This window comes from Spea bombifrons, chromosome 4 (assembly GCF_027358695.1).
Source record: "Spea bombifrons isolate aSpeBom1 chromosome 4, aSpeBom1.2.pri, whole genome shotgun sequence".
In the NCBI taxonomy this organism is placed as follows: domain Eukaryota; kingdom Metazoa; phylum Chordata; class Amphibia; order Anura; family Pelobatidae; genus Spea; species Spea bombifrons.
This window is the reverse complement of record NC_071090.1, coordinates 89,825,535-89,969,713: the sequence shown is the minus strand read 5'-3', so window position 1 is coordinate 89,969,713 and position 144,179 is coordinate 89,825,535.

Genomic DNA, 144,179 nt, shown 5'->3' with positions numbered 1-144,179 from the left:
TGCTTTTTTACTTGACAGTTGCATTCAGACATGTCCCTTTAGAGAATGGGTTTCTTCTCTCCCAAGAGGTAAAAAGCTTATGTGACACTTTTGAGTTGGGACTCACAGCATTGGATGGAAATTATACTTGAAAGTATAACATTTACAGAGCTCTGTTTGTGTTTTCAGTGTTCCAGAAGTATTTGAAACAAAATCTGCTAATCAACCAATACATGCGCTAGCTTTTAGAATGTTAACAAAAAAAGTGTTTCATTAATCAGCAGTAACACTTGAAAGTTCTCCGATAAGAACATATCCAGCAAGTCCAAAAAAATGCTTTAAAATGGGAAAGCTGCCTGCGAAACAATAAAAGGAAGGAAATTCTCAGTAAGGAGTGCAGTCTGCCACATGTGCATTATAACACCGTGCGACATCTTTAACTACCTTGAAATCCCCTGCCGTGCCCAGGTATTGGAACAAATAGAGCAGGTTTTGGTCTAAAGTTCCTTCCTTTTATTGTTTTCTGGCAAAGCAATTTTTGAAAGTAACAGTTTATATTCATCCTGTTTAGTCGTTGCATTTATTCCTATCACCCAGCATGTCATTGCCAGGAAATGTACAATTTACATCTCAATAAAATCAGCTTCGTTTTTTTTTTTTTTAAATCTAAATTAAATACTTCGCTAGTGGGTTTTATTATCTATGTCTTTGTTTGTCTTTAAATTCATTAGCTTACATAAGCAAATGTCATAATCTCAATTTAAAAAGGTGAGAAGTCACAATTTGCTCCTTTTTTCTTTTTTTCTGTTCGTTTCCAACATCTGTTTATTTTACGACGACACCTCCGGGTTTATTGTTTAATGTCCGAGCCCACAAGCTGAGAGCTATAAAAGGGGTCTTTAGATATTGGGACTTTGCTTAATTTTTATAATTTCCATCAGTGCTTACATATACGTTTTCTTAAAAACGTGATCGATTTATGGTAGCATGCCACCGATAATTAATACAGTGGTAGATTACGTTAACGAACAAAGATCTTTAAGGCTTACACACTTGGATGTAGATGGCCTCCTATCCATTGAAAGTAAATAAATGATTGTCATTTAGAGTCGTAATAATTATCATCATCTCTACAAAGCTTCACGCAGTCAGAAAGAATTGAGCTGTGATGGATATTGTCTTTTTTGTTGCTTACATTCACAATCAGTCTTGACAGCCAGCAATTAGACGCAAATGCAGATATCACCATTTTTGGATATGACAGCGTAGGAAGCCTTCAACTAATAACATGAGCAGCACAGGCCAGTTCAAAAGTTCTTACCATCTCCTTATGGGAGTATGAACAGTCTGTAAGAGCTCAGACTTCATCTTTTCACACATGACATCATCACAACATGGGTTTGCTGTCCAGCCACATGAGATGAAACAGAGTTGCTGAAAGATATCTATTTTCCGAAAAACATAACACAACGTGTCTCCTAAGCATGCAGGTACAATCTAAGAGTCAAAGGACCTTTCAATGCAACCCTAAAAAATCATGTCAAAAGCAAGTATCTACTGCAAAGAATAGGTTATGATGCCTTTTTCCCCACTACTGAGTATTATATCTCTAACTACCGTATTTGCTCGATTATAAGACGAGGTTTTTTCCAGAGCAAATGCTCTGAAAAATACCCCTCGTCTTATAATCGGGGTCGTCTTCTAATCAGACCCCAAAAAAATGGCTGGGGCCATGCTGCTTACCGGTCGCGAGCAGCGTCTCTTCCGTTAGAAGCAGGAGGACAGGAAGCTTGTAGCTTCCTCACAGAACTCTATCTCCCCCTCCCTCCTCTGGGGGCGGGGCCAGAGAAGTTGCTGGTACAGCCGGTCCCCTGCAGAAGTCTTCGAGTGAGAGATCTGCAGTTCAGGTAAGGGGGTGGGGGAGGGTTTTTGGGTAAGTATGTGTGATTAATGTGTGAAGTATGTGTGATTAATGGAATGAATGAGTATTTAAATGTTTGTGAATGTGTGTTTGTGTGTGATAGCATGGATGTGTAAGGGGGGTGGGGGTTGTAGCATGGCATAGGGAGGCTGTAATCCCACTACTATCATCCCCAGGTTCCAGCATGTACTGGCTGCCTTGGCTTGATAGGAGTGTGATTGCTGTTAGCAGCAATCACACTCCTATCAAGCCAAGGTAGCCAGTACATGCTGGGTTAAAAGGCATATCATGGGGCTGAGTGGCATATAGGGGGTTAAAATGCATTTCTGGACCTCCAGAAATGCATTTTAACCCCCTATATGCCACTCAGCCCCATGATATGCATATATACCTCCAGAAATGCATTTTAACCCCCTATATGCCACTCAGCCCCATGATATGCCTTTTAACCCCCTATATGCCAGAGTGGCATATAGGGGTATAAGGCATATCATGGGGCAGAGTGGCAAATAGGGGGGGTATAAAGCATTTCTGGGGGCAGAGTGGCATAACTGGGGGGGGCAGGTTGGCAAATAAAAGGAAATTTAAAAAATATATTTACATGAATTAATATTTACTGGTAAAAAAAACTTTTTTTCCTATAGGGTCGTCTTATATTCAGGCTTTTTGTTTTTTTCCTAAATTAATATTTTGATTTTGGGGGGTCGTCTTATAATCGGGGTCGTCTTATAATCGAGCAAATACGGTAAGTGACGCAGTTTCAGACAGGGCTACAAATTAGAATAAGTAACCCTTGGGCTGCGGCAATGCTTTTATGTTCTTTCTACAGTTATATGTGGGTTCTGCATTAAACAAGTAGATTGATTAAAATGTAACCATTTTATTTATATTTCACACAAAAAAAAAAACAAGAAAAGATCATAATCTGAAACTATAGGGTGAGAGGCTCCGATGTAATGTAAGGAAGATTTGCTGTCCTTTACTGAGAGGGTGGTAGATAAGCGGAGCAGAATGCCATCAGAGGTTGCAACATTTAATGCAGTAAGTTAATTCAAACATGCATGGGATAGGCATAAAGATATCTAAGACAAGACCAGGGACCAAATAAAGTTTGAGGTTTTCACAGAAGAAAAAAACCTAGCGGACTAGATGAGCCGAATGGCTCTTATATGCCGTCGAAAAATCTATGTTTCTAATCTATGTTTATAAATTAATGACTTCATTAAGTGAAATTACGAGCCATAATTGAAGGTGTTTTTTTTCTAATTCAGGTTTACAGATTAGCTAAGATTCACCAATATTGACACTATTTAAAGGAACGTAAACTTGGTAATTATTACTTCCATGTATGTCTTGACACCATCTCCAATTTGTTACATTATCAAAACTATCAAAACGGACTTAATGGTGCTGCTTTATTTTTCATATGTAACAAAATAATAGTGTGTAATCTCAGTAAACATGATTAGCACATCTGCTCGACAAAACCACAACTGAACAAACTCATATTGTGTGCGGGAATGTGTACACATATACGGTTTTTTTTTTGCTTGCTATTTCCGTCTGTGTGTAATATTTTCACCAGAGGCTCAGGATTCACGCTGTAGCCTCTTTTTGCTAACACCTTGTTTTATACCTTCTTCAGAATGCGGGGAAAAAAAAGTCCGAGAGGATCTTAATACTCTTTCTGGTTTACTTAATCAGTTAATACAAATGTGCCCATTTTAGTGAGCATGTTGGGGAGGCAGACTCAGAGGTGGGCTTTCTGGAAAAAGCCGTTCTCCCTAACAGCCGGGAAAGCAGCTCATCCAGTGTGCAGGCGATCCGGAAGCAGGGGAAGCCCAGGCAGGTTGTGGTGGTAGGGAATTCTAGAATTAAGACAGACAGGGTAATCTGTGACTCTGATCTCAGTAACCGAATGGTTTGCTGTCTCCCGGGTGCCCGGGTTCGGCATGTTGCGGACAGAGTGGATAGATTATTGGGAAGGGGCTGGTGAAGATCCAGCTGTCTTGGTGCACATTGGCACCAATGACATAGTAAGAGGAAGATGGAGTGTCCTAAAAGGTAATTTTAGGGAGTTAGGGAATAAGATTAAAAAAAGGACCTCCAAGGTAGTATTCTCAGATACTACCTGTGCCATGCGCTACACCAGAAAGGCAGCTAAATGCAAGGCTGCAGTCTGGTATTATGTAAAGTGTAGAGTTATGGTATTGTAAATCTATTAAACCAACTTAGAATGTAATCTGCAAGACCCTCATAACCAGTGCCTAAAAAGTTTTGTATGACTTCCCCATCCTACTTAATAAGTAATTTGTTCCATGATCATCAGGCAACAAAAAGATGTGTTCATGTAAATCTCGTGTGCAATATTTTTTTTCTAATCCAACTATAATGTCAAGGGTTATTATTATTGTAAAATAAAGTGAGGCAACTCGTTAAAGAATGCATGCGCTATTTTGCATGCAGTAGAAAGTGTACTCCAATATGCATTAAGATTAAATAAAAATAAAAAACATTAAATAAAATACTAACTTCCCCAGGCAGGAAAAAAAGAACCCAGTGGCCAGTCGTATTTTTATGAATCCTGAAGCTGGAATCCAATAATTCTCAAAATCGGGTCTCTATGTCAGACAAATGGCTACAAATGAAGGTACGCACACATCTGTAGATTAATCATATCATCTGGTTATTGATTGAGCAATTTCTTTTAAATATAATGCAAGAAATGAAAGCTACTTGCCGTGTCTTAGTGTACCGGAAGGCGAGTGATGGATTATAAGGTGCAGCTGCATTTCATTTTCATAAATTAATTTCCGTTATTATTTTAAAGGAACATTTGTCGTGATACATTTGTACTAAAAATATTGCCAATTAAAAGCTGCAGCACCTCTTATGTAGTTAATATAATGTAATGAGACTTGTGCTTTCTATATAAAAGGATCTCTGCTTAATATTACACTAAAAAAGCCTATATTAAATATATTTTATCATTAGACCCCCATAGGTGTGTAGCATTGCTGTGCTCATATCAATATTAAACAAAACTAAGGAAATATCACCACATTTAACCCCTTAATGACAAAGCCCGTACATGGCTCAAATTGCATTGTTTTCAATGGGTTTAGGGATGCCCATTGTCCTTAAGGGGTTAATATTGTCTCTGCCAGTATAGCTTAGAAACCTGCAGCAATCAAGATGTTACAATAGATTGTAAAAAAACATCCTCCGAATTAAAAATGTCCAATGTTTCCAATGCGCTCTAGACACTTTTAATGAAAATTACTTTCCTTGCCCACTGTCACAGTTCCCTTATTTTTATACATCTGCTGCTTTGTACTTTGTCTTCCAGATTGTAAGCTCCTTTGAGCAGGGCCCTCTGTTGTTTCTGTAGTTACGAACGGTTTATGGGATGCGCTGCTTGTTATGTCCTGTTCACCCATTGTGCAGCGCTGCAGAACATGATGGCGCTATATAAATAATAATAATCTGCAGATCTCCACCTTTAATTCCTAGTGTGTTTTGGAAACTTTGTCGTTTGTGAAGTCACATCAATATATTTTTAGGCATGCCCGTAGTGACAGAAGTGTACTTTATTTTGCTGGCTGTACTCTGTATGGTAAGCACACCGAACGTGTAACTAAACATCTAGTTACATTTGTGTGTACACCCCAGCCTCCATAGATAAGCAGTCATATGCCGTTAGCACATAGTACAGACATGGAGGGCTACATAACTTGCTATGCCTGGTAGATGGCGCTATTTGGGCTTAGTACACTTTTGTTGTGTTTCTAACAGGTGCTAGGCTGCACTAGGACTATGAGAACATCTCTATGGTTGGAAGCACCCATGATCACAAGGTTTAGCCTTAGTAGTAGTTATCTCTGTGACCCAACAGATAAAATCAGGCATCATGGACATGAGGCATTTGTTTGGTTCCATCAGCATTATGCATGACTGCTGATATCTAATAAAAGAATAAAAAGCAATACCATTTTGTTTCTGAATCTGCATACTGGTTTAGGATCTCCTTAAGGAAAGGCAGGTGCTGGTCGGTCTCAATTATAAATAATGTTATCACTGCCATTGATTGAATGTGACTTACTAATTGATGTCATTGAGGGCATGGGAATCCCAAATACAAGAGAAAAAAAATGTTACACGAGTAAAGGTGTCATCAGGAAAGATAACAAGGTGACTTTGGGATTAAGTATTACAGGATCAAGTTAACGACACCTCCTCCTGTTTGCTTTATAACGAGCTGAAGGTATTAGATCTGTAGCTTTGATAGTTAAAGGTGAAGTAGGGTTACAATAGGCTCTAAATAATGAGTAATTTGCACTGAGTTTTACTATTGAATGTTCACAAAGTACGTGCTACAAGTCTCACTAGTCCCGGGGTTTGGGCATTATCCGCTTTTACATGCAGTGGGGATTAGGGTGACCACATCAGCCATGTGTTGCAGGACGCATATAATTTTTATGTATTGTTGACCATCTCAGATGAAATGCTGCCCTATAGTATAGGGGATGTATAACTGGTTCCCTTCTATAAGTCTATCTCACATACTGCAGGGCAGCATTTTATCGAGGCTGGTCAACAATATGTAAAAATATGTGAATAAGCAATATAGGTCTTCTTCCGTGGTATTTCTGGGGCTGGCCACACAGAGACATCCTGATTTGGACACCTAAAAATGTTGGGGAGGGGGGTATGGTATCTCAACTACATATACGATGATACAGTTTATAACGTTATCCGTGAAAAATACTCAATTTAAAAATGGGGTCTTTATGTGAAATTCTACAAAGCTACAGTATCCATTTAAATGCCCCTTATCTACTATACTGTATACATGGCTAATATGATCCTTTATACATCTATTCTTGTTCTGTCTGGGGACCTCTTTATATATAAAAATGTTAAAAGGTCACACACTATGGATGCCCCCCTAACATTCTGCCTAAACACATTCTTTGCAGATATACAGCGCTTACCAATCCAAAGTAAATATTGATTCCCATTTTTTAATGATTTAACCAAGCCAATAATTTCCTCATTTTCTGAAGACCACCCATAAAGAAATAATGTGTTTTATTTTCACTTGGAAACAATCACACAGCAGAATCAATTAAAACAGCTCGCCACACCAGGCTTAATTAAGTTAAAACCTGCAGACTAAATTAAACAGAGTTAACTACAGAGCCTTAATATTCGTTGCCTGTCCATCCATTTATCAGCTTGTCATTATTTTCTCATTCTCTGTCCTTTTCGTAGTAGTCTGTGTAGGACTCCAGCTAGAATTTCGTTAAATATTAAATATTCATTATGTAAAATAATGTATATTCTGGTGTAATTTTAAAAAATAAGACATTTATAACATAAAAAACAAAACTTATCACTAATAGTTAACAGGAAGAACAAGAACTTCTTTGTTTTCACCTTAAGATGCATTTGTATTCCTTGTTCTTAATAAGATTTAATTGAATTTGTGGCATAGTGATATTAAACATGCATTTACAATCGAAGAATATTAAATGTACAATTGCATGGATATTGCCATCTCTATGGCTAAAGTGATATTTCAAATTTAGAATGAAGATATAGTAATTCCCTCTAGAGCGTAAGCTCTGTCAGCAAATCCCACCTTCTCTGTATCATCATGGACAGTTAATGTGTATAACTAGAAATCAGAGGGAAAACACTTGGTTTGGTAACTTAATAATGGCCATCTGAGATTTTTTAACGCAGAGAGCATTATGGGAGTTGTAGTCCAGGAACTTCTGGAGATTTAGATGTGATTTAAGGAAGTTTTATTTTAATGATAGGGTGGTAGACAAGTGTAAAAGCCTCCCATCAGAAGTGGTAGAGGTTAATACAGTCAGTGGATTTAAACATGCATTGGGTAGGCATAAAGCTATCCTGAGTCTAAGACCAGACCAAGGACTGATAAAGGTCTTTATATGAGGAAAAGTGGGCAGACTAGTTGGGCCAACTGGTTCTTATCTGCTAATTCTATGTTTCCATGTTGAAGCTGCGAGCCAGAGGCTGACAAATTCTATAGTAAAGTCTAACTCGCGGCAGTCCCCTGCTTGTTGAGCGCAAGCAATAAACAGTACAATTTTATTGATGGGGTAATGTGCGCAAACTGGTATAAGAGGCTCTCAATAAATTTAATATTTTCAAAATTGATAATTTAATATGGTGCTTATAGTATGTATATAGTATAGTAAGTATAGACTTTCCATATATTTTAATCTTTGACCTACCTGCATCAAACCATTTGATTCTAACATCTCCACTCACTCTATTTTAACAATAAAAATGCTATAAATGCTTTCTTTCTTATGTTATTAGTATGTTTTATTGATATAGCTGAACAATGTATGCAGCACTTCTTACAGTCCATACATTCAAGGAAAACTAAACTAGAATTGACATGCTAAGCCAAACCGACACTTCCGATAAAGAGGGCAATGCTTGCAAGCTTACAATCTAGAATTTAGCTGCAATATGCAATAGATCCACATGTCTGGCTGAGTGTGATGGGAGTAGCAACCCAACGCACCCAAATTGGTAATTTTTTATTGGCAGTATCTAGGTATACGCTTGAATATAATATAAAAGAATACAAATAAAATATTTAAGTTTTATGTACAAGGCAGAACTGCTATATGTGGCAGATAAGGTCACTTTTAGATGAAATTACTTTTATTTTCTTGAGATTTCCGTACCAGCATGCTAATGGGTCCACAGAACAAACCAATGCCTGATTGGCTCTATGTATCATTTTTGCATTCAGATAATTATTGTAAGCTGTTCAAAAGCTGGGAAACTGGATAGTTTAACAAAATAAAGACTGGGAAAAAATATCTGCAAATAGCTTATTCAAACTTTGAATGTTTTCCCTTCTGTAAATAGATACGGTACATAGATATGATTATCTCGCACAAGCAGTAATGTCTGCGTCAGTCTCACATCTAACTGCTAGAACTGATCTAATCAGGGTTATTTTCTGTCAGATGCATGGTTTAACCTGAGAGCTCTATCCCTGGTTCCATGTGAGAATTCTGCTACTGTGAGCATGTAGGGTATTTATGCTGGTGGACTGCTCCCCCTGGTGGTTGGTAGGCTGTAATGCAGAGTTGTTCGAATCTCTACCTTAATATTTATTTTAAACTTACTAATAATTAAAGTGTCCATTATTATTTATCGATTTATATAGCATTATATCCCACAGCTCTGTACAATGGGTAAACATAAAAATATTGAGTTAGCAAAACAAAAGGTAAGGATGGCCCGGCTCAAACAAGCTTACAATCTAAAAGGTGCCCATTGTACATAAAATAAAAAAAATATAAAAATAATTTCCTTTGATATCCCATGCATCCTAGAGAGTTGCTGTATGATAGGGTGAAGTATCTAGCCTACACCTCTGTATGTCCTATTACCATTTGACGACTTCAATCCAAGCACAATGGAAACAATTGACTCGCATTAACCAATTGATTGCCACAGGAGCATGCAATGTACCTCTCAGCAAATTAAAAGCCATTTCTATAGTGGTAATTATGAGCTTTTCATGTTTTCGGTGTTAGAACAAATATTTAGTAATCCTCCCAACAAGCCTATGGCTGAATATTATTAGCATTTACATAATCCTTTAACCCTTTAATTCTTAGGGGGAACGAGCACAGCTCCCTTAACTAATAGTTAATTCCATATGAATTAAATTACATCCCGATGCCCATACTCAGCATTAAAATATACATTGTTTTGCTAATGTAGCCATTTACCAAACATTTCCGTTGTTTGATAAATTAATTCTTCAAATTCTTTTTCATGCTGGATCTCTCCTGAGATATTTGCTGATAAATGTACATCTTATAAATATGCAGTCTCCTAACCACTTAGCAAATAACTGCTATTTCCTTCCATAGAATTAATGGGGAGGAGATCTGTGATTAATTTCTTTGTACTGTGGATTCTAACGTGGACTGCAAAAGAAAAAAAATATATATAATATAAATTTAACACCCTTTATGTTATTGCTTTAAAAAAAAACATACATGGGTTGTTATTGCAGCTATTATGAAAGCAGACGCATAAACAATAAGCATTTCAGACTACTCATTGCTTAACCCTTTGGGTGTCAGAGTACTCATCAACTCAATGACAATTTCCTTTATGGATTAAACACAAAATATAGTTTTCGTGCCTGGCCCCAGTACTGAAGGAGTTACAAGCACATGGCGCAGTGAGTAAGATATGTCTGCTGGTAGGGAATTCTCTGAAGGTAAGCCAACTCCTGCAGTGTCTAACTGCCAATAAAACCACATGTCCTATTACAAAACCATATAAAAGCCCAGGGATGTATTGTAATTAAACAAATTGTCTGGGCTAATCCTGCTGAATCTTTTCACTTCCCGCAAAAAAATAGAAAGCCCCTTAAACCTTACTTACATTGTAATATATATATATATATATATATATATATATATATATATTACACAAGGAAATAAACCAGGAGCTAACATTTTGTTGTACATAAAATGTAAAATCTAAATGATTTCCAGGAAAATCCCAAAGTGCTGCCAAAAAAAAAAAAAAAAAGAATGCTTTCCTAGCCTCCCGGATTGTACGTACATCTGTGGGGTTTTGAATTTTGAAATCTTGTTATGCGAGAAGCTTTGTGATCGCTACCACCGAAGGTGAAAGGACCTTGTTAAGATCTGTGGGGTTAAAAATAAAAGTCTGTAAATGCATTATAAATACAGTTTATAAAGACTACGCGCGTGCAGCTATTTCGTGTAAAAACGAGAAGCCTCTGTAAAACCTTCATTGTAAGTCAGTCGTTGAACCGCGTCAAATGTGAAAAGAAGAAATCAAAGATGTAGATTAGAACTGGAACACAGACTGCATTAGGGAAAAAAAAAACATAAATAAATCCTACACGTGTTTCTTTTTACAGAGTGAAACTTATAGAAACATCTGCCTAAATCTGATTTATATACAGTAGGAGGTGAGGACAAAAATCTATTAAGATTTTTATTTCCCGTCACGAAGGTAGATTAACAATAATACCTCAGGTATAAATGTCTGTGGGTGGCACGTCACAAGTATATGCTGAAAGCATTTGGTTTAATGTTTGGCAAATACAAAGGATCTTAAAAATGAAGGCGATCAAATGGTTAATGTGTAAATAAAATAATTGACCTTTTTTTTAAACACAGGAGCCAGGCTGGGTATTAAAATCGGTGCTGGCTCTTTAAGGCCAGGGGCTGAAAAAAATGACACATATGCAGTCATATGTATCCAGCTGGTGGCGCACACTAAAGGAGCAGCAATAAAGGTGCATTGGTAGTTTCCTCGCTTTGTACAACTGCCAGTGCGGATCTGATTAAAACCAGACTGATATTTACCTGATGACAGCTGGGTAATTCTGGGTATTACATAGTTGATCTAATTTTACTTTGGCGACTGTGATCCATGGTGTGACAAGCTATTTTTTAGACACTTAGTCATGTGTTGTGTTGGTTCATCAGTACAGGCAATCCGTAGGATTTTGCAAAGAGTGAAAGGTCCGAGAAGGACTCTTTTGGTCGCCGGCAGGGAGCTTGTCTGGCATCAACCAATAAAGAGCAGCTGCTCTTAATTGGTTGATGCCAGAGAAGCCCCCTGCCGGCAACCAATAGACCTTTAAAATCCTGGCACCAAAGCCATTGGTCTCCCCAGCCCGAGTTGCTCTGAGGTGTACCTTGCCCAGCTCTTTGCCAGGTTGACTAAAATCCTTGTTCCACTCTGGCCAAGTTGCTCAGAGCGATTGTCTGAGTCGGAGACTGCGGCCAAGTCTAGTTATCACACAAATCCATAATATACAAGACTGGACAAGTTCACGTGCTATCTTTTTAACCAGCAAGTTCTAATGAATTTGGGTGGCATATGTGTCTGTGGTTCATGTTCTCAATACCAAGAAGAAAGGTATGTCAGATTACCCCATGATGACCGGTAACCTCACCTTCTCTGGTCCTGTTATTGTAAGAATAATCACATAACATAAACCCTATTGTAACCTAGTGTGCTGCCTACCAGTGTTTTGAAGATCAGTCTATATTTCACAAGGATTTCATCTACTTATAAACGTACAAATTAAAGTAAAGGGGCAGTATAGTTGATGAGAATGCAAACACATATTTACAAATTAATGATGAAACAACTTTGTTGAGTTGAGGGCTGTACAGCATGAAAGCTCATCTGCCAGTTTTCACAAATCTTACAGAACTGTACACTATAGGATCCTATTGAATCTACTGAATATATCAGAAACCCAGCATATGTTTATATCATGGGGCCAGCCATCTTAGCTTCTGCATGATTATTCCTCCCCATTAGGGCACCTCTCTTGTGTTGTTAAGTTGCTGATTGGAGAAGGCAGCCTTTGTAAGGGTTGGGGATAGAAGAAAGGAATCAAACTTCAAAAAAGGAAACTGATTAGTTATGAGAGTTGTGCCACATACTGTCACAGTAAAAACCTAATTATCCTCCAGTTCCAAGAAGCATGAGCTGTGGGTAGCTTTTAATAAATGAATGTAATACGGTAAACAAGCGAACGTAACAGCTCATCCCTTTAAATAATAGTGTTTTATGTATATTAATATTACGGTAACACGGTGGCCAAGTTCTCTTCTATCTGTAAGGTGTTGGCCTCATTTCACTGTCCTCAAAAGTCCCTACCAAGGTTAGGAGAAAGATTGGAAGGAGATGTGGATGTAAGCTTGTCTGAGCAGGGCCCAAACTACTTGTTATGTCCTGTCTGCCCATTGTACAGCACTACGGAATATGAGGGCGCTATATAAACAATAAATAATAATATTATCTGACAGAGAAACTCTAAAATATGTATCCACAAAATCGAAAGAAGTGATATTAATGTGAATCTGTACTAAATAGGCTCACAAAAAAAGTCTTGCGAATAATTACCTTTAGACACATTGGTATCATCACCCGCATGGCCAGACAAATTACCGGCTAGTTCAAATAATCTCTTGCTCTCCAAGAAGGAGAGGCTCTGTAATTGGGAGTCTCTGTTATTCTTGGCAGGTATGCATGTTTTGTGACCAGATAAACACAAAGCTAAGAGAGCTGAATATTAAAAACAAAAAAAAAAGCACACTCCTTTATTCCCCCCCACATTCCTACTATGTGTGTGGTTAGAGTCATCCCTTCATCTTTAATTTTTAACAGTCCTGTGCACGGCAGGAGCTTGGCTGTACCCTGAGATAACCTCACATCTGTGGTGCCCCGATCCGAGTGTGTATCATAAACGAAACCATTAGGTGCCAAGTATTCCGAAGCATCCGTCTGACGGGACGCAAAGCAGGGCTCACAAAGTCTTCATCAAACAAGTTAGTTATAGGTCTCTGTTCCAGTGTTACTAAAACCCTTTCGCTGCTTGAAATCCCTTATAAAAAAAGCAACTCGGAGTGAATATGACAAGAGCAGATTGTCAATGACATCAGGCAAATGTACTGCGGTCATAATAATAATTTATTATATTAATGGTATTAAGGTTCTAAAGACATGATGCCTGAGTCCGCACGTAGCTATATATTTCATGCGTCTGTATTAAAAAAGGAAAAAATGAATATGATGTCCTATCAGTATCTGTAGCATAAACAGTAATCATTATTGATACTCATCGGCTCATTAAAAGATTTATAATGGCTTTTTAAAATACGCTAGGAATTTTTGTGTTATTTCTAAACTAGGTTTTTGTGATATTTTGCACTCATAGGAAGTTGAGTTTGGACGCAGGAAGTTAATGAACATGTGACTCAAATGTGCCATGGTAGGAGCATTTGAACCTCTTGCTGCTTCCCGTAGCCTCAAAACTATGGAGTCTTTTCACTAAAGGGAGAGTTGGCAGGAGAGGTTGCAGGAGAGTTGTGGTTTCAACTGACCGCTTCATTATTCATTGTGAAGGGCTAACGCCAGCACGTCTCTGCAGCTAGAATGACTGAGCTGGCCCTGCATAATGCATCATTTAATGGGTGAGGAGACTTTGTCGAGCTCTCATTGATTCAACTATACATTATACAGGGCCAGCCAAGTTCTTCCTTCAGCAGAAGCTAACTAGAGATGGGCGTTCATAATGCACAGGAGCCGAGACCCAACTCTCTTGTCAACTCTACTTTTAGTGAATAGACCCCCTTGTATAAATCTTGACAGTCACAATAATTACACCCCCAACTGAAATCTATATGAAATGTAATGTTATAACATGGAATTATATTTTCTTTAAACGAAGCGCAAGTTTTATACACATAAACTGCCAGTGTCCACTAAAAAATAATAAATGCCAGATTCTCTGGTGGGCAAGTTTTATATATATATATATCATTTGAAAAAGATAGCTATAATTAATCTTTTAGGAATTTTTATGTTTATGCTAAATCTAGCCTTTGTACTGTTTGAGGTCCTAGAAGACCAGACGTGGAATACGAACGTGACCACAATTTATGATGTGGCCCACACATTAACCAATAAAGTATCCCTTGAGCAATTAGGAACCATCTATTTTTGGCACCAAAGCCGCTAAAGCCTAGATTTATTATATGGTGGCATTTTCTCATGTGAGAAATTCTCTCAATGTTATTTTAAATCAGATTCAGAGATTAATAAGAGATTAAACTAATCGTGGTGTTTCCCCAACTCTGTTTTGTATCCTACTAGATCTACCAACAATGATAAATTGAAGGGACTTAGCTAATGTAGAAGCTCTTAGCGGTGTCTTTGGAACTTTGGAACTGCAAACTTTTAAAAATATATATTTTTCCAATAAATGGGAAATTGGCAATAAGATATAGTGCATTACAGAGCAAAATACTATGGATCTTTCTTTTTGATTTATACCCTCAATGACAGGGTTGGATACCAATGGTACTTCTGCGATTCTGCTTGTCTTACTGTGTTCTTCACCGTTTTCCAAATGAGGTTTAATACAATAGAAATAGCCTAGACGCTTTGAATGGAAAGTAATATTTAACCAATCCTATAGCGAACCAATATGGTAGGAATGCCATGCATTAATAATTCTGGATATCCCTCAAATACAACATACTCCCTGCTTCCACTGAAATATCTGCTGCAGCAGCAGAGATGGAGTGCGATAAGTCTGTCCGGTGGCCAATGATACATGTTGCTCCAATGCACGGAGCTCTTTTTCATCCTTCTGGCCGATTGCTTACGAGAATAAAAGAGAGATGTGTGCTCTGAAGAGGAACAGGTTTGTTCTCTAATACATCTTTATTGGCAGACATAATATCAGAAGCTTGAACAAACATCTCTGACATGTTTACAAATATCAAGTGAAAAGGATATGATCCTTGAACAACACAGCACTGGCACTTCCAAATGACACTGATTAAAAAGGTATCCATATATATATATATATATATATATATATATATATATATATATATATAATATATATCTATACTATGATGTAATTGCTATGTATAGGAGACCCCAACCACGATCCCCATATTCACAAATACAGCCTCTGAAATAAAATATATATTTCTTTGTATTATTATTTTAATAAATGCGTATTCGAAAAGAACGCACTATTTAAAACCCGTCTGGCCAATTCAGCATTAGCATGCTATCTGCCTTTGCTTAAAAAAAGAAGAAAAAAAAGCGTAATGGTATGAAATAACTGTGTCTGTATGGCTGGTGGGGAATTGAATGAATCTCTTTTACCAGTGGCTGCTTTTACAAGATGGAAAATATTGCAGATGTTGCTTGCAAAGCTTTCGATTTGCGACTGAAACATCTGGTCCGTTAGCATCTCCAGCAAGCATATTCTCCTTACACTGATTGAATTTTACTTTTACTTTCGCGTGCAGATGTTGAGCATCAAAATGGGAAATAAAGCGGTATTTATTCCTTTTGTTGAAATGAAATGGGTAATGTATACAGAGTATGGCTGCACCAACGTCAATGAAAGAAGTCAGCCAAGAAAACTATTATGCGTAGCGGAGCCTCTGGCTGCTATGTATTAAAACCTGGTCTGCTAGGGCCATAGACAGGCTGGCTTGTCAGAGCCTGTCTTCCTATTTGTATAGTACATATTACGAGAGTGTCTAAAATAATCAATTATTCAACAAATAATATATAATAGATACTCGCTTGCAGAAAGAGCAAAGCACTTGCTTCCTTATTTCACTCCTACATAAATTGAGACATAGGATGACCAGAAATAAAATCTCAGATTATTAGTGAATAAATCCAGTTGTTGAAATATTTTACTAAATGCAGGAATAGTTGTTTTTTTTAAAATCAGTGACCAGGTTTTTATAGAGAAGTAATGGCCAGATGTCCAAATACTGAAACATTCTAACGATAAGTAAAAATCTAATTATCTTTTTATCTACGCATACCTCCATACATACACGCTCATACCTCTATCGTCCTCTCGAACAAAGGAGTACAGAATCTTCAGGAAATACTGATTGACATGTAATATCTACACGCATATTGCAGTGATGGGTTGGCTAAATAGAAAGCCACAGACCTACCATCATATAGGTCCTGACCTGCAGCGCAAGAACCTGCTTGTAATATAACCCGGTGCCAGGTGTGTGCCTGCAGGTTACAGGACTGACAAAGCACTTTCAACAAGCAGTCCTTTCCTCAAACCGCAATGTTATTTTAACTGTTTCAGCTTTGTACACAGATGCTAAGATTGCAAATTAACTGAACAGAAAGATACTTGCCGCCCCGCTTTTAAATGAGGCCTTCTGCATGTATACAATGTATATCAGTGTTACTAGACACACTAAAAATAATTTAAAATATATATATATATATACGGTATATATATATATATATATATATATATGTATATACACATATACACAAAAAAGCATATTGTGGGCAGGTATTGCATACAGATCATACATTACAAGCTTACAGTCTAAGGGTCCAAGGATGGAATATTTAATGGGTGGACCAGAGGGCAGACAGTTGCTTTAGTGGCCCCCATGGACCTAAGCAGGTCTGGAGTGGGGATGACTAGGCGACCTGCCGTATCCAGCTGGCAGTCACACACTACTGGACCCGGTTTGCCATTGGAATCTAAATTTTGGTAACTATAAGGCTGTACTAGCCAATGACCCATCTGGCATTTTCCTGGTTTGCCAAATGGCTTTACTATTATCCAGCGTCCTCCCAGCTCCCCTGTGCCTTATCACAAGTACGCACACATAGTGAACCACTAATGGTGAAGTGGGTACTGCACATGGACACATCCATTGCACCTAATGTTGCTTTCAGACAATACACAACCCTCATTAATAAGATGCATTGCTCTATTATATAAACATACACGCATACAGCACACGCATACGTATACAAGATGAAGCAATGCTGTCAATCTATAAGTCGTCGGAAGGAGAGCTGCTTAATATAGTTTTGGTATAACTAGTGAAGTTAGTGCATCAATATTCCAAGAAATTCCCAGATTTCCGGGCTCAGTCTTCTACGCCGCATGTGTTTACAAACAATTCGTGAAGCAAATGTATGCAAAACCCTAAAAAATAATGCTTCAAAAAATATATATTTCATTATCTGGAGACTGCACCGTTCAATTGCTGTTTATACTTCATTTTAGTAAACTAACGGGATATGAAATGGAGCAGAGAGTTAATTGCTGCGCGCGTATACTGCCAATCAAAATAACTCTGTCATCAAGAGACCTCTTTGTTCATCTTTCCTACCTATCAGTTTACAAACGCACAAGTATAAAGCGTGTGCACCAACAGCTAATAAAACTATAGCTAAACACTCTCGAAAAAAAAAAAGGTACTTTGGTGCTCTAACACGCAGATTCTCATTTCAAACAAGATGTTTTTATTCCCCAAAGATATACTATAGCTTTTAGAGAGTAAGGCTTTTAATGCGTGATGGCTTGCAGAGAATATTCTAAATATAGGAACTGTTGGAATTACTGAACAGCTGTCCAGTTAACCTCTATAAATTCATCTTTTCCTCCCTTAGAACAGTTGTGGAATGCAGCTGTGAGTGCGGATTTTTCGTCTCTTCCTTACATCTGGCTATGTTCCTATTCGCTATTGAAATATTAAGGGGTTTTAGCGTACCGACTTCCGTATACTAGTGCAGGGGATTTAAAAAGCTTTTGGGCATGGGACCAAATGCCAGCGACAGAAATCTGTGTTTGCCACTCTCTTAAAAACCACGGCATATCCTCTTTATACCACATCAGTTTGGGAACTAAATCTCTTTTCATGTCGAGGCTTCAGACAAGCTGTTGTGGTTTAAATTCAGCTGTTTCTTCTCCCAGCACAGAAATGGAGTAAGCTGATGTTATCAGCCGGGAGGAAACAACACGGTTATGTGTTCATGGTCAGAGCAGACAAACAGGCATTGATGGCATCCACTGGGGCATTGGGTTTGTAGCTATAACATGCTGGAACTAATAAGTTGGGATTCACAGGATTTGAAGGTCAGGGTGTGTGTGTGTGTGGTGTGATGCATGGAGCCTTTGTAAGAAGTCGATCATGAAAGATGGTAAGCTCCATAAAATAGTTTTTTGACAGCTAAGACCACTCTGGTAAGAAAGTGGCGAGCAACGTAAACATTGCTCGATGAAAAGCCCAACATTCTTTACAGAGAGCTGTGAGTGCTACTTATGCTATGTGACCAGAAAATATTTTTTTGTGGTTAACTAAATTTAACTAGTTATGCATAACTGTAGCAGTACAGTTGATGGACCTGTAGCTATATATATATATATATATATATACACAGACACACACTGGATTCTATGATCATAGAATATGAGGACAGAATTTTAAAGAAGGTATATTACTTTCCCCAATTCTACATCTAAACATAAAATTATATATATATATATATATAGATATATATATATATTCAAAATAAATACAGGAAGGGAAGTATACCCTAAAAATTCAGAGGGTGCTGCTAAAATGACTAATAGAATCAGAAATCAGCGAACGCACTTCATTCAACGTGTAACTTTTCTCTGGATCTGCAAAATCTCCAAGATTATTTCTCTCTATTAGGATATCTGTTTTAATAAGTTGTTGATTGTTGTTGATTGGTTCAAGCGGTCTTTGTATGAATGAGTGAGGAGAAGGTCATGCAGGAAACCGATTAGACATGTTAGTATTTTTACCACCTGCCACATATATGAACTTTCTTGAAGTAAACTACCCTTTTTAAATGAAATACCCCCAAAACTAAATACAAAAATGATAAAAAAGAAAAAAAAATGCTGTGTATGGTTATAATACATTTCTTATGTTAAAAGCTATGAAAAATGTTTCACACTGGCCTGAAATTCGTTATAATATTTATATTACTTTTATTAGATGATTTACCGCTAGGAAATGTGAGCAGTTTGTACCAATCGTAATGAAAAGAGCGAAGAACAATCATAAAGAGGCGTATAAAACATTATTAGTGTCATTTGGGGATTGTAGCATTAAAGACAAGTGAAGGCTTGTATGGACATAGTCCTCAGATCACATTTCAACCATATTTGTCTAGATAAATTAGTTAAGCCCTTTAATGAGAGGTTTAAACTAGAGTTGTTGTTTTGGTAATATAACTCCTTTTGTCTCGGCTCCTTTCTGGTTTTCATTAGTCTTCTGCTGAACATGCTGAGGGTGATTTTCCATCCAGCTGGGTTGGTAGGACACCATTTACATGGGAAGTTTGCTGTGGTAACTTAATATTTGTTCTTTTGTATTGTGCTATCTCATGTTTCAGTAAATTGTAGTTAAAATTAATAACTGCTGGTATGTCTATAATTGCGGCTAGTATTGCACTTTAATGCATCAAACATGAGGAATGCAAACATGATTTACACTGATTATTAATATATCAATATTTAAGTTGAGGACATAGTCAGAGGTACAAACAAAGACCAAAGGACATTGTGAGTACTGTGAAATGTATTGATCTATCATAAAACTCTAGCGTAACAGCCAAAAGTCAATGTGAAAAGTTACCCAACGCATTTCGTGGCATCTGTAACCAAATATGTATTGGAAATTAGGTAATAAAATGTTTGACCGTTATTGTTCTTTTATTGGAGAGCTCAATTAAGTTGACATAATAGGTCAATACTGGCAAAATCTTATACTTTTAATGTTTCTTTAGTGTCTTGTCTTTTACATTGTCTATGCTAATATAGCCTACATTTTAGCTATACTCTATATCCCAAATAGTTTTACTTTTTGGCATGAGTATTTACCCTTTCTTTACTACGTGTTCAGGTTCTAATGTAACATAGTTCTGAATCATCTCATAATCTATATGCACCTTTATAAAATCGTGGTTACGAACTTTTAATTTACTAGATCATAATTCCATACTTTCTCTTCTTCATTCACACAATCATGTATATTCACTATCTGTTCATTGAATCACTGAATCATAGTCTTGTACCTTCTGGACTGGCACCTTTACCGTGCTGGAATGAATTCATAACCCGATAGCTTTTCTCTTATCACTAGTTCATAATGTTGCACTTTATTCCTCCTTCACCTAGACATACTTTTGTAGTTTCCACTTAACAAATTCTTCATCTACACCATTCATTCGCCAAATCACACTCCAACACCACTGAGAATTCATAAACTGCTCAACACGCCACTCACTAATGCTCCGCACTTTCACTATACCTTTAATAGATCCAGTTCCTTAACTTTTTCTTCACTATTCCCTGCACCTTAGTTTTTTTCTTGAAGTGTAAGTATGTCAGAACAAAATCCAATTACACTCTCCCACAACAACCTGTCTACTAAATAAAGTGCAACAAACTTGCTTTCATGTTCTTAAGTAATGTACGCCTGTTTATATAGTCGTCATTAGTCATATGATACTCTCAGAGCATTTATATTTGTCAAAATAATGACATCGCTACATGATTAGAACTTCTTGTATTTCAGTGATATATGTAAAATAAGGAAATAAACACAAGCAAAATTTATAAGAATATATAATAGGTCACCAAGGGATATACAACTAGCAGACGCAAGTGAAAGGTTAGATGTTTATCTCCCACATGTCTCTTCATCATTTATAAATTGAAGATCTATTACTCACACTTGGGAATATGTATTGTTTATTTGAAACTCATTATGCCTTCTCTCTTCAGACATGGAAAGTGCTATATCTATTTAAACTTGCGTATTTATACAGGGTGATGAATGGACGTTATAAATGTTCCTGTCCTGTCGGGGGAATGCAGAGCCAACAATGAATTGTACAGGAATGGAATGGAGTGGAGTGGGAGTGACAATGTATTGCTTTTGGCACTGAAATAGTTAAAAAGTGAATGGGAGCGAACACTTTGCAAAAAAAAACAAATAAAAACGTATCTAAAGAAGTACAGTATAAGTCCTGCTAACCCAATCACCTTGACCAAGGGGCCAAAAGTCTTACCTAACCCTTTGCTCCCCTACTTTAACATTTTAACCCACTGATAAGTCTCTTGCTGTTTAGGTTAGAATTGTAACTATGTACTTAAAGTCATTCATTATTAATGTTCCAGCCTTTACTAAAGGGAGTATATATATGGTAGAAAAGTGAATAGTAACATTTTTGCTGTATATTATGTTAAGTTTGCTAAAATTAAATCATTTTTTTGTTAATTCTCATTACTGACCAAATGGAAAAAAACATCAACTTATATATATATTTCTATTTTAAACAAAATCATCTTTATAGTTGATGTGAAAGTTAATGAATCCAACAATGCTCTTAAAAAACAACGCTCCAGGAACTAACTAATCAAAATGAATACATAACATTAGGGATTGAGAGGGGGGGCATACTATTATATGAATCATTTTTAGCTTGGGCTTGATATTCTTCACAAAGGGGGATTTTCTCAGTGTTGACCGTTACAGACACAAACAGTTCAGGTTGCCTGCCAAATAAGCAAAGTTTGATGAATGAGCGATATAATGCAATCACCACCCATACACTATATGTACATGATGACAAACAAATCGTGCCTTTAGCGTTACGAAACCCTACTTGTGAAAAATGTAACCCTAATGGCAATGTTTTCTTCTCAATTGCTCTGAGCAGCTAGCCCTTTCTTTAAGTTAGCCATGTGAAGAGTTATTAGACATTTGGGTATTTGTAAGATGGATTTTGGGTGTAAGAAAATTGTTATTTCTAGTTGTTGCCCCCAAACTAAAGTTTAATAAGTTAAGCCCAGTTACCACTAACTCATTATGCACAAGATGAGGAAAGGTGTTGTATTGGTGGAGCACCCCGTGATATCACAATGCCCCACATATGATGTAATGATGACACACATGTATTGTAGGTGGAGTAACATGATATGATAGGGGTAACCGTATATATATACTGTGTAATAAGACCCATATTTACAGACTGTGCCTATAACATTGCCACTGCCTTATATATCTCACAGACTTGTCTAGGTGACTACCTCTAACTCCTAACGACACATCATTTCCTTTTCATTAGCAACCAGATAATTACAGAAAGTTTTGAAACTTTTTGAAAGTTTTTTCTCGTTCCAGCTTTTATAGCAACCATTTTTTTTGAAGATGTAGTAGGTCTTGGATATTATATGAGCTATGATCTTGCTCCAAACACTTCCCTAGCTCTTAAATAGTCAACATCATAAAAAAAAATACCATGAGTTATTGCTTTAGAAGCCAGGTTCACACATTTTCATCTGCAAACTTTTATTGCATTGTTCAGCAGTGACAGGATGTTCCATGGAGAGAATACAACTCACATCCTCGACTGCCATTCCAGACTTGAGATGATGTTTGCTTGCAACTGTGAACTTTAATACTCAGATAGAACAGAGCTAGTGAATCCCAATGCACGCTATCTAGTCTCAGGCTAGGTGCACTAAAGGACGTGCATGACAATACCACCTAACTATTCCGACTGGTCACTGCCAGAGACAATGAGGTTCTAAAATTTATATTTAAACATGTCTTGGTAAAAAAATACATTAATCACCTAAACCGGAAAATATATTTTTGTTAAATTCTTAAAAATATTTTTTAACCCCTGTCCTGTTTTATACATAATTGTAGGGTTGGCTTTGGGATTTTAGGAGAGCAAGTAGAAAGATATAATGCAAATGATTATATATAGACTAAAGAATGCAACACTTAAGATCTCAAGGTTGTTTTAAAATATATTTTTTATAGAGAGAATTATGCCTATTAACCCACTACCCATTGTACCAATGGAGTCTTAGGGTATGTGCCTACGTGGCAGGCCACACTGACATTCTTAGCTACCATTTTGTCCTTGACATCATGGGAACAGATAACAATAATTTGTGAGAAGACCAGCTTGACATGTAAAAAAAACATACGTTTTGTATAGAGGGTTCTCCATGTTTAAATTAAAATGTGGGTATTCCATATAAAGTAAAACATTTCCCTCTGAGATCCTGCAGTATAACGTTTCTAAATATTTATTGGCAATGCACATACATATCTTGGCAAACATATGGATTAAAGAACGTAATCATACGTGAAAACAGACATGTTTATTATACATTCGTGGATACACATAGCAGATATGATATCCCAGGTGGATTTGTTGCTGATTGGAGATGATCAGGAAAACATTATTCAGAATGCAACACTATAGTTTAATTTAGTATTTGCCAAGTGCTGGTTGAAGTTCAACGTATACTCATCTGCCTCTGTCCTTAATCAATATCCTTTCATCACATCCTGTCCCCCCCCTTCTTATTTTCATCTTATTAGTTATCCCATCTTCCCCCAAAAGTAATATAGAATTTGACGGCAGATAAGAACCATTCAGGGCATCTAGTCTGCCCAATAGTAAGCACCAATAAACTATGCAGCGCTGTACAATGTAAATGGGGTGGTTAACATATACATAAGAAATATACATTAACACATACAGAACTCTGCCTGTGAAGAATGGTAGGCTTACATTTGTGAGCTTACAATCTAAAGGTCCATCCATTTTCTAGGGACCAGCTAAAATGTATGTGAAATGTAAAAATGTATTACTTTTATCTGAAAGTCACATTCTTCACCCAACATATTTGTGAATAATAGGTCAACTTTAGATCATTTCACTTATTTACTCTTCATAATCATGTCATCTATTTACCTAATTGGTTTTCCACCTTAGTACAAATGTATTATTCCCATCTTTCATTCATGTCCAATAGTTTTGTTAAAAAATTCTATTTTAAAATCGATATCGTTTTTTTGTTTATTAGTAACACACATCATTTCTTGTTGAGTTTATATTTATTATCCTTACAATCTGACATTTAAGGATTTTTTCAACAACTCACAATGGTTTCTATAGTAATCTGTGATTGCAAGCTAGATACCACGAGCACCTCCCCAAGTGATAAACATGGTGTTCAAAAACACAAGAATTTCAAACTTAGCAAGTCTCGTCCTTGATGTTAGTGTTTGAGCTGTCTCCCTGACGCTATTTTTTATTCTCACTGCCTAGAAACATGATGGAGAAAAAATGGATGCTGAGAAGACCTCTTGCAATAACCTATGCCCTCCTGTTCTGAGCTGACAAAAGTCTCCAGATATCTGACAGTAAAATATGCGAGCACCAACCTTACAAACAAGAACACAAAGCTGACTGCTTCAATCATATTACCATCTGCCGCTAAAACAATATTCTTCTCTAATTGTGGGTCTGCACTATAAGACAGGAAAATCGGGGTACAGCCGTGTTCTCAGAATTAAAGGTGGGCAAGCAGAAAAATGCCCAGATTAAATTGAGTTATTGATGGATAATGAAAACCCAACAACTCCATGTAAACACAAATATATAGAATTCAACACCTTTTTTAATTTCTAAAAATAATTTAAAACTCTGCTCTGGTGCTACATGGCCAATGTTATTATTCCATTAACATTATTTATCATAATTACTGTACAAGCCATTAGCAGAACTTGGGTGCCTGGCCTCCGTGGGTCCTCTCAATAAGAGACAGGAAACCAGGTTTCATGATTCCGGAACCTAGAAGGAAGCAATAGATACTGCTCCCTGCTTCTCCTCGGCAGACTGGATAAACATAGCCCATCTCCCCTTTTATAGTTGAATGGTTTATACTTAAAGTGCTGTGCCTTTTGTCCGCTAGCAGCAGAATCTTGGCACCTGCCTATTATCGATGTGATTTATATGTCAATAAGTCATCTGTGTCAATGTCAGTATGTGAGGTCACCTGCCATGGCAATAGATGTCAGAGGAGTCAACTATGATGTCTGTCAGTAACATGCTTGTTAGTCAATTTTCATCAGTATGGCGAGTCTCAGAGGGGTCAACGTAAGTGTCGGGCTGGATAAGGCCAAATCAATTTCATAAAGCAATAATAATAATGAATAGTTAATATTGTCCCTTAAACATACAGCTTTGAATCATAAGCAAGTGGTTGCGTTTTGTTTTGAAGACATTTACACAGTCTTCCAAAGCTTCAATTCATTTTTGTATGTGTTACAGAAGGACAAAGATAGATAATTCTAGAAAGTCATGGTGTTGGTTCCTTTACATGTCCGAGAGTACTGTTTGTTTCACATTCATCCGCAGTATTACCGCGACCTACCAGCTAAAACAAAGTAGCCAGTATATTGCGTTTACATATCCCTGGTACAAACTGGCCCTTCTAGAAGATGACCTAAGAAGGAGGCTTAGTGTCTGAGGCTAATTTATAGCATGGACTCTCTCTATCGTTTAAAATCTAAATGGAAAAACCGAAGGATATGGAGAATATAGACAAGAGAAAAAAATCTGGTGACAAGTAACGGACAGAATTGATGGAATAGATGAAATTAAAACTAAAGAGATATGAAATGAAGAAATTATAAGGATGCTTGTATCCAGTGTCAGTAAATATGCCGTTAAATATGTTGTTACTCTAGAAAATCTTATTTTATGGGTCTCACTGTTAGAATGAAGCATTTGGGATACATTTGTTAATAAAGATTTAAATGTGTAACTGATTAATTTTCTATGTAAACAATCACTGTACATAACACACATCTGCATTTTATAGCGTACCCATTATAAATGCAATTTCATATCAGATTTATAGGGACAAGGAAGAGGAGGAACATTAAAATTAAATATAACTGCAGTATTCAGGTACTGATAGCTTTCAGCTTGTCTCACCTAAGGTATCTTATAGCTGTGTGAAAAAAATAAATTAGTTATTTCTGGCCAGATGTTAATTTACATACTCAAATTATAGATTTTTTTTTGGAATAAAGCTGAACACTGACATAGAATCTGATTGTAAGATATGGTTTTACCTTTATTATACTGATTGTCAACTCTGTTGGTTTGTTGTTAATATGCACTATATGACCAAGTATGTGGACACCTGACCATCACACCTATATAAGCTTGTTGGACATTCCATTTCAATATATTGAGTTGCCCCCCTCCTTTACAACTATAACAGCCTCCATATTTCCATATCCATCCATCCATCCACTGATGTTGGATGAGAAGGCCTGGCTCACAATCAGTGTTCCAGTTCATGTCAAAGGCATTCAATATGTTTAAGATCAGGACTCTGTGCAGGACGCTCAAGATCTTCCACACCAAAATCGGCAAACCATGACTTATGGACCTTGCTTTGTGCACAGGGGTACAGTCATGCTGGAACATAGAATCACTTTGACTAAACTGGTGCCACACAGTTAGCGCCAACTTAGGTTTTATACACCTAGCGATAGGTATGACTGAAACATCTAAACTCAATAATTAGGAGGGGTGTCCACATACTTTTGGTCATCATGTGTATGTCTAAGACTGCATTATGCATTAGTTTATTCACTAACCAGTGAGTTGTCCATGAGATGAAACATTTTATCTCAGCCTATTCATGCAATATGACGGGTCCCTTCTCTGAATTCTAAGGAATTAAAGTTATATATTACATTAGCTTACAGTACATAAATCATAAAAGTATCATACAGAATAGTAAAGAATCAAAGTAAGGGAAGGATAGTGAAGAAAATTACATTTTATTTTCTGCATATGGAAAAAAACACATTTGTAAAATCTACTATGCCCAGATTGGATTAAAACAAAGGAGCAAAGATAGTGCATGCCGCAAAACAATCAGATTCATTAAGTGATATAAGAATATACAGGAAGGAAGGATATTTCATGAATGAAAAATAACAGGTCATGATAGCGTCCACTGGTTGACTCATGGGATATATAAGGAAGTTCATAGAACTGCCGACCAGCAAAGGTGGCAGAGGCTAAATCAATAAAATAATTTAAAAATACAAGAGATCATCTAAAAGGAAGGGAAGAGGTTATATCTGAAGAGGCGTCATCATACATAGCTTGCTTGGCCATTTGAAGTATTTAAATGAACTACAATCCTCCACCCAAAAAGTGGAATATATCTCCCAGTTGGCTGTTGCTCATTTTAGGTATGATTATTGGTATTATTGGCATTGCATTTTATTTTTAGAGCAGTGGCCGATTTTGTACAGTTATTAGAATGAGGGGAGAATACAAAATGAACATATTGATACAGATGGAGAAAAGGGTCCTATTCTTTTTAGAATATTAGGCGTTTGAGAGGGATTGAGGCAGAAGGTGAGGTATTATTTGGGAGAGGATGGTTTGAATATAACAAAAGTCAATTGTAGAAGCCAATGGCCTGGAGATCTCAAAGCCATCTCCGACGATGTTATTTATACATCTCAACATCCTCCACAGTGTTTTGCCTTTTCAGTTGCAAATTGAAACTTATAGTTTTAGGTTGTTGCCACCATTAAAACAATGGCACCATATGTGCTACAAGGACAGGTTAATGTAGCATACCTTGCTAGTGTATGCATGCAAACTATAGAGATAAATTCTATGGCAGAGTAGCTAACATGTGACTCCCTACTGTTGCCCATGTAACGCCTCCGGTCCTTCCCCGCTCCCAGACTACTGGTCCACATTCTCTGCACCAGAAGACACACCCAGTCCACCTTCTGGTTTAAATTCCAACAGGCCTAAACATCTGGCACTTAATCAGGCCCATACTAATTTTTGCCACCTGAATTTGTACTGTCTTCTTGATTAAATACTTAATATATGTGCTTACCATCCCTAGATCTCCACATCCCATACCCAGTGGAAGCTGGTAGTGGATTTATTGCTTGTTATTTTAGCAGGGAACGCAGGCTCCTTGACGCTTGGGCCCACATGTGTTCTACATCGTTCAGCTAAATGTATGCGGGTTTGTGGCAGCTGAATGTGTCGTCTTAGCCGGTGGAAGATGGGTGTGTGTGTCTGTGCATGTTTGTGGTAGGGCTTCCCAGGGTGAGCTACTCGGGGGTCTCCTATTGAGAAAGTGGCTTTGTGTGTGGGGGGGTAAGGTTAATCTGCTCAGAAGGTGGGGCTTACCATGCATGGGGCATGGCTAGCCACACATAAGGAGAGGCCTGACCCCAGAGAGTCCTAAGTGTGGAGAGTGTAGTTGGGAAATTGGATGGGGAGTGGACATGACCCTATCTACAGAAAAAGGGAGGGTGACCTGGAGAATTGCAGAAGCAGCGGTATGTGCGAGCGATCTGAATTTTTTTTAGGGCTAAGGTACTTAAAAAGCTAGGAAGGAGCAGGATAATAGAAATGATTTTCTCGAAAAAGAAAATACATTATTCAACACTTAGACAGGATTCAGATTGATGGTTACTGGTTCTAACACATTGGAGAAGTAGCTTCATGTCCTAAAATAATAATAATAATAATAATAATGAGGTTTTTAACATTGAATTTGCCAGTTTTCCTTGTTGACAGCAGTAGACGTGCAATTGCCATTGTTGCAAAGAAAGTAAACTGAGCACATTAAGGGGCCCAGCGCAGGCTGCTGTAGGTCACAACTCTAAATATGTATGCCCCACGGCCCAAAACGTTATAATGCTAACACACAAGAAACATGAAAACCGACAACTATTTCCTTAGAAATACTGTTTTGTGTTAAATGTTGCACCAACATTTTGTATACACCTAGGAAAAGAGAGAACACGTTTACAAAATAAAATGTAATCTATTACACAATTAAATCATATTATAAATGGTTTATTTCTAAGCACGGACATGCCCTAAGATTGGGCCAAGCTGTAACCATATCATATACGAACTATCAGGCATTACTTTGACATTCTGGATTCCGAGCCCTTAAAGTATTTAGTGTAACAATGGCCTGATGAAAGCAAAAAAAAAAAGGAGAGCCAGACATATACTAAGTTAGCCCAATAAAACTGTATTACCTGCCACCTGTGTGCTGACTCTCATATCCACTGCTGAGAAAACAATTCCAGCAAACACTAGGGAGGTGGAAGATTCACGGCTTATCTAGAACTAGTGTGGAAGGAAACTGTCCAGTGTTCCAAACTGCTGCTGGTAGATTACTGTCCACAAATCATAGGGGAAAAGGTCAGCCGCTTGTAAAAGAAAAAGAAAAAAAGGTAGGAGAGCCCAGGAGTAATAATGTCAGGCTGCGTGAAACTACAGTACATTTGCAGTCTTATTGTCAAGTATTTCTGAAATATCTGAGGCCCCTTACTTAATATACCATGTAGCTGTTCTAATAGGACAGCAGATCTCCTCCTGCACAAAAGACACTACTTTAGAACCATGACCAACCTCTGGTTTAACCTTACAATACTAAATAGACGGAAATACCGGAATGCACTTATGTTGTTGGGGGGCACGGTTGGAGGTGAGGTTAGACCCAAGGTCATGGGTTAGAGGTGGAATATGGATTTACCTTAGTCACGCTTCATGCCGCGTGGGTACTTTGGTTGAGGTCTGGGCTGCAAAAGTGTGTAAGTCATTGTCCATTAGTTAAGGTAACGGTTAGATTAAAAAGTCCTTATCTGTCTTCATGTTCTGTGTTTTAATTTTGGGTATTCAAACTTCACAAATGTACATGGCCATCATGGAGGGAGATGGTCAGTCCTGACATATAGCCTGCATTGCTTTGATGTCACCCAACAGTCTGAGTCTGTAATAAATAAATAAGCACTGACAACCATGTTTATGTTAAATGCTAAACTAGATGCTATTTCTGACCCTAGTAAATGGTAAGAATAGCGTCAGCCAGCTGTGGTTGGATGTTATCTGACCTGGGTTGCCCAGAAATTACAGGATGGACTAATGCAGGACTGCTTGGGTTACATTTGGACTTGGATTGATTTATTGTGCATCCATGTTGAGATGTCATAAGCACTCATATCATCACTCATATCACCTAACTAATTGTAAGGTTTTGTATGGCACCCCACTACCACTTATGAAATATATTGCTAGTCATCACCAAATCCTTGTAAGATGTGAAAGCGATTACAGTAGTATAACACAACTATCCCATCCTGCACAATATGATGTTGCAATAGAACAGACAAAAAAAATGCAATTCTAATTAGTCTGTCTAATAGTCTGTTTTTCTTTTTCATAGTATTATTGAAACTTGTCTGTATTGGTGATACATTATAAAGTAAAGCATATAGTAGTCTTAGCCTTAGAGTAAGTAGTACTGAATGTAAAAAAACAACTCTATACTTGGTAGAATTGAGCACCTGGACCAAAAATGATTTTGAAAAATATTTTGTTTCGTTTTTGCTCCATTTGTTTTTAGCCAATGAATTTCATTTCCTGTCCTTTTGGTTCGGATGCATTTCAGAGGGCTTTTTTTCATTGGGAAACAAAATTCATTGTATCACGTATCAGGGTGAAGCCTGGGCGTGCAACACAGGGACAGCCTCTTCCCTGATTCTCCCAGTGGTGTGCACTGATGCTCCATGCTGATGCAGATGTGCTCCAGGAGGCCAGAAAAATGCATACTGATGCACAGAGAGAAAGAGAAGCCCAGAAACTTTCAAGTTTTTGTTTGTTAGGTTGGGGCACTTTGACAGTTTTATGAAAAATTTGTACGTCTAATACCTGGTATACTCTGTATTGAGAATTTAAGAAGGACTTTGCTACACCAGGTAGTCCTCAATTCTCCATTCAACCAATACTGAGTATAAATGGCTGATGAGCTTAATCAATATCGATAATCACTTGAATCCCACATTTAAATCCAAGTACAAATCTTATTTAAAGGATGTTGTCGAAGTGACACCGTTCACTCAATATCCGTATTTAATAATACTGACATCACAACACGTGGTGAATCCCGCTGCGCTGAAGTGGCAAAATGCACACAAAAAGGTGGGAGCGGATTTCTAAAAAGATCAGACTTGACATCAGTGGGGAACAATGGAGCAATTATCCAAGCTGATTTGACAGCTAATTATCATGTCAGCCTTTACAGAGAACAGATGATTAATGTTGAGTAATCAATATCGTATCACTGCATCTGCTGTGAACCTCGATGCAGCCTGAGTAATGCCTTAATAAAGTCTTGGCAAGGCCTCTATCTAGCCTCGCAAGGACTAAACAACTGAGAAAGGTGATGGGTTTTTATAGCCGGACCTTTTTACCTCTGAAGCTTTTTAAAGCTCCTTTTTTTATGTTGAAATGGGCCTGGCTAATGGTAGTCATGGTATAGCCTGATTAGTGTTTTGAAAGTTTGTGTATAGTATTTTTTAAATTTAAAAACAGCCAATAAAAGAGGTCACCTTTGACCAACAGTTTTATGGGTTTTTTAATGCAGCTTGTGCCGATAAAAGCATGCTTCATTCCAGAGTGAAAAGGTCACATGCAAGTTGATCAGAGAAGCTTTTAAACAGGTTTATTGACCTTAAATTAGTGTGTCTCTGCATTGTGCTCCGTGAAATTAGTGGATGTAATATAAAGCTGCATTGCTATTACATTCACACAGCCAAATTTCTCATGCTTGGTGAGACAAGAGAGAAGCCCGATGCCAACAGGCTGGCTCAATGCATCATTGCTTTCCATCATTGTGTGCTGTCCATTCTTCCATTTGCAGATCACTACCTCCACTTTATTAAAACAACCCCTGGAAATAATTGAATACCTGCCCCATATTCCATCGTGTCATTTTTGGGCACATTGCACATGTTCGGCTCTGGCCCCAATATTTTTGGTTTGGATTTCAAAGTATGGTTGAAAAACACATTGGTCATAAATAAGATACTTACGAAAACACATCATTCCTAATACCACTGTGGACCAATAAATCTTGTAATGGGTTTGACATTGCAAAATGTAAACCTAAAAATGTGAGAGATGTGAGGGTGATGTGTGTGTGTGTGAGCTGCATGGATTATCAGAAAGAGTGAATGTGTGTGTGTATATATATATATATATATATATATATATATATATATATACATCTAAAATGTAAAAGGGTATATTGTTAGAGTGGCTGTGTATGTATGGAAGTGTATGGTTTTAGACTATGTGTGCATGTATCTTCAGGTGTAAGGTGTAAGAGTGTGCGTGGATGCATGTTAATATATATAAGTGTGTAGTTTGTGTATTGTAAGTGTATGGTGTTGGACAGGCTGGGTGTGTATGTGTGAGTAAGTGTTTGATGTTAGAATGGTGCATGTATATGTAAGCATATGTGTTAGATTGGCTGTGTTTCTATGTGTAATTGTATGTGTATGTTTTAAGAGTGTGTGTGTGCATATATGTGTAAAGTGTTAGTGGGTATGTGTATATCTGTGTGTATGTTTATGGTGTTAGAGTGGCTGTTTGTATGTATGTATGTTTGTTTAGGTGTAGAGCTGCCCCTGACCATCATCTTACCCCTAGTATCCTAATTCATTCCAATGTCCAACCTCAATCATTATCCCCCAACCACCATATTCATACCCACATCATATTCCCTACCATAACTTCTATCCCCTACCATTATCACCCTATACTGCACCACAATCACTCCCTCCATCTTCATGCTCCCTAACATAACTTCTCATCACCCCTATACTCACTCTTTATTTCCACATCCCCTTCCCATAGCATACCCCCTTCATATTCATACACTATTAAACAATAATTTTCATTAACGCATACAATTTAACATGTTTCTTCACCCACCTTCCTGTCCTTATCTTCTGGTCTGAGTCTGCCAATCTGTTCTTGCTTTGCGCTTCTGCCAGTCAGTGACGCCCTGCATATGATCTCGGTGGGAGTAATTATACCTGTGGCCGCATTTTTTTTGTCCTGCAACTTCATTGGCGTCCGTGGCCACAATGTGGCCACGATGAGGTCTTGAGGCCAGCCATCTAATAATCCATGTGGCTGCCAATGAAGTTGCAGGAGCAAAATAGAATTAGCCGCTGGCGCTACATAGGCGGCCAGGCCACACGTATAATTAGATAGCCGGCCTCAAGATGGTCCCGAGGGGAGACCAGCAGGCCAGTCCGTCCCTGAATATATCAGAGCTTGAGAGACTTAAATGTTTAGATAGGAAAGTAGTCAAGCCGTTCTTTCAGATGTCGCTCTGTCTAGAGAACCAGAGAGGAAACCGAGCTGAAACCCTGATATACTTTTAGATTTGTCTACCATTTCCTTTTCCATTTCTTAATTAAAGAAGATTATAATTATTGTTGCTTATTGGTGTTACGAGATGTACAAATGAGCGCTAATGTAGGCTACCTTTTGCACTCTGACACGGAATGATTTTAAGAGATAATTAGTGTCTAGGTACATTTAAGTGGCATTAGATTGTTTCAGCATTTCTGTGCACCTTTCATGAGCAGATTGCTTCTGCTCTTCTCATATTGCTCCGTCCCAATAAGCTGATCCACTTTTCACAGACCCTGTTAATGTGCTTCTGGCACTGCCTTTTTAATTAGGATTACCACAGCTTGCTGGCAGACTGCACTATGACATTAATTTTTGATACAAACCTTAGATTCAACCCAAGTCTTCAAAAGAATGGTGGCCTGATCTTTTACCCCACAACACACAACTTACAACTTCCTAAGAGGAGAAAAAAAATACTAAAAACAATTAAATCTAAGATATTAAATAAAAAAAAAAAAAAAAAATAACTCATAAAATTAACTTGGTGTTTGACAAATGTGTTCATTCATTAAAGAAGCACATCATCATGAAAGGAGACATGTCCAAATATTACTGATCTGCAATGTAATTCCTTTTTGGCAGGTGAGTGCTATCAGTATTGATGGCATTGATGATATTATATATTAAAAGACAAGTAATTCTGTATGTTGATAATATAATGGTATATACAAAGTTATGCATTCTTCTGCATAAGATTCAATTGTGATGTTAAATAGCAACTACTATTCTATTAACATTACTACTGTATCTGCAGCAGGCAACCCAAGGGATCAGCATGGGTAGCAAAGTGACCTTGCACAGACCACAGCATATCAGGTGTCTACGAGACACTGCAGATCTGTGACAGATCCGTGTATTTTGGTGCTTACCATACTTCCTCACGTGCCAAGTTCAAGTTCAGAACTTTCACCCGGAGAATGCCCTTGCCATCTAGTGCAGCCACCTGATATATTATGATATGGGTAGAGGAAGAGACTGATGAATGGACATGCGAGATTGATAGTTAGGGATAACTTGGAAATGATTAACACAAAGGGTCTTTTTACTTTTTTTCAACCTTACCATGTGCCTATAGAAAATATTTGGAAGGATATTATAAACATGAAAGATAATACAAATCTCTGTATAGATCCACATTAGTCTGTTTCCATAACTGGACAAAAAAATCCACAATATTATTGGGTATAATGAACGGAGCATAGGTTCTGGAAAAACACAGTCACAAAGAATTATTATTATATTAAATAATACCTCATCACAGGTATCATCACATATACCCAATTACAATCCTTGTACCAGAGGGGCTACTCCAAACACAAAGCCTGGACAAAGGCAGGAATAAAAATAGTGCAGAAACAGAAGGTTTGAACTTGGCAAGGCTGCAGCGAATGGCTTTGAAACCAAATAGGTTAATAAATCCAGCATAAAGCCACTCACGACTTACCCGTCTTAATCTGCAAATGGATATCTGCGCCCTTTTTTTAAGGGAAAGTTAGTTTTAAAGATATAGGTCAAAAGAAAACATTTTGCTCATTGCCAGCCTGTGGTGTATTTACCTTGGACGATTCCCTACCCCCAACCGCCCCCTCCTTAGCCAGCACACTGAATTTATTAAAGCTCAGCTTCATAAGTAGTTGAGTTGGGGAGATCAAAGATGTGGAGCGGGACATCACGGGGCTTGATCGCCCCAAAGGGTGATCTGCCTCTTGGTTTTGAAGCAGTGGAACTGCTGTTTAAATTGGCCTAAGCCTGGATATGTCACTGTTGCCAGCTATGTCTGTGCACGGAGTATTAAATACATACGAATTTGATTCAAGATCAAGATACAGCTAAATATGACTTCTACAACAATACCGACATGAATGCAGAATAGCCTTGCTGATGAAAACATGACAAGTGCCCTTTGAGAACTGAATATTAACACTTGTATATTCTCCAGCATAACAATCCATATAATCGATGTTTCCCCCTGCAAGATTCATAACACCAGTTATCATTTAAACAACATGTCATCAATTCCTGCTTAGTGTTGGCACTTGATATTTACTTAAAAGGTGTTCCTCTCTGCCTGAAGAATCCTTCTCATGCCTTAGTCTCGCTACAGCTGGACAAAGAAAGATAGAGAGAGCTGTTTGTCTCTCTTGGGAGCTAACGCCTATCACGAAGATTACAATGGCTGTCATACTTCTGATCCGAAAGGTTGAGAAGTGTTACAAAAAAAGGAATGATTTAATTGCTGTGTAGAACAGTCATCGAAAAAGAAAGGATAGCATTTAATAGTGAAAAACACTATATTTTTATTAATTGATTTATAAATTGTCATCATATTCCGCAGCGCTGTACAATAGGCAAAGAGAACATAATAATCACGTCACATAACCATTTGGACTTACAGGAACAAAAGGTGATGAGTACCCTGCTCACTGGACTGTGGATACATGGAGAAGCTCCTGATCGTGGCTATTGCTTCATAAAAAAGGTGACCAAAGACACATTAGTATGGAACAAGATATTTGTGCAATCCACATAACGGCATACGTGATACATTAAATTAATTAATTTACTGACAGAAAAAGTAATTTGTTTCTGCAATACAGGGTTCAAAAATACAAATTTAAAAAGGAATGTAACATTTGGCCAACTTAATACAAGTGTATACCAATTTTAAGCGGGTGTTCCAGATACCATGCAATTTAAAAGTCACTGATTTGGCATATTTGAGGATGGTCTCACAACTTACTGTTAGAAAACTGTAGAACCAAAATAGTATTGGCATATTCAGATTGGTGTGCTCTCATAACCCTTATCGTAAATTAGAAATAATGAATAGAACACCAGAGTTTGGCCCCTAGTATTCTTCGATGGAAGTGTCTGAATGTGGCTTCAACAGTGACATCAATAGTTTGGTCAATTCAGATCTTCAGCAATTATCTTTAATTGTGTACTCTGGATAATATAGTAGAGTTGACAGATATATTGCTGAAACACTGAATGTGTGGGTTTTAATTTTATTCTATAAATGTTTCTATGGTTCAGATGGACTGGACACAGCCAATGTTTAAATCCAGACAATGCTCACATGGGATCATATAGCTAACTGAATGCAGGTCATCTAGATGATCCACCACAAGCGAAGCTTCATCACTACAAGTTATCTTGAGGTCTTCTTTCCCAAGTTAAAGTATTTAGGACCAGTCAATCAATTTGAACAAAGATATTGGAGAAGGCATCACGTATACCGACAACGGATGTAGGACATGATAATTATGGCCAAGCTGAGGGTTAAGCTAACACGATTCTTCTGTACATGTAGAACACGACACAATCAAAGGAGACTCAACATTAGGAGTTGCAAGAGTGTCCATAGTCCGTGCTTTTTGATCTAGGTTTGTATAGGCTGGATACACCAGACCTAAACAGGCCATTAGGCGCACTATACAAATTCCGTGTGGGCCGGAGCCCAATGGCATCTTATTCTTTACCGCTTTGCAGCTGATCCTGTCCTTGCCTGTGCAGACTACATGCAGATGTACACTGCAAATGCATTAGATGCGATGCATATCGTTTATTAAAAATCTGTCTCAATTTTAGTGGGTACTTTAGAAGAGCCAACAAATACACAACTTAAAATTAATGGCATTAAAACAAAAGATAACCAGTACATAAGTTGTACATTGTAAGGCCTCCTAATATGTTATACATCTTTTACACATGCGTACTCATTGTTTGCTGTGCTTGGCTTTTGCCCACCATAAGCTTAAAATGAGTTTAAAAAATGTTATCTCTTGGTTGGCGATGTATGTGTATTGATTTTTTAACCCCTATTGCATCAGAACACTAGTCACGCCTTCCCAATGATTAGCAGATCTTATTTCCTTTCGCTGCATAGAAAGAGTTAAGGCTTTTTCATTGAATATTTGGTGACAGAGCTAGAGTTTCCTAAAAAAAAAAGCAAAAAAAAAAAAGCAAAAATGTGTTTATGAATAATGGAGCATTTCACATCCATCTGCTTTCTCAGACATTTGTTTTAGATCCTATGGCCAATTATATAGCATGCTTCAACGATAACTGGTTCTTTTCCTGAGGCTCATTCTGCTTGGTAATTTCTACACTGATCGTTGCTACCAACCTCTAAGGTTAGTGACCATATGGTAGCCCAATATGGCTCTTTGTACTTCCCATTGTTTTATAGTCAGTAATATTCTCATACCTGCAGATTCATGGAAAGTGGCAGGGTAGAAAGGGTTGATGATGTGATGAGGTTTGATTTGGCTCTGCCTGTTTAACATCACATAAATTGCTTTGCCATATTTAAACTTTGTGGGAAAGGAATAACTGAGAGAATATACATGATACTACACAACAATGAGAAGGTTCCCACGGACTGAGTGGAATTTATTTCATTCTTATAACAAATAGGTGGTCATAATATTCCTCTGGCATTCAAAGAGTTAAAATACAAGGAACAATTAAAAATGTTTAAGGCTCTTTATTGAGTCCTGTCAGTTTCACCCTCTTTTGTTACCAACCATGAAAGAAGAGGGATAGAGATGATACAATGGTACCCACCCCCCAATGTCATAGATCTGTCTTCCACTAATTAGTAATTAGACTTGTACATTCGTATTCGGGCGAACATGAAAACGAACACGAAGGGTTGGTACAGACTTTTAAAATCCTGGTGCCACAACTTGGCCGGCAAAGACCACTGGTCTCCCCGCTCCAAGAGTTAAAAGTCCGTACGAACGACCAATAAAGTCGCTTGTACGGACCTTTAACTGTTGGAGCAGGGAGACCAGTGCTTTCTGCCGGCCAAGTTGCAGCACCAGGATTTTAAAAGTCTGTACAAGCGACACTATTGGTTGCCAGAAAGGGGGTCGTCTGCCATCAACCAATGAAGTACAGATGTACTTCACTGGTTGATGGCAGAGGAGGCCCCTGCAGGCGACCAATAGAGTTGCTCGTACGGAAATTTAAAATCCTGGCACGTATTAACCCCTTCTACAAAAAAAAGAAGAAAAAAAAACAAACACAAAGAATGTACACGAATATTTGCCCGAACCAAACACAGCAACGGGCAAATATTCGCGGAATACAAAGATTTTTCCCCCCATGAAGATGAAGATGAACACGAACACAAAGAGTTGGCTGGCGCCCAAGTCTATTAGTAATAAAAACAATAGGTGTAACTTTGGCAGTGACGGAAGGTTCCAGGATATGATATCTAAACTAGAACCTTAGATTTCTCCAATTGGTTCTGGAAAAGAATCAGCAAAAGAGAGGTCAATAACCTCAAAAGGGGAGGTTTTGTCCTCCAATATGCTAGACCTTCTAGAACAGGGTGCAGAGTGGCTTGTTCCTTTTGAAGCTCTGAGGGGTGTTAAGGGAACGCAAGCTATTCCTTGAGATCTAAGGAATGTAAGATGTTGTACTCCAAAGAGTAATAATCTCATTTTTTTGTGTAACAGGCTTGTGGCTTTTTTTCAATCTAGAAATACTTACTATACTAGTAAATAAGGAAATAACCATACATATAACCTATTAACTCTGCTTCCCTCTAAAGATCTCCTCCTACTACTATACATATAGGATCACGCAGGGACATAATTATTTCCTAACCTGCACAGGAAGAGATATGTACTGGGTGAAACTATTGTGGGAGCCATTAGAGCCAGAAACAACTGTCTCTACATAGAGATCAAAGGCTGCCTTAGAGTCCATTATTCGGCTGTGAGACGTGGGGCACCAGGGCAAATCAATAGAGCTCCTACATACTGATACAGGGCCAGACTGGGGATTTAAATCGTCCCTGGCCGGCAGCTAGTAAATTACATACATGTGGCCAATGGCTGGATACATGTAGCCATGGGCTACACTCTCACATTGCATATAAATATATACATATATCACTTAATATGATGGAATAACATGGTATTGCTCCCTCACACTAGAAGTACTCTTTCTGTATCCGCCACCCTCAAATCATATACAATTAATCTTCCTCCTTCCTCTTACTTTCACCACTAATATTCCAAGTGGCCTAAACTTTTCTGAAAACCAATGAATTTCTTCAGAACAAGAAGATAAAATAAAAATGCTTCTATTATTGTTATGTACTTGCAAAGTCAGCGCTCCTCTTCTGCAGGTTCTTCTCAAAGAAGGGAGAGACCCTCCTCCTTGCAACCCACACAATAGCAGCCACTGCGGAGAAGGAGGAGACCCCCCTCCACTTTGCAACCGCCACAGTAGCAGCAGCCTCGCAGGGAAAGGAGACCTTGTTCCTCCTTCCTGCAGCAGCCCGATCCAGCGGTGTGGTTGACTCCGGAACTGCAGCTCTTTATAATGGAAGATGACGCCACACACAAAATGGCCACAAGTCCTGATAATAGGAAGTGACTTTTGGACTGAAATTTTGGCGCCAAATCCGATTTTCACGCCCCATCCTTCCGGTTCATATTTAAACCCTTCAGTAACCAGTGGCTCTTCCCCTCTGATGGTCGCCTACGTTCCATAGTGCTTGTCCTCAGTGCACATCTGTCCTCTCTTAGTCCTTACGTGTTTGACCCCGGCTAGTTATTATTATTGTTGATTCTGATTCCTGGTACCCTGATCTCGGCTTGTTCTGACCACAATTTGGTAACCCTTGCAGTTCTACCTGACTTGGGTGCTGTCTGTGACAGTTATTCTATTTATGCAAGAAGCTAAAATATAACACCTAAGCAAGTCAGATTTTATTTGTGGTAGTAATTCATAGGTTAATCCGCTTGCCTTGTGTCCATGATAAATATACTGTACTTAGATATAATAAACCCTGCAGTCTGCCAAGCAGACTTGATTAGTAATTTACACCTTTGTAAAAGCATCAACAGAGTTTGTGTGTTTGGCTTTCCAATATGGTGACCAATTTACATGTTTAAAGAGGTGTAATCTTATTCAAATTCAATGTTCTGCTCCAGTGTACATCACTTGGAAAAACACACATTGTAATTTACACATCAGCAATAAAAAAGGAAAATTTCATTTTTTTATGTGTTTGTTTCCAGTTACTGAAAGTAAAAATACCAGCTGAGCAAAAACCCATTGTTATTGTTAATTATGACTATGCATGGGGGTGTCATAGCTGTTAAAGTTATCAGATACATAATGATTATACCCATTTCAGTGTATTTTTCCATTTATGGTAATTTCAGCAAAATCCAGCATGGACTGGGCATCCATTCACACCTTATCAAGAAATGAAGTAAAATATTCAGAGTTAGTAGATTTCTCCCATGTGCTTTTCCTGAATGATACACTGGACAGAAGCGACATATTATACCTTTGTCTTGATTTTCAAGTACAGTTTACAACAAAATGGGATAATATATTTTACTGGACATCAATGGTTAATGAAAACAGTGGAAATGGGAAAAAATGTAATTTAAGTAAATTAAAACACATTTTAAATGTATTCTATCTTTACTTTGTGTTTAGTGCTTTGCTATAGAGTTATTTGTATTATTTATTAATATTTATCTCTATAGCTCTAACAATTTACGCAATGCTTGGCATATTGTAGGGTATCTCATACTCAAATATGTATATGAGGTAAGAAGGGTCTGATAGTAAATTTACAATCCAGATGAGTATCATAATAGATACAGAATTTGTAGAGACAGGTATAGAAAAGGATTAGCAAGCCAAGAAGAACAGGTCGCGTAAGAATTTCAATTGTAGTTGAAACTAAATTGTAGTAAAGCACACAGCTTCCTTTGACCAAATGCAAAGATGTGGGACCTCATGATTTTCCATTAACGTAGATGACATCTGATGTTGAACTAGAAGGTTTAGTAAATGGCATTAACAAAAATACACAATGCTAATAAAAAATGAAATATATATTTATTCTATATTTCAATTTTGCTCTGCCAAAAATACAGGATAGTTTTATTTACACCCATAGACAATGAACCAACCGATAGCCCAGGCATCAAAATATGTCAGGGGTCTGCATGGCAGGGCTAGGAGTAACACTGTTGCACTTTAGGGTAAGGGTAGGAAGGATAGTATTGAGATGCATTTCCACCATTAGACAGAGAGAGAGCAGTAAATAGCTTCAAATTTGCTATAATTTTGACATTTATTACCACATGTGGTCCTGTCCTTCCTGTGTCATGGCTGCTATCCCTGACCTGTACTTTCATCTCCTGACAGCCCTGTGTGTCGAGAGATTTGACCTCTGTCTTCCCTGGTCCTCTTCTTCTAGTGCCCCTTCTCCCTCCCTTCCAGACAACCATGTCAGAGTGGGGTCTTACCTGCTGGGCCTCTATTGGAGACAAAACTGGGTCTCCGAGATATTACTTTGTAACATTAAAAAGCTGACCCTGTCTTAATTAACGTACTTGTAATAGATTTACAAGGAGGTCTAAATGAATTCAAATATTGGTGAAAAGAACACAAATTTGTCATTTTTTGATTATCAAGTGTATAATATGTTAAAATAGCACAGCATTTGCTGATTATACATTTTGTATAAATTATGACATAAACAATCTACTGAAGTATATGGAAATTTTTGTATAGCAATGTATTTTTCTATGCTGTGTGTTTGTTCTGGACCAGACCTTCCTGGACCAGTTATAATCCATTTCATGAAGCATATTCTAAAACCAGCAGGCGGGGGAACTACAACTAACATGATCATTGAGCAGCTTCATACAAATAGTTAAATAACGAGATCTGTAGATTCAAAACAAGTGAAGCACAAGCCTTTGTGTATCACATACTGTATATAAGGGCTTTACAAGGAAGTGCTACATGTTGGCGTGACCTATTAGTATATTTGAGTTTTTGTACTTTAATTGTGTTGCCTTTCTTAACAGTTTCATTGAATTGAGTGTTTTCTAAACATGTCAAAATTGCAGCCACACGCGTGTTTAGTACGCTGCATTGTGGATTCACGTATATTCATGGCCATCAAACAGGTCAACATTTAGCCGCTAAGCCATGCCCCCTGATTCCCAGCTCTCAGGTAGTAATATTGGGAGCTGTGTTATATATGTGCTTTGCCCTGCCTCTTGACCCTAACCTATTAACATAACTTACCACTTCTTTGTGAGAAATTAAACTTACCACTTAGTAATAAAAAGGAAATACTAAAGAAATATCTTTATGAACATCAGACTCGCATCATAATACTAATATTTCATTTTTTGGTATTAATATGTGGACTTAACCTGGCTTTCTTCCATGCTTTTATCTGTGGAAATTCATCAGAGAGGAAAAGTTCTGCCGCAGACACCATTTTTCTTAAAAATCTGCTTGATTCTGGATTCCTGCCAGTTCCTAGTGATGGAGTTCCAATTTCACCGTGTCTTTTGTCATACTTAAGCTATTTATGTCTTCGTAATTATGTCCGATATTAATTTAAGGCACATTCACCTTTGTTCATTGAACACAATGTTTTTTTTTTTTTTTTTTTGTTTATGAAAGCAACAATCCAACATTATTACTTTATTTTCAAAGCTCTTACCTTTTTAAGCCATAATTTCATTTTATTGATGACCGTTCCTTCTAATTTTTCAGAAAAACAAAACAGAGTTCAGACTGGTAAAAATGTAGACATATTTTCAAATAGATATAGACCCCCTTTAGAAGTTGTAACTATAGAAATAACTATTCTTCATCCAGAAGAAGAAGAAGCTCTCAAATACTGGGCATCTTTCATCAAATAACAATAACTATGACATCATTAAATGTATAAACAGGACAATACTATTTCTTTCACAGACATAAGTTGGCCTGTTCTAAATCTTTCGAATAACCGCCTGCACTAAAGTACTGGATTAATATAGGATCTTAAAGGAAGAGTCTTCTATTATAAAAGCTTTAGATCTGATGTGGTGCATCAACCATTTTGGTTTCCACGTACTGTCTGTCTATAGTAAATGCAAGTGGAAATAATAGATTATTAGTTGTTTTTTGACAAAGACTGCAAGATATTTAAAGGCGTAATACATAAACCAAAAATGAATACAATTAGTCCTACATTGGAGGTTACTAATTCACATCATAATCCGGATACCACCGTACAGACTTACTTGAGTCCCTGCTGATGTGCTTAGACTATTGGTTATGTTGTGATAAGCTGGCGTTGAAATGATAAATATGTTGTTTCAAGTTCTATTTTACCCCTGAGACGTCCATTTCTAATGAATTTTTCTCACAAAGCCAGGAACCTCATAATCTCAATGTCAGAAAAAGTGAAAACTGATTCAGTTTGACTCTCAAAGGAGCAAGAGAATATATATAAAGAAAAAGAGAGCGAGGGGGGAAGAAATTTCCTTCTGTAAGCATGAGCTTGTCAGGGGTCTTTGACAATACTTTAAATAAGCACATCCGGCTCGGGGTTATAAATAAAAAGCGCCGGACAGTCATTTGTGTAGATTAAAATTGTTCACATTTATCAATTGTATGGTTTTAAAAGAACTCCCAAATTCCTGGTCGAAGCATCTCTTTGTAGAAAAGGATTGATGGTGGGAGTGAAAAAATCTGATGAATTTAAAGCTACAGATGAGAGGAAGCGAAGCTGGCTTGATCTACACTCAGATACTATTAGTGCTTGCCATAAATCATATTGTGTTTATAGCGAGGATACAGTTGAATTACCATCTGGACTTTTTAACCTCAAAATGTATTTCTGAGGCCATCTTGAGAAGAGACCTTAACCTTTCTTTTCATCTATCCTTCTTTCTCTTACAAGGACAATGAATGTGTGTGTACTAGTTAAAAGTGTTTAACCCCTTGTTTGCTTTTTTTTTTAACCACTACATTTAAAAGTAGTGGTTTGTATACTTCACTAAAAGAGTTTAATTCCAACAGAATAATAAAAGCATTTCAAAGCACGCGGCACCAGGTTATCCGGCCATGTTTCCATTTTAATAGTACATTTTTAAGTGTTCAACGCACACTGTGGTATATAACCTGCAATTCTTCAGATCGGAATATGGAATCTATAATCCTGCATTGACTTTACGTAGAAAAAAAAAAAGACCAAAATTGATGATTTGCAAGATATCTGGGAGTCTTAAGATTCTATCCTCAATTTTAGAGATTGTGGACTGTACGCATTATCACAAAAAAAAGCATCATTTTATCACAATGCCTCTGGCTTCAATAAATGTCTATAGATCACACAATCTTTCAACTTGAGTCGAAGGTTCCTTAGCCAGACATTTATTGAAGATAACCCAAGGGTTAGCGTTTGGACTCGTGCCATTAAGCATCCTCTATGGTTATTTTGCGATTGTGCCCTTTCCTACACGGAAGTCTCTCTATTTCCTGGATTTACCTAAACTCCAAAGGTCCAAGTTTTTGTTTCAATATAATTCTGTGCCTTCCGCTTGTGCGCGCGTGTGTCAGATTATCTGCTAAAGGTTATAAACCCGCTTCCTGTAGCCATGGACACAGGAAGAGGAAGTGAACAGCGGCGTAGTTAGTGATTTTAATTTCAAAGGTCAATGATCTCAGGAGGAAGAATAAAGATTTGTCAAGAACATACCGCAGCCTTCACAACACAAGGAAGAGAATCGCAATTTTTCTTGTCATGTCGGAAATCACTTTTCATAACAGCTGACAAAGTAGCCTACATAACAATAGGCAGACAGCAATGTTTATTTTATATATTATCAGCGGAAACAATGTGAAGCTATCTGGGGCAGTAACTGGGCACACCTTGGTTGATGAAAGGCCACGCTGAATGCCATGTAAGTTAAATCATTCTGTCCAGAGGTTGAACGCATTAATGTGTATTTTAGCCCTTTACTTCCAAGCAATGTCTTCAAAACCGAAAGGTTAAACGTATAAATTATGTTGAAAGGATGTACGTTTAAAGCCCAGCTGGAGACTATCCTCGGAGGGTGAGTAGGAAATTCAGAGCCCCTGAAATCCATAGTTAATTTCCATACTTTTGTACTACGGCCAGACTTTATTTTCATGTAGCAGACTGATAACAATCACACTGTTTCCCTGGTGGATTATTATATTTGTCTAGGACTGGCAGACATTCCGGGTTATTTTTTAAAAAAATAAATGCTGGCCAAAGGTGATCATTTTTAAAGAGGACTTCTTTTAAAGCCCCCCGTAGTCACGCTTCCAGATCTGTAACAGAGACATGCGTGCTAGTAGTTTTCATATATATAATTCTGCTATACATGATATATATATTTAGATTTTCCATTTCCATTTGAATCTCATTCCGTTATATTGTTTAATTGCATTGCATTCCATAATAAAGCCATTAACTGGACTATACATTATTATGCATTATGAAGGGGCAACCCTGACAAGTTTCTACTGCAAGAAGGGCTGAGCTGGTCCTGCATAATGCATAGTTCAGTCTATACTAGCATTACAAGCATGAGGTGCAGTTGCATCTAAGGATAACAAGCACACTGTTGCTCTTTTACCCCACTTACAAGCCCTTAAAAACATCATAATGCAGTATTATTTAGCTCCACAAAAGTTCTTCACTCAGTGCCATGTGACAATGCACAGAATGGTAGTAAATTTATTGAAACGTTGTTTACACTTAGATGTCGCTTCTGTTTCAACTATAATGAATCTCTCCAGTGTATGTATATATAGGAAGAAGAATAGAAAGTGTTTTTAAGTGCTTCTGTATATACAATATGTAAGAGCCTACATCTAGAATGCTATCACCCAAACGCTACTGCTTAAAGTTCTATCCCCACCCTACCCATACAGCAAGTTTTGAGACATGCATGAGGTTTATTGACTAAAGTGATATTTGGCAGAAGAGTTGGAATCTCATCTTACCAAAATCACTATATGAAGGCGCAACTCCACTGCTTCAAGACAAGCTGGTTGCCCCTGTATTTGGACTGATTAAATTATGTATTATGCAGGGTCACCTCTGGCCTTTTTGCAGGAGAAACTTGTTAGTGTTGGCCTTTCTTAAAAGAGCAGGTCTCAGTGAAGGAATGTAAACATATATGGGATGGATATAATGCCTTCATGAGTTTTTGCTGGCGAACAAATTGTAGTCTACCAGGGCCAAATGATTCTCATCTGCTGTAAAAATTCTATGTTTTTATGTCTCCTGCGGATTCTCCTGCCAGCTACCACTTTACAACGAACAAGTCCCAGTAATCACCTAAATTGCCAGGTTGCAATACATTCAAACAAAAAAAAAAGCACAAAGACCTAGTTGTCCATGGCAAAACAAACTGAAATGCCCCAATTTTGGTATGGTGAATCAAATCCAAGGACGTGCAAGGAAGATAGAGTGAATTTACTATATGCAGACAAAATGCAATTTACAAAGCACAAAATGTATCATGTTCTGTCTGAGCTCCATCCGCACTACATGAGCAAAGACGTCCTGCCTTCACATTCCCCTCTTCCATTATGTGGGGACGTTGTGATGTCACAGCACAGTCTGCGCATGGAATAACTGCCCCTTATTGGGACTGTTGGCAACTATATGAAGTTGCACATAACTAATCATTATATCATTTATTAACACGGTCATCCTTCATTAATTTCTGGAACAAGCTTTTCACTGTACTTTTTTCTTAACATATCTGCAGACATTGAGAAACAGCAGACACTGAATAGAGAATAGCACATCGTTAATCAGTGGCAGCATTTGATTTCAAGTACAGTCAAGAGTTGTAAATATAGATGATCTTCTCCTACACTTATAGGGAGGCCAGCATACTTGTTCTCAGAATCTGATATTATACTGCCATTAACCCTCAAAGCTCCAGAAGGGGGCTGTGTTCTACATCGCACACCCCTCTGGCATCTTGAACAAAAAAATTGTTTAACAGGCCAATTTCCGGCAGAGGGCGTAGATTAAACCATACAAATTTATTGTTTGAATGTTGTATAGAAGACTGATTTACTGTCATCAACAAAGAAAATGTTTGCCTCTGGGCATATAAGCCGTCACTGCACACTGCATAGCTGCGAGAGCTGGAAGGTCCCCTTACATCTTTGACTTTCTCTCTTCTGAAGGCTTTTATTTTAACACTGGTCCTAATTGCCCTTCAGTAGCAAAATTAATTGTGTTTTCCGCTAAAAGGCCAGGGCGTTTTAAGGTTACTCCTGGGTCTGAACAGCCTATGTATCTTCTATAAAAGGCTTGATTGCTTTCAATGGAGAGGAGTGCTGGGAGAGATTTGCTTGACCGAGGCTATACATTACATTCCAATTAGTGTGGAGATCACCGCAGAGTCTTTAACTTTATCTAGTAACTGTCCAGACTGTTAATGGAGACTTTGGAGAATCTGCTGGAAGAGATTTCTGATCTCCTGGAGTGGCATTGAAGGATGCCCCTTTATAAACAGGCCTTTCTCAGAAAAAAATGTCATGAAGAAGGAAAATTGCTAATGGAATTAAGTTATTATAATGGGGGTTTTGACTGTCGGGTATAAATGCGGTTTTCTGTTGTGCAATGGATGTCTCCCTATGCATTCCTATTTATCATTTATTTCATGCTGTGGTTCACACGCACAATGTATGGGTGCCTCTGGTACAGTCCTTTGAAGTGGAAGATTGATTAGGATTTTTACCGAATCCTATGTCTATGGTTAAAAGAATTCTTGTTGGCCCGATGCAATAACTTGTGCATATATGGTCACGTCTTCATATATCACATATTCATCCATCCAGTACGAGGCTATATGGTTAGAATCACAACCTCAAAGGTACGCAACTTGTTGAGCTGTCAAAGTAACATCTGACCCATAGGAAATGTTAAAGAGGCTGTAATCGGTAAAGCAGAGTGTGTTTCCTTTATTAGACATTTATGATAACAACCCAAGCAGTGTTTCAACCAGAAACACTATTCTGATACTTAGTTGGTGACTTTGTTCTGATGCCATATGTCTTGTAAATAAACATAGTAATCGAATTGCGCTGAATGTCAGCACATGCTTCTGCAGAACAGAGTTGCACAGGTACTAGGTGTGTGCATGTGCTTCTAATACTCTTGGGTCCATCATTAACCCAGTGGCCTCAAGTCAATTGGCATGCATACCTTATAGCTTATGGTGCCAACATAAGTATCTAGCTGCCATACATAGAGCCTCCGATAAAACCGATAGGAACTATATATTTTAGTATTTTTATTATATTTTTATTATATTCAGGTAATGGATGGAAAGAAATTATATTTTCAAAATTTAGCAAATGTTTTTCATGAAAAGTCACTGTTTTTCCCTCGCCCAAGTCTTTTAGATTGCACACATGGAATCGGTTGAGTTAAAGTCTATTTCATTAAGTCAATAAATGCTTACCCATCTACTCCAGCTCCACCTGAAAGAAAGAGAATGTTAGCAGCTTATTTTACCACAACACATAGTTTTTTTTTCTTGTGAATAAGCCTAAAATTTGTGGGATCAGTTTTATTAGCTGTTAACAACCAGTGAATCACATAAACAGGTACATTTGCAAAATGTTTAAATTCACAGTCTTCTACTCTTAATATTCAAACAAAATATTTTACTTATCACTGTCTTTAATTGAAATATTTTGTGGGGGTTTTGTAACTTCTCCTTGCCATGTCTTATCAACTGATGGTAAATCACATATCTTAAACTTCAGCCCGATATTGCCAGCTCAGGAATGTCTGTTTCATGCAATTTCCATATGTCACTGGTGATGAATCATTAGTTTTTGTTAATGGTTAATCCACCCACACTACTCATAATGTTGATGATATCATCAAGTTAATCGTTAATGGTTTAATGGTTTGCTACATTGCTGCACAACATTAAAACATTCACTCCTCCTTCCAGGCCTTCTTATTTTAAATAAGGGGTAAGCAGCCTATTGATTCTAGAGCTTTCACTGAACTTTTCCATGAGCCATAGCCACAAGCAGCTGCAGAACCACTGTGACCTTAAAAGTGAGTGATTTTCAGTGGCCAGTGAATTAAATTGTCTTTGCTTTAGTTTCCTATTTTCTCAGCATTCTGAGAAGCATTTGAGTATGGAAACCTTCCTCCTGATGTCATCAGTATAAAGAACCGACCTGTTAAGTCAAGAGTGCTGGGTTTCCAAACATGTGTAACTAATGCATGTCTCCATTTTAGCTGGGCATTCCTCCCAACAGTCCCTGTTTTTTTGTGGGACAGTTAAGATGAGGAGCATGAGCATTAGGAAGATCATCTGATCCCCCCTGACTGGCCCAGGAAACTTTAATATGAGGTCTGTTTTATTACACTACTATGTGGCCTCCTCAAGATGCTAGCTTTACTCACTTCTGGGGCCAAATTGCCTCTCCACATTTCTTGTCCTACTCCCCAAAGAAGGTGTCCCTATTTGGACCCTGAAATATTGGTGGATGTGGCTTGGTCCAGGACTCAACCTGGGAATTCCATGGGCATGCTACTGGCACGGAAACTTCATCAAAAGACTAAGGGGGAAAGGAAAGATCAAGCAGCTCTGCATAATTTTTCTACCAATGCACAAGGTCCAAGGCAGATTGGAAAGAATGTATTTTTAATCAAATTATTTAGAACAAATTTGAGGTTGACATTTTAGAAGCATTCCTGATAAATATTTTGGCAACCTCTTGCATCTGGAATTCGCATAAATGTTACTAAACACAATAAACAACAAGAGGATTGTAGGCAACAATACAAAGAGATAAAGAACAATCAAAAAAATGTTATCTCACTAACAAGTCATGAACAGATCATAGTTAATAATTTATAAATACTGTCCTCTTCATCTAGTCACCTAATCGTTCTTAAAGTCTAATAGAAAATCAGACAATCATTTGCTTCAACAACATAACTTAAAAAGTAACGAAAAGCAGATTTAGACTGCATCTCTTTCTTGTAAGTAAATGGGTAAAAACCCACATATGATCTTAAATATTATAAATATATCGACTTGATAAATGGATCTTCATCTTCAGAGAGCTTGTCCTAAAAAACAAAATGATATTACCTGGTATCACACACATATATACAGTATGTATATATATATATATATATATATATATATATATATATATATATATATATATATATATACAGTATATATATATATATATATATATATATATATATAAATATATTTATGATATATGGTTGTTCCTTTTTTATTTTACTTCTTATTTTTTTTATTATTCTTACATAACCACATTCCTCTGTAAAATCTATTTTTTCCCATGTAAAAGGTATTACACACTGCAAAGAATTAATTTGTCCAAGGGACCAGTAGAGTTTGCAGAAGCATTATTCGCCTACAGAAACAAAGGATTGCAAACACGCCAAAAAAATCAATAAGAGGTCATTTCTTAGTAACAACGAGAAAGCAGTTTAAGATTTTTTATGCTTTTGTCCTTCAGATAGTTCATTTCTGTACTCTCCGCGCACCTTCTTCAATGGATTCCGAATTTGATCTTATTCTCAGTTTCTGTAAGCCGGTAAACTGGAAGTAAATTCCCAGTTGTGATTTTCAGATGACTTTAAGAAAATGTTCTTAATAAATAGTGCCCTTCACTCTGTTTAGCACTGATAAGGTTTGGCAAGACTCGGAACCTATTGATTTATACAACTGTTACAGTTAATAGTTCTATAGTAAAAACATTTTAAATGTAATCATTTGATGTATGGTCCTGCAGAAACAGGACTCCTGCAGAAAGCTGCCCCGCTAAAAGAGCTAGGATACAAAAGGTCAACCCAATTTTTTTCATGAGTAATGGCTCCATTAACAAAACCTCCACATAATACAGTGCATTTAAGGCCTATTATAGGAAAAAATGTTGCAATTTGTTTTCACGTGTCATTAAAAGAAGACATTCTTAGCAAGTTAAGATCCACTAGAAATGGAGTATGTGGAAGATGTTTTAGTCTTGGAACAATACCGAACAAGAAGCATTTTTTTTTCCGGGGTGGCTTGATTTTGAATTAAGATTGTGACACAAAAGTGCATTAAACTCTCTGTTGCCAAGAGAACCTTCTTCACATCTACTGGTGCTAATTGTATGGTCTTTGCAGCAATACCTAAGCTGTTTATTTTTTATCATTCATTTTAATTTCACAATGTAATACTGTATATATAAAGTATGCTAATATATATTTTTTTTTTTCTACAAAAAGACAAATTAAATATTTATTTCCTGGTAACTCTATATTGTGGTCAGTTTTGTATCTATATCAAAAATTATTTTTGATATTCTTTTATTTTTATACAAGCTCACATGTTGCATAAATGGCTTTTATTATTTTATCTTTTCCTTCCACTGGAGTTCTATTCATTTTTTTTTTTTCCTTTCTAAATTGAGATAGAAGCACGCTGAGTGACAAACTGGCAGATGTCATAATGTGCCAGTTAGCATGTCCAATACAAGACAATCATTTAAGTGTCTTTAGGGATTAAAAGACAGAAACCCAACAAAGGGACTGGATCAATAATGCTTGGTGAAATAAGACAGAGAAGGTTATTTACTCGATATTGATCCGTTGCTGCAGTGCCATAAACTTCCCCTGCTTTTTTTCTCTCTTTTGTTAACCTTTAAGTTTAAGAATACTCACAAGCGACCTGGGAGCTGACTAACAGGTGTAGATTAAGGATCGAAGGAGGTCATTGTACCTCTGTCACCGCAAGGCACCCATGTAACAACATCCCTGAAGAAATTTAAACATCAATAGCCATAATAAGAGCAAATTTATCAAGCTTGGCCTATTTGTTTTGCCCAGAGCTCTCGCTCACTTAAGTCAGTTTTCTCTTGTGAGAACTCAACGCATGAAGACATTATTTCGCTGAACCTGATTATCTTTTCTGACACAGCAGATTTGTTAGAAAGCATGTTCCCTGTTTGCTGCTGGTTTTCAAGCGCGGACTTGCTGTTTATTTTCTTATAATAGATAAAGATGAAGGAATCATCACTTTGTCGATTTAGCTTTCACAACTCGGCGGGCTGCAGCTAGTGACACATTATCTGTGCACCTGAGCCCACGAGTAGGCATCTTGTTATTGAGTGATGTTCGGTCCAGCGTGACCCACTTGCCTCCATCAGTGATGATTGAGGTCTCCTAGTCATTGTATAATCAAGGCATTTTGCTTATATGATGGTTAGGTAACACATTTATATCATGGATGCTAAATTAGCTGGAAGGAAACTACAGGAGTACTTTTGCAACACACTGGTTGCCCAAAAATGGAGGAGACCTATGTGCCGAGAATTAGGAATTACCATTCAAAAAAAGGAGAGGATGTGCTGTTGTTTCAGAGGGTCCTGCATCTGTGGGAGAATATATATGGCTTTCTAGCATAAGGGAAAAGGAAACCCACCAAGGCTTGAATAACCTGAAAACTCGGGTCAGATACGTTTTGAATTAAAGATTGGGATTAGCAATTTTTTGGGGTCTGTTAGGAAAAGATACATACGCAATTTACAATTGATAACACACATGACACAATGTCACAAATAAACAGAAGAGCATAGAATCTTTACGTTAAAGACATGTGATTCATAGAAGAATTAGTGCTATGTATTGTTGCTTTGGAGCTGATGGCGTTAATGAAACACGAACAGAAATCATGCCGGCTTACTTCTCATTTTTACATTTTTCTCTGGCCCTTCTAACTCAGAGGGCCTGGCCATATTGACCTGTTTACTTGTATTGGCTGGTTGTGGAACTGGATGTTTTCCAAGCAGCTACTGCCATGCAAACATCCCATCTATCACTGCTATAGTCAGGGAGATGGCACTTACCTGATGGAGTAGGCCGAATCTGTCTCTCTAGCCATATGCCGGGGATTGTCTGCGACCGTTCCATGCCAGGGCATTCTGTCATCAGTGCCAAGAAAGCCTGTCTTCCCACACAGCCTGCCAATAGGAATATGACATATTGCTAAATACACTATCCCCCTGCCTAATAACAGCACATTACTGCCTGTCTATGTAACTTTGGTTACAAAAAACCAATTCAATGCATTCTTTAACACTTTGCAATGCATTAAAGAGACCTCTGGCACTTGATGGGTTAATTCTTCTAGATTAGATACTAGGATAGCAGGATCTGCACATTTCCTGTTACAAGGAGTCCACATTAATAAAGCTAAACAAATACGCTTCAGGTATGTATGTTTTAGATCATCTCTAATCTGTATTAATATATATGCATCTGTGACATTTACGAGCCGAAGGAACACTTAGAAGGACCTTTGTACAGCTATTTCCCTTATAATTTAAACCGTCCAAAAATGATTGGCATCTGGTTCATGGAGTAGGGGAACATATCAATACATTACACTAGTCAAATAGTGGGCATGTGTACAGATTATGAGTTATTCATGCATTTTAACCAAGCACAGACTGGAATTGAAGGAATAGGCTATCAATATGACATATGACATCATCTTGCTTCAATCACATCTGTCACTATCCCGGCTCCGGACGCCGCCAGGAGTGTCACCATCCCGGCTCCGGACGCCGCCGGGAGGAGGTCTGGCCGCGGTTCCCATACGCCGGCCGTTCGGGACGGCGGGCGGTCCTCCGCTCGCGGCATTAGTAGCGGGCGAAGGGTTGTCCGCGGGTCCCGGGAAAACATCTCCCCGGACAGCGGACGACCCTCCGCCCGAGGTATTGGGACACGGGGAGGATTCGGCCCCGGGAACAGAAGTTCCCGGAGCCTGTGTACTTACCCGTCCTCCGGCCGTCGGTCCGCCTCCCGGGCACGCTGCACGTTGCAGGAGGAATGATGGACGGCGTGGTTTTGGTTCTGGTCCGGGAGGGGCTTGTGGAATGGCGCCAGTTTTAAAAAGCCGGCTGTGCCTTTCACAAGCACCCTGTTGTGGTCTTCAGTTTGTATATTTTGGCTCGTGCATCAAGTTCCCTGTTTTTGACCTTCGGCTTGCCTGACTCTCCCTTGCTCTACGATTCGGTACCTTTGCTTGTGATCTCTGCCTTTGACCCCTGGCGCGTCTGACTATCCGCTCCGTGCATCTGACCTCTGGCTTGGCTGACTACCTGCTCCGTGTATCAGACCCCTGGCTCGTCCGACTACCTGCTCCGTGTATCAGACCCCTGGCTCGTCCGACTATCCGCTCCGTGTATCCGACCCCTGGCTCTGCTGACTACCTGCATTGTGCTCCTGTCTTGTGCTGTGCCTTGCCGCGGCTGCTGCCGCTCAGAACCTATCTCCAGCTGGTGGGAGGTTGTCCACTGTTGGGATCGTCTAAGTCCTGGACTGCTGCTGCTGGGAATTCCTTTCTCAGTAGCGGTAGTTTGGGCAGAAGAACTTCTGCGGGGACGACCTTCCTTAATAGTCCAGCGAAACAGTGACAACATCAAACCAAAATTAAATAAGAGATTAAATAAGAGATAAGTCATTAGGTCCAAGCTGGCACAAGGGTTGTGTGGGAAACAAATTATTACCTTGAATATTTACTATGGGCCCATTTCATATTGTTCTGTGCCCAGTTCACCTTTTCCCCAACTTGTGTTCAGTACCAATTACACACATTTGTGTCACAGTAAGGATTTTGTCAGCTGTATAGCTAGTAAATAATTTGATCTGTAACCCAACAGTTCCGTGTGGCTGAAGTTGTTTTATTCTGTTATATTCTGAACCCGTCCAGGTGTTATGGAAATACTGGTGATGTTTGCCAAAAACTCAAGAACTTCAATAGGAAGGTAGTGAGCCAGTGGAGCAGCTTTCCATCAGAAATGGTGAAGCTAAATACAATGAAATAATGTAAACATGTATAGAATGGGTATAAAGCACAGGACAAAAACCAAGGGTTAAGTATGAGAGATTTTTCAGAAGGTAGAGATTGCTATGTTTCTATGTGCGTTATTCCCTAGTTCTGCTATACAGCTGGTTCAGCCGACCAGTTAGAAGAATAATAGCATTAGCATCCTTTGCATTCAAAGAGAGAGACAAGAAAGGGTTATGATGGGTGTGAATAGCCAGCGTACTCCGCACTAGGATTGGTTTACAATAAAGGCACACACATTTTGCACGATCTCCTAAAATTATTTTAAAAATAAGTGTTGTGTAGACGAGGTATAGATTGAAATGGCTTGGATAAACTGCATGGGACAGTGGGGTCTATTTAGAAAAGGGAGAGTTGGAGGTTCCAGGTTGTGGTTTCAAATCATACGCATCACTATTCATTATGAAGGGTCAACACTGTCATGCTTCTCCAGCAACAAGAACTGAGCTGGCCACATATAATGCACAATTCAATGAACGAGGAATCTTTAAAGAAATGTAACTGATTTCACTATAAATTATACATGGCCGGCTTGCAATCTCCGTTTCAGTTCATCCCAAAGGTGCCCTATGGGGTTAAGATCAGGGCTCTGTGCACACCATGACCTCACACATGCTCACACATGCTCTACTGGATGAATGGGCCATGGAAACACCCCAACATCTTGTGGAAAGCCTTCTCAGAAGAGTGTATTTATCCAATGTCTTCAACGTCCCTGTTGGTGTAATGGTCAGGCGTCCCAATACTTTTGTCCATATAGTTTATGTTCTGATTTCAATTTCTTCATTCCAAGGTTGAGAAAGGATTAAATAGATGCTGCAATCCATTAAAAAAATAGGTCATCACTAAAGGGAATTTATCAAAAAAGGTAATTTTTTTTCTCTACAAATCAGCAATATATATATATATATAGATATATTTTATACAAAGCTTTTACACTCTCTCTCTAAAGTGTTTATTAAGCCTAGTAAATAAAGCTGGAGCTTTTTAAAATGGGAAAAGCATAAATTCTGCAAAACCGCCTATATTTTTTAGCTAAAGTGATCTGAAGGTCAGTTTCAGGGTCTTTAGGTTTCTATATTCAATTCAACCACATCTCATCTCATTGCTGTGCTTGCTTAACTTACTATAAAACTTGGGCACAATTGTGCTTATGTTGGCAGTTTTTAGGTGTGGATTCATGCAGCCTATTTACAAGATGCCAAAGAATGTCAAATCCCGAACATGTGTTTTGGTCCTGCAGTTACTTGCTGACAGCAGAAACCTTCTGCATCGTATCAGGCCCATTTGCTGATTTTTTTTTTTCTAAAGAATGGATTTTGTTGGGTTGAATTTTAATGGCTTTAGATGCTAGATGTTGCACAAGAACAAGCACAGAAAAATGCCTAGACACAAGGTAAAGGTAAATCATGCTGTATTAATGGGTCAGCTCAATGGCATGAGTTTTAAATGCTCACAATAAAGCTATATGTTTGTATGTGAAAAAGGCAAAGCAGGGGCATTTAAAATTGCCTTGTTTCTGTTTCTTTTCATATTAATTTATTTTTCATATATAAAGGCAGAGTGGAACCTGAAATTATTTGAATCAGATGAAACATCAGCAATAGATGGACAGAAATCCAGATATCTGGTTCTTGTTAATGCCCACTGACATTTACATACAAGTAAATATTTGCGTAACAATCTATAGAACAAAATAATTGTGATGTGCATAAATTATAAATGTAGTTTTACCAAGACTTTAGATAACGTTTTCTGCCTAGAGGAATGGATGGTCCATATTGTATTTTGTTGATTGTATGATTTACATAGTACATTTTTGTTTGTGTTTGTATGTAACCTTTTTGTTTCCTAACAAAGCCTTGAAACCTTAGACCAACTCAGAGGAAAATTCAGAGGATTAAATTGAAACAGGCTTTACCAACTGGATTTAACAAACACTGGGGTCTGTGTGAGAAGGTTCCAAGTAACTTGCAGATGGTTCAACATGCACCTGACATGCTTAGGTTCGGTTTTTAATCTATTCTTTTAGGCATAATTATAATGTATTCTCCTAGCTTTATCTGTAGTTATGCCCCACCCCCCAGGAACTATCCCCCATACTCCCGTGAGTCCCCTTGGTGTCTATGTGACCACAAATGTGTCACCCCATTCATAAGGACCAACCCCTTTCTGGTTGGTCCTTATGTCTCACATATCCAGGTTGTAATTTATTGGCCAGTTTGAAGGGGAGCTTGTCCACCACCTTTGATGCCCCTTCAGCAATAAATAATAACAACAGAACTGATTTATGTCCTGTATGTTACCAATAATCGCCTTGTCCTGTGTCTATAAAAACTCAATGTCTTTCCCCAATAAATAATATTTTAGCACCTGATCTCCATGTGGTGTCTTATTCCGGCGGGAATTAATTTTTTTTCCAGAGCAGCATCTTTATTTCGAGAACCAAATTTGTAGCCTGCTTAGAGTTTGAGGAATGCACCAATAACAAGGGACCCTCCGGTCTACCAGATTCACATTTCAGGAGGATCTTTGCTCCATCAACGTCTCTTGTTGGTTTCAGAATGTCTGAGTTGAAATGCAAAATGAATGATTCAGTCTAATGAAGTCACTCGTAAAAATATAGTCTTGACTATACTTTAAGGAAGTACGATTTGGGTACTCAGTTCTCTTTTAATTTATTGAATGTTCTAAACTGTTTATTAAAGTAACTGTTCAACAGCAGCCGGTGTAAGCTGGGCTTATGGCGCTATGTAATGACCGTTCACTGTTCTTGTATTCTGTTGCAGAGGCAATGACAGTAACAAAGGACATTCTAGTTTGCTCAGAGACCTGAAAAGGGAAATTATCACTACTCAAAACGTAATGGTCGACCAACGAGAGGTTCTTTAGTTTTCAATGTCTATGTCACCATAGAGAAATGTACTTACCTGTTCTAAACTCTGCTTAGCTATCACACTCTCTCACTTGAAATCTTTAAATGTTATAGAAAATAACAGCTGAACAATTGATTGAGATTGCATTGGCATTTTAACCTCTCCATACACCAGGGGAGCAGTCATTAACACACTGATCCTTGCAAACACTGCAAGTAGTTTGATTGCCAGCTTTCTATAACCTCGGTCAAGTCACAATTGCTTCCTTTTTCAGTATTAAAAATGTAACTCAAAACTCCTTTTGTAGATGCATTGATGTGCTGTGTACAGATCTGTTTCTTTTTGTTTATAGGTAATATTTCAAGAGTGGCACTCAAGATACATACTTTGTGCCATCTCAGAAAGCACTTTACGTTAGGTATATTACATATCTAAGCTATTCTAGTTTTTTTTTCTTTCCACAGAAAGGAATTATATTTGCCTTGAGAAGCCAAGCATCAGCCCTTGCATGTTATTAATGGATAACATCTAAACAGTGGTCAACCCAGAGGTGAACCCTATGCATTTAAAACATTTCATCAGACAGCTAAGTATTTTTTCCAACGTAGTGGATATCTCAACTGCTACTGCTCAATAGAAGCTGATAGGAATGAAAAATGGCTGAGATCACTAAATGTAAAAATTGATATTATGAGCTCTCCAGTACAATATATACACAGTGGATTTTGCTGTAATGGGGCTCTGTGGTCTCACTCTATTCTGAAGTATTTAGATTATGTCAGAGATACTGGCCATGACATTCTGCGCCTTGGGATTGTGACAAATAAAGGACACCTAGAAAAAAAGGCATTACTCTTAAGATACAATCTTCCAGTTATGTTTATCTTTCTAAGAGTTAACAAATCAACAGCAATGCATTGCTACACTGGATAAATAATCATTGTTAAGTAAGCCGGGTTGGCCGAAGGCCACAAACTGGACTATTGTCCACTCATGTCACACATACCGAGTAGCCATGGCATGGCAGAAATACCTGGGCCAGCTTGCAAAAATAGTGAAAAGGCAGTTTAGTGCCTGTCAGAACCTTGTATTGCAGACAGTGGACTAGTTCTATTTCACTTCGGACTTGTGGTTGTAAAGAGGTTGTTGTCACCACACACCAACAGGATCTATGGCCATGCTTATAGCTCTAGTTGCTATAGTAGAGTAGAGCTATTTGGCTTAAAGGGCTCATTGTCTGTCTCAATGTTATCTCCATGTCCTTATACCATTTGAAAAGCTGGATGAATAGACCAAGCAGCCGTTAAAGGGTAGAAAAACCATTAATAGTGAGGGATAATCGTGTAAAGAAGCATAATGTACTTGAGGGAGATATCATTAGCCATTCTCATATTCATGGACTATGACTGGGCCACAAATGTAGGCATAGTCTGTATTACAGATATAGGCAAGCTGACCAGCAGTAAAGCTGAAACTAAACCATGGCTGAATAAGCCCAAGGGCTCAGGCATGTAAAGAATATCCTTGAGTGTATTTATTCGGACACATGCAAGGACCAAAACACTTACATGAAAGAAGAGTCGGAGCTGGCTCAACCCTTGCTCACACTCTTTGACACAGACTAAGCCAGACTTTTGAGTCCCACAGCTACATACCTACCGTGTACCTGTTTTTAGGTAGGACAGTCCATCTTTGAGACCCAAATCCCTCAGTCCCTCTTTCCTCCCCTGATATTCCTCGCTTTAAGGAGCTCAGAATGTCTGCTGAGTATGGCTGTGTTCTACAGCCCTAAAGCCCACAATAATATGTATAGAAACAGCAGGAATATAGTTGGTAAATTAAATTGCAGAAATACAAAAGCATTGTCTTCTTCCAAATGCATTTTGTTGATGACATAAATTAAATAGTTTCAATATGCCATGAAGACTCGTGAAAGCTGTGCCATTTATCCCCTTCTTTAACCAAACATCCTAAAACAAGATTGTTCGTTTTTCGTCATTTTGGATTGTTAGAAGGTATGTGGCTATACGGTTAATAGATTGTTCACTAGGATTCTGCTGATGATATATACAATGTGGCAACACTGTAACGGACTGTGGGGTGCCATGCCAAAGATTATCTTAATGAACACAAAGAAACTTTTTGACATTTGATAAAAAAAAATAGCAAAAAGCAGGAACATTTAAACCATTCTGTAGATTGTCATGTGTTCAAAGCTACCTAAAATACAGTTTTTTCCCTCACTGGTCTAGCATGCTAAATCTTCCAAGCATTATGTTAAAGTTCAAAAAGTTAATTAAGCCCACCATTCGGTCCTGGAATTAACTCAGCACTTATAGTGTTAAAGAGAGGACACGTTGCAAGTAAACATATGTTGTTTTTCACACTACTCCATCAAAACCGTAGATCGTGACAGCTTGACTGGTGGCAGAGAAAGGGTGTTAAGAAAGCTAGCCTTTCCTCACCGTGTTCTTCCCTGTGACGTGCAGATGCACTGCGTTGCTGAACCATTTTCTGCATAGAACAGCTGGATTTAATGTTGAAAAGGCTAGACACTTTAACATATTTCTGTTTTCACACTCCAGAGCAGGTTGTACTTTCGCTCCTTGGTTAAGCCATTGTTCTGAAGCCACATGTCAGGCTTAGTGAAGATTTAATAGATTTGCTCCATTTTCCCTTATAATTAATAGTAAAGTAGAGCTCTCTTTTCCGAACAACTTAAGAATTATTCAATTTCTTTCTGCTTCCATCTACCTGTGATAAACAATCCATGTTCAAATGGGGCATCTCAGACCCCCAACCTCAATTTGTTCCTGTCAGATGCTCTTTTAGTGCTTATACAAGGACCTAAAAGAAGAGGTAGGGGAAAGTATCTTGGGGTCTCGTTTAAGACAGGCCTTGTCGTTGAGAAATATGCTATAAAGTCCTAGTGAACACAGATAAATACAGAGTTCCCAAAAATCACCCCCCCCCACCACCCCCATGTCCAGCTGGCGGTGATGTTAAAACTTAATCAAAATCCCCCGAGGCTCATTTTCAACGTGGCAAAAACTGTCAAACCCATGCTATGAAATCTCCGGAAATGGCAGGAAATTCCAAATTAAAACCAATCGATCGCTTTAACAGGTGAGACAAACTAAAAGGCTTGCAGGGCTGTGATACTTGTTTCTTATCAAAAGCACGTTGCGGAAAATGTTTTTGACAGTTTTTACGAGTGTGCAAATGTTTCAGCCTGGCCTTGATCCAAGCGGGTTAACATCTTGATATTTCTAAGAACTGTGTGAGGTATATGGGTACAGGCGTCGGGAGAGGAGAGAATGCGGCATTTTCAGATAACTGACTGAAAATAGCATTTTTATAGGAAATTTTTATTTAATTGTCATATGCCTGCATTCCATTAACCAAAGCAGAGTAATATATCCCTAATAATCATTTTGCAATAGAATATTCTTTAGTACACTGATCTATAACAATAACGTTGTTTCCTAAAATCAATTCATACATAGCATGCATTATCATTTCAAGCACTAACTTCCACTATTAATGTCAATTTGCTCCATGAAAGTATGGAAATGTTTTCCAACCTGAATGCTCTCGCCAGCTGTGCTACTGTTGCAAACCTTTACAATTGCCTCGCAAACAATGCATTACTTAAAGGTTATTTATAATGTTCACTATACCCTTGTCTTCTTCAATATACTTTTTTCTTTTGCCTTTAGTGTAGGCACCTTTAAGTGGATATTTATTGAATTAACCAAAAGCAGGAAAACTGTTTTTGACAAGAGCCAAGGCTAGAGCATAATGTCTTTTATCGAGTTCATAATGCCATAATGTACTCTCAGAACAATAATAGCCATCAGCGTAGAACTGGAAACAATCTTGGTTTTGTGTATATGTATCAGAGCAGCTATAAGTCCGTTAAGATATGCCTACAATATCAATTGTAAGGGGCAGCACAATAGATGATGAGAGGCTTATAGTGTATTATGGCTTTTTCCCTGCCTACCTTTACTTTATCAGTGCTATTAGGGCATACATAATCCTTTTTCTTTTAATGTTCCACCCAGTTCCAACCTATGTCCCGTCTTTATTTTTTCTTAAAAGTTGGATTATCCACAATTTTTATGGACAGGAGTCCTTGAAATGTAAATTTCTATGTGTCTATGGTAGGATGACAATATTAAGATCTCTAAATTCATTGATACAGAAAGGCGTGGGTTTAGTAGGAATGTGTCTTTGAATGACAGGGCATGTCCCTGAAGGGCACATGCACAGCGACCCGGGAACTTAATTCATGGTGTATCCATTGGCACAGGTATGAAAAACTGGCAGAATGCATGTTTAAACTGCTTATGTTTCTTAACCATTTCTCTTTTAGCCTATCCTCCTAATCCTCTTGAGGTTACTCCCCCCTTGCTGGGCATACTATCCCATTCTATGTAGACACTCTCCCCATCTCTTGCAGAATAAACCCCATAAAGATCGTTCCACAACCCCTACAGAATGTTGTCCCTGCCCTGCAAAGTGTACACTTTTACCACAGTCTCCACAGAGCAATCTCCCAATCCCTGTATTTGGGCACTGTGTGCCGGCCCCAACATCGTTTCATTCCAGGACTCTTCATGGTACCAAAAGAAGAATGCCTAGTACCAATGGATACATTGCGGTATCGGTTAGCAGCCCACTGGGCAAGCTTCTCTGCTGGGTTACTATCCCAGGCAAAAAAATTGTGTTTGTTGCCATTCCCTCTACAGGTTCTACCTACCCTCTGTCTGCTTTTTACATCTTTACAGAATAATTGAGGGCTTCTCTGCCCCTAGACATGGCCCATCCCAGCCCCTACTTGCAGCAAAACCCACAGCAGATGGAAAGCTGGGTAGAGTAAGTGCCTTGGCGTATGTCTGTTGCCATCCTGGCAACCTGTTATATATAGTGGCTTTGCCGAACCGATTACTGGATACTTTTCCTTAAAATGAAAATACATATTTTTAGTTCTATTCTCATCCTCTAAAGCTCTACAGGCCCCCATAACATAAAAAAGTATTTGTTATAATTGTTGAAAGTATTAAAGGGACCTCGGTCAAGCTGAATGTCATTACACGTTGATACACCAATTTACGTGTGTTCTTGGCAAGAAAAACAGTCAAACCACCGCTTCAGATTTATTCTTTAATAATGTATTCATAGAAACACTTTGAGGACCAGCACTGAATTTGAGTTAAGGAATCCATTGCAGCAAACTATAAGGGTCAGCTGACCTTAACACATAACTTCTGTTCAGTTGCCCATATCTTACTTCCTGTAAATGCCTGTCCCTCGCTTTCAATTTCAAGGACTCAGCCAATCTCCTTTTGTAAATAGAACAATGCTTTATATTTCGCTATTACCTCCAGAGAGACTATATCAATAATGCAGGAAAACACATATGTCCGGCACAATGAGATTATTTTTCTGATTTTGGGTGACAGTTATGGTAATACTTTGGCAAACAATCTACACGATTGTCAATGACCGAAGATTACAACTGTTTTTTATTTTTAAAAATGCTCATGGAACTCTTGGGAGATTGATTGCTCATCGCAACAGTTATGGAACGGCTTGCCATCAAAATATGATACATTGTAGAAGTTTAACTCTTTCAGTGAATGTAAAAGCTAGAGCTTTCAGAACGCTCTATAATGCAGGGTGTTCTGTAAGTTCTCTCAATGGAAATAATTTAAAATTTAAGAAATTTAAATTCAATTTAAAAAACTGCATTTTCATTATTTTTTAAATTTATTTATAGAAACTAAAATAACAGATTTGAATATGCTTTGAAAAACCTATGCGCATATAAGAACACTCTTTAAAAAAAAAAAAAAAAAAAAAAATTAGTGTGTAGTATAGTCCCACTGTGCATCTTATGGTTCCTAGAGCTGAATAAATCCTCATTGCACAGTTATGAGTTCTGAAAAAAATATTTTTTTGAAGGACACTTATTTGTTTTTCTAATTACAATGAAATGATTAATATATATATTTATAAAATTAAAATTAAAAATGTATTAACATATTAAATTACTAGAGCAAAAATATTTAATTATTCTAAATGTGTGCATGTAAATTCATTTTTTTCTAATTTGAGAATAGTAATACAAGTAGTTTATATTTTACATTTATTTAATATTTTTATTCATCTAACTCAAAGTGATAGATCCCTGAGTACAAAGATGCTTTTACCATCTTGTCCAGCATTTATCTAAATTTTTTTTGCAAAACATCCAGCAATGTTTAACAACCTAGTTCAACTTAGTTATGTTTTTCTAGCTGTTGGGAATTGTACATAAGTGTCTGTGTAATACATTCATTTTGTCCAACTTTAGCATAGAAATTCTGTTTGCTATCGGGACACACTGAAATGTAACAGGAATAGCTGGTCACAGTTTTGAAACTATAGCAAATTAAATGTTAAATAATATTTTCTAAAGCTTTTTATGTGAGCTTGTTCCGTCGCTATCTATGTGACTAAGACATTTTCAAGAATAACATATTTTTGTTTACACAATTTATTAACCAATTTTCTGTTATTTTTATACACATTGTTGTGTCCTTATTCCTTAGGAATTTCTGCCCGCAAACCATTTCAAGCTATTAGAGAAAGCAGGGATGTTGGATGCTGGAACAGTTGTGGAATATGCCAAATATTTGTACAGTCTTCAAAACCTGTAAAATGTAAGACTAGAGCGGTTGGATTAATGAAATACATACAACAGAGCTTCTCAAATCAAAGAAAATACCAAAAGAGTTCCAAAAATCTAGTGTTTTATCTAATTAATGGATCTGTTTATTAACATATATACACACTCACTGGCCACTTTATTAGGTACACCTTGCTAGTAACGGGTTGGACCCCCTTTTGCCTTCATTCTTCGTGGCAGACTTTATACAAGGTGCTGGAAACATTCCTCAGAGATTTTGGTCCATTTGGACATGATGGCATCACACAGTTACTGCAGATTTGTTGGCTGCACATCCTTGATGCAAATCTCCCGTTCCACCACATCCTAAAGGTGCTCTATTGAATTGAGATCTGGTGACTGTGGAGGCCATTGGAGTAGAGTGAACTCATTGCCATGTTCAAGAAATCAGTTTGAGATGGTGTGAGCTTTGTGACATGGTGCATTATCCTGCTGGAAGTAGCCATCCGAAGATGAGTACACTGTGGTCATAAAGGGATGGACATGGTCATCAACAATACTGAGGAAGGCTGTCACGTTTAAACAATGCTCAATTGGTATGCCAAGAAAATGTCCCCCACACCATTACACCACCACCAGCCTGAACCATTGATACAAGGCAGGATGAATCCATGCTTTCATGTTGTTGACGCCAAATTCTGCTGCTGCCATCTGAATGTTGCAGCTGGAATCGAGACTCACCAGACCAGGCAACGTGTTTCCAGTCTTCCATTGTCCAATTGCCTGTGCGAATTGTAGTCTCAGTTTCCTGTTCTTAGCTGACAGGAGTGGCACCCGGTGCGGTCTTCTGCTGGTGTGGCCCATCTGCTTCAAGGTTCAACGTGTTGTGCGTTCAGAAATGTATTCTGCATACCTTGGTTGTAATGAGTGGTTATTTGAGTTACTGTTGCCTTTCTGTCATCTCAAACCAGTCGGCCCATTCTCCTCTGACCTCTGACTTCAACAAGGCATTTTCGTCCACACTGCTCACTGGATATTTTCTCTTTTTTGGGACCATTCTCTGTAAACCCTAGAGATAGTTGTGCGCGATAATCCCAGTAGGTCAGTAGTTTCGAAAATACTCAGACCAGCCCGTCAGGCACCATGTCAGGGTTCCACCCTACCAACTTGGACTATGTGATAATCATAACATTGCTTTGTCTACCAGCAGCCACTAGTGGCCTCCGTTTCCTCTCAGCAGCACCCCTTTCTAATTACTTGAGACAGCTGAGCCACGTTACCGGAGTTTAGCCTTGCCCTTATATACCTACTTTGCCCTTCAGTCTGGGCCTTTGCATTGTTTGGCTTGGGTTCCTGTTAGTCTGCTTGCAGCTATAGATCCTTGTACTTTGTTCTTATCCAAATTTGTGTACCAGACCCCGGCGTGTCCCAGACTTACTTACCCGTCCAGCCGTTTCCAAGCCGTGTGTCCTGCCTGAGGTGCTTCCAAGCCGTGTGCCCTGCCTCAGGGCTTCCTAGCCGTGTGCTCTGCCACTCTGGTTTCCCCTGTCCTCGCTACAGTTCCCCTGTCCTCGCTACAGTTCCATTTATTCTTTGATTCCAGTCCTGCTTTTCTGTCTGTTGTGTGCCTGCCTGTACCTACCTACCCATCATGATTCATCAAGGGGTACAAACAGAGCCCCTAGTATCCTCCGACCTGCTGGCCTGGGACCTGACACACCAACAACCATGCCACGTTCAAAGTCACTTTAATCCTCTTTCCTCCCCATTCTGATGCTCGGTGTGCTATGTTTACATGCCTAAATGCATTGATCTGCTGCCATGTGATTGGCTGATTAGCTATTTGTGTTAACAAGCAATTGAACAGGTGTACCTAATAAAGTGGCCAGTGAGAGTAAATCTAGTATAGTTTACATCATGACACAGCTGCATTAGGTCATCCAGAATGTAAGATCTATTCCTGTTTGCCCCTTGTCTTAGATACCTATACCACTTAGAAGGACTGTTGTATTTTGAAGTAGATAATGTGTATCTTTAGGATTTGAGGCCAACTGGGCTAACCTAAAAATAAGATCTGTGTAGAAATGTTTGCACTTATATAGATAACTACACAAAAGTACATTTTGTTTATGTAGTCATTGGCATCACAAGCTGATACTAATCAGTATCATGTCATATTGTATTTTGGGAGAGCTGTGTATTGTATGTAGGAGTTTTTCGTGTGCCTATGTGTGCTTAGTTTAAAATGAATAATTTGGTTTTGCTCTAACGCCTGGCATTTAGGTAGCTTAACTCAGGCATGATTCTACCAAGCTATCTGAGGATCCTCTGAACCCAGATTCTTCAAGGCCAAATAAAAAATCAAATGTTCAACATAAATCTCTACATTTTCACCATGGAACCACTGTGAATTTATTGGCTTTGCCAGGCATAATATTATTATTTTTCATTAAATGATACTTAACTGTTGATTATTTCATCATAACATGGTATAATCATAGCAGCATTTTAATAGTATAAATCGATACACAATAAAAAAAATTAGGAGACTTTATCACTTCTTTAAAGGACAAAAGCTCTTCTGCTCATATGAGATGAGAAGCAAATGTACTGTTATGTACCAGGTAATAGAGCTATGTACATACCCAGCTCAAGTGAAATGTTGAGCTCTGCCCAATATATAGATTGTGTTGAGCGGCCTCGCTCTCTTCATATCTGTCTTATTCTTGACATAAATGTCTGTGTCTCTCAATATGTCTTCCCACATGTGAAATCAGAAGTGTGTTTTATTATTGAGGAGGAAAAAACAATGTGCCTGTTTGTCACATAAATAGGCCAAATGCCTGTTAATAAATAACTGCACAATTCATTAGGAGCAGATGTCATTAATGCCTAGGTTGAAGGATCCGCATGTGTATCAAGAACCCTTTGGGGGAGCCCTGCAGGGGCATAGGTTACCCTACGGCATCTATAATGAGTTATTTGTTGTATTGAATAGAATATATCAAATTTCCTAGATGGATTTGTTTAAAATACTGAGGATCAAGGGCTTGGGTTTGTAGGTAGCAAATTTACAACATATTTGCCCTGGACAGAATGCACAAATAGTTGGTTCTAGTGTTCCCTTGTGGCAGATGAGCCATGACCAACGGAGATAGCCTGTTTGATCCATATGTCCTCCTACAACTTCCCTATACTTCCACTGATCCTATTTTAGCACTTTCCATGGAATCTGAACCCTACATCATGCTGAGATTGAATCTAATAGACAGTCATCTTTTATATTAAAACTCAGACACGATTCTACCAAGCTGAACCCTTATTATCTTGCAAATTGTCTTATCTTGTAGCTTGTACGGTACAAGGTGGCTGAGGATCCTACAAATTCCAGATTGTTCAAATCTAAATTGCCAAAATTAATAATTATTACTTTTCCACACAAATGTGCAACATCAAATTTTATTCATAATGTTGTTACAAAAATACATATTCTGCAAAGAAAATATCAAAGCCGTCGGCTCCTGATCGCTTCTGCTGGTAAAACATTTTCTGATGAGTAAAAGAGCAATCTTTATGTTTGACCTTGTTGTGTCTGATCTTTCAGTTGTTTTAAAATGTGTCTGTCTTTCGACCATCATTGTACAATTTTCGCTCAATCACCTCTCACTTTCAAGCACATTTCTTTGCAATCCCGAATTTCTGTCCTCGGGCTTTTCAGCTGAGTTTTGTTTCTTGTGCTGATGTAGGGATCTTAAAAAAAGGACGATATATACAGACACTTTTTTTTTTTTTTCCCTTTTCCTTCAAAATGAGTAGGAGCAGTGAACTGTGATCATAATGTAATTCCATTACTTTCATAGCATTTGAGACTCTTGCAATCACTCATGTGTATATCGTGGAACATGTTCTGTAGTGTTTTGCAGCTTTATATTAACAGTGTGGGTGAATAAAATATATATAAAAAAAACGATCTCAATATGGGTTACAGAAAGAAAGCTAACAAGTACAAAAATATAATCTACTTATACAAAGTGTTACCTTTAATAGCTGAGAGAATAGTTTTTGGCACAAGCGTTCAGGACACTGAGGTACCTTCTAAAGCCAAAAATGATCATCATGATGTCATGGTAAAAAATGCCTTTATTGCAAATGTACCCGCACTCCAGTCTATTCTATTGGCAAACACATCCTTCCGCTCATTATTAATTCTACATGTGTTTAAATTATCTTGGCACTTACATTTTAAGGACAGAGGGAAAAAAGTAAGAAATAAACCACAACATTGCAATTATACAGTACCTAAAAAAATATGTGAATAATAATAATAAATATAATTAATTTTAAGAGAAATAGTTTAATCCCTGAATTAAGATAATAGGTCACAGCACATTGGAATCACGCAAATGCTCAGATGCTAGGAAAGTGAAAGATAAGTATTTCTTGTTGAAGAAAGAACTGCTCGTTTTGACAGTTGCACCAATGCAGAAAAGTGCAAATAGGAAATAATAATAATAATAATAAAAGGAAATTATGGCAAATGCTTGGTTAATATTATCACTTTAACATATTTAAAAAACAGATGAATAAACATGTTTATTTTCTTTCTTAGGTTGCGGCTAATTAAATCCTTCTGGGTGTTATGAAAGGTCCCCTACACCGAAATAATAATAATAATAATTTAGAATATTAGCACACAAAAAAAGATATGCCAAGGATGTAATACGAAATAAGCACAGGAAATGTGAAAGTGAAATGATCTTTTTTAACTGATATTACAAAGAAGTCGAAGTGTTGCTCCATTCCATGCTTGATAGGAGATGTGAACTTTGAGAAAGACCTAATTTTCTACATGAATAAATGAGTGTTCCGTCAACTTTCAAACTCATCCTTGATTGCGAAGACATTTTAAAATTGTAACAGAAGTTCAGTAGGCCAAAGCTGTCAATTCTGCAATGTTGCAGTGTCAGATAAAACGAGTGACTGTTCTCACAGTGACCTAATGGCCGCTCCGGTAATAATGACTTCTCTTGGAGACAATAGATGATAAAACTTAACTTAATGGTGCAATAAGGGGATTCTCATTTTTATGATCACTTCGCAGACAGCCTTGCTTTTGGCGTATACACATGGGGTTTATATGTGTAAAAAAAAAAAAAAAAAGCCTGCATTGTGCTATGGGGAGTGAGTCAGTCTGGTCCACCTTCACAAGTCAACATTGATTGTATTAACTTTGTATCAGCTTGTAAACAATAGCTGCATTACAAAATATTAAGTGCTTGAAAAATATAAAGTCAGTATAATTATAGCAGTTCATCAGATTAAACGTATATACTCTGACTTTATGCTAAGCTAAAAATTTTACTTACCAGAGTTCCAGCTGCTTAGAGTTGAGAGTGACTGGCAATTTTCAGTCTAAGGATAATGTCTACAAAAAGGACCAAGTCATTTAGTAATCATGAACGGGAGGTACAATAAGTACAGTCATACATAAGTACAGTGGTCTACAGACATTTCAGTTGGGATACAGTAGTTATGAATATTTTACGAAAGGTGGTTGATGTCTGAAAAAGCCTACAGTAGTAGTAGGAAGTGGACAGACTCAGGGGAAGCGGTAAGTTTACAGGAGTTCTGAGTGCAGGTGATGTCATTGTTTGTAAGTTACTGTAGTATGACAATTCAAATGTTTTGGAGTGTTGAAGCCAGATGAATGTCCAGTTTTAGGGAGTTCCAGCTATAGAAGCTTTGAGGGAGAAGGACTGTAGACATGATGGAGCAGCTGCCGTGAAAGGAGCAGAGAAATACCCTTTATGGATGGAGCATGGAGGGCGTGTAGGTAGATGATGGAATATCAGAGATAAAATATGGGATGATGATGAGTGCTGAAGAGCCTTAAAGGTAGGAAGGAACATTTGAAAGGTGATATGATATTTTGTAGGATGCCACAGCATCTGTGTTATTATAGCTGTGAATGATGTCCTGGAAGAAAGCATATTCTGTTGATTGAGTTGAGGGTGGATAGTAGTAAAGAGATATTAGAAGCAAAGAAAATTCATGCATCATTTTTTAGAAGAAAAATATATTAAAAGACGTCATATATTAACAAACTGGTCAACATCCATATACACAAAAAGTCCATGGGTGCATCACCAATAGGACCCAACTGTCTTGACAATGCAAGCCAAAGGTCTGTCTGTTTTTAGATGTCCGCTACAGTTATTCCTATTGGACCAAATTATTCAAGTTTAAATACAATATTTTCTTCAGTTCCAAGTTACCCAAATACCCAATCCATCTGTTGCACATCAACTCACTTTGGTAAACACACTGTTGACATGCATTTTTTTATGCATGACCTCTGTATATATATATTTTGTTCTTCTAAAAGATGGATGGCATTGTTTCATCTGCTTTTTGGGGAAATGTGGAAAGCATTTCAAGGGAATACATGGGATATCTGTGTAGACCATATGTAGGCCATGCAGAAAACAAATAATATTACTTAGAAATTCAAACAGCACTGACACGTTCACATGCATGAGCTTATGCAAATATACAGTTCATTTTGTCAGTACTAATTATATGATATAAAGGAACTATTTTCGACAAAGTGAATGCATCGGCTTTGTGTGCAATTTCATGGCTTAGCCTAGAGCATCACAAATGTCCCATTTGATGATAAAATTGGTAAGCTGGTGTGTTGACAAGCTAATTACTAGATACTTGCTTCAAAAATCTGTGTGTGGTGCTTTCATTAAAAGTAGTTAGAATAGGTCTTTATCCATAGACATTGACACATTAGCTGGAAAGTCTGATGGACTCCTCATCAAACACAGTCTCCCTGCTCCCTAAAGGAAAGAAAAAGACCTGTGTTGGTGTATAAGAAGAACAGAATTAAAAACCGATGATTATCTGATATCCCTGCACCAGATGAGAAAGCATCTAAGGGCTTAAATGGCCAAGACAAGGTGCATTAGATGGCAGAGACACTTTGAACCTTGCAGACTGTATTTGAACCTTATAGACGTTCCAGATATTTGTTTCTCATTTACATAAAACCCAGTACTGACTGAATGTATCGTTCAGAAATGGCTGTGTGAAAAATTACATCAGTTCATTGTTCTAAGTGCTCACATCAATGTCAACCCAACATTTGTGTTCTTTATATAAAGGATAATAGTATTTTAGAATGGTAATAACAAACTTGGGATTTATTAAATCTAAATCTTCAATATAAAATATAGTTAAGAAACATTTAGGAAACATTCTTAATACACGAACAATATTATCTTAAGTGATCATTGTTGAACATGGTATGGAACAGGAGTAAACTTTCATAAGGCTGGATGGAGAGTTGACAGTTTGAGAGCACAGCAGTCTCCAACCAAATTGAATTTCTCCTTGATTTAAAGGTGCTTTAGATGTAGGATGTGCTTGAGGATTGAGGAACTTTTACATGGGAGTAATGTCAGTAGGAGCAAAGTGTATGCCAATGCTTCTTCAGGAAAGCCAACATTTCATACTAACACCCAGGGGAAATCTTCAATCTAAAGAACTATGGGAATCTTCAAGTTACTAGCTGTTATTTGAATAATGTACTAGGTATTCCACCTTTATTTGAAATATATGCAAGATGTGAGCCATGTATAGGTGGGATTGATACCAATGATCAAGCTATAATCATACCTGGGAACTCTCTGGGTAAAGAATAGCCTTCCCAGGTTTTTCTTTCTCCAGACGGGTACCAGTGTTTGGCTTGCCCCCTTCTATGCCAACTTCCCTCACACCTGATAACCCTTTACTGGTAGTGTATCATGAAACCTTTTTTGCCAGCCAGATTCTATTCGCCAGGACTATTCTGCACATACCGTAAGCGTCCCCTGTATAATTCCAATGCTACAATTCAGTTAGGAAACATTTGTAATGCTAGAACAATATCGTCTTAAGCGATAATCATTGAACATGGCATGGAACAAAACAGTAAATATTAATAATGCTGCAAAACAAGGTAGTTTGGGAGTATAGCTCACATCTCGGCGCTGTGAATTCAAGTTTCACAAATAAGAACTATGTTTTCCCAGGAGCAAGGCTCTGAAACTCCAGCCTTTAATGATTTGGAAAGAAACATATTTCAGCACTACTGCAATACAAGCACATCAGAGTTATAGGCTAAGGCGTTAGCGAGGCTCTGGAAGAAACACCTCGGGGAAAGATTCCGAGTAGTCAAAACTTCTCATAACCCTCCCAAAGGCTGAGATTTAACAGTGCCTTAGCATCGTTAGGGTCAGCTGATACTGTGTATTGCATCACCAAAAAGTGTACCGAAGCAGCTATTGAGGGATTACGATTAAGCATTTGATAGCTCTTGTAATATTACATTTTCCTTTTACCAGAACGTGTTGGAAAATGAATAGCGTGTGATCTCCATCAGGCTGTTTTTATTTACCTCTGAGCCACAGAAATTACAAAGTAAATCACGCGCAATCTGTTAGATAGCACTCAGGCCACAAGTCTAGTGAACAGTTATCTATAACTCTAAGTAACTGTTTTTTTTTTATTTTTTGCATTTAGATTTTAATATGCTTTATTAATTATTTATTATGTCATCGCCAGAGCTCACCAGCGCACAAAAATGATAATCTCTATACGCATCATGGGAGTTGTGCTCTTGCAACAGATGCAAGGGTTGCTGTAAGCTAATTGTAAACAACTATGAAAGAAAGAAACTTACTTGATGGAGGTAAGAGAACAAAGCACTCAATTTATTGCAACACAACGGATGTGTCCCTCACAGTTACCTTGGCATACCTGGGAACTTCCCTTTTCTGAGGGACTGGCTGTGTGAGGAGCAGGGCTAGTGTAGGTAGTGCTAGCTTATTGTGGGGCAGGGTTAGGTGGGCATAGGGACAGGGCTACTCCTAGTCAGTCTTGAATAATAAGAGAATGGGAGGTAGTGAGTATGGCTAATTTCTATGCCCACTCACTTGGAGACTTATGGAATCAGCACTTTGCCCAAAGTCTCCAAGTCAAACCAGTAGAGTGCCCAGGTATGTACATTGGGAATGTTTCAGGAAAAGGTAATGCAAGCTGACATCATGTAAAAGAAATCTAATTTTTACATAAAAATAAATTGCTAGCCTATTTAACCCCTTAATGACAACGCCCGTACATGTACGGGCTCAAAATTCATTGTTTTCAATGGGTTTCGGGACCGCCCATTGTCCTTAAGGGGTTTTAATGCTACGCACTTTTCTTAAAGAAATTAATATGCACACAATGTTTACACAGACTTATCCGAACAGTATAGTATACAGTTATCTCTAGGGCATTGCAACAGTAACACATGTCGGCATGTGTGCTATCCAGATCTTGGTACATGTAGCTAGGTCAAAGGTTGTGCCACGTGCTAATGTTGCATCTACTTTTGGGAGTGGAGGGAGATACGATGTGTTGTGCGGTGCATTGCCTCTGTGCAGCTCCACAACTGTACCCCACTCTTCAGCAACTGGGGAAAATGCCTCTAATGCCGCATGGCATATTCGGCCCTGTTAATATCAGTGCTTGCTCAGCCCATGGCAAGTTTTGTAGTGAAATCAGCACACCCCATCTACTACCCTTTTTCAGAACCGGGCAAGCCAAGCTGCAGGCATTGCCACTAACCAGCTGACAGCCGTAATAGTCCAATTGGCAGGACTATGCCAGCAACTTCAGGATTGTTGATGCATTGTGTATTTTTACAGAACATGTCCTTGATAACACAACATCAACAACATAACATAATGCAGTTAGTTTTTTTTAATGGACAGGGACATGGGGTAGCTTTTCTTTTACTGGTCAGGAAAAAAATAATATTAAGAATGCAGTATGCCGTAATTTGAGTCTACCAAGCTGTAACTTGAGTGAAGGTCAAAAAACGGAGGCACAATGTAAGTGAGACTTCCTGTAGTATGTATAAAAAAAAACATTACGATGCATAGAATTTTTCTCTGGCTCTGTAGACCTCTGCATATTGCTGGAGGTTTTTGAGTCCTGTCGTAATCTCTTGATTAGAACGGGGAGTATTACTCAATAACTAATTATTTTCTCTCGAGTAGCTGTGTTTTGTTAACAAGTCTTCCGAGTGAGCTTTCTGTGCAGTTGCAGTTAATTTGTTTTTACAACAGCAGCTGTTGATCAATGCTTGGGACATTTAGAATTATGTAGCAGCCTGTTCCTAGTATCAGATGCGCAATATAAAATGCGTCTGGGTGGGGATTGGCTTCTGGTTATTTGTATACAGGAATGCAACGTCTGCTCATAACATTCCTTCCAGATCCCCTTGGCCTTCTCTTTCCATGGTATTCACATACCAGGGAAGTTCATGTGTCTGCGTATCCCTGCTGGGCGAATGTAACGGATCTAACCGGTATGTATAACTATAACACATTAATCTAACGATTGTGTAGCTCATATACAATTTTTTTTAGTACTCACACATTATCACATTATTAAAACTCTGCTGAGAAAGAGGCAATTACTCTGTGATGAAGAATATTACATTTTCCTCAGACTTTATTTTTCTTAGTAGGTCATATCAAGGACAGTTAAGGGTATCCACAGAAAAGTTCTTGCAGATTATACGTCCTCCAACAGCTGGTTGATCTCATATACACTGTGCTTCTACCCAAGCCAAACAGAACCCAGTGTGCTGATTGCTAAAGGTTTTAAATTTTGCTTGTAGTTGCATATTTTTGTGCCTAAAGCTCGTCTTATTTAATGTTGCCAGTTTCGGTAGGATTTACACCGCAGGTGGCTCAAAGCACAAACCATACTGGTGTCCCGATGTGAATACCAATTTGTAGGTGGGGCATAATTGTGGAATTAGTGTGTTTTTCACAAAATAGTTTTTAACTATAGGGATATTATAGGTAACTTTCTGCAGGGGGTTAACATTTTCATATTTTTGTCAAGGGAAATTTCTAACTCCATCCTGGTTGAGTGATGTAACACTGTTTTAAAAGTTTTTAAAAGTCCAAGTCTCGGAATGTAAGAGAGTAGGGTGCACCAGATTGGAAGGTCACAAGTGCAGGGCCCTCTTCTTCTTTTGCACCAGTTTGTGATTGTTTGTGATTTTAAATTTATTCTACCCACTCTGATTGTAAAGAGATAGGGAATCTGCAGGCACTATATAAATAAATGTAATTTAATATAATGTAGGGTAATCATGAGTTGTAGCCAGGCCCAGACTTTGCCCAGTGGGTCTGTGGTGTCTTTATGCTTACCTTTACTGCTGCTGGAGTGTAGATCTATTTCTTCATGGGGCTTTGTTGGATGAGAGTGAAAGAGCTTGGGGAAGCTCTGATCTAACTGACATGTTATTTAACAGCAACTGGCATTACAAGAACACTCCATCCATCATATGCACAGGATGGACCACCATCCTGCAGAATCCCACCATATGCATTTGCTCCTTTCCCTAGCCCTAGCAAAATGCCAAGCAGAAGATGCATTTGGCTGCATCTCCCTCCACGTGATGTACTTACCCGCAGTCAGACCCAGGGATGGCCCTGCTAAACTCTATATACTCTATACACATTTGTAAAGTCTTCCCGTTGATTATAGTAGGCGCACTTTCATGCCACCAGTTGGCTGCTTAAGCTGTCAATCAGTGACAAGCATACCCCCATTCATTTCATTGGAAGAACTTACTGCCAGCCTATCAGCACCTCACTTGCAAAACACTTTAGTGGAGAAACCAAATCCTAAGTTCAATCAGTAATGGACTTTCTTCTAAACGCATATATTTACCCTGACAGTGGTGATATTTATTTATTATGTGTTGTTATAGTATTAGTTATTTTAGAATACAACATATAAAACAAACTCTGTCTACAGCTTAACATCTTCTATACCAAGACATTTTATTTCACAATAGAGCAGCATCAGCTATAATATTTCCAACAAAAATCAGCATTGCTCATAAACCTGGAATTTCTCTTCTGCAGTGCTAATTGCACCTATTTTTCATCCTGTGAACTTGGCATGCCTGGTGACATTATAGTAAAATTTCTCCCAACAGAATGTTACCAATTTCAACATTAATTCCATCAGTAAACAACTTCAACCGTGTTGGGAAAATTCCATTAATCATTCATGTTCTGCAAGGAATGATACTCAAAGGAGCTGTCAGGATCCAAAAAGTCTCTCAATTTGTTTAGTAATTAGGATTTCCAATGAAAAGAATGGGAATTTTGCAATGTTGAAAATCTAAAACAAACCTGCAGCCTAGAACGCTGTTAAGATTCAACTTTAATCCTTGTGCAGGTTTTGTATTAGACTAGCATGAAAATGCATTGGGAACTCCTAGAGACTGTGAATACAAACAGAAGCAGAAAACGAATCACGACACGCAAATCAGGCCAGACCAATTCCTTCCCTCCTCGGCCAGAAGGCCTGCAGGAGGGCCGGATCTTCTGGTCCACCTCCGAAAAGGAGGACCACTATAAGGAAGAGTTAGGGAGCCACAAGTCATCACACTACCTCTATCAGCCAGGTGCAGTGCTCGAAAACGTGGTACAAAGTCTGTGATCCAAAATCATCTCCTCACCGTGTTCAAAAAAGCTCTGATTCCAAAAATCAATTAATTGGCACACGTGCAAATCGTGGGTAAATAAATAAAGGTGCTCAGCCGTCCATGGCCGAAATTTCTTCATTCACAAGCCCATAGGGGTCGGGGAGTGAAAAATGCTCAGGTTGCGAGGCCATTCTAGTGTTTCTTGTGCAAACACAGTGAAGGTGCAAGACCGTGGAAGGTGACCCAGGAAACTGCAACATGGGCTCAAGTGCACACCCTGGGCTCCATGCTACTCTTGTGTATGTTATGCCAATAATAGGGTGACTCTGGAGGATAGCTAGCAATTGGTACATAAGCCCAGCCTTCAGGACTGTTCTGGCAAGTTCAGGACTGTTGACAACTATGCAAAACAGTATTGAAACTAAAATTTGCCCAGGTAGAAATACCCCTGAGGGTACCCATATAACAGCTTTATATACCTACCAATGTGAAGTAGGAAGATAAATGGGTTTACCTAAAAAGTGAGAGGGATGCAAATAGGTAGAATTAGTATTAGCTCTGCTTAGTTCTGAATAGCTAGATCTACTTGGATTTTACTTTATGAAAAATGATGATTCTCCTTATACTATGGAATATTAGGTCTGCACCTGGACACTGAATCTTTAGCTGTTATAATAGTTACAATTCTATTCATAAGATGATCCTAAGCTGTCTTTAAAGTAATGATAGCTGCTGCTAGCTAGAACATGATAAGTCATCATAAAATTGTCTAGGCAGTACTTATAATATACAGTATATATATATATACATATTGGCAGAGTGTGTTTTGCGTGCACTCCAGATTTGTTGGATTTAGGATTTTTTAAACCCTTACACAAATGATTGTGTATATATATATATATATATATATATATATATATATATACAAACAATTCAATGGGGAAGTTCCAAAATATGCATTAACTCACATAGAAACATAGAATTTGACACCAGAAAAGCCCACCTAGGCTGCCTGTTTTCCGCTTTTAAGACCCAAACTTTAATTCCGTGGTCTCATGTTAGATGCCTTTACCACATGCCTATCCCATGCGTGTTTAAATTCCCTCACTGTATTAGCCTCTATAACTTCTACCGGTAGCTGTTCAACGTATCTACCACTCATTCAGTAAAGTAAAACGTCTTTATGTTACATCTAAAGAGTATCTCTTGTTGGACATAAACTGATTGGACCCTCTTCTTCCATGACATAAGCAAGTAATGAATCAGAAATACCCTTTCCCTGCTAAAATGAGCTAGATGCAGCAAAGCTTCTCACCGAATATTTTACAAGGAACCCACTTAGCGCAGACCGAACCTATTGCACCTCAATTAAAGAAGGTAAACGAGCACAGCTCTCAGGTTTTCCTTAGTAGCTTCTTTGTTCCTGCTGAACTTTGTCTGGATAATATCTGAACCAAAGCCAAGTCTATATGCTTCACCCATGACTCTGTAGAACCTTAATCAAGGGGAAGATTCTAAGGCTCTACTATGGGTCGTGATCCTTTTGCAAATTAACATTTTTTACATCAGTGGGAAAATGTGCTACATCCCCAGGAAAAAAAGGCACCTAATGCTCTAAGATATGCATATCAAAGAATAAAAGAAATGAGGGATTCAATGAATGCTAAATTATGGACCTACAGAGGGATGCCTTTGTTAAAATCTACACGGCACTATCTGTAAACTCTAGAGTATTCTACCAAAGGCACAGGGCAAGTGTACCTGGCAGCCCTCTACGTTTTTGATTCTTTATGACATAGAGAAAGGACCTTATAAAATATTTGATAAAAGGTCTCTTTTAAAGTACTGTGCTTTATGGCATATTTCTCTCTAGCTGGCTGTTCTGCATACTTAAAAGTCAAAGCCACCTTGAGTGTACATTTTGAAATGAATGTTGTGTCCTGTTTAAGCTTCGGTTGTATTAAGTCCTATTGTCGCTAGGATTTCTGTTATAAAAAGCAGAAATGCCTTTTTTTTTTTTTAGAGGTTTTTGTCGGTGGCAGAGAGTCTAATCCGAAGATACAATATCATTAAAGAAATAAAATCTGTGAATACAGATGTGCTACCCGGTAACATTAAATGGCAGAGATGTGTTTTGCTTGGAACATGTCGGGACGCATGGTATCCTCATTATTGTCACCCTTGCTTTAGTTTCTTCCTTTTTATTGGAAACTCTCAATAAAATGGTATTTAAAAATAAATGGCAGAGATTAGAGAAGAATGTATTAGTAACATTCATTTTTAGCTTAGAAACTGACTGATCCAGTCAATCTGCTTATAACTAGGGCATAAAACATCCTGGTTCAACCACAAAGAAACATATGCTGGTCGAATTGATGTGGTTAGCATGTTTTATTCCAATAAACGTATAATAATACAAATTTCAACCAAGGTAGGTGCTGGGGATGTGGGTGTCCATGAAAGAAAAAAAATCCCCCTAAAAAGAGATACTAGCTGGACGTTGGACACTTTACCAGATTTGGCAGCCTCACGACTACCACGATTGCTTACTATATACTGATTGCTCGAGTTTTCTCAAGATTAACATGGCCTTATTGTATATCTTTGCCTGAAAAACAGCAGTTCTTTGGAAATTCCAATTATTCTGTGTTTTTTTACATCGGGGCCTCTCAAATAATAATGCAGATAGATCACCAGAAGTCAAACTAACTGGTTATTGATAATTCCGCTTTAGAGTGCTGCTTTGGAGCAGGCTGTAATCCATGTCGAGAGAGCATGTGCAGCGTCTACGTTTGCCAAATTGTATGTTGTATGTACTTGTGTTGGCAACTAATAAACAGTAATGTGTATTGACAACAAGCAAGTACGGAACATGTGCCAGTTCTAACTTAGAAATACTATAACCCTTTGGCTACAAATTAATTATATTGTTTTTTCTCAGTCTTTCAGAAAACGATACATTTATGTTCAATGAGTATTTTTAACAGAAATTTGGAAAACCAATAGCCATTTTATGCACCTTACTTATAGATATGCCCCTCTGCCCCCTAATATGCTGTGTGCCCACAGATATGCCACTCTGCCTTCCAGATATGCCACTCTGCTCTCCTGATATACTTTATGCCCTCCTGATTTGCTTTATGCCCCCCATATATGCTCTCTGCTCCCCTGATATGCCCCTCCCCCCGATTTACCAATGCATCCCCAGACTCCCTGGTGTCTAGTGGGGGCAGCCGGCAGATGTCTGTGCGAGGTTGTCTGCGCACATCGCACACAGATGTTGACCAGCTGCCATTGAGAAGGATCAAGGTCCCGTGCAGCACTGCGGGCGATCCTCACCTCAGGTGCCGGCAGCACCGGAGGTTGTCTGCATCACTCAGACGTCCACCGGCTGTCAGAGAGGAAGATACAGGTCTAAATGAAAAAGAAAAAAAACACCTGTCCGGTGCCCGGTATTGCATGTCCCGGGTGCCGGGCAATACTTATTGTGCATCCTTGTGCTAAACCCCGATTATAGGCCGCACCCCCAATTTAAAGACTTAAATAGTGTGGGGGGGTGCGGCCTATGATCAGGCCAATAAGGTATTTTCTGTAATTTCCTTTCTAGAATGGTGGGAAATATTTGAGATAAATTATAAAAAAAAAATTAAAAATTTCACCGGTAAGCTCTGTTTTGCACATGATGATGATGATGTTGAACATCAATAGCCCTATAAACACCAAAGCATCGATCACCCTTTTTGGAAGTTAAAGTGTTAAACCCTAGCAGATATGTACAATCTTTTGCACTATGTGTTCCCTCTAGAAATCATTGCTGTCAAATATTAAAAAAGCTAATTCCTTCTGAAAACATAGCTACGCATAATGATTTGGAGTATTGTTTTCAATATCAAACATCTCTTTTTCTCATTAACCAAGCAAATTTAAAGAGTCAAAGGTCTTTGCAATCATTAAAGGTCTTCCTTTCGTGATGCTCTGACTGCTGTATCTATTCCATTTAGCGAGCAAGGAATGGCATTAAGGATTAATAATGCTGAAAAACAATGTTATTTTAAAGAACTGCTCTAACAGAAAAAATAAGGTTGTGGAAAAATAAACTGTATTTTGTACAGTCAGAATACATATATATATATATATATATATATATATATATATATATATATATACATATATAATTCTATAGACATAACAACAATAATCTGTTCCTTAGCAGGTCTAAAAATTAGGTAAATACAACCTCAGATAAAAAAAAAACAGCACCTGACATATTATACAATCCCATGATTTATTAAAAAAAATGAAGCCAAGATGTAGAAGCCATGTGTGAAAAACTAAGTAGACCTTATGATACAATAGCTTTTAGAACCACCTTTAGCAGCAATAACTTGAAGTAATTGCAACCCTTCTAAACAAACCATACTTTCTAGTCTTTTCCTAATTGTACTGTCGTGAACTTTAACATCTAACATGCTAACTTTTTTTGCAATTTCTCCGCACATTGCACAGTCTGACCTTGGGGTGAATTTGCTGGGACGTCCACTCCTGGGAAGAAAGCCTAAACACCCTTCCCGGATTGATGGGCAGATACCATTGCTTCTCTAGGATCATTGCTGATGTCTTTCCTCCTTGGCATTGTGTTAACAAACACCTGAATGCTCCAGACCAGCAAACTGCTAAAACTTTGTCTTTTATAGAGATGGTCACACTTTCTAATGATCAATTAATCAAGTGTGTACTTAGTTTATAGTGTTGTTGTTCACCAGAGGTTGTATTGACTTAATTGTTGCTCTTGTTACTGCTGCTTACAAGAGTTGTGATGATGTCAGAAGAGGCATAGATCCCACTTCCAACTCACTAGAGCACTGTGGCGGAGCCATCCTCCATAAGCACACCCAGAGTTTGACCCAGAGTCTTTTGGTAAAGCACTGCTTCCCTGGATATCTGGGATACTTTATGCTTTCTGTGGGCAGGGATGTGGCATTTAGCCATGCCCACTTCCATCCCATTCAATATTATCTGTCTCTAGCCTGTCCTGTCTGTTGCTAGGCCTGTTCCTCATGTGGCTAGCCACACCCTCTGCAAAGCTGACAATGCCCCCAAAGCATGACTATCCTAACCTCTTACCCAAAGCGACTCTCATAAGAAGACAGGCTACCCAGAGCTCTCCATGGGAAGTTTCCAGGTATGGTCAGTAGATTAGTATCGGGGGGCACAGACATGGTACCGTGAGATCAGTTTGGGACCCAGGTCAGACATAGAGCAGCACTTACCATTAATATATGCCATGTGTAAGTTCTTCTCTTGCAGGATTTCTTTTCAGCGTAAATGCACACTCCTTTATCCTTGCAACTGACTATTAGAAGCAATACCATTTTTGTAACTGCCCCTTTAATTTGTTCCGTAGCTGTTTTGAGATGTTTCTGTAAAGCAAGTGAGATGTGAAGATGCCAAATTGTGGGTCTTGTCTGCCTCACACTGGGTGATCTCTCTTTTAATAAATGTACTAAACACATAAAAAAATTACTTTCATATTTATACTAATTAAATATCCAATTAAACAAAGATAAAATTGTGGGAAGAAAATTTGTTCTTGCCTAATGGACTATATCCTTTTTTTATTGCTTTTAAGCGGATACTATTAAATCAGGAAGAAAGGCTGCCGGATGTCATTTGGGGTTGATTTCCTTTAACAGACAATATTTTCAAGTTTTTCCACTAAAAGCTCAATCACTAGCTAGAGTGACAGGTTTAAAAGAAAGCTGTGTTGGAAAATGATAATCTTACTAAAGTAGACCTGATGTTTCTCCAAAGGTTACTTTACTTTTGGCATTCACCTCACTTAGGCAGCTGTCCATATCTTAAGACCTCAGCCTAGCCATGGACTACTTGTGGACATCAGAGATCCCCTCGCCTAAGTCAACACACATTGCGTAATGAAAAACAAAGTGGTCTTCTCCTCTGGGGCATCATTAGTTAATGTTTATGGTGCTCTACTAGATGCATGACAACACATAGGGCAACATGTTCTATAATATTATTCTATCATTTTAGATTATATTATGATCTTAAACCAAGGGTCTCTAGATGGCCTGGCCTGGTTCACTCCTGGTGGCCCATACTTCATTACAACATTTACTGCTTACCATCTTAGAACACACTGCATAAGGTCATGAGTGTTTTTTATACATTTTCTAACATTTATTTTAGAAAAATTGATACAATGTATTTATACATCTGCACTACATATAGGGAAGGATTTAAGGTGATATACATGAAGATTCTTAAATTTCATTCAACATTGTAACATCGCTTCCATAATGTAAGGATTTATTATGCATGTCTCTTCATTTTACCCCTTAATTGTTTAGGTTCGTTCACACTTTGTAATATCAAATAATTTATTTGTATTTTGAAGTTGCAGTGCAAGACATTACATCTTTACTTTTTATCTTCTTACTTTCCAGCTACGAGTGAAAAGGTTCATTTGGTTATCCTGAAGATTTTGTGCTGCTGCGTGTTACATTACCTGGGCATTTGAGTAGGAGTCATAATATGTTGACATGTTTTGACCCTGCTTATCAATGTCTTGCTTCATTCACCGTACTCTCAATGTGCTGAGAAAGGGTTTTAGTTTTCTCTCTCACCATACGGATGAGACATGATCCTTATCTTTTTGACACACATCTATTGTAAATTATACTTCTGGTGAAATCAGATTCCTTGGACACCAATTCATAAGGTTTAAACCAATTAGAGGCACAACGCGAACAACATGAAATATATTGTCCCGTTACATACTAAGGTAAAATATTGATCCTTAAAATCAGACAGACAAACTGTAGACGAGCATTCTACAGTGACATTATTTACTATTATGGGTCCTTTGTGCATATGTATAATATATTGAAAAATGTATAAATACAATACTTCTGCTTTAGATTTTTAAGGGCTATTACCAAAAATATCTAGGAAACTTTTTAATGATTAAGATTATTTTTTATATTTGTTTACATCACATAATATAATTGTGTGACGATTGTTTAGTCAAAAAACATTTTACAGATCTCTTTCACACATACAATAAAACTCTGATTAGTGTCTGCATCTTAAAAGTAAGTTAGGTTTTTTTAAGGTTATTTTTTAAAGTTTAAATAAAATTGACTACAATCTACAGTTTGAGCAAGGCTTATGACCATATCTGGCTATTCTCTAGGCTTAACCTGAAGTCACCAGGTCAAGTCCTTCTTCTTCAGGTGGTCAATTTCATCTTTTTCTAGTGGGAGGTGCACTCCTTGCCCTCTTTTCTGCCAACCTCCACCCACTAAAGTCTTGTTTAGGCTATCAATAGTCTACACTGGGTAGTTCCCAGGTTTGCTAATCAATGCCATCATATTCCACAGCGCTGTACAGTGGTCATGTAAAATACGCATAATATAACACATAATACAGTATAATGTATATAAACATAAGTATATGCATAATTAGATAATAATTACTATGCATATGTGATGTATAGTACACTATACACATGGCATATTCCCTGATGGTTGAATATTTATTACACGCACATCGTACTGTACATATGATGCATTTGCAGATGACTGTATATTTATTTAAAATAAGTTGCACTATACATATGGTCAATACCCAGAGGGTTATGTATTTATTTCACATACATTTAATACAGCTTACAAATTTACAGCTGTCTGTATATCAAGAGGGTTTCACAATTGCTGAATAAAGAATACAAAATAATCAAAATAGGATCAATTACATTCATGAATATTTTATAGCCTTTTTTGAGTATGATATTTCTTTTTCTTTCATTATATTACACATAAATGCAATACCTGCTCAAAGATTGTATACATTCATATATAACATATATTTGTACTAAAATGAATCCATTATGCACTGATCTGATGCAAATTAAACCATTTTGAAAAGACACCACCCCCATCAACTAATACGCTTGCTAAAATAAAGACATATCCATATCAGTTGTTATAGATTTATCAATAGTCCTATAAGACCCTTGGAAAGAGCCGGCACTGGCCGAAGGCTTGGATTAGTAGTTACGACTTGTGGATGTGGACAGACTGCCGTTATTGAATTTATAATAAAGCAATAATGACCAAGCTATAGAACAATTTCCAGCCTGGTATTACATTTGTCCAGAGTTTATTGCTATTATAAACCATAAAGTTTCAGCTCATATAGTGTGTGTGCATTTTCCAATGTCTGCATTAACAGTATTCTTTATTAACTATATATATCTATTATTTGGCAAGTGCAATTTCTACTAAGCTGCTAAAATGAAACTCAAGAACAGGAAAAGACAAAGATTAGTTTTATTATTACTTTTAAAATATACAAACACTTGGCGTTCCATTGCTAAAATGGATACGAATGATGGTAAACTGCTTTTTTGTGTGTGTTTTGAGTTGTGCACATCATATTAAAGAGGAGACTCCGTTATCCCTGGGAATTTTATGTCAGTGCTAACAAGACAAGTGAATGAGTATACTGTACTATGAAATCTATCCTGGAAGTGCAGGCGCAGAACACAAAACCAGAGAATGATTTATATGCTGGACTATCTGTTTTTATTTCGTGTTATATCTTACCAATTAGATGCCTGACTAAACGTGTCACTGCTTAGAAACAAGTCAGACTTCAGAAAAATAAAAATAAAAATCTCTGTAAAAGCGAAGACCAACTATGGGGGAATTTGTATGCATTTCTTCATGTGCAAAATTGTGTACTTTAGTTTCATCATTTTAATTGAGGATTGTGAGTTCTGTTACCTTTGGACATGTCAGAGGCCGCAAGGTTGCCATGGCACCCAAGAAAATGCTAGGCGTTCCAGAAGTTGTCTTTTTTCATGGTTAAATCAAGAAGACAAACTATAGTATGAAGTTAGTCATGCCACAATGTACTTGTTTGCATGGGCCTTCCTTGATGTCCTGCTCCATGCATGTTTCTCTTGGAATCGCTCTTCCCTGTGGATGAGTGCCCAGATGTGACATCATGATGACACTTACGCCTTAGATGTGGAAAGCAAAAGGGTTAATGGAACAAAATGTAGCATCAAGAGTTAAAGTGAATAGTGAAACCAGCTCCTGGGAAAGTGGTCGAAGGCCTCACACCTCCTTCAACCTGTTACCCTAGGCCTAGACCAAGTCTTCCCAAGCCAGCGTGTTTCACTGTTCCACTAGGTCAATTAGCACAGTCTAGAGATAAAGTGTCACTTTTTACCTGATTTGTAGACATACCAGCCACATTTTTTTGATCACTGATCAGCTTTTACTATTTTCTAAACCCTACTGTACAACATCAAACCTAACTGTTTACTTTGCTATCCCTGTCTAAAAAAAAAAGGTAACGTCAGCTATATTAAAACTTTTACAAATGTACCATGAAAAAAATAATTTTAAGGGTTAAAAATATGCTAGCTCACTACTTACAGAAGTAAAAGGGTTAAATCTTGCAACGCCTAACCTAATCTCATACAAATCCAAAGGCTTCTGTTTTATTTGCTATGGATTGCTTATTCAGGAATTAAATATTCACATTTCTCATCCCCACTGGTTTGTAATTAACTTCATCAGTAGAATAATATTAATATAGATATGGTTTGGCATCAGCAGATAAGAAATGGAATAGTGTTTAAGCATATTTATAGAACCCAATGGAAAAAAAAACCTTCAGAGGGGGAAAAAAAAATCCACAGCATCATTGGACTTTAAAAGGCCCACGAGAGAGAGAAATAAGGCTTTAAATAATTTATTTGGAGGAACAGTCAGCGAAGAGGAACAAATAATGTTTCACTATAAGAATCGGGACCTTTGGCTCTCCCCTTTTCGCTCTGGTACCTGATGCCCTGGCCGATTGCATTAGTAAAATTTTCATTTGATGGCATTTTAATATTCTGGCTTGATGACTTTTTAGCAACATTTACTTTCAGAGGTCTCCAGTGCTCCCTCAGAGGAAATGAAACATGTCAAAACCCATTACAAAAATCAAAATTTAAATACCTCGGCCACGTTAGGGCTTATATACAATCCCATCAGCGCTTAAGCTGCAGCGCACAGCTACTCATTCACGTGCTCGGATGGTAATGAGTACATTTTATAAAGCATTCTAGGGTCACAGAACATAAGCTACTGATCTGTCTTAACCCATTGATTGCTTATACACAGAGGGTCCTAGTGTTTTTATTGAAATGTAATATGAGCCATTTTCCAGCAATGAAAAGAAATTATTTTTTAGATTTTTTTTTTCTTTAACGGTACAAAGTCCACTAAAATACTGCTGGGCTTAAGTGGGTTCAGGGAGTGAAATGCAGGAAAAGTAATTTATCTAGCAAAGCCTTTGCAAAATGAAGGTTATTGTTATAAGGATTCACAGATATTAGGAGATATTTAAATACCTATCACTTAATGTAATTTGCTCAAAGTGGATAAGGGATAAGGGATAGCTAAGCACCCATTTATACTTTCATGCCAGTGGCCACCGGCTGGATATTCGCACATGCACATTATATCTTTATACTCATGCAACCCTATAGGCCGCTGGCCAAGAAGTCGTTTACCTGGTATTTTCCGCCCCAACGCCAAATCAAAGTGTCACAATCCCTGCACCGGGAGCACACATCACAGGAGTTACTCACACTGACTAACCTACTGAAGGATTCATTCCTATGATCAGGAACTTTGGTGATCCCAATAGTGTGGGTGCTCAGGTAGGGACAAATACCACATGAACTGAGTATAAACAGCAAAGCACTTGCCGGAGGGCCTGATGCCTGTTTATAGGAGAAGCCACATGTAGTTGCTTAGAACAGGTGTTTAGCCACTGCTGGGTTCAGTACGCTAAAAGGGTAGTCATACGTAGCCACACTAGGGTGCGTCAATACAGCAGTTTTTAAATCCAGTGCCAAGCCTGCCTTACCCCTCGTTGTGCATCACTAGAGCGCCCCATTGAACCCATCACAGCAGTTGTTGCAGCACAGCTAGAACCCCGACGTGACCACACAGGAGACAGCTATCAGGTAGGCATATTCTGCACAGAGACCTCAGTCCAACTAGCTGCGGGTTGGCTACCGGTAGTGCGTTTCCAATGTGTGACATTACTCCTCAAGGGTTGTCCCAAGGCTGAAATTTCCCAGGTTTATCAGGGAAATTGTTGTATTAAATTTTCGAAGCAGAGCGGGTGCATGTATTTCACCCAATGAGACATACAACCTCTCCTCTGGGCCATAACCCTTCCAAAGCACCAGATATTGGATTGCTTTACAAACTTTTCTAGAATCCAGAATGTCCTGCTCTTCATATTCTAAATGAGAAATCAGAGGCTTAGGATAGGGAATATTCTTAGTATATTTGTTTGATATTTGTTTGAGGGATACTGAGGATGAAGGGAAGAAGTAATTCATAGGCCACAGGATTGATGTGATGAAGAAGCCCCTATGTAATGTCGAGCCAGCTTCCTTGATGGAACCTTAAGTTTAATATTATTGGTGGATAGCCACACTCTGTCGCCCCTGCAGTAGGACGAGGCTAAATGACGATGATTAGAGTGTCATTCATAGTGCACTGAAGCTTTGGGCCACACCTGCTGAAGAGTATCACAGGTGAGCTGGCAATCGGGAAACATAATGGTCCATCACATTAACTGGCCATTCGATGAACGAAGGAAAGCAAAGAGGATGGGTGGTATCCAAAATTACAAAAAAAAATAAGGAGGTATTTTGAAGCTTAGTGGGAATCGATATCTCTAGCAAATTGAGCCCAGTCAAGAAGTTGGGTTCAGTCAGACTGGAGATCACCCACAAACAGCTGGAGAAACTCATCCGGTGACTGATTAGTCCTCTCTGTGATGCCATTGGTTTGGGGGTTGTAAGGCGAGGAGATTGCCTAAGGCCATTTAAACTTTGTGATTGTTTTTCTCATGTTTGAGAGTGATGGATATGAAATTTTCAAATTCATTAGGAAAGTCTCTGGTGGATAGCTCATGTTTTAAATGTTCAGACAGACCAACATAAAAGGCTGCTTCTGTTAAGGTGATAGCGACAGACATAAAGCATTAAAACAAATACTAATAGTAATTACAGCAGGAGAAATGTTTGAAGACAAAGTGTAATTTAAAAACAGAATGGCTTGTAACCCCGTGGCACAGTGCTGCCACGCCACTCTATAAATCCATTTCACTGAATGCTACAGCGCTTTCCTGTAGCATGAATTTATGCTAATGATTGTCTGCATATGCTTATGTCACATATTTATATTAAACTTAATAGTCTGTTACATTGCTTCTTAACCCTCTGTCCACACATGATTAACTTTTCTGATTTCGCTCAAAACCGTTATTAAAACAGTGTTGCATTTCACTCAACATGTCACCGCACTTTTCACAGGTCCTGGGTAGCACGGCAATTATCCAACTCTGCTCCTTATATTAATCACATTGCCACAGTGGCTAGTGCCTCAATCTGATATATCTCTCTATACGGTTTCATCTTAAGTACCATCATTTTGAACAGCCCTTTTACATACTATAAAGAAAACAAATTATATATTAGATGATATAAGAAAATAATATTGGTCTAACAAACATCTTTTGTTTATATATACATATATTTTTTATATGATGTATTTATTTATTTGAAGGGATGATAGAGGGTATAACATCATGTTAATGCAAATGGCGATCTAGCCTTAGAGAATACGTACAGAGCAAATTGACATTGGGCCACTTGACCTATGCCTGCTTTTAAATCTAGGGACTTACCTTCCATCACTTGAGGTCCCCAAAAAGAGACATCTTTGTGTGTGGGGTGTTTAGAGGTGGGCAAGGGAGTTGTTGGAGGCACTTACCTAGCCTAACCATTAATGAGACATAAAACATAGAATTTAATGGCAGCTAAGAACCATTCGGCTCATCTGGTCTGCCTCTTTCTCCCGGTCTCATTTTAGATTCAGGATAGCCAAATTCCCATCCCGTTCATGTATAAATTCCCTTACTGTGTAAAATTCTACTACTTCTTCTAGGAGGATGTCCTACTTTCCCAGTAAAGAAAAAATCCTTGCATTACATCTAAGACTCTTAACACTCTAATTTGTGATTATGGTCTCTTGTTCTAACATTTCCCCTCCTTTGAAATAAACTTCCTTCCTGTAACGTGGTAAATTTCTTTATGTGTGTAAATATTTCTATTCTGCCTTATATTGCTTCAGTGGGATACAGTCACATACATACTTCATAGAGCTGGCTCGAGCTAGTTGCCGTTGGTCTGTAATCGCTGAGTATGCTATATGCAATTCACAGTAGAAATGCTGTCGGAAAAAAAGCTAAATTTCAATTAAACGAATAATCAAATTCAAAATGTTATTTGAATAATCTTAGTTCTTAAATTAAGCATGCATTTTTGCAACCAGACTAGGGTATAAATTACATTTTCCGCTACATTGGCAGTGAACGCATAATTAATATCTCAACTTTTTCTTTTCATTCCGCAATCTTTTTTTTCTGTGCTTCAAGGAAAAACTTTTGCTTTTATACTTTTTTGTTAGGAAATTAATTTAGAAATTATATATTTTTGTACATTTGTGGAAATTTAGCTATTCGGCAACAAAAAAAAACAAAACACAAAATGCCCTTCTGGTGAGACTGAAAGTAATAATCCACAGAGTTTTCTTAACAGCATGATTGATAACCTACATATCCGATACTTTCTCATTTGGATTTCAGCTTTATTCTGTAGTTATGGAGTACACATGAAGGGATTTGAGAACACATCCCACACACTACAGGGGTTACAATTAGTTAACACACTTCATTACCAGTCAGGTATTTCAATAGTGCTAAACTGGAAGGGCTATATATCACTGAGGCTATGGTAACACCATGATGTGATACAGTAGACATTACAAATACTATATAGAACACTAAACAACATTGCTTCTTGGAGGCCCAAAAGTCCGTTGGGCCTTCTGTCAGATCTTAATCAAAAGTAAGAACTTTTTATATGTTCCTTGCATGGAACCCTTTAATATCATCAATCAGTGGCACACATTTTATCAATATAAATGCAGGAATGGAACTGATAATATAAGGTACTAATCGGTTATTTTAAAAAACACATATAATGTAATTCATAAAATAATAAGTAATTAATTATAATTAAGTAATTAATTATGTAAATTACTTAACAAAATAAAGGTGCCTTTCATCACTGCTGTGCTGTTCTTTATTGAATTTCTTGGAAACATGGAACTCAGAAGTGAAGATGATATCGAAAAATTGGTTCCTTCCTGAAGCCACAAAATATTAAAGCCGGGGACATGTTTAAAATTACATGCAGAAATTAATGAATCCATAACAACCCTAAAAAGAGTTAAGCTCAGGGTACATGCCTACCTTGTATTATAGAAAATCTGGCTGTGTTAAGTGGACAAGGTGGATTGTGCTTTCTTTCTGTGAACTATTAATGTTAGTGGCTAGAAACTGAAAAGCAATGGTGTTTAGTGTGCTATATAGTATTTGCAATGTCTACTGTATCACATCATGGGGCTACCATAGCCTCTACCGTTGAGATTTTTTTGGCTAGAGCAGGCAAAAGAGTTGAATATCTTTTAAGATAACTTGCTCTCTCTCTCTCTCTCTCTCTCTCTCTCTCTCTCTCTCTCTATATATATATATATATATATATATTTAAAGGGTGGAAACATAGAAAGGCTCATAAGAACCATTCTGCCGTTCTGGTCTGCCCATTTTCTTGACTCTAATTGATCTTTATTTTTAGCTTATGCATTTTAAATTCCCTCACTGCATTAGCCTCTATCACTTCTGCAGTAGGCTGTTCCACCTATCTACCACCCTCTAAGGGGTACATTACATCTGAACCTCCAGTTTTAGATTATGACCTCGTGTTCCTCGTAAAATTCCTCCTCTTTTTAATTCTCTCTCTCTTCCTTTCTCCAAGCTACCTAGTACCAAATGGATTGGTGCTGTTGAACATTGACAATTGTTAGAAGAATGGATGACACTTTCATCTGTATTCTGTCCCTTTTCGTCAAGGGATGTTGAAGATATAATTATACTAATGAGTAATATTCACTTATGACTTTGATTTGGTCCTGTTCCAATTCACGGAAAAATACCAATAATTGGGGCCTATTATTTTTATTATAAACCTACTGCAATTCATACAGCGCGAGCAATTTAGATTATATATACATATTAATTGACTCAACTTTTTAAAAATATTGTTACTTCTAAATAAATAAAACTGAGGAAATATATGTAGCTACATACAAAATACTGAAATAAGAAAATGCATTATTAATGCAATGATTTGCTCTACATAATAGGAAAATACAACAAAATTACAAAGTGCCCAATAAATATCACAATTAATAACACATTAATTCGACTCCCACTCAGCATAAATATAATACGTGTTTACTGTTGTTATTTGAATTGGTGTGTATAAATATAATTGTGTAAAAAGAAGCTCTAATAAAATTAACAGAAAAAAAATGAATCTTGCAAGCGCTTACACGCCTTTCTTCTTCAAGGACACATACATTGTATATTAAGTAATACTGTTGTCACTGCCTCATACCAGCAGCTGCTTTTAAAGTTTTTCTCCTTTGACGACTATCTATTATACGATATCGCAGCTAAAGAGTTTTGTTACTCAACCCATATACATTGTGCTACATCAGGATTGGACAAAGAGAGGTAAAAAAGGCTTCTGATAATGCTATCCTTCCATGAGCTTCCATTATCATTTCATAAAGCAAAACAGAAGGTGACATATGCACACTGCTATCCCTTAGTTTTTGACGGAACATATTCATCAAAAAGCATACAGTCCCCTGAGTTCCCAACCATATGCTACAGGAAAATGTCACCAGTTAAAGATGTATTCATTTGGTGTTTTGAAAACTCTGTTTGATATTCATGCATTCCAAGTGTTTTGACCTAGATTTTTTTTGTAACCGTATTAGATCCAGCTCTGAAGAGGAAACTAGGCAGCTGTTGCTTATGTAGTCAAAGGAAGACTCTAAAGTAAGGGTAAAAAAAAAATAATAAAAAAAATGAAAACATTTATTAATAGGTGCCAACATTTTGCACAGCCAATATGTTTAATACCAGATTAGCTAATATAAGCATATGGGGTTGTGTTTGTTGCAGAGCTTTAAAGAAAAGAACAAGGAGTTAGTTGAAAGTGTCTGAGGTTCACAAAGAATCACATTTAGAACTTCCTTAGAAATAAAAGACAGCACAGCGGTAGCAGCTGAGTTATGGAAGTCAGTGGAGGGGACATGGCTGCATTACAAATGAGGTGCCTTGGTAATGGATGAGGTCATGGAAAATGATGTGGACCTTAACTCAAAAATGTGGATTCGAGGTTTCTACAGTGCAACAAGATAGAATAAAAGGAAAATATTACTGAGACATGTGATAGCTATTAGAATTCCATTGTCTGTATCTAAATCAAGTTCCCTTTGCCATCTCTACAAAATCGATCCAGGTTACGTTATTAGCTTCAGCAAAGGATTCTGGGTAGTGTTTATTTGCATGCATACTGGATTCCATAACTTGTTGAATACTTGAAAAATATGTGCCACTTGTGTTTTTTCACATAAGACTTAACAATATTAGAGATATCTGGAAATTATGCACTGCTTGTTTACTTGGACCCTTCTGGAATATAGTAGAAGATTGTAGTAGGGTATTTTGATGTTTATTGAGTCTTTACTCATACATATTGTTACTTCACATCAAGTAATTTGAGCTCCTATGTATTGATTTATTTACCTTTTAGTTTCTGCTAAACTCTAGAGTTAGAAGAGCCCTTTGTTGGGTGTGGATGGACCCAATCTATATCCTCAGTCCCAGAAAAATGGTATTCTGGCAGTATACATAATGAGCCTGAAGAGGTATTGGGCCATCTTTGAAGGTTACGTTTAAGTTGGTCCTGCAAAATATGCAATTTAATGTGTGGGGGGACTTTGAACAAATCTATTATCATTATACATTATAGAAGACCAGCCAAGCAATTTCGGCAACAGAAGCTGCATACATAGGGAAGTCAAGGAGCTGAAACATGGCTCTCCCACAAGCTCTTCGTTCACGTCTGTCATAAAATAGTTTGATTAATCCCTCTATAGATTTTCATAAATACCTTCAGTCCATCTATCTGCTACCCTGGACAGAAAAATGACACTTGACCCCAGTTATCTACTAATGTGTATAATTAAGTAGGAGTTTCCAACGATCAGTTACATGTGGGTTTGTAGCCATCCAATGCAGATTTATTGTGGCCCTGTGTCAAACTTTGAATGCCCTAAGAGAGCAGTTGTAGCAGATACCCTACAGCTGAACCTCAAATTCATTTCCTTTCTGACAGGACTCAAGACTTTATTCTGTGTCCTTAGCTAATCATATGCATGTATATGAATACATACAGTGTCATGGCTAAGAACTTTAAGTAGGATCTTTGCACCCTTACTGATACATTGGAAACAAATGTCCCCAAATTTAGTATCAATAGGAATGAAATCCAACCCTTTCTTTTTTGGCTTAAGGAAGATAAGAAGATATAACCGCCTTTCAGAAGCATCAGGTGTTTAGAGTTTAGTGTAGAAGATACTTTCCGCACCATTGATCGGATGTCATCTCATATAGGTAAGAACCTTTAGACCACCTACTAAAAATAAGATACAAGAGAATGCCTTGGTCAATGACAAGAGCGAAAAGTCTGAGTGATATTTAGTGTCAATGTGTTTTTTGTTTCTTTTGACATAGTTTGCTGAAGGGGATCATGTGTGTAGCAAAGGACAATGTGATCACAGAAAGGTTTACCAGACCACCAGCTTTGGGAAAGAGATGGATGTTTGAACAGCTTTATTTAATCTGGCATTTCCGGATACAAAAGTGAATTAGTTACGTGACACTATCTTTGCAGATCTAAATTCTAGAGTGCAAAGTAAACTGGAGTTTGAGATAGCGATCGGTCGTCTGAACGAGTTTACGTGGAATGACATTTTATCAATGTTAATTGAGACATATAGAAACACAGCTTCTAACAGAGAACTGGAAGATTGTATGGTTCTTGGTCTAGAGATGCTCGCTACTGTTTACACAGCTTCCGGATACCTCTGTAATAGATGCTATTTATATGATCGCTTGCAAATTAAACACAGCTTGGACTTGTTTCCCAATAGTGTATATAAATAAAATGTTATTTTAGAAGTTTCTTGCCACAAAACGAAATTATTATTGTTGGTTATTTATAAAGAACCTAAAAACTCAGCAGGCCTGTTAAATATTGTAATCTTGCAAGCAGGGCCCTCTTAACCTAATGCATTGGTTTGTCTTTGTCAATTTTTGTTTTGTCATACCATAAATCTATGTATTGTAAGAAACACAACTTAAATTGTTGGTGCTATATATTATTATTATTAACAGTTTAAATTATGTATTTGCACCCCATGTGGAGGAGAATGGTTTAAGGTGGTACCCGAGGAGTACTTGGGAGCAACAGTGCAGTAGGGGAGTAAAATTATATTCCCTCCTAACATATAGCCCCTGGGCGACATAGTATATAACACTTATATATGGGAATAAATAGCTTCCCCGGAAGAGATCTCTCAGCTCCCCTCTAGTGTGTATGTTGTAGTATGATTGGTAGAGGAATAGAGTAACGTCAGATATTCGAATTACATTAATTGTAATTTATATATTTACATTTACTTTTTGTTGATTATTTTTTAAATTTCTCTATATACAAAGGATGTTGGTAAAATGTTATATGTTTTAAATTTGCTTTCTTCTTTGACAAGAAAAAAAAAATAAAGATAAAAAAAAAAATTATATTTTGTATCGATTTGTACATTTATATTCACTTTGTGGTTTTGTTTATTTTGTAGTTGTTTAAATGATCTATGTACATTCTGTTTAAAAAATCTATATTAATAATTTCATAATTTTATAATTGGATATAGTTAATAAGATCATTTGTGTATCCCATTCATTCATTGGTGGTTATGGTTTTTTCTTCTGTGATATGAGTTCTCATATAGTATAACATATTAAATGTAGTTTTTCTGTTTTGAATGTATACTTCAATTACATTAAATGACTCTAATGAGGCTAAATAATGGTTTTTTGAAAAAATAACTTCTGTGCTGCAAAAACTATGCAAATATACTGAAAGTGAAAACAAAAAAAAAAAAAAAGTTCTTTTTTACATTTTAACCCCTTAGAGATCAACTCTGTTTTTACATTTTTCAATGGGAGGATGACATGCAGAGGTACTGATCTATTAATGTTGATTCATTTCATTTTTAAGAACGCTAAGGATTATAGTTCTTTATAGCTATTCAATTTCGTTTTAGGAATACAGAGTAATATCTATATTTTCAGGCAAGTGCTCAACAATTGTCTGTCTCAAGAAGCATCTTATTGGCAACTCCTGATCTGATTAATAACTTGCAAAATGTATTTACCTAGAACTCTATCTATCTATCTATCTATCTATATGTATAACTTGCATATATATTTTGTGGAAAGCATACATAGCATTGCTACATATCAATCTAAAGAGGACATTACCTCTGCTTTGTATCATTTCAGCCTGGTTATAACACACAGGACCTGTTTTTGGCAACAATAATCCAAATAAATATTTATCTACGCTCTTCTAACATATGCAGTGCATGATTTATGTGCAGGAGGAATGGAGTTTGAAAGGTCACCTGGTAATGCTGGAAACACTTTTTTTGATAACTTTGTGCATGTAAAGTGAGCTAATTAGAAGTTTAGATCACAGCTGATTTTGGAACTTTTGCCAGTTGATGAAAGTTTAAAATGCTAATGAGTTCTGATGAGCACATAGGGAGTTATTCTGCAGGCACTTCCTTATGCAGCCCAGGGAGCTGTCATTCTTCTGCTCACTGAAGACTTCTATGTATAGTGTCAGCTAATCACAATGGGAGGAACTGATGAGTCTGTAATTGAAACCATAATACATGGAAAGTCTGGATTTTCTTAACTGAAGAAGGACATCGTTTGTGTGTGCTAACCTTATATTCTTAAAGTGCCTTTACTCTATTTAACAGCCCAGGATGGGGCTAATGGGGAAGGGCACGTGTCAGAAATGTTTCCAGTGCTTTCCTTGCTGGTGCCAGGGACTGGAAGATCACATAAAAAATACTTATCCCAGTTGCTTTTTACAGAGGACTTCAGATAGGTTAAAGTGATACTGTACTACCTGATAGGGTGACCACATCAGCTATGATTTCCAGGACACATATCATTTTTACATATTGCTGATCAGCCCAGATAAAGTGATTGCACTTTAAGAATATAAGGTTTGTCCCATTAGACCCCCTAGAATTCTTGTGTGAGCCAGAGGTGAAGTTGGCCGGTGACGAGAATAGCGTAGTCTTGTGCATTCAGATTTGTAGGAACTTCATTTTTAGCGAATTTGGCCTAATTCGTGCACTCATCTAAATCTTGGTTGTTATTATTTTGCTATTATTATTATTCTTTATTTATATAGCATCAACAATTTACACAGCACTTCTTACGGTCCATACATTCAAAGGGTATGACAAAACTAGACCTGGCAAACTGATACATTAGGTAAAGAGGGTCCTGCTTGGAAGCGTTTTGCATGGATAGCCGAGGAGAGAGTTGAGACAAGGGAACAACAACAACTGCGCAATTGGTCGTGCAATGCAAAATCTGGTCTGGAACTCGTTGTAAGCCCTAAAATGCCACTGTTTTAAGTAAATTGTGTGTATTGCTTACAGAAACAGATTTCTAAAACCTAATTTTAAAATAGAATACCACTATTTATGCAACAGATCCACAGAACTTTGGACATCCAATGATAAGCTAGGAACACTCAAGAATTATCTTACTTTTGGTGACATGAGGACACAAATGCTTTATTTAAAAGTGAGATAGCTAAGGCCAACTTCTTGGTTGATGAAGGGCCTTTGCCCAAGAACACCTCTCAGTTAATTGCAGCTAGGAATGTGCATGATTATGATCATGAGAGTGCCTATAGGGTTTAATCAGTAATAAGTACATTTCAGATGAGTTGTGGTGAGGTGAGAAACCTTATCTCATCACAAATATGCTTTTATTTGAGGCAAACAAAGCCTTTCTTGTAGAAAAAGCTTACTAGGTTTTCCTTTTTATAATGTACAGTTATTGCAACAAAATGAAATGTTTTATTTTATATTATTGAGCAAGTGTCTGAATAAAATGCCATTTGTATCTCAGGAAGCCAGGCACGTACAGTAGTAGCATGTGCCGATGTATGTTATCTTTCCTCTGTGAAATGGTGGCTACCTAAACATTTCATACAGGATGACCTGTCACTTAAATCCACATTTAGAACACCAACAGCCTTTTAGCACACTGTAAGTAGACAAACAGTATACACTCTTAATGCCACAATATATTTCATCCCTCTTGTTTTCAAAGGGTTAAGTTAAATGTGCTTGATTTCTTTGACCTTTAATGAGGAGGGTGCCTGGTTATTACTGTTATTATTATTATTAGACATGTTCTATTCACCTTATGATACATAAAGGGAATTCTTGGATGCTCTCATAACCATATACAGCACCTGCACCTCCTTTCCATGTTAATTAGCAGCCTCAAGTACGGAGGGAAGTGTTTAACTAGTTTTCATTGAATGACCACTGCCACTAATTGGCTTTGACATATGTCTTCTTGCCAACTTGTCTATAAACTGTTTTCCTCATTGGACATGCCTGCAGTGTTTGTTTTTCTTGCTGATATCGTGATACAAAGACCTCAGGATGTGTTAATTTATTTCCCTTGTTCTCTTTACAATTTTTTTTATTGAACAATGGAGTGGAGAGAAAGCGCCTGCCTCTGTCCTGCTGATCTGTAGTCCTCATGCTGCTTGATTTCCTGGTTTTTGATGCAGACATCCCTCTTTTGTTTTCCAAGTGCTTAGCCTTGCGCGTGTTGGTACTGTAGCTACCAAACAAATATTTTAACCGGGCCTCCACACCCTGGAGAGCTAAAGCTGATGGACGGCTGGCTTCCTGAGCGCGGGAGGCTGTTACTTTACTGCCACTACCCTAACAGGAAGAGATATAGGGTCCGCGCCTGTCCAAACGGAATCAATGGGAAATCCCTGCAGCTGGTTGATTGTTCTATTCTCCTTCAGCGCTGAATGTCGAAGGTGTTTTATTGGGCTGTAATAGACCTTTCCTGTAGGGAGGATTTGCACGTGGACTTCTAAACACACACTCAAGGGAAGTTCTGGGATCAAAAGATAAGCCCTTTCCTACTTGATCTGACACAGGGCTTTATTGTTTGAACTTGTTTGACATTTCAGTGAAAGTTTCATATTGTGTGCTAATTGAAAAATCAGGATTGCCTGTCTAAGATGGAAAAAAGCAGAGCTTTACGGCCCCACCTGCGCACACCCCTGCTTATGTTCTTCAAAATTTATGACCCATCCCAAACTTACAGGAAAGGTGGGAAACAATTAAGTCTTTAGAGCTCTAACTATTTCTAAAGTCTCATGTAGCGTTGAAAATAATTGCGGTCAATCCACAAGAGGTCAAATTAGATGAATGCTTGTTGATCTCTGACGTTCAACTGGGAATTCTTTTAACAGCTTCAAGGAACGGTGATATGGAATGAAAGCTTAAGTAGTATTGCAATTTAAGATACCAGACAGAAATCATCACAGCAATTTCTTGTGTACTTAGTCATGATTTAAATGTTTTTACTAAACACTAGAATGATATCATTTTATTACATACATGAGTGTAAATGGTAAATTAAAATTATGCTAATCTCTACTTCCATTGTTACATGTTTCACATTAAAATACTCTATATGATTTTATTTTAGGATAAGTTTTGATATCGCTTTGTTTGCACATAATATTAAGGCAAAAAATGTTTGCAATCAACAGCTACAAGTAGGAAACAGTGTTACTTTGTCCTCTATGGCTTCATTCTACATTGTGGTGAACCTTCAGGTATCTCTTCATATCTTACGTAAGGCAACTTCTGGGACAAGTTTAAGGGAATCTTTAGCCCTCACACAAGTGTGGGTACCAGCCCTGAAACCCTTTCGCTGCATGATAATCAAGGTCAAGTATATCCAAGGTTGGGGCTGGCAGCACAGGATCAAGGTCAGAAGACAAGCCAAGGTTCAGTACACGGTAGACACAATAGGACTGGAAAACGCAAATACCCAGAGCAACTGTAATACTCTTTGATCGGGCACAAAGGTAGTGGAACTTAGGGTTTAAATAGAAGCAAGGGCGGGAAGGTAAAAATAAGGACCAATAGGAAAAAAGTATCAATGAATGACGTCATTACGCGAACGTGCTGCGTCGACCCCTACGTCAGTCTGCGAGCGCCACGGTCATGCCGCAGCGACTCGCTCATCAACCCACTAGTGCCACGGGCGTGCACGTCATCCCACGAGCGGCAGCATGGCATGGGACCCGGGTAGACATGATAGGTGTGACATTATTACTATTTTTACATTTTTATTAGAGAATTGATGACTTGATCAGATTCACCAATGTCAGTGGCCTAATCAGGTAAATGCATATTATACAAAAGAACTACAAAATCAAGTGTAAAGTTATATCTGTGTATTATAAACCGGTACATATATCAGAGATTTTACTATATATTTTAAAGGAACAGAAACTTAAAGGCAAAAGGTAATAATCCAAATGTAGAGGGTCAATGGCTTAGATGTATTGTAAACTGTAAAAAAAGATTTACTTTACTGAGTGGATGGTAGATAAATGTAATAGTCTTCCAGTAGATGCATTAGAAAACATATACACTGAGGGGATTTAAACATGAATGGGATTGAAATATGGGTATCCTGAACCTAAGACCGGACCATGGACCGATAAACGTTTGGGTCTTTACACCAGTTAAAATGGGTATAAAAGATAGACAGGCTGGTTCCTTCTGCCATCACCATCTTTCCCTCCATCTATTGAAACCTACTGTTAAAAAAGATTAAACCACTAAAAAAGCATTAAAACATTAATGTAAAACTAGAAACAAGCCATCAATAGCATATTATTGCTATTGATGACCAGCACACTTGATCGTTTTGGTTACTACAGCTAGCAGCTCACTGCATATTTTTTATGATAGGCTATTAAATGGTTGATATTTTGCAGTGCCTTGGCATTAGTTTATTCAGAAATGCCTTAGGTATGTTTATGCAATGATATTATGTACCAAACTGTCAAATTCACTTGTCAAAAGCCGAGCTACTTGTACATACTTAAGTACTCACACAATGTCACAAAAAAATCTGTGTTTCTATTAAAAGCTACAGGATACCAGACCTTACACATGTAAAATTTACGTACATGATTCCCAAACGTCGATTCCATTACTGCCCTTTAGTGACTTCTGGATTTAAACAAGACTAAAAAACATTGGGTAATTTAATGCATTGTCTTTCCAGAACTCATTGTTTTTGACATTCTTGCATTTTTTTCTGGAGTCTACGATCATATATTATACGTTCACCATAAAATAATATACACATCTTATTGTTTCCATCAGACATTGTGAGTGCAGATGGGATGAATATGAAATATAAAGTAAACCCAACCGAAATGTCAGCTGCTTGAGGTCAGTATATACCTAATGCCGGAATATTACATCAAAACACATCGTCAAATCAAAAGTGTGCTGGACACGTTCTGTAAAGGCCACAGTCAATCTGTATGGATAATTCACAGTATGGCCTATGCACTTCAGTTCTGATGTGTGCTGCTAAATAAATATGTCTCTTAAGTTATGGAATTGAATTGTGTTTAACCTTTTCATGCCAAGGATGCAAATGTGATCCACAATGTTAGCATGTATTGAAAAGGTAATCGGTTAATTAAGTAAACTCACATACCCTTGGGGTGATCTGTTGCCATCCCTGTCAGTAATAGGCATTATATCAAATGGGTTAGAATAAAAAAAAAACATGACCATAAGATTCTATTCTATTTTGTAAACTGTGAAACTTCCGCTCAGGAAGCAGAAAATAGTGACTGGAAATACCAATGCTACTTTTCATATTCTAGTATCAACCATACCAATTAATTCACTTAAGCAAGTAAACAAACCCTTTTTCAGACATCGTTCTTGAATAATGCCAGAACGTGGTAAGCATTTAAACCAATGATTCCAACAACTTGGCAGTTCTCAACCTTTACCATAAATTGTAAGCTTTACCAAAACTATTATGGTCATTAGTACTCTGAGTATGCATTATTCAAGTCCACTTGAAATTGTTTTAAATACGTGAAAGTCTATTTAATAACGTTTAGTCTTATGCCTAAGGTTGTTAATTAAGGAAGCCTTCCAAAATGGGACATTGAAATGGTCCTACCCATGCCATCTGTCTTTTTAGGACCTGGGAACTGGGACCTGGGTCAAACCCGGAGATCTTCGGTTGAAGCACCACTCCTCCAGTTCTCCGGGTCAACACCTGAATCCTCTGGGTCGCATGGTCTTGACACGCCCCTACTCCCTGCCCATTTGGCCTTTAAATTAGGCTGTTTCCCGCGGAAAAACGCCCGCAACGTCAGAGGAAACTCCCACAGACGTCAGTGGGCAGTCCTGGCCGTGTCCCGCAAGGAAAGGCAGCCGAAGTTCACAGGTATAGGTGCACCCATATATCCCTCCTAGAGTACCTCTCCTTAAATAATATGTCAGTCATAGAAAATTGAACAAATACACCTCTTATTTATTTTGTATAATTGTAGGCTTAGAGTAACATAAAACTACGCCACATCCACATATCCGTACTTAGGCCTGATGTCAGTTATAGAATTGCTTTAAAAAAAAATGTTCCTGGATTTTTATTGTCAGGCTATTATATAGTGATTTTTACTTCTAAACAGCCAACTCTTGAGCTCTGTCATAAAAGAGACTTGGAAAATTTACACATGTATATATTATTCGATGCGAGAGCTATGTTGCTTGCTTAAATTTGAAGATAAAGGCCTACTTTTTGTCTGTCCACACAGGCAATCTAGAATTGTTTGATAAATGTATTGCTTGAAAGAAGCACAATATAGATGCTATGTATAACTCCATCTTATTCCCTCTCCAGCTCATCTCCTCCGCCAAAGTGATCTTTCAACTGTCCAAAGTCATTAGTCGTTCTGCCTTTTTACATTATACCTTTGTAAATGCCAGGCATCACGGCATTTTTATTTGCAGCCGTACCACTGCTGACTTGAATGAGTATAAAAGGATCCAAGCTCCACATCTCTCTTTTTCTCTCTTCGGCCTTATATGCTTTGTACTAATATGATTTGTTGAACAAATTGTTCCATTAATCTGGAGCTGTTTGACAGAGTGAGAAAATAAGTGCCAAAGTGAGAAGATTCACAAGAATCGGAAATCTTAGCCGCTCTTTCTCAAGGTAAATAGTTATTATATCAGAGTGTCAGGCTGGCAAAATGGATGAGCGCTCATTCTGGGTTTGTAAATGTCAGCTCTCGTCAGGCCATCAGAGTGACAAATGGGCTTTGGGTTACAAAGAGAGTTCATTGCCTTGGCAAGCTTCTGTTTGACTTATATGAAAAGGTAAGCTGCTGCCTAAAAAATGTAGTTACAATCCTCTATACAGTGAGCTATCGGCAGTATAAAGTTGGTCCCTAATGTCCTCTCTGGCCCTGAGGGCTCCTAATGCCCCTATTGCCCAGTGGTGACTTGAGCTTTTAGGTAGTCCCTGAAAGCTCCACTGTGTTTTGTGTTGATTTTTTTTTTAAGTAACACAAAAGTTACCATGTTCTATTTAGGGCTGTCACTTCCCTTGGAAAATGGTTATAAAACTGCCCATATGTTATTGTTTAAAAAAAATATTTTTATTGAGTTTTCCGTGTTTCGTTTACAACAAAATCAAAATCAACAAAACCAACAAAAAAGTGACCCCACAAGGACGTCCCCCAGAGAATAATGTTATTTTTTTTACCTGCCTTTCAGTAAAATACCAGATAGATTTCAACTCTATTATATTATACCACAGCAAATGTTAAATATCAAGTTAATGCATTCTTTAACAGTCATGTGCACAGAGCCAATCGTGGTTTCTTAACCCCTTAATGACAAAGCCCGTACATGTACGGGCTCAAAATGCATTGTTTTCAATGGGTTTAGTTACCGCCCATTGTCTTAAGGGGTAACAGACACACAAGATGCATAATAGAATAGTGTTTACAAAGTAGGGTTTGCTGAAATTCCCCCAACATTTTAATACTCATCAGCATTGTAGAATAACTAGCTGAGGCACCTACCAAAGGAGACAACATGTTAGAATAGGAAGTCATAATCTAAAACTAGAAGATTAGAGGCTCAGATGTAAAATAATGAAGCTTTACCTTACTTAGAGGGTGGTAGATACTTGGAGCAGCCTACCACTAGAAGTGGCAGAGGATAACACAGTAAGGGAATTTAAATATGCCTGGGACCAGCATAAAGTTTTTTTTCTGAAGGTAAGGCTAACTGATTATGGTCTGCATGTTTACATCAGTGAAAAATTAGCAGACTAGATGGATAGAATAGTTCACGTTCCATGTCTCTACCAAGTCTGTGCATGTCCCACCCTTCTGCCTACTCTCTACATGGAGATGTGTTATTCTCTTTTGCCTCTAGAGGGCACTTCTCATGTTCTATACCAGGGGTGTCCAAGTTTTTTCTGCAATGGGCCACTTCATCAGAAATGTAAGCGTGCGTGGGCCGCACTCATTTTTCACTGAGAGAAAATATGGCCTTTTAGTTTTATAATGCATATTAATACAGGGTTAGTTTGGCTATAATGAAAAAAGCAGTGGAAACGTTTTTTTATCAACTTTTAAATGTCATTCTATCAATATTAAATTACTTAAACAGTAAAACAAAGTCAGTCCACAAACCACTTAAAACAAGTTTAGCCAAATAAAACTGCACAAGGCTGGAGCACACTGTGGGTACAATCTGGATTTAAGATGGTTGACGCACACTGGAGGCAGGGCCGGATTAAGAGCATCATGGGCCTGGTGCTGAGGATTTTGGTGGCCATTTTATGGAAATAAATAAAATAGACAGAATCTAAACTCCTTGACATCGATGTATACTGAATAAAGATAAAATCTTATGTGATGGGACTGTGAGTACTCAGTATACTAAAAAGTCATACATGGGACGCCTGAAGCCACAATTTAGTGCCACTAATCCTTTTTAAAAAAAATATGCAGATTGAAACAAAGTAAATAACACAAAACCTTTACTTTTCCTCTCTCTGATTTCTGGGCAAGCTCTGCCACACCAACAACCAAACACACACACACCAGGACAGGCTCTGCCATGCCGACACCCAAACACACGCACACCAGGACAGGCTCTGCACACCCACCCCCAAACACACACAAGGACAGGCTCTGCCACACCGACACCCAAACACACACCTGGACAGGCTCTGCCACGCCGACACCCAAACACACATACACCAGGACAGACTCTGCCACGCCGACACCGAAACACACACACACCAGGACAGGCTCTGCCACACCGACACCCAGACACACACACACACCAAGACAAGCTCTGCCACACCGACACCCAAATACACACACACCAGGACAGGGTCTGCCACACATACAAAGGCTCTGCCACACCGACACCCAGATACACACACCAGGACAGGCTCTGCCACACTGAAGCATAAACTATTTTCTACACTGCTTTGTCATTAACTTCCCCTTTTGTATTTTTGCCCCCTTGTGTATTGATGCCCCAGTAAGACCCCCTTTACTATTGATTAATGTGTTCCCCCACAACATTGTGTATTGCCCACCTTTGTGCATTTATGCCCCCACTCCCTTGTGTATTGATTTATGTGATGCCCCAGCCAACCCCCTCTCTTGTGTATTGATGCCCCCACCCCTTTTGTATTGGTTAGTGTGATGCCCAACCACCCTCTTGTCTATTGATGCCCCCACTGCCATGTGTTTTACCCTTCAGCCACACACACCAGTTTATATTGATTTTGTAATGCCATAACCCAGCCCCCCTTGAATATGTGTCCGCTTTCCTATAACCCCTATTTTTTTGGTAATACTTACATTTTTATTTTTTTATTTTTTCCTGCTCTCCTCCGATGTCATGACCCTCTCCTTGCCACGAGGAACAGGTTCTGTGAGCCTGCCTCCTTGAACGTCATGTGTTCAAAGTGGCCGCGAATTTCAAAGCAGCAGTCGTGTGGCTGTAAGACCGCCTCTGCTGGGCCAAACTAGGGCAGAAATTAGCTGAGTGGTTCTTATCTGCCATCATATTTTATGTTTCTATTATGGAGCTTATTTTCTGGAAGATTGAGAAGACAGCATTACATTAAAGACGCTGTTCCACTTAGAAAAACAAATTAATCTACTACAATGAGCAAATAAACCTTTGAGATTTGTAATTGTATTCTTTCATGTAAAAACAACATAGAAACTTAAAGAGGTTGTTTCAGTTTTTTATGGCAATTGGTGCAGGCTTTTGTGTAACATGACAAATTTGTGCCCTGCAAGAATTATGAATAATACATAACTTGACATGATTAATGGATTATTTCTGGGAAAATCAAGCATTCGTCATAAGGAATGTGTAATGCTTCACTTAAGGCCCCTAAAACCTAGAGCCACTACTGCTTAGAAGTATAATTCATGATCTTGTTTGGCTCTTAAATGATGGCAATCAATGCCTTGTGATATCTGGCAACCAAGGATGCCCATTGTGTGAGACTCGCTGGCCTTGCTGAATTTTATTTAGTTAATTTTAAGTCTTTCACAAATACGCAGGCCTTGCTATAATCACTGCTATTTGCCAAAAATTTCATGTGATGACATTTCGACATGACCCTATTTCAGTGAGTAGTGCAAGTTTATTTAGTGTTATCTTGAACTATTATTATGATCACATATTACTTTTAGTGCACCAACTTATTCCATAGCCCTATTATAGTAGGGGGGAATATCATTATTAAAATCATCAAGAACATCAAAATTAACAATAACAAGAATGGACATAAACCACACTGAGTACAGAAGAAGAAATAGACCTGCTTTTACGGGCATTTGTTCTTTCTTTATAGTTTCTTGATTTGATAACATATTACTATTAAAACCGATAGAGTTTCCTGATAGAAGCAGTAGTTTATATTGAATGGTCATCACCAACATCTTGGTCCTTCCTGTCAATAGTAACTAATAAATATATTAATGGACATTGTTGGGAAATCCTGTCCCCATAGTAAAATAAAGACCAATCACATATTATCTGCCAAATGCTGGCTGATAGAAAGTACTAATGTGCAAACATTAAACATGCATTACTAGCAATAAAGGAACAAACCACAAAACTTGAACAGATGATAGTTAATCTTATAGATTGTATAGATCTTATAGATGTCTGCTGTGACAAGCAATACATGTTTGCTTCTCTTTTATAGTAGTGTTTGTGGTATTATATATAAGCATGTCAATAAATACTCTCAAGCTCTTTCATAAAAATGTAACTCAGAATCTACAATTCTAATATATTGATGACTAGATGACTAGATTTCTGAGTCCTCCTTGGCTGCAGAAAGTTCTCATATCATTTAATGCTTGCCTCCCAATGTGCAATCCAGTGCTCTGTTGCTTCTTAATGCATTGTCTCAGACTTTTAGGAAGGTCTCACATGCTAAGATACTAATATTTACCTTCCTGGTAAATGTTAGCTAAGTTTAAACTGAGCAGAACGCAAGTCATCTAGACCATGCAAACTTCCACCACTTTTTAAAAAAGTATCACATTAAATTTGACTTTTGAAATATTATGTTGAAATCTGTTTTAAAACAGACATAATATAACGTCTTCAAACAGTTGAATTTTAGACCAAATAAGATTTGAGAGTTTATAACCCAAAAAAGAGAGTGATATAAGTGGAAAAGAAGTGGTAGAGACTATAATACAATGAGGCAATTTAAATATGCATGGGATGACCAAATGGCTATTCTAATTGAAATTTGATCCATCAAATTTCATGTTTCTATCTTTCTATTATCCTAAGTCCAATCTCCTAGCAAACATCCTGATCTTTATCATTCTGGTAAACAAAAAAATGGCTCAGTCTTAATTACCTAGCCTGACATATTCACTAATTAAGTTCTTTAGAGGAAAGGATTTTACTGGATCGGCATGAATTAATTAGCATTGTCATAAAGAATCTGTTCAGTGTGGTATTTGAGCAATGAAAGGCGTGGAGTGGTGGTTGCTGATAAATGACCTCTGTACGCCTATGAAGATATTCCATAAAAAATCAGCTGTTTCTAGCTATAATAGTCATTTAGAACATTAACAATGTCTACACTAAATGTCTGATCAATTTCATGTTATTTTAATAGACAAAAGTGGTCCAAGGAAGGAAAAGCGGTGAACCAGCGACAGGGTCATGGGCGGCCAAGGCTCATTGATGCACGTGGTGGGCGAAGGATGGCCCGTGTGGTCAAATCCAACAGACAAGCTACTGTAGTTCAAATTGCTGAAAAAGGTTAATTCTGGTTCTGATAGAATGCTGACCCCTGTCCACTGCCGAAAGCACCTACAATGGGCACGTGAGCATAAGAACTGGACCATGGAGAAATAGACGATGGTGGCCTGGTCTGATGAATCACATTTTCTTTTACATCACGTGTTTGGCCAGGTGTGTGTGCGTCGCTTACCTGGAGAACACATGGATGCACTATGGGAAGAAGGCAAGCCGACAGAGGCAGTGTGATCCTTTAGGCAATGTTCTGCTGGGAAACCTTGGATCCTGTCATTCATGCGGATGTTACTTTGATACATACCACCTACCTTAGCATTGTTGCAGAACATGCACACCCTTTCATGGACATGGTATTCCCTGATGGCAGTGGCCTTTTTCAGCAGCTCTGCCACAAAGAAAAAAATGTTCAGGAATGGTTTGAGGAACACAACAATGAGTTCAAGGTGTTGACCTTTCCTCCATATTCCCCAGATCTCAATGTAATCGAGCATCTGTGGGATGTGCTGAACAAACAAGTTTGATCCATGGAGGCCCCACCTTGCAACTTATAGGACTTAAAGGATCTGTTGCTAACATCTTGATGCCAGATACCACACTACACCTTCATAGGTCTAGTGGAGCCCATGCCTCGAAGAGACAGGGCTGTTTTGACGGCAAAATATGGGACCTATGCAATATTAGGCAGGTGGTCATAATGTTATGGCTGTATGTATATCTATATTACACAGCAAAGGCAGCTACATATGCTGAGGAAAAAAAATCCTTAAAAATCAAATAAATCATGTTGAAAATAAAATAACGGTAATTATGTGATCATTAAAACTATGTAAACACGCATACCCTGCTTAATTGCTCTGTGGAATTTCAGTGGAATAATATGCATTATAATCTTTTTTAAAGCAGAAAAAAATGTGTCAGAACTATCCCTTGAGAACCCCCATTAACACTTTTCCCATCCTTAGATGTAGCTTTGTCTCATGAAGGTCTGATAAGTGCTAAAATACCATAATAGATAATTAAGAGTACATTTACTCTTTTGCTATATAGCAGCTGAAATGGTTGACTGGGTTGAATAACTATGCTTCTCCCAACAGGTTCTTCTATAAATACGCATATTTTGTAACAATAACATAGTTCTTTGGAAATCGTTTTTTATCAGAGTTCATCAAAATGAAATTACAGTAATTTTATTTATCCCAACACTATTAGGCGAGGGTTTTCTTACAACCTCGTTGGTTTTTGATATGACCTGAGGAATTAGGAGGCTTACATTACAAATGCAAGTCAGGATGCTTCTGGCTGAGCAATTAATCACTGACACTAAGGAATTTCTCCTCTCCAGATGGGGAATCCATCCAAAAACCAAGAAAAATAATCGGGCTAATTAATTCTTATCTGCAAAGAGCAATTAGATAAATGACCTAAAAAAGGCCTGTCACCCCTAGTGAGCCACAGAGGTTCTAAATGGAATAATATATCTGAGCATCTCTTCACAAAAAAAGGAGAAACAGACTGAAGGTTAATTAGTGAAAGGGCCAACATTTAATAAAACTGTGCTCATATACTTAACAAAGCAGCATTATTTTTTCATCTTTTTATATTATATTTAAAAGAAGATACTATTTTTATCACACTTTAAAATACACATTTCTTCTCATTGTAGGTAATGCAATCTCTGTGATTTGAGGGTGTTGCCTGGCTTAAAAGAACCAAACTCCTTCTCAATCAGGTCCACAGAATGACACACAAGGTATATACCTGCAACACAAGTTTAATCATTATAAGATAAAAGTATAGCTTCAGGGTTATGTCACAATGATCAGTTATCAGTTACCCCCCATCAAAGGCTGCTCTGGTCCTGCAACTATCTTCTGAATATGCAATCTGGATTAAACCTCTGTTAGGTCAATTGCAAATGTTATATGTTTCTGTTAGTTGACTTATTCGCAAAAAAAAAAAAACCCTGTATTGTGTGGGACTAGTTTATAGTCTAAGGTATCAACTGTTTACTTGCGATTGAGTTGGCCCTTGGAACACATTTTTGTGTATCCATAGAAAGTAATCAAGTTTAATGTTACCCACACTTATGTTGAGTACCTATAGAATATCAGGTGCACTAAGCTTACCTAATGCATAGTGACCTTCATGTGAAATCCAGTCCAGAAGACACCTACAAGGACTGAATTGTAATACATTTTGCTGAAACGGTTAGCAATTTCCACTATGCATTACGTATATTTGTATTATATAACAGCGATAATAAAATTTACATGGCTATTACTCCTCTACTAATTAAACAATTTGCATGGCTAATATTCTCAATTAGCATTATACCTAATTAACACATTTAATTTCCATTATGTTGATCTTCTAACACCCCCATGTCAACACAATATATCGCAACCACCAGCAGGGAAGTATGACCTCTGACACTAGCAATAGCTGTCTACTTCTAGGACGTGATCACCAGATGCGATTAGCTGCCTATAAGACTCCTTTATCCTTGATCTTGAATCACTTGTAGGTGCCTCACCTTTCAACTTAACCACTAAAATTCATCCATTATTGCTGTTCCTAGGACTATACACTCACTGGCCACTTTATTAGGTATACCTGTTCAATTGCTTGTTAACACAAAAAGCTAATCAGCCAATCACATGGCAGCAACTCAATACATTTAGACATGTAGATGTGGTCAAGACAACATGCTGAAGTTCAAACTGAGCATCAGAATGGGGAAGAAAGGGGATTTTCACGCACAACCATCTCTAGGGTTTACAGAGAAAAGATCCAGCGAGCAGCAGTTGTGTGGACCAAAATGCCTTGTTGATGTCAGAGGTCAGTGCAGACTGGTTTGAGATGACAGAAAGGCAACAGTAACACAAATAACCACTCGTTACACCCAAGGAATGCAGAATACCATTTCTGGATGCACAACACATCGAACCTTGAAGCAGATGGGCTACAGCAGGAGAAGACCAAACCGGGTGCCACTCCTGTCAGCTAAGAACAGGAAACTGAGGCTATAATTTTTACAGGCTCACCAAAATTGAATACTGGAATACTGGAAGAATGTTGCCTGGTCTGATGAGTCTCGATTCCAGCTGAGACATTCAGGTGGCAGGGTCAGAGTTTGGCATAAACAACACAAAAGCATGGATCCATCCTGCCTTGTGTCATCAGTTCAGGCTGGTGGTGGTGTAATAGTGTGGGGGACTTTTTCTTGGCATACTTTGGGCCCCTTAGTACCAACTGAGCATGGTTTAAACGTGACAGCCTTCCTCAGTATTGTTGCTGACCATGTCTATCCCTTTATGACCACAGTGTACCCATCTTCTGATGGCTACTTCCAGCAGGATTATGCACCATGTCACAAAGAGACAGAATTATTGCAAACAGATTAAGAGAACAAAAGTTCATAACAAGGAATAAAACCATTGTCTTTTCAGAAAGACAAAATATTGATATATTTATCTAGCCTTACATTGGTTCTTTTGCTCTAGATTTACAGATTGTGTTTTCTACTTATAAAGCTGTCCACAAATCTAATGAGCACTACATCTCTTTACATTTTATTAATAAACCTTATATCCACTCTGCTAAAGACAAAAATTTTGCCTCAAAACTCTCTCTCAACTCTCAGCGTTAACCCTAATACACTTTTTTACACTGAATTTACCAACACTGTCCCATAGTTTTCTCTTCTTATTATAACCCATGGCTTATACCTAAACATGATCATATCTTTAAACTATTCTGTGCTATTTGGTGTGTGGGCATGACATATTACCAGCTTTAAGTGAGCCCCATTCTAAACTACAGTTCACCTCTATAAAACACCAATTGGCTCTAATAGAATGGTGACACAGCCAGTAAAGATCCAACTTCCCTGTGCCATTTGCTTTATAAATCATATTTGGGTGTAATGGCCATGAGTGACAAATGAAATTACATGTATATTGTGACTGAAATTTGTCATACGGCATGAAAACCTTTAAGGAGCACATTTGGGAACCACGGTTTGGTTTGAAGTTGTTTTCAGCCAGGTGTTTATGCAACAGGTCTTAGCCGGCTAGGCATTTTTGTGGGTTCTATGTTAACTTTCCAAGCAGTCTTGTCTGTTGCTGAGGGTTGTTAGTGCTCATTTAGATCTTGGAGGTGTTTATGTTTACAAAAGTTTCAGGAGAGAAATCTGCTAAATAGTGGACAACCAGACATCCATGCCTGCTAACAGAATGATATGAAGAAAGTTCCCATGATGGAAACATTTCTTTATTTGTAATCATCCAAAAGATCAGATCTGTTCTTGTCTCTACCCCAGTGAGCTAGGGCTGATTCTGAGCTAGGGCGACCAGGCTTAGGACTAAGGCGACGAATGTTGATTCATAAAGGGATAACATTTACCACAACAATGTACAAAGTCAAAAGTAATTATTTGTGAAAAACAAAAGGGAAAATCTCATTGTTGATTACAGGTAACGGATTATTCTCTAGACTTGTGTACTTTCTGAATTGCTATTTTAACAAATTTTGTTAAATTCAAGCGTTCGTATGAATGTCCAAAAATGAGGTTGTATGCTAAAAAAAACAAGAGCGAAATTTGTTTACATGAATTAATTTATTCCTTTGTAAGTTGTGTGTCAATTTTTTTGCATATGTATAGTTTAGTAAAAGGCAGGCGGTGAAACTGTTAAAATTAAGTATTTTTGCCTGTTAGAATCTTGCAAGGAAGAAGGAGAGAGAGAGAGAGAGAGAAGGAATTTTGTTTCCAAACAAAAAAACAATAAAGTAACAGCGGAAGAATGCTGAAAAGTGACTATTAAAGGGTTAAAGTAATACTTTTTGCTAAAAAATGAAAAAGACAAGGGGTTGCATTCAATGCTAGAGATAAATCTAACAGAATAGAAATCTCATGGATTATAAGATAAGGAACAGAGGTAGATTGGCCCAGATTCATTAACTGAGATAACACCACATTTAAAAAATCTAATTTTGTTCCTTTGCGACTAAGAGTCATTACTATTCAATTGATTGTGGTAGATTTAACTTGTGATTGAATCCCAATATGCCTAGACATACCCCCCAACACGGATGTCCAAATCAAGACGATCACATACGTCATTCCCGTCTCATACGCCTAACCGCTCAGTTTATTGATAGATGTAATATACATAAGGTTAAAACAGAAACAATAGTCCCATTCCCAAGGACCCTCTTTTTATAACAACAGCCATCCTGGGTCCGAGTAAATCGCTTGCCATCACCAGCCTTGCCAACACACTCCAATCTAACTCCTCCAGGCACCTAGCCAGCCAACACAAATTAAGTGGTGCCATCTTCATCAAAGAATAACAAACACCAGTTTAACCAACACCCCAAAACCACGCAGGCAGTACTCCAGAGCTCAGCCTAACATTGTGACGAAGCAATGCCTACCAAGAGCGGTCAGGTAGGCAATTCACTGGCTGGGTGAGTCCAACAGGAACCTTACCTATTTCACCCACCAAAAGTGTTGTGAGGTGGCCACATGGGACCTGTAACATACCTATACTGTACATTGAACTATAGCTACTAACTAATCAGCAGGAATATTACATGTAGTCCCATAGTGACTCTAGAACTTCATAACTATCATTAACCCATTAATAATCCACTACAAAAAATATATAAGGATATTTTTTGCACAGACCCTTTAATGGTTCCAATGACTGTCCACATGGAAAATTAACATTTATTGGGCCATAACAATATCAGTGACTGGGTTATCGCACATAAACATGGATATCAATCATAATATAGTAGTAAGAAATGCACTAGCTCAAACACTGAAATATCCTAAAATCATTGTAAAATGTATCAGATCCAGACTGTGTGACCCTTGAAATTTACCAATGGAAGCATTAAACTTGAGTGAAACCTCTGCAGGTCAGGTACAACACCTTAGAATCCCCAGACATGATTATGTATATAAGTGGAACAGAAGTGGTATTTAAACATGCATGAGATAGGCATATGTTATCTTGAATCTAAGACGAGATCAAGAACTGATAAAGGTTTGAATCCTTACGCGGACAGACTGGATGGGCCAATGCGTTCTTATCTGTCATTAAATTCTATATTCCCATGTTTTCAATTTTACCATATACCTTGCATCAACTTAAAGAAAAAAAAAATCACATTTGCATCTATGACTATATACCACTGCGTTAATGGAAAAACGGTGCGAAGCTAAGTTTATTTTGCCGGCTGTAACGCACCAGTGGGTGCAATCTAGTTTTCCTATATTGAAACTGCCATCTCGGCGTATACAATGAGTCTAGTCTCAGCCTAGGCACATGAGACCTGTCACAAGCAGAAATTGTATTTAATTCATGTTAAACACTCTCCTGCATGGCATAGTTGAGCGGGCAAGTGTTTCAGTCTCTGAAGTAGCATACTGCTCGGGCCTGCGAACCACATGGTCAGCCTAGCTTATGTATACAGTCTCGTGGATGATAGCGTTTCCCTACCCCATCTGCAGTTGCAAGGGAATCTATTATTTTCTTATCCCTTGGGAGAAAAAAGGTCTTGGGCGTCATTACTTCTAGGCAAATGTAACTTAGTCTGCTGCACACCCTAATTTGCTTTTCATAATTATAGGTCGTTCACCCCTTATGTTATTTATAAAAACCTTTTTTGTTCTTATCAATAATAAATGGAGCCCAGTGAATCACGCCGCTGTAATATTTTGATATTATGAAAATGCTAATATGAGGTATCGTCAGGGCCCGGGTCTTATCAGCTATTCAGATGCTCTATTAGGTAGCCAGTGAGGAGCTCAGCCAAATTGGTTATGTTAATGTCCTGTAGTACTTGGAAGAGATGGAGGAGCCGGCAATTAATTTTTTCCAGGCGGCAGGCCGACAGGCAAATTTATTTTCTTCCCTCTCTATGGGACCGGGCTAAGAGGAGGTGAGGTGGAAAGCAAGCTTCTTCAAGAGGTTTTCTATGACCTAATTGAACATGCTAAATAAAGACTGAAGAGAAAAAGAAAAACAATAGGAGAGAAGTCTGCATCCCCATTCATTCAGCTGACAGTGTTTTTGCAACTTAAACCTGTTTTATTAATTATGTTTGACATTTCCTTAATTAGTTTCATTTACATCCCATCAGCCCCTAACAGACGATTGCCCCATACATCATTTTACCAGCGGCCTGGTATGCCTCCACAATAAAAAAAAAATCACTGTGTAATTATGCTGCTTTACTTGGTCAGTTTTCCCCATGTTTCATTTTAAGTTAGTGTTGTGTGTACCAGCTAATATGCTCTTTTTTTCAAAGGATTCATGTCTCCCTCTCTAACTTTATATCACTTTTCTGTCTGTTAATAGACACAAGTCAAGTCTGTTGAATGTCCGGTTTAAAACAACTTTTTTTTGTCCAGGAGAAAAGAATATTCATACATACTCCCTAAAATGCATCTATTTTATTTATTTGGACAAAGAATACACGCTAACTCGGACTAGAGTGACAGACCTCTGACTTGAGGACCTCCTGGATATTTTTTGTCAGTTTTTAAAAAACTTACCTTGATTTAAAATGTCTGGTCAGCTTACATTATAGTAAAATGAAATATGAGACCTTTGCTATTAAAAGCTACTTATCCAAGCTTAAGAAATAAATCTGCGTAATTAATAATAATATGGACAATAACAATATGTATTGTCTTTTATAGTCCCATCATATTCCGCAGTGCTGTACAATGGGTAAACAGGACATAACAAGTAGTTTATAACATAACAATTTAACTTACAGAAACAACAAGTGGGTAGCTCAAATGAGCTTACAATCTATAAAAGCATTGTAGAGCACTCTTCAGGATTCAAAACAAAGGTATTGGGACTCCTGTGTGTTGGATATTGGCATACATGGGAACTCTCCTGAAGCAACACACCTCTTGACAGGTCCCGCACCCCGCCCATTTCTCCTTTAAATAGGGGTGTTTCCTGCGATGTCAGCTGAAACGCTTCCTGACATCAGCAGGAACATCCCCGATGTCAGCAGGCCAGCCCACCGACATCAGCAGGACCGCTCGCGGACAGCAGTGGTCAGTGGGCAGTCCTGGCCACATCCCGCAAGGGTAGGCTCTAGGTAGCCAGAGCCCAGAAGTTCCCAGGCTACGGCTATGGGTCCTCTTTGAGCAACAGAAGACAGGAATAGGAAGCTGTTAGACTGCAACCCCACTATCCAGGGATAATGAGCACTGTAGTCTGGCTACCTTTTTGCATACAAAATAACTATTTCTAAATCTGAATTGTAGACATAAATAAAATAACTATTTTATGGATTCAATAGTCACACCATTATACTACCTAACTGTAAATATATTAGTGAATCTATTCTTCTAATCAATTAATAGAGAAATCTCAGAAGATCACACAGAAGGTTGGTTAATAAAATGACATCACACCGTCTACTGAGATTCATGGTATAGCTTAGCACTTATAACTCATGTCACCAGTATATCTACTCTGTTAATTAACTAAAATGACTTTCCCACCTTTTATCATTATACAATAGCACCGAAGGTGCTCCATTTGGCATTTTAATTTAAGTGTTATATTGAATTGGAGTTTAGAATGAATATTTCAGGTGCATCTCAATATATCTGAAGCCAAGTTCTGTATCCCTAAATCTTACACTTGAGTCATGTTACGAAGGTCATGATAATTAATTACATAGACAAAAGATTGGGATTTTTGTCAACGGCAGGTTCTTCCAATTTATCCTCCCAGTATTATACATTATGATTTCTATGTTATAACATATTGTGGGTCTTTTTTTCTCCCATAAAGCATTTAAATCTAAAACTATTGGTTATGAACGGAAAATCAATATGATACATTTCAAAGCTCCAGCAAAACTAAAATAGAACTATCATGCAGTACATTTTAGCCATGGAATAACATATTATATCATTTGGTAGTGCAATTACAACAGCGAGGGTGAAAATGAACAATAACATTAAAATGGAAAATCTACAAAATTGCCAATAAAGTGAACACACTTGACCTCTGCACTGATTATTGGTGGAATAAAGACAAAAACAGTAAGCAATCAGAAGACAGATTTTATAGGCCACAACGTTTTACTAAAGGCAGTGACATGTTTAATATTATTGAAAGATCTTGACGAAAGATGCTGACCCGTCTCGTCCACTTTTTCAATGTCCTGCCAAATACTATTGGCCAAACACCACACACCAACCCAATGGGTTGGGAACACTCTTACCATGGATAATTATCCATAGTACTAAACATCAACATTCACATTCTCCAATCAAGGTTGTCCCCACCCCAGGAGGGCTAACCTGATCCCAAAAATAGCACTTTTCAAGACAAGAGCCACACGCCCAACCAACAGTCAAACCATACTTCAATGACCATCACTAAAACTGGGAGGGCAGGCGAAAATGTCATCAAAACTAGAAAAGGATCAGCCCCTCAAAAATTGGACCTATATTGGCTGCTCCCTTACATCCTTTCCCCAGCCTCCCTCAGCCTTTTTCATACTTGTTCCAGGGACACCTTTTACCCCATACGGCCACAAAATGAGATGATGGCAGAAGGTTTGGGATTGCAAGGGAGATTTGGTTGTAGCAAGGGGTAAGTGGAGTCAGTGGCATGGATGTCTGGAAGGTTTTGAGAACTGATGATTTATTTTCGGAATTCAAGGGGTGTTAAGAAACTAGAGTATATGCTTCCATGCTATGAAGACGTGGGTTTTTAGTGAACTATTATGAGGAGGCAATGGATAGACTGGCACAGTGACGTAACAGATGAAGAGCAATAGAACAAGAAATGAATCTAGTAGAAGTGTTCAGAATGGATGGGTAAGGTGAAAGGCAATAATCCAGATGGGAAAAGGGAAATAATTAGTACTTCTGTAGTATTTTGTGTGCGGAAAGCACGATTCAAATATATATATCAGGAAAAGGAATATTTGTGTTCCGTTAGAAATAGTATTGGAATGTACAGCTGCAGGGGATATTCTGATATCTTATATACCATGAAATCTAACATACTAATAAGAGATTTCAATGCCTGATTAATATTTGCAGGTCTATTACCCACTTGGTGACTAAACTTTACCCTGTAAATGTTTCCTATGTTGCAAAAGCAATTTACGTAAAATGAAAAAAAACAAAACATATTGTGATTATCATTTAAATTGAGCTCAGTATTATAATTACCCAATCAAATCCTGCCATACTCAATGAAAGCTGTTAGCACAGAACTATTAGAAGGACGACAGAACAAAGAGGTTGATGTCTTTTCCTACATTAAGACTTGTGAGATTTTCCTAATCTTATTTAACAGTATGATGCGGTCTGACAATGTGTCTAATAAGCATTAGGTATGACAAGCTTGATTTTATTAAATGGCTATTTATTTGATACAAATCAACATTTCACCCTGAGGAATTGGTTTGCATACTAATAGTAGTAGGTGCCATAAATCCTTTACCAGTTTATGATCTAAACGTCATGATTACCAAATAGATTGCACAATGGGTTCGTACAAAGCAGTATAAATAAATGGAAGAAACATATACAGGCTCACTTTTGGAATGCTATGCTTCCATGTGCCAAAAAGACACGCAACTCAATCTTTTTTAATTTATTTATTTTCTGTCTGTTACGCGCCTTGGTCCCCAACCTTTATTGGCCCTTCATCGGTATTTGCTTCATGTGTGTTCGCTGATTGTCAAATGGTGGATTGAATCCAGTCGGCGGTCATGTCCAGTTTATAGATCAGCACATGGGATTCTCACGGTGCTGCGGTCCTCTAAGGGAGAAGCTCACTGTTACATGTTATGGTCCATAACGGCATTAACGTTCTGTAGGTAGAAGCTCTGTTTAGAACATTTAAGATGCTATATTCCACTCAAGGCATTTCCAGCATAGACCATTAAACAGGGTGGATTCTAAAAAGCAAATGCTTATGGACCTATCACAGTTTTGCCTGATATAATGTAAACCAAGCAAGTTACCCAAGTCAGGCAATGTACCGATGATCCCTTCCATACCTCTAAACCTGTTTTCTGCTGATCCTAATGAATTGTCAGAACTGTCAGAGACTGCCAAGGAATGACAAATGTCTGTGATTTCTAGAGGCAGCTATTGCTGCACTGTAAGCACCTAACGTATGGGAGGGAGACTCAGCGGTTCTAGATTGCAGATGTGAGGCACTAATTAGCATCTTAAATATCAAGGTTTCCATTGTGTAGTTATATTTAACAAAATGGGACAGGAGCCATTGGTGTGATCTGTCCTCTTAGTATCTGACACTAATACAAAAGGCATCAGACATGGTCTAACTTTCTCAATAAAGTTAAAAAAGTAAGTAACCCACTTACATTACATTTTTCTAGAACATTATGTTTTCTTTCTAATAAGAGTATCTTGAAACCATAGGATATTTTTGCACGTGATCACCCAAATAGAATAGGTACAATGGTTATCACAATCATAGTGGTTATGCATGAAAAATTCATGTGCAAAGCAGTAAAAGTTGAGCAACACCCCAAACAAAACATTGTAACATACAGTATTACACAATATTATATCATATTCAAAGTTAAGCCGGGTCACTGTTACATCTGCCACATGCTGCCGCTGTTATTAGTGAGGGATAACCTTTCACTGGAACAGATGTGCAATTCTGTACACAAAATGACTGCAGTTTCATGGTGATAATTTATTTAATGAGCTGAGTTCTTCCATGACTTTTGGGGTTCCTATTATTTTAGCACAAACAATTAAAGTATGCATAAAGTAAATGACACAATATTTGTGACCACATGTTTGTTTTAAAGGAAAATATATGATTACAGAAAACGTTATGAGGAACAGGGTCGGTCTCGACACAAGGCATCTCCAACTGCTTCCTGGGGCGCTTGAACCAAGGGCAACGGGCCATGGCATACCCTTCATAGGGAGACAGGTCCAAAGTGACAGCCCTTGAGCCACATTACTAGGGGTAAACTGCCCTATTAGGACCTAAACTCCGGTGTCCCTCTTTCCTCCACCGATGTCCCTCTTTCAAGGACCTCAGAATGTTGGTTATGAGTATATTGAAGAGTTCTACAACCGTAAAAGTCACAACAAGGAGAAGGAGAAAATCAGTTTCTAAATTAAAATGCGTAGACAGACATTAAATGTGTAAAACCTAATGCTATCTAAAATTTAAAAATGGGGGTGCCAAAGAGTATTCTGGCTTAGGGGGGTATTTGGTCTACGGCCTGTCCTGATGATCAATCGGTGTCACATTACCCTTCACCTTCTAAGGGGTCCTTTGGAGGAATGAGGGCCTCATAACGCCATTTCCCCCCAGCTTAATGGTCTCACCATCCTTGTGCGGTTTATACAGACATGTCTTGTTGCAATGTGCAGGGACAAAGCACATATCCTAACAACAACACCATCCATTTAAGTGGCCTAAATATACTGATATATCATCACCTGCCAGCATCACATAAATAACCGAGTTGGAGAAGCTAAACTGAGAAAATTTTTCTGCACAATGGACTCCAGACAGAGCTTTTGATATATCTCTTCAGAAAGACAGATACATCTTTTTCAATGCCGTCAAGTAGCTTCTTAAACCGCTCCTCGCTACACACCGAATCAACTCAAATAAATGGGATTTTTTCCCCCCTCATGTTCACACAGTAATTCCTTCATTTTTAAACACATAATGGAAATGTATAACTAGCGCTCATAAAAATTTATATCTCCGTTCTTCACTTTAATTTATGACAAGGCCTCTGGGCACTTATTATTCAAACATTAATAAAATGCCTATGCATCACCAAAAGCATCCATTTTTCACATTCACTCCTCTTAGCTTGATATAATATACAAAGTCAGATTATGGTTAATACCGGCACTGATGCTTTTGCGTCTGAAAACAATTATGCTTTCAATCAGGTAAGGTAATTCCTAGTGAAAAAATATGTTAATAATATTAACAATTTTACTTCTGTTATTTGACATGGTAACATTTTTTTAATCTTACTTAATGCTCTTTACATTCCAGATTATACTTTTTGTAAATGTCACCTTTCTATAAATTTTAGATTCATCCTCATTCATCACCCGCACATTTGCTTATAATAGGGTCTGTTCTCTTGGGCTTACATAGGATTCAATGATTTTAAATATTTATTTTGCGTATGTATATATACATATATATATATATATATATATATATATATATATACACACAGTATCATTAAAAAATTTGGGGTCACTTAGCTGTTTTCATGAAAAACAAAGAAATTTCTATATGTGTAACATAACTGCAAAAGGATTTTCTAATGATCAATTTGCCTTTTAAACTTAAACTTGGATTAGGGAATGCAATGCGCCATTGTACAATAGTGATGGGAGTGATAAAGGGGCTCTGTACACCTATAAAGATTTCCCATTAAAAATCAGCCGTTTCCAGCAACAATAGTCAGTTACACAATTGCACCAAATGATCAAGTTCATGTAATTTTAATGGATACAATTTGCTTTTCTTTCAAAAACAAAAATTTCTAATTGACCCCAAACTTTTTAATTGTGGTATATATATATATATATATATATATATATATATATATATATATATATATATATACTGTATTATATTGTATAAATATAATATATATATATATATATATATATGATTATGCAATATTCTTTATCGTTTAGATAACAGGTCAATAGATAAGTCTCTTCACCTGTACCAGTATGTTATAATGTCTGTTAATGTTATTACCATTTTTTATATTGTCAATTTTAATAAAATTATTAATCTTCACTCTCCTCTGAGAGTATAAATAAAACTGACTGCGCAGGTAATGAGAACCAACATTCACACAAAACCATTACAGTCTCCCATCCACAAGACAGCCATATCCCTTCTATTCTACTGGGACACTAGATTGCTTTGTGTGGACAGGTGGGTTAGTGTTGAGTAAATAGTTTTAATAGAATGCCGTGACTGTTTCCTTAAATGCACCCTTTCATATTATCAAATAGGTGAAGAATACCAATTGAGTCCGATGCCGAGAATCCCACATGAGAATCAAGGTTAAAACCCCAAAGTTACCAGATTTGCAGATTAGGGACATCTACCAATTGGAATACATATCCAAAAGTTTCTCCCAGCCCTACATATTGGAATGATCAATATAATTCTTATACTTTTCTTCAGTATTTTATTAATCCAAGCAAAATACATAACCTCAAGGCTGACATTCATATCTCATCCGCCCCACTTCAATGTCATTTGTGACAGTGACACTTTATTCCTTTCATTGTTAATAGGCTTGAAGTAGATATTTTTGTGTACAGCATGTTATTATGATTTAGACAGAAACACTCGAGCAGACAGGAATCACATTACACAACCTTGACTGTATAGCATTCACTGTGTATATGTCAATTTCAACTTAAGTGGGTGTTGAGAGCTGATGAAGTTGATAAATAAATCTCCCTTCGTTTAACTGATTTCAAGGTATCAGGAACTTTGGACGTTGCCAACATTCAAGTGGAAAATGTGCATCATAGACTTACTTGCAATTTCCAAAGCTGTATTTGTTTTGTTAATATAGCCTTGAGAAACTATCATATGTCATCTTGACTGTTCTATTGTTTTTCCAACTTTTTTTAACAACCTACATTGTTAATGCAAAAAATGTCATTTTTTTTTTTGGTCAAAAGTGGTTGGGCAAAAGGGACAGTAATGACTCACAAAATACAACATAATTGATTATTGTGTAAAATTCATAATTTATAATGTATGATATTGTTATCTCTTCTCCATGTGCTGCATGGAGCCGTACGATATTGTGTTTTGTTATATTAGTCCTTCTACATAGTCTGTATTTTTTATTTATATATAAGATAATTTAGGATTCCCCCAACCATTCTAAGTGGCATGGGACACATCAGATGTTTTATCAATGCCATATTGCTGTCCTAGACTTGACCCCAAGCAGTGCCCTCAGCCACACCCTTAGACCTACAAGTTATGGAGGATCTCCTTCTCCACTGGTTGTCTTTTTTTCACAGGGAATTGGGTGTCATACTAGTTCACATGGAAATAATACTACAGCGACTTTGAACAGCCTTCTGTAGTACAAGTGAGCCAGTTTCAATGGAGATCTTTATACTCCCCAGCAGGCCTAGCAACAGCTCTGGCATAGTAGAGAGGACAATAGCTATGGGCAACTAGTGAAGTGCCCCAGGTGCTACTGCCCCCTGGACCTGCCACCCTAAGCCTAGCCAGCCTATGCCAGGAGTATAACACATAGGAATCACAGGAAATGCGACTTTGACAGGACCCTAAATACTAGAGGCTCCACTGCAACTCCTTCAACCTGTCCATTGTGGTCTATTTCACTTCTATTAGCAAACAACCCTCTTCTGCTGCTCATGGCTTGCCATGTATACATGGAGCGAGAGGTTATGATGTCACAACTGAACATAGGAGAAAAAGGGAGATCTCTGCTAGCACAGGTACAAATCTAAGTGATACACATTGGATCTCTAAGAACTGACTGCTCCTAATCAAGACTAGAAGGTAAAAATTCGGAATTGACGGAGGGGGAGGTGACATCAGGGCCCAAGCTCTTACCATGTTTCACTCCTGACTTAGGTCAGCATATTGGTAACTTAGTAGAAATGGATAGAAAAAACTAGAGCAAGAAAGACAGAAAATGAAAGGAGAAAAAAGCTTTAATTGCTTCTCTGCAGTGTACTGGCAGACAGCAGTTGCATTTACAGGCTTTTTTGCTGGATACACTACTTGGACTTTTAACTTTATTTATATTGGGCCTGGCTCACCTAAGATCTTGGCAGCAATTTAGATTGAACTTTTAAGTGTACTTGGACCTATTACAATATTTTATGTACCACGATTCTATCCAAAATACTTATTACCTAGCTGGAAAGCATGTTAATAAACTTTATTGCCATTTCTTATCCTGAATAAAAGAAAGAAGAGGCCACTAAAAGTATAGATTCTTAACATTTTCCCCCAAAAAAGTATCACTAACAACTAGCAAATACCAATGTTTTTATCGAGGTTTTTAACAACAATTTGTTGGGGAACAACTCGTTGAAAAAGAATCTAAATGAATGTATAAAATAAATATGAAACCTGAATAACACTATTTATATATAACACAACAGCATGTAATGTAACAAGGTATAAATATATGTCCTTCACCCTTTCAATCCAACCCCACATCCTTTCCCTTACTGACTCCTAGTTACTCCTCTGTAGTGTGATGCCACTTCACAAACTACTGAATGCTCATGATTATGAGGTTAAAATGTATTGTTAATTAGTTGCAGACAATATGATATGATAAGATTTCATATGGTACCTTTTTGAGCTTGTACACGTGCCATGGAGTGGGGGACTAGGTTCCATCTTGGAATATCGTATACTTATTTGATGGCTGATAAACAATTTTAGGGAAAAAAATCAGGATGAGGTGTTTCTCATAATACAGGGTACAATGAATGTTGGCAATATTTTTTTTCTCTGTGACAATGTCTCGAGAATTAGTTCTCCCTATCGACCCTAGTCTGTGCTTCCTTAGGACCAACATGCCGAACCTGAGCGGCAGGATATGATGTTGTTTCCCAGCGCTTAGAGATAGTGTGTGAGAACCTTGGGGGAACAGAACAACAAAGGTAGGTTGTATGTGTGTAAGTGTAAATAAATACCGTATTTGCTCGATTATAAGACGAGGTTTTTTTCAGAGCAAATGCTCTGAAAAATACCCCTCGTCTTCTAATCAGGGTCGTCTTCCAGACTAAGATCCAGATCCCCCGCACCGCTGCGGGGGACCTGGATCCTCCTGTGTATGTTAGCATGTGTAAGTATGATGTGGGTATGTAAGTGTGATACTGTGTGTGAAGGTATACTACTGTATATGTGTGTAAGAATGTTAGTGTATGTATTGGTGTGTAGATGCATGTGTGTATGTTGTTAGCATGTCTGTGTGTTACTATAAGCTGTGTTTGTGAGAATAAGATGTTTGCATGTGTTACAGTATGGTGTTAGATTGGGTAAGTGTATGGAGTTAATATGAATGTGTGTGTTAGTATTTCCTGTTGGCTTGTGTGTCTGGGTGTCAGCATATGGTGTTGGAGTGTTAAGGATGATCAAAGGGTTAGTGGCACCTTGGAGTGGAAGAGGAGGAGCATGAGAAACAATGTGTGTGTAGGAATACTGTGGTAGAGTGGGATAAAACAAGTTTGTATGTTAGAATGTATGTTAGTTGTAGGGGGACCTTGATGAAATACTCCAAGCAGAAGCCACTAACTCTAGGCTTTCCCCTGTTCTCATAAGGTGTGCCTAAGGCGGAGTGATGGTTGAAGCAATGGGTGGGATGGACATGGGCCTGGCTGATGGGAGGGGTGGGGAGTCCTAGGCATTAAGCATGTACTGGGCCCCAAGATTTCTGATGGCGGCCCTGGCAACATCATTTATTAATTTAGTATCAGCATATACTGTTTTATGGTTGTATGAGGAATTATAAAATTGCAACAGATTGAAATAAGAGACAGAGTAGTGGAGGACTCTGTGTTTTGTAGGTGACTGGAGATTTCTCAGTGGAGTCCAAGTTTTGGTGGCCAAAAATAAAGTCACAGCTTTATTCTGGAAGATATATATATATATACATACACATAAACAGCACCTGGGCCAGCTTGCCCCTGTCTGTGGCACTCTACACAGCCACAGGTAAATGGCCACAAGCTACTAGGCTGGTAGCTGTGCACGGGAAACATTATTGTAGAACTATTGTAGAACTTTGAAACATAATGAGTATATTGGGCTTGCTGCGCTTTCATTCCAAATAAAAATGATTTTGTAATCAGTTTGTTCAGTTTTGTGTTGTTTGATAGCAGAACGTATTTTTTACCCAATACACCAAACAGTCCATTTTCTATGGTATTTTTATTTTGGTTTATACCAAGCCACTATTAGAAAGAGAGTACGTAGCAAGCAAGAACAAAAAGATGCATGCCCGTCGGATACAGTTACATAATTTTAGTATATTTCTACATTTATATGTATATCATTTATCATTATTCACCAAATGTGTTTTTTTTTTCCATTTGATTTAGTTTGCTAATTCGTCAATATATAATATAACACCAAGTACAGGCACCTTATATCTCGCAGCCCATTTCAACCTGACGCTAATTGGCATTCTACAAATGAAGGAAGCTGCAAGACATGTCGAGGATGATAAATATTAATACACTATTGTTTGTTTTCTTCTCCTTGCTTATACATTTGCACAAAGACAGTGCTAAGACATTAACTCCAGTCTATTAATTGCCACCTGATAATTGCCACCTGATACTTTTCTCTTGGATAATTAGGTACCCATTAGTTCTAATCAGGTAGTTACTTAATTATTGCAGTAATTAGTCTAATGGGCTAGCAAATTGAAGCTTTATCACTTTTGGATACTTAATGTTCCTGACAGAATACTTGATAAGTGTCAGGGTTCCTGATTGAGAATATTGTAACTTTGGTCCACTATAAAAGTTTCACTCCTCCAGATACAGACTGGAAGCCATCATAACGGAATCAATGTAGGCATGTAGAGTCCCATTAAGGATGAAAAGAAAAATATTTCTAATGTCCAGTATTTCAGGTTGTCACTAAGTAGTACAATTTGATCCAATTAAAAAAAGAGCAGAAAAAACAATACAAGTAAAGCCTAATGGCTGGTCTCCTTGGAATGTTTCTGCATTTAATAGTACTTCATTACCAGGAATGAATAGATATTATGTACTGTTTCTTAACAGAATGCGCTTAAATCTAGATCATGAAATTTTTTTAAAAAAAAAAAAAGGAAATCAAAATTAAGATTTTGGTCATGTGGTTAGGATGATGACTTTTAAGCTGCTACATAAAAAAATGTGAGAACAAATGAAAATTAAATAACTGAAAATGTATATAATTTAACTAAAAGTCCTTGCTGGGGGAGGGGCTTCTATAGCCATGGGCATGCTAACACACATAAGGTAGACTGGGCCAGGGGTCAATTGCAATCTTACACTCTCTTTCAGTTTCATTCTTGTTCATGTCTATTTCAACTCACTAAAAAAACATCTGCTAAAAACAAAACAAAAAATCCCAAAACAAGATCCACCAAACCAAACATGATCCATGCTAGATCCATCCACTGACTGGGCCTATCATATAGGCAAACTATACCGAACTGGTATTATTATGGGGTACTTTCATATGATAGCAAGTATATGCATGAAGAAGGGGCTCCATAGTTCACCTAGGGCTCGTTTCCTATGATTATGCACATGATAGGTGGTTTTGATCTATGGATCAATGGAGTTTTGTGGATGATATCTTCTGTCTTGGACTGTTTCTATGCGTGTAATGCATTAACTTAGGAGCAGTACTAGTCATGTATGTAGGCAGTCTTCACCATCTGAGAAGTGGAGCTAGCCAAGCATTGATGAGATAACTTTAAATTAACTGGGAGTGGGAAGGGAAGTAGGTGGGGAGTAGGCATGACCAAACACTACTCGTTTTCCCTGAGAAAGAGGAAAAGACCTGGAGACTCTGGTCAAACCCTGTGAGTTCCCAGGTATGTTTGTTATGATACTCCACCTGACCAAGGATGGCAAGGACTATGTATGGAAACAGGATGATCATCTTTGCCAGCAGCTGTGACAAAGACTGGGCTACTTCCAGCAGAAGTATGATTCTCTCCCTGCAAGGGGGCACTGCTGGCTTTAAATTTTGAAATTTTGAAATTTCATGTTCACAAATATGTCTCTTAGTATTAATGTTACGAGTTACCTTTTGAAGGAAATCTGTCTTATTGTATTATTGTGTAACCCGAAAGCTTGAGGATGCCATACCCTTCCACAAACAATGTCCTCGGGCTGTTGCTACTACTACTAAAACTACTTTCAATTACATTTTGGCAGTAAGACAAAAATAAAAATCAATTTTCCACACACAACATGCATTAAAAGATTACACAGCCGAACCTGAGTGATCTTAAATCCAGAAACTGAAGCTTACCTTATTAACAAAGTTCTCGCCATAATGTAACTTATATCCCATGTCAGCTAAACATCCCAGTAGTGATGCTGACATAAACAATTCTGTGTACATGTAATTTAGCCAATTCTGTTATGTGCCACTGGACAGCATTCATTGACTAAATGGGATTTATAGCATTCTCAAGAATTAAAATGATGGAATCTCTCTTGATCCCTTGATCAGAGAAACAAAGAATCATTCCACCTATGTAGTCTGCACATTGTTTCTAATGTAAAGAATCAATCATTCTTTATCTTGTCTTAGATTCAGGGTACCTTTATGTCTCATTATTTATTATTTTATCTTAAGATCCCTTAGTCTTCCCTGATGATTGTTATCCTGCAAACCATTTACCTTTTTAGGAGACCTCATCTGAACTCCAAAATGTCAGTATCCTTCAATCTTCTGCTACCCCCCCCCAAAAACAACAACAACAAGATCCACCAAACCACATATGATCCAGACTAGACGCATCCATTGACAGGCTTAGTCATAAGGACAAACTAGACTGAACTGGTAGTAGGCACCTTCATGGCGTCATTTCCTATGATTGCAAGTATCATAAGGTGCATGAAGAAAGGGGCTGCATAGTCTTCATATGGGTCTTTGATTATGATTAGGTGGTTTTAATCTTTGTCTCCTGAAGCTGATGGATTAATAAAATGTTGTCTATTACTTAATCCATTTTGCAGTGTTTCTATGTCTGCCAGAAGCATTTCCCATTTATAGGTCTCTAGAAACATTAGGCAGCAGTGGCCTTTCACTAGACAATTTTACCGGGATCATTTTGCATTAAACCCCATGATTATATATATATATATATATATATATATATATATATATATATACTACCATTCAAAAGTTTGGGGTCACTTAGAAACCTTGTTTTATTTTGGGGGAGGAGAACTTATTTTGTCCATTAAAATATCAGCAAATGAATCAAACACAGTATTAATTTCAATCAGGACTAGGAGTACATAAATACAATTAGGTAATTATTAAACAATTGTTATCTAAATAAAGTATCAATAATCTATCAATTGAATTTGGCACTTACCATATCTTTAAAAAATAAGAGTTTTGGGAAGCAACTTTATGTCTAGATCTTGTTTCAAGGCCCCAATTGCTTGTTAGTCTGCCCTTAAACACATTCAGGAAAAAACAATACAATTGTTTTATTATGTTCTCTTTCACTGTAGATGAAAGTGCTGATCGCAGCAATAGTGCAGAATACTTGCCTACACCTGCTGGAAGCTATTTCATTGTTCAGAACCCATTTTTGGACAAACTGAAATACCGTTTTAATAGAAAACATGCAATTACAAGGTTATTTTTCTTCAGGGAAAATCTATACTAGTTCTTCTAAAACAAAACATTGTATTTTATTGGGTTGTATTGTTTAATGAATATTTACAGGGGAAAATGTGCTGCCAAATAGCTTTTGAAGAAATATTGATTTAATTATTTCAGATAATACCTTTGCTACTGGAAACGCTTCTCTTACATTATAGATTATACTTTGCAAAAATACGACCTCCCCGTTTAATATGCCATCAGCATGGTAAAGGCATGAGTAGTTTCAAATTGTTTCATGCAAGTTATCACATTCACAATACAGCATGCTACTTGAAAATGAAAATAGAGCACTTAATTGAGCCAGAAATTCTAAAATCCTAAATGCCATAACTGTTATTCCAGGTCTCATCATTGTTTAGGTAAGTAGTGGAATTGCACTCACAGTGTCGGAATCACACGGACCAAGTTGCTAAATGCTAAGCGGTCAGTCAGGTTAAAGGGTTAACTGTGCCGGGAAATCCGGACGCTGCTTGCATGCAATTCGTAAATATAGATGATAACGGATGACATTTTTTCTGGATCCTTACTTACTCATTATCAGGGCTGGCCTTTGGGGTGTGCGACCTGTGTGACCACACAGGGTGCAACACCCCAGAAGCTGCCTCCTCTGCAATCAAAAGATGTCCCTTCACCAGCCCTCTCTCTGTGGGGGCAGGTAGGCATGTATGCAGAAGTCAGTGCGTCAGAGGTCACGTGATATCTCGGCGCTCAGACTCCAAAGAGCATGGCAAGGGCGGCGGTGCAATGAGCCAGACTGAGAGGAGCCCTGAGACTTTAAGAGGAGACCACTGTGGGTGCAGTCTGGCTGCTGAGTAAATCCTATGGATGAACTCCTGTGTCTGTGTGCTATCTGGGTGCCTGGGCAAATCCTAGGGGTTTAACCTGGGTGTTAGGCAAGTCCTATGTGGGACAAATGGGTGCTGGACAAGTCCTATGTGTGCAATCTGAGTGCCAAGGCTGGCCTTTGGTGTGTGACCTGTGATCTATGACTGCAATTTCAATTTCTATGACTGCGAGTTTCAATGCAATATTTATTTGATCTATACCTGCAATGCTATGTTTCCATGTGTTATTTATTTATATCTGTATGTCATCTTGTTATATTATATACTAAGTGTTATGTCCTGTCTTCCCATTGTACAGCACTGCACTGATGATGCTATAAAAACAATTAATAACATTATTAATAATAATAATTATTTATTTTATACATGCAAATTCAGTGTATCTTTTATGCAGTTGATCTATACAGTATAAGGAGGGTAATATGTTTGCTATATGGGGCAGGAACCTGGGCCCTGCATAAAGAACACAACACCTGCCCCACATTGATTTTAAATGACTTCCGTTTCATAGCCATTACAGGAGTAAAGGTTTTCACATGATGACACATGTTCTCAAGAAAAAAAGTAATTCTTCCCATTTCATGCTACTGTGCATTCAGTAAGTATTAAACCTGAAATTAACTTTGAAATCAAAGCATTATGCAAAAGAGTGTTGAGTTAAACAAATATGCATTCAATTACACTCAGTATTACTTAGTAATATTTGACTCATTAAGTAATAATGTAATTGATTTTATTTTATATAAAGATACATGGAACATATTTGTAAAATAAGCAACCTTCTACCATGTGTAGCCCCTCTCGGGATTACAGTAATTGCTGCTGTGTCACTGACTCACCTGCAGTTCTGCTGGAGTGACCAGCAGATGGCGAACTGCAAAGCAGTGTATGGCTGAGGTTATAAAAGGGGGCATTGGGAGTTTGGGGTGATGTGGAAGGTGAAAAACCCATGTGCTACAGTGATTGAGGCCTGGGATTGAGGCCTGGGATTGAGGCCTGGGATTGAGGCCTGGGATTGAGGCCTGGGATTGAGGCCTGGGATTGAGGCCTGGGATTGAGGCCTGGGATTGAGGCCTGTTCATTAAATTGTACAGTTGGGTGCTGGCGAGTCTGCAGACAGCTGAACCAGAACAAGACACCTAACCCTTTTGGCTGAGATTGCCGTGAGCAGTAATGAAGGCCCAGCAGTAGCTGAAGGAGCAGGCACCTGACAGACTGATTTAGTTGCAGACTGGTGGAGCGGAAAGCCTAAAATCTCCCCCCGTCACAACGGGGCACCTATAACTTTTTGCTGATTTACATAATGGTGGATTGCTAGCTTTTATGGGCCTAACCTATGTGCACCAACAAAAAGCACCAGAGTGGCACTAGGGTGGCAGCATTTGCTTGCAGGTGGGTGAAGCTATTTTGGTTACATGTTGATTATTGAATTCAGATGCGTTTGACTGAATTGTATCTATTTTCGCTGCTATATATTATTGCACATTTTGTGTTATTGTGCAATACAACATTATATTTAAGTTAGCCCTGTGTCTGTGGTCATTGCTAACTTAATGATGTTCCCAACTGGATCCAACATCCATACCCTGGATACCCAGCTGGTTGGAGGCACTGCCGCAGCCACGTACCCCAACTGCCAGCTAGCGGAGGCTCAGGATTGGCCCGCAGCGGGCAAGGAGGTAACTGGGGTTAACGATCACTGATATCGATAGGCCTACCCAAAACCCCTTAAAACATCTCTAGATGGATTTAAAACCATTTGTATGCTGCTAATACTTTTTATAATAATGCTGCTAATAATATTTCTATGACAAACTTTTGAAATTTAGCCTTAACGATACTTTACGGAAAATATTCCCCGTCTTCGTACGGATTTGTATCTTGATTAGATTAAACAACAAACAATAGCCCTTATTAGAGAACTACTGGAACCAAGTAACATGACTTCAGAAAAAAATTGGTTTTCCAGATTAAGAAATGAAAATTGTTCTTTGTAAAGTTGTCCACACAAAATCCGTTCTGTTCTTGAATATTAATGCTGAATTGAGTATTGAGAAGCGCCGTTGCTTTGTTGTTACCCATTCTGGTCATCTCCCATAACCTCTGTGATTGAAGTATGAAAAAGTATTGGATGTCTCTTACTGTTCTCCAGTTTAGAGTTTCACCTTAGACCCTGTTTAATAAATGTACACATTCCCCCCTTTTGAAGACTGGAAACCAAAAGAATAGACGGTTAATTCATTACAGCATAAAAGGCGTATACTGTATATTAACAAGCTTGGGGAAACAAGAGGTTTTTATATAGATGAAGATCAATGCCTTTATAGTATTTGCTGGTTCAAAAATTCAGCTTGTGGAAGTCATTGGTACATAAGCCTATGGCTACCTACACAGTCCCACTTTACATAATAATCCATTATTAATATGACCTCTGGGCTACCAACTAGGGCATGCTGCTTCCAGGACTAAAACAAAATGTACCGTATTTGCTCGATTATAAGACAAGGTTTTTTTCAGAGCAAATGTTCTGAAAAATAACCATCGTCTTATCTTCGAGGTCGCCTTCTAATCAGACCTCAAATAGAGGTCTGACTACAGCGCTGCAGGGGACCCGGATCCTCCTCTCTGGCAGTCGGTGGAGGTCTGTGCGATGCGCACAAACAACCCCCGCTGCTGCTGGCACTTCCGCAGGGGCTTCTATGACGGAGCGCATGACCTTCTAGTGCTCAGTCAGGAGGCAGAGTGGCATATAGGGGTTATATGGCATATCTGGTGGCAGAGTGGCATATCAGGGAGACTGAGTAGCATATAGGGGAGTATAAGGCATCTTATAATCAGGGTCGTCTTATAATCGGGCAAATACGGGTATGTATCACATGTACAGTCCCAAAAGAAATAATAAAATGTCTGAAACGTACTGGTCTAGGCAGCAGATGTTAAAGGAGAAGCTAAGGGAGACATGATGTCATCACTGTGAACTCACAACAAGCTTAACCAACATTACGCAGTGGCAACATGATTCCCCTTACCACCCAAATAGAGGGATAAGCAAATTATCTATGTAAGGTTTTGGTAAAGTACAGATGTCCAATACATGTATTTACAGGCATGTAAGTATCAGTTATACAAACTTTTATCAGGCCATATTTTATCATTAACCAAGGAAGTGTATGTAAAAAGTATACTGCAGAGTGTTATAATCATGACTAATTTGCAGGATTCAATTTCTCTCCCTAGTTATCTGAGGCAATTATCTTTGTTACATGGCCATAAGTAATTGTTTAATCATGTCAATTGCTGACATAGTAACAGGCTTCTAAAAAGATGTGGTTAGTGTGTTCAGAACTTCTGATGAAATAATATGGTAGATCTGGCCCGTTCTGGCTTCAGGGGAATGGCTCAGGATTGTGAGAACCAGTCATCGGCCAGTACAGTTACTGTATGTGATCAGTGATCACCAATCACACCAATCACATGATTGCTAATCCAGCTCCCCTGCCTTTCTCCTCCATCTTTGATCTGGAGAAGAGAAAGAGCATCAGTGTGATGGTGTGTCTTAATAAATATGAGCTATACCCCTTCATCCCCTTTAGATTATCTTGCCCCCCTCCTTGGATGAGGTATATGAAACCAGTCCCCATGCCTGACCAATTTTACGTACCCCAAATATGTTACAACCGGATGTTGTGGGGTTGTTTTAAATTACGGGGTGCTAAACAGTCCCAAATGAGACATAGGGCCAATAAAACAAATGAAAAATGTGGGTTTTTCATTTCTCTTTTTCTTTATTTGTTACTAAATTACTCATGCAAAATATTTGGCTAATCATGTAACTATGGTGTCAAAAGACATTTTCTCTATCTCTCCTTGAAAAAAAAACAATATATATTTTCTATGCGTACCCCAGTAGTGAAGGGGTTAAATGACTGAAAGTTTACTTATGTGATGTGTCGTCATCCAATGTCACTTGAAGCATCAGCATTCCGGCCAAATTCAGTACATTCCGTAATGCTCATCTAGAAATAAAACTTTTTGGAAAGTTATAGAAGTATTATCTTACTTTTTGTCACATACCGGGCATACGTCTGTATAGGCCATGGACACGCCACGTTTATGAAGAGGTATTTCTATAGCTACCTCTGTTCACGCATCAAAAAACCTTGAAAGAAAACAGAAAAAAAAAACATCAAATATATTACAAATACAGCAAATAAAAGCCATCAGCTGAAAGATTGAGCGACTGTTCTTTCTGTGGATATGATGGATGGCTCCAACTGACCTGTAAAGACTGGGCTTCAAGCCACCACACAAAAAGCCTGCACTTAAAAGAAACGAATGCAAAATATTATATTTTCATCCCACGTAGAAATGTATACAAATAAAAGAAAGACGTTTGTGATGGTTAACTATTATCATGCTTTGAAATATTTCGTTTATTCAAGGTGGCATCATGAAATGACACTGAGTCCAAAGGTTTTAAACTCTACAACTATTCAATTGGTACACCATATCCCCCTGAGGAGTAATAAATTTGTTTAGTTGGATAACCACCACCAAACGTAAAGTTTAACTTAAGAATATCGTGTTAACCCTCTGTGTTCCAAAATAAGGAGCTAAGCATTAGCGCTGAATGCTTCATTGACTTGAAACCTTGACTTGCAGAACTTTCCAAAGCATGACCGTGTTACCCTCGCCCCTTCTTGTTGTGACAGTAAATTGTATTTTTTAAGTGCATCTTAGCAGTTACCCACATCTAAGAGAACAAAAATGCTTTTAGTGCATTCCAATATATTCCCATTGTATATCCGAATTTGTAAAATAATGCCAAGATGTTTCAGGGTGAGAAATGCCTGCAGGGACAATGGACTTCAGATAGAACAATACATGTCATTCTTCTGTTCTGATGCTTTCAGTTACATTCAGCGATGGTGTAAACAAAACCCTTTTTTTCATAGGATGCATTAAGGAAAGAAGGGCAGGCACATGTTGGTTGTCTGTTAAGCGTAAAAGTAGTCATGTGCTGGTATATTTCTCTTAACTGCTTCTTCTCCACTTCAGCGTGGAATGGCTGTCATCACTTACCGATTAAATGCATTATATTCAGGGATGCGGTGAAAGATTATGTCAGCAGTTGAACCGAGATGTCTTGAAGTGTGCAGTATTTTTTCGGGTCAGTCACTGGAACAGACTTAATAAGTGAAGGCATTTGGCCTTTTTGCATGCTCGTAATATCCTATAGAAAAGGGACCGATGTAACACTTGCCGGGCATGGTCTAGACAAGTTAGATAAAGTAGTTTCTGAATTTGCCCAATCTGGATATGTCAAAGAAACACGTTAATACAACTTTTCTTGATTACAATCAGATGTAACGTTCACTGAACATGCTAAACACAGGTTGCTGCACGCTTTTTAAAAAAATCTGCTTTCTGGGTCAAGGGCTCATCCATCAAGTAGATTATTTAATATAACGATCCATTTGGCGAATGATGATTCACATATAAGGTGATCTGCCACGGTAAAGCAACACATGCTAGAATATGGTGCTGATCATGATCGTAATAAACTGTGATTAACATAAACCCACTGAAACACAGTCCTGAAACACTCAATTGTGTCTAATGTTCCTTGCCTGTTGTCTGTATGTTATATATAATACATGCAAGGAAGAACTCAGATTTGTCTTACCTAGCTGGACCTATGCTGCAAACACTGGATGTCACTAGCTACCAAGGAGTATTTTGAAACTGATTATTCCAGCTAGAAACATGCTAATAAATACTCCATACATTGTCTAAAAACAAAAACAGAAGCAAATTTCGGAAATATATTTTATGTAAGTGTTTATGCCCTCTTTTTTTTGTATGTGTATTTATTATCATTATTTTCTCAGTTCTACGCAAGAAATCTCTAAGGTGAAATCTCTTAAGGTTAAATCTCTAATTCAGAATTCACTATACTGATCCTGTACGGCATTGTCTAAGTTCCAAACCCAATTGCTGTTGACACAAAGCAAATGAGAGGTCTGAAAAACTTTCATTTGCTCTGTTGGGAGCAACCAAGATACTAACCAGGTCAACCTGTGTATTAAGTGGAACCGACCTGGTGACAGTGTGGGGCATACAGCAACAAATATGGTTGTTAGTGTTTGTTCTGCTGTAGATAAAATGCAGTTTAAGTACTGTCACTTCAAGTAAAGAAGGTAACACTGAAGGCATTACGTGTTAAGTTCAGGAACATGCAATCCATGGGCCTTAATGCCTTCTGAGAATAATGTAAGCAGGAGAGAGACTTCAACTAATACAGACTATGTAGAGAGAGTCTCAGTGGGTTATTCGGCTCCACGGTAAGCAGTACAGCTTGTTTTTTTATGATGTACTTATTAGAGATAGGTGGACAGAAAGAAAGAGGGACAGAACGCAGCAGACTTGAGGTATAAAATGAAATATATATGAAAAAATATATAACATTTATATTGCATCATATTATATTTATATTACATCACATGTTGCCCTGCCTTTGTAACTAGAGTGGATATATATATGGTTTAAAGTCAGGTGGAAATGTACTATAGCTATGTGTTTTCGCCCCATGCTGCACCTCTAGGTTATCATTATCTTCAGAGTTTTGAGAACAAGTTTCTGATTTTGGTCAAGCTATTGTTTATTCTCTGCCCACTGAGGCTTTGCCTATTAGCTTTGGGTGACCTAGTATAGGTGATTTGGTGCATCAAGAACTAGATTCCTCCTTTTTAGAACCTTATCGGTGTGCACCTCAAACAAGATAATTCTCATCCATCCATTTATCGTAGGCAGTGGAAAAGTCTCTATTTCGAGAGAAACCTTTTAGTAACCAACATAGGTCCTCCCTACATTATCACTCGTTCTAGGTAAGTGCCCATTTATTACATCATTTTATGTAATACAATTATTTAGGTTAATTTGATGTGATTATTTCTTTCTTCACCAACTGCATACCCACAGCTGCTTTCATATAAATATCTATTCTATCCAGAAACTGGGTGATAGAATCCGTACTACAAGGGCAGCCAAGAGATCATATTTATCCAGCTGCTCTACAATTAGAATCAAACATGTTCCTAAAAATCTGCATATAAATATAGTCAGAAGTACAATCGCTATTACTTATGTTCAGCTATGAAATTATAAATGCATTCATTTTCCATGCAAGACACTGCTGACCTTTTAAATAGAGATGTATGTGACCATAAATAGCCAGTGGAAATAAATAAGGTTTTATTACTTAATGAACAATGTATTCTATATCAACAACATAGTTTAAAAGAAGTGAACTTTCATCTTTCATAAGATTTTGTTTTTCGCCACATATGGTGTTTTGTGGCCTGGTTGAATACCACGTTGTCACACAGACTTGCTACCTATTTGCACCTCAAGACTCAGTTCTAGGTGGTGGGCACTGGGAAGACATGCTATTGTGGGAAAAACCAGAACATTTTGAAATGCTCTATCCAGTTTTCCGTGTGCTTGGTTGGAAATTACAATTGCAGATGACGCCTAAAAACCATGGTGTGGCACAAAATGAAAAATTAGCCCTACTTGCACGTGCATAAAATTCAAGGTGCTTTCCCTTCTCAGATCAGTAGCCAATACCAGGAACCTATGGCAGCCATTGTCAGGGCAGATGGAAAGGTCTGTGAATAGAAAGATACTAAATTAAGCTAATCCTTAAATGTAAAAAGTTGAGAAAATGTGGTGTTTGTATAAAGTCCCAACTTCCAGTGTCATAATTATATTTGGTTCCATTCAAATTAAGTTTAGGTGTTGCATAATTAATAAACAAAAATGCATTAAACACCTTACACACACCTCAGTAATACCTAAACCCTGGACTGTTCTAGTTGAAAGCCTTCTCCTCCTTTACCCAGGATTCTGAGGGATTCCGGGGGGGTTAGGAGGGTGTGGCAAGGCAATATATCATTGGAAGGGAGGAGTGGGGCTGCTGGCTTACTCTTCTTGCCTTCAGTTCGATGATCAACCTGATTTTGTTTTTAGACAGGGCTCAGGGTCCAACCACGTCTCTGCAGAGTGGAAAATCTCCTTGGGCTTGACTGCTTTTTACATGCCCATGGCTGGTTCTTGAGAGGCAGCTTTGCTTGGGGTTTAGAAGCAACTGAGTAGTCTCATTTCTTCTGGTGATCCCAGCTGTCTTCTGGATTGCATTCTCTTGGGCTAGGAAGTCACTCTTGCTTTCCTTCATCAATGCAGTGCTGCTTCTTGGGGCAGTGGTTGCCTTGCCCCAAAAACCCTGCTACTATGCAAGGTTACATCCTTGTGCTCTTGACGGTTTTCTCCGAAGAACTATGTGGATCTTCCCTCTTTGCAAGGCTTGCAGGCACTGTGTATCAGTCCTAATTAAGAAAAAGCAAGAAACACAATACACAGTGACAGGCAGGCAGCCAAGGGCACTGGGTAGGTCAGCCACAGGACAAGGACTGCAGATGTCCCTCCCTCAGGCAGTACCGGTTGTGGATAATTTAGGTATGGCGCACACTGGCGCTTTGGGCGGTAATTAAAAATGAAACCTTAATTTAACCCCTCTCTCCACTTGTGTTGCCTATCCTGCTCTGGAGTATTTCCCTATGATGTTATCCACCTTCCTGTTGTGTGCTGAACTTTGTACTAGCTGTGACAAGAATCTGTGCCTAAGGACCCAAAAGTAGGAGGGTCTGAGGTGTTTAGACAACTTTTGTTTAAGCATTACACCCCCTTATCACCCAGGCATTGGGATCAAGCCCATACCAGCTCACAAAGTGCTACTGTGTTAGTGAAGAAATGTATCTGTGGTACTTTTTTCCAATGGCTCCTTGAAGGCAGTTACTAAGAGGGTAGCTTTATACCTCCGTCCCCTCATTCACTAGCTCTACAAGAAAATATTGAGGTGCAGTGCTGGGTCACACCTGAAACCCTATTGTTTGACAATCACTGGGCACAGGGAATACATTTCTCAATGCGAGGCTGAAGTCACTTTTAAGTGAAGGCCTAATTTAGTAAGGCCATTTCTTTTTTACATGGTTATTGTTTAAGATAATTTTATGAAAATTAAATGGAGATCATTACAATAAAATGTATGTATGCTACAATATTGGCCATTGTAATAAAGATTAAACTGATAACGAGATGAGCCTGAAGGCTTTTACAGTCGTCCTTTCAGTATTCCAGAACACTTAAATATCATCCATATTAATAGATATGAAGGTTTGCCCTCCACAGCATATAAATCTGATTAATGTTTATTTTTCAGAGTTTTTTTTTTCTATAGCTACGTATTGAGGCAGATTTGTCCAATATATATAACAAATTGGAAGAACATACAAAAAGTACATTTTGATCAATTCTGTATTTAGGGAAGGAGATAGAGAGAGTGTGTGTGTGTATGTATCTATCTAATTAAGGCATGATTGACATGTGCAGGATAAAGCCACGCCAAGCTTTTGGAACCACACCTTCTGTCTCTGAATTATAAAGTGTAATCACGTGTCGGCACGTTTCAAATAAACAGTAGAATAAGTTATAACTCTTTACTCGAGCAGAAGGCCACAAAGGCTTTATAGGTTAATAAATGCATTCATCCAATTCATCCAAATTATAATTTTAACAGAGCTTGCCCATGCTGTTCGTACGAATGTCCGAAACGGATGAGGGCCCAACAAAATAAATGAAAACCTTGACTTTTTACCATACTGCCTTTTGGTAAACAATAGAATGGCTCAGTTCGACGCTAACCCTGACTAATGAAAGTCTATAGAGGAAATTATTTCATTGGACAAGCAGGTCTTCATTAGCATTGCCATGAAGAATCAGACCAGTCTACTGTTTGAGCAGAGAACGTAACCCACATTATCACATGACTGCCTACAATGGCAGCTTCCATGTATGTAGATAGAGAAGTTTATTGAAACCAAATAAAACCAAGCATTCTTTGATGCAATATATTTAATGCTCCAAAAATATTTATTTTTCCATTGGATCTTCCCTTTAAAAAGAAGAGGTCCAGTGATGAGGAAAAGTATCAGTTCATTGTCACAAAGTTCATTGTCAACACTAAGTGTGTTACCGAGGAATGATAAGTGGAATTATAAACATAAAATTAACAGGATCTGACCTTCTTGCTGTTTTTCATGCTCACTGCTCTTTCACTAAAACATGATCAGAACTACAGAAAGAACAAAACTACGAATATCCATAGATAAATGAAATCATTTGTTTGCAAGCACTTTAAAAAAAAAGCGTTGAAATCTGTGAATGTTTTAGCAAACACTAAATTAAAGAATAAAAATAATAAAATAGGTTTGGTTCACTATTTGATTTACCCGTAGTTTCACGTACCCCTGCGAGAATTGTGCATTTATATTTTTAAAACCGACATTAATTATAGATTTACTGATAGATCCAAAGGGATGACAGGGAGGGTCACAAATAAATCACCTCCCAAGGAGCGCAGGAAGATTTCCATAACGTTCCCCACATGACAGCGATGTGCGAAAATTGACAAGAGGATTTGAAAATTGGGACGGAAGGAACCCGAGCATAAAATAACTTCAATTTTGCACTTTCTGTGGCTCTCGGTGGAATAGCTGTGAGACTGACCAACAATACAAACAAGTGAGGGGAAAAAAAAACAAGACAAAGCATAGGAGTTATTAAAGAAAGAACACACTCCTCTCACAGACAGAAGGGATGATCAATGGGTTTAGTCAGGGAGAAATTCAAGCAGAAAATTGATGCTGTCTTTTTTTTTTTTTTATCTGCCGAAAGAAGCAAAAGGAATTTTAAACTGTTTCCAAAGCAAGAATCCTTAACCCTTTTGGAGATGATCAACACACACCTTTGCCCACTAGTAGTGCGCTCAGGGTCAACTGTACGTTGCATGTTTATTTTTTAAGTACTTCAAAGTAATTTATGAGGTTATTTTTAAGTTCTTCATTCATAAATGTTCTTCATTCATAAATGTTCTTCATTCATAAATTCATACAGGTGTCTGTGTAGCTTAATTGGACACGTCACATGCCAGTACTAGGGTGATAAAAGATCCCCTTTAACAAGGGGTACATATGGAAAGTACAGTATATACTATAGGGCTCTATGAAAAGAATTTGTCGACATTTATAGGGGTAATCTGGTTGCCCCAGCCAGTAATTCATAAGATTATTTGATTCCTTGGATCACACAACGTTGTAGGAGATGCAAAGTACAAATCATTTTGGTGCAAGCAAGAACTGGATGGAAAGTGGAAAAAAATTCTCATGAGACTCTGTAAGGAAAGTTTGGCTTTTCGCCTGATTTCACATTAAAATTCTCAAAACTGCTGCGTACATTTTGACCTTAAAAGTAGTGATAGAAACACGGCCTTGATTATAGATATTCCCTGGGAGGAAAGTGTCACTTTTCAGAGATGGTCAAGTTTTTTCATGCCATTTCCAGTGCCAACCATTACTTATAAATGCAGCTGTATGCAAGGAAGTAATGAGGGGAAATACAATATCATAATTAGTCATAATACCCTAGCCTGAAAGTGACTTTTCTCATTTATAGCTGACTTCATATAAAATGTAGCATAGTGGCCCATTAAGTTGCACTGTACTGCAGCATGCTGTATGTCCCCATTTTAGAAACAGTAATATATTTAGAATTATTTTCTTTATAAGATATACACACATTCTGGTGTGTTTGTGAGAAAACATGCCATAAAGTATCTGTCGACATTGCAAGTTTGGAGATTGTGCTAAGGAGATATAGATTGTTAGCCTTTTAACATGCATCAACCAATTTAGTACACTGATTCCTGACACCTCGTCGTCCATCTTCTGACAACATGTAACTGACCATAATTGATGAGCTGTGACCATAGGCAAAAAATGAATCAATGTAAAACCACTGTCACAGTTGAATGATTAACAATGTAAAGGCCACAAAAAGAGAGACCTATACAAATAAAAGTGCTAAGCATGGAACATACAGAAAAGGAGAGAGAAAAACATGCTTCTAGTTCCTGCACAGACTTGACCTAAGGCACTGATTGATCCTGAAAGACTTTAATAATGATGTCCACTGCGTCCTATTGTTGTTGTAATTATTAAAATAGAATATACTCTTAAAAGCACAATGATATTTTAATATGTTTGTCCATTAACCCAATGGGACTTGGACAACTGCCCAGCTTGCATATTAGATAAAGCAGCTCTGGTGGTAACTGATTGTGTTTTTGCTGACAAAACTCAGATCACTCAAGGTCATTGTGCATTTTCTGCTTGATTGGGTGGCATAGTGCGAGCTGACCTGTCCTGCGAACTATGATGCATGATGATTCTACTTCACGTGGACTTGTCTCTAGTAGGGTACAATCAGGGCCATTACAATGTTCTTGTACATTCCTAATAGAAGGTGCTATGAGAAATTCCCAATTCTACAAATCACTGAACCCCATCCTTCTTTCCAGCCTAAGGAAGATTTGCTAGTTTTTTAAAAAAAATCTGAGGAACTGTTATTTATGTACATAAATATGGTCATGGAACTCAAACTATATATTTTTTGTTGAGTTATCAGGTATGCCGCACAAATAGTACAGAGCCAAGCTACCTTCCCAGGGATATATGCTCCATGCCACTATACTGAAATAACTCTTACTATTTGAGATTGTGATTTTTCTGCGTCTATGCTTTAATTGCGCTTGTAGTTAAAGGCGCTGTTCCACCTTTCTTTTTTTTAACTAAATGCTGCATTAGAAACATCCTTGTTTTGTTTATTTCTGGGAAGAGTTTGGGAACTAATTCATTATGTAACATTTTACTCTTTTTTTTTTACTTTTTGCTGAGAAACACTCGGGTGTCATGTGACAGAAGAGCAGTTTAAATTAAAAATT